Source organism: Anopheles moucheti, chromosome 3 (genome assembly GCF_943734755.1).
Source record: "Anopheles moucheti chromosome 3, idAnoMoucSN_F20_07, whole genome shotgun sequence".
NCBI lineage: Eukaryota > Metazoa > Arthropoda > Insecta > Diptera > Culicidae > Anopheles > Anopheles moucheti.
In genome coordinates this window covers 27,427,959-27,566,032 of record NC_069141.1, presented here as the reverse complement: position 1 = coordinate 27,566,032, position 138,074 = coordinate 27,427,959, and the positions used below count along the sequence as shown (strand labels likewise).

General features: G+C 43.8%; 23 protein-coding genes and 3 pseudogenes across 27 annotated transcripts in view; 17 read left to right on the top strand and 9 right to left on the bottom strand.

Moving 5' to 3' along the window:
* Positions 1-243, bottom strand: part of LOC128302643 (uncharacterized) — a 928-nt gene extending 685 nt beyond the window's left edge. The window contains exon 1 of the mRNA XM_053039507.1: positions 1-243. This exon is cut by the window's left edge and continues 163 nt beyond it. Within this exon, the coding sequence (XP_052895467.1) occupies positions 1-243 (243 nt within the window).
* A 2,137-nt stretch (positions 244-2,380) lies between these two features.
* On the top strand, positions 2,381-4,096 carry LOC128301366 (uncharacterized). Its single transcript, XM_053037808.1, has 2 exons — positions 2,381-2,666; positions 2,731-4,096. The coding sequence occupies exons 1-2, from the start codon at positions 2,659-2,661 to the stop codon at positions 3,770-3,772; spliced, it is 1,050 nt and encodes a 349-aa protein (XP_052893768.1). The 5' UTR covers positions 2,381-2,658; the 3' UTR covers positions 3,773-4,096.
* A 278-nt stretch (positions 4,097-4,374) lies between these two features.
* LOC128302641 (uncharacterized) lies at positions 4,375-5,258 on the bottom strand. Its single transcript, XM_053039506.1, has 2 exons — positions 4,913-5,258; positions 4,375-4,850 (listed from the first exon to the last, which is right to left on the bottom strand). The coding sequence occupies exons 1-2, from the start codon at positions 5,256-5,258 to the stop codon at positions 4,468-4,470; spliced, it is 729 nt and encodes a 242-aa protein (XP_052895466.1). The 3' UTR covers positions 4,375-4,467.
* A 291-nt stretch (positions 5,259-5,549) lies between these two features.
* LOC128302640 (uncharacterized) lies at positions 5,550-6,691 on the top strand. Its single transcript, XM_053039505.1, has 2 exons — positions 5,550-5,609; positions 5,690-6,691. Exons 1-2 carry the CDS (start codon positions 5,550-5,552, stop codon positions 6,362-6,364), a joined length of 735 nt encoding a protein of 244 aa, XP_052895465.1. The 3' UTR covers positions 6,365-6,691.
* Positions 6,692-6,903: 212 nt separating this feature from the next.
* Positions 6,904-7,506, bottom strand: LOC128301041 (uncharacterized). The gene has a single exon (XM_053037344.1). The coding sequence runs from the start codon at positions 7,450-7,452 to the stop codon at positions 7,060-7,062; it is 393 nt and encodes a 130-aa protein (XP_052893304.1). The 5' UTR covers positions 7,453-7,506; the 3' UTR covers positions 6,904-7,059.
* A 771-nt stretch (positions 7,507-8,277) lies between these two features.
* On the bottom strand, positions 8,278-11,148 carry LOC128302639 (uncharacterized). Its single transcript, XM_053039504.1, has 3 exons — positions 10,881-11,148; positions 8,720-8,800; positions 8,278-8,657 (listed from the first exon to the last, which is right to left on the bottom strand). The coding sequence occupies exons 1-3, from the start codon at positions 11,146-11,148 to the stop codon at positions 8,278-8,280; spliced, it is 729 nt and encodes a 242-aa protein (XP_052895464.1).
* A 624-nt stretch (positions 11,149-11,772) lies between these two features.
* On the top strand, positions 11,773-18,257 carry LOC128301039 (serine/threonine-protein phosphatase PP2A 65 kDa regulatory subunit). Of its 4 annotated transcripts, none has more exons than XM_053037341.1 (5): positions 11,773-12,084; positions 12,509-13,156; positions 15,596-16,361; positions 16,454-16,710; positions 16,798-18,257. In XM_053037341.1, exons 1-5 carry the CDS (start codon positions 11,992-11,994, stop codon positions 16,804-16,806), a joined length of 1,773 nt encoding a protein of 590 aa, XP_052893301.1. In that variant the 5' UTR covers positions 11,773-11,991; the 3' UTR covers positions 16,807-18,257. The 4 variants fall into 4 exon arrangements, with proteins under 4 accessions (XP_052893301.1, XP_052893300.1, XP_052893299.1 ...); XM_053037340.1 differs by having other exon boundaries at positions 16,795-18,257; XM_053037339.1 differs by having other exon boundaries at positions 16,454-16,723.
* LOC128301040 (uncharacterized) lies at positions 13,222-14,447 on the bottom strand. Its single transcript, XM_053037343.1, has 2 exons — positions 13,780-14,447; positions 13,222-13,706 (listed from the first exon to the last, which is right to left on the bottom strand). Exons 1-2 carry the CDS (start codon positions 14,186-14,188, stop codon positions 13,255-13,257), a joined length of 861 nt encoding a protein of 286 aa, XP_052893303.1. The 5' UTR covers positions 14,189-14,447; the 3' UTR covers positions 13,222-13,254.
* A 12,013-nt stretch (positions 18,258-30,270) lies between the features above and the next one.
* Positions 30,271-52,311, top strand: LOC128302638 (uncharacterized). Its single transcript, XM_053039503.1, is given in 18 exon segments — positions 30,271-30,898; positions 32,339-32,405; positions 32,491-32,740; positions 32,805-32,962; positions 33,032-33,249; positions 33,727-33,892; positions 43,422-43,567; positions 43,783-43,898; positions 43,974-44,100; positions 44,166-44,357; positions 44,430-44,570; positions 47,619-47,768; positions 48,804-48,823; positions 50,647-50,770; positions 50,854-51,099; positions 51,178-51,360; positions 51,430-51,625; positions 52,221-52,311. Coding segments are annotated over 18 exon segments (2,613 nt in total). The 5' UTR covers positions 30,271-30,876.
* On the top strand, positions 36,324-44,792 carry LOC128301576 (phospholipase A1). Its single transcript, XM_053038131.1, has 8 exons — positions 36,324-36,369; positions 36,687-36,801; positions 43,422-43,567; positions 43,783-43,898; positions 43,974-44,100; positions 44,166-44,357; positions 44,430-44,610; positions 44,687-44,792. The coding sequence occupies exons 1-8, from the start codon at positions 36,324-36,326 to the stop codon at positions 44,742-44,744; spliced, it is 981 nt and encodes a 326-aa protein (XP_052894091.1). The 3' UTR covers positions 44,745-44,792.
* A 1,891-nt stretch (positions 52,312-54,202) lies between the features above and the next one.
* On the top strand, positions 54,203-57,940 carry LOC128302637 (phospholipase A1-like). The gene is made up of 5 exons (XM_053039502.1): positions 54,203-54,515; positions 54,610-54,873; positions 57,065-57,256; positions 57,377-57,653; positions 57,880-57,940. The coding sequence occupies exons 1-5, from the start codon at positions 54,203-54,205 to the stop codon at positions 57,938-57,940; spliced, it is 1,107 nt and encodes a 368-aa protein (XP_052895462.1).
* A 1,058-nt stretch (positions 57,941-58,998) lies between these two features.
* On the top strand, positions 58,999-64,944 carry LOC128302636 (pancreatic lipase-related protein 2-like). The gene is made up of 4 exons (XM_053039501.1): positions 58,999-59,002; positions 62,280-62,576; positions 62,646-63,077; positions 63,149-64,944. The coding sequence occupies exons 1-4, from the start codon at positions 58,999-59,001 to the stop codon at positions 63,808-63,810; spliced, it is 1,395 nt and encodes a 464-aa protein (XP_052895461.1). The 3' UTR covers positions 63,811-64,944.
* A 7,988-nt stretch (positions 64,945-72,932) lies between these two features.
* Positions 72,933-74,252, top strand: LOC128302635 (lipase member H-like). The gene is made up of 4 exons (XM_053039500.1): positions 72,933-73,059; positions 73,126-73,306; positions 73,365-73,555; positions 73,621-74,252. The coding sequence occupies exons 1-4, from the start codon at positions 72,933-72,935 to the stop codon at positions 74,250-74,252; spliced, it is 1,131 nt and encodes a 376-aa protein (XP_052895460.1).
* A 147-nt stretch (positions 74,253-74,399) lies between these two features.
* On the bottom strand, positions 74,400-102,613 carry LOC128305797 (annulin-like). Of its 2 annotated transcripts, none has more exons than XM_053043408.1 (6): positions 102,365-102,613; positions 76,498-77,013; positions 76,050-76,433; positions 75,337-75,986; positions 74,840-75,274; positions 74,400-74,772 (listed from the first exon to the last, which is right to left on the bottom strand). In XM_053043408.1, the coding sequence occupies exons 1-6, from the start codon at positions 102,513-102,515 to the stop codon at positions 74,560-74,562; spliced, it is 2,349 nt and encodes a 782-aa protein (XP_052899368.1). In that variant the 5' UTR covers positions 102,516-102,613; the 3' UTR covers positions 74,400-74,559. The 2 variants fall into 2 exon arrangements, with proteins under 2 accessions (XP_052899368.1, XP_052899369.1); XM_053043409.1 differs by lacking the exon at positions 102,365-102,613 and adding an exon at positions 80,392-80,570.
* Positions 81,572-84,071, bottom strand: LOC128305800 (annulin-like). The gene is made up of 4 exons (XM_053043411.1): positions 84,020-84,071; positions 83,364-83,927; positions 81,805-83,297; positions 81,572-81,715 (listed from the first exon to the last, which is right to left on the bottom strand). Exons 1-4 carry the CDS (start codon positions 84,069-84,071, stop codon positions 81,572-81,574), a joined length of 2,253 nt encoding a protein of 750 aa, XP_052899371.1.
* On the top strand, positions 86,658-89,246 carry LOC128305798 (annulin-like). Its single transcript, XM_053043410.1, has 4 exons — positions 86,658-86,721; positions 86,780-87,337; positions 87,407-88,899; positions 88,974-89,246. The coding sequence occupies exons 1-4, from the start codon at positions 86,658-86,660 to the stop codon at positions 89,160-89,162; spliced, it is 2,304 nt and encodes a 767-aa protein (XP_052899370.1). The 3' UTR covers positions 89,163-89,246.
* LOC128305676 (annulin-like) lies at positions 90,314-92,899 on the top strand (annotated as a pseudogene).
* Positions 94,969-97,554, top strand: LOC128304529 (annulin-like; annotated as a pseudogene).
* LOC128305799 (annulin-like) lies at positions 99,624-102,108 on the top strand (annotated as a pseudogene).
* Positions 102,614-104,820: 2,207 nt separating the features above from the next.
* On the bottom strand, positions 104,821-107,672 carry LOC128300962 (zinc finger protein 880-like). The gene is made up of 3 exons (XM_053037229.1): positions 107,374-107,672; positions 107,093-107,213; positions 104,821-106,989 (listed from the first exon to the last, which is right to left on the bottom strand). The coding sequence occupies exons 1-3, from the start codon at positions 107,385-107,387 to the stop codon at positions 105,640-105,642; spliced, it is 1,485 nt and encodes a 494-aa protein (XP_052893189.1). The 5' UTR covers positions 107,388-107,672; the 3' UTR covers positions 104,821-105,639.
* Positions 107,673-108,145: 473 nt separating this feature from the next.
* Positions 108,146-110,092, bottom strand: LOC128305728 (sorting nexin-21). The gene is made up of 3 exons (XM_053043314.1): positions 109,962-110,092; positions 109,692-109,826; positions 108,146-109,390 (listed from the first exon to the last, which is right to left on the bottom strand). Coding segments are annotated over exons 1-3 (978 nt in total). The 5' UTR covers positions 109,963-110,092; the 3' UTR covers positions 108,146-108,548.
* Positions 110,093-110,429: 337 nt separating this feature from the next.
* Positions 110,430-112,498, top strand: LOC128305727 (cysteine desulfurase, mitochondrial). Its single transcript, XM_053043313.1, has 3 exons — positions 110,430-110,664; positions 110,773-110,849; positions 111,088-112,498. The coding sequence occupies exons 1-3, from the start codon at positions 110,571-110,573 to the stop codon at positions 112,252-112,254; spliced, it is 1,338 nt and encodes a 445-aa protein (XP_052899273.1). The 5' UTR covers positions 110,430-110,570; the 3' UTR covers positions 112,255-112,498.
* A 293-nt stretch (positions 112,499-112,791) lies between these two features.
* Positions 112,792-115,895, top strand: LOC128305724 (pre-mRNA-splicing factor ATP-dependent RNA helicase DHX16). Its single transcript, XM_053043311.1, has 4 exons — positions 112,792-112,887; positions 112,956-114,247; positions 114,309-114,423; positions 114,490-115,895. The coding sequence occupies exons 2-4, from the start codon at positions 112,961-112,963 to the stop codon at positions 115,767-115,769; spliced, it is 2,682 nt and encodes an 893-aa protein (XP_052899271.1). The 5' UTR covers positions 112,792-112,887; positions 112,956-112,960; the 3' UTR covers positions 115,770-115,895.
* Positions 115,896-117,800: 1,905 nt separating this feature from the next.
* Positions 117,801-119,066, top strand: LOC128302634 (uncharacterized). The gene is made up of 4 exons (XM_053039498.1): positions 117,801-118,082; positions 118,187-118,282; positions 118,716-118,906; positions 118,976-119,066. The coding sequence occupies exons 1-4, from the start codon at positions 117,801-117,803 to the stop codon at positions 119,064-119,066; spliced, it is 660 nt and encodes a 219-aa protein (XP_052895458.1).
* Positions 119,067-123,372: 4,306 nt separating this feature from the next.
* LOC128305726 (aromatic-L-amino-acid decarboxylase-like) lies at positions 123,373-128,404 on the top strand. The gene is made up of 5 exons (XM_053043312.1): positions 123,373-123,586; positions 123,886-123,971; positions 126,482-126,716; positions 126,801-127,050; positions 127,135-128,404. Exons 1-5 carry the CDS (start codon positions 123,563-123,565, stop codon positions 128,004-128,006), a joined length of 1,467 nt encoding a protein of 488 aa, XP_052899272.1. The 5' UTR covers positions 123,373-123,562; the 3' UTR covers positions 128,007-128,404.
* Positions 128,405-132,615: 4,211 nt separating this feature from the next.
* LOC128304215 (3,4-dihydroxyphenylacetaldehyde synthase-like) lies at positions 132,616-134,382 on the top strand. The gene is made up of 3 exons (XM_053041377.1): positions 132,616-132,704; positions 132,813-133,047; positions 133,117-134,382. Exons 1-3 carry the CDS (start codon positions 132,616-132,618, stop codon positions 134,380-134,382), a joined length of 1,590 nt encoding a protein of 529 aa, XP_052897337.1.
* The last annotated feature ends 3,692 nt before the right edge of the window (positions 134,383-138,074 follow it).

Sequence of the window (138,074 nt, the reverse complement as noted above, 5' to 3'; positions counted from 1 at the left end):
GAGGGCTTCCGTACGTCCACCGTAGTACTTCACGTACAGCTCCACACCCAGCAGCTCCGTGTCGGGATTGTACGCTGTCCACAGACGAATGCCTTTCGGCGACAGTACTTCCACATAAATCTTGCCCACCTGGTGACCGCGCTGCTCGTCCACATCGTCTAATCGGAACCAGTCCATGAAACCGGCATGGGACAATCGACAAATCGTCACCATTAGAACCACACGATATGGACACGGTACCATTATTGGTGTGGTTTGTTTCTTATCTGTCCCGAAAAGAAATATGCAAACGGAGCACTCTGTTGTGTGACTTCGAATGCCTCCACAAACAGGCGCACTGCACTGGAACTCAATGAAAGGTTTATGCGACCGAAGTGTTCTTGCTCTCCTTTCCAATTCTTATCGCAAAACTACGCGTCACGAGCGCGTTCTAACGTACAATTCCCCCTTATGATGCCCTCTTTATTTGTTTCTGTTCGTTTCTACGGTTGATGCGCCTGTCGAAGAGATGCTGTCGTTCGATCAATTAACAGCAATCCCTACCGAAGTTAGAACAAATTAATTTAGCAGCCAGTTGTTCCCAAATAGCTTGCAACAGTCGCGTTACGTAGTATCGTTTCTTTTAAAACATTGAAAACTACGCTTTCTCTCCCGCTCTCTACCGTGACAAACTTTGGATTCGAATTGTTTGCCGGTTCTACCGGGGGGAACGCCGAGTTCCGTCACGACCATTAGCACATCCCATTTGCCGCCGGCAGTGTGTCTTGCTGCAGAAAGTAATTAAGCAAACAATAATTTATTTCGCCAGCACAATTCATCTCCCGTGAGTTCTGTTTTTCCAATCCTTCCCAGCCCGGTTCCAGCCGCACGGAGCTCAAGACTGCGGTAGCTTAAAAATTCATTATCGCACAGGATTTTTCCCACTTCCGGGTGGGAAAGCCCAACCACTGGACGTCGAGTGCCACCCGGTTCCCGATGGAGGCCATTTCGCTTTTCGCGGGCCCGATGATTGGTTGCGGGTGCGGAATTTAAAAGTAATTACGCCAGAAAAACTCCAAACCACTAACATTATTTTAATGGCGTGCGCGCGCTTTTAATCGAATTCAATTATTTCATTATAAGATGGCGGTGGTTTGGAATGTTTGCCCGGCGTGCTGCTGGCCGTTGTAAAGGTGTTAATAGAACAGTCCGGTACGGCAGGCCGTAGAACCCCTTAACTTAATCGTTAAAGCGTTAAAATTGTTCAACTATAACTTAATTTTATGTTCTTCATTGGAAAATTTTCAAGGTATTCAAGTCGAATGTTTATGATTGTTTGCCTTTAAAAAGTAAATTCCTTTAAATTAATGAACTGTAGGCTGTTTTACATTGTCGAACTTTTCCTAGTCATAATCAGAGCCATGCCAATGTCATAGTCAAAAATTCTATTGCAATTCCTATTCAAAAGACCTGTAGAGATGCTTTGTGATCAATGTGGTATAATATGACCACAACGTGTGTATCAAAGCCCCTGTTCCTAGAGCATTGCAAACTTCAAACAAAATAGACAGAAAATTCTTCCCCACAATACAACTGCGACCCGGAACCACGTTCGACATACAACAATCGCGAACTTACGCGAATTGTGAACATGTTACCGCACCGGGCTTCTCCTTTTAGCGTAACCTCTACGCATTGTATTACTCCCTCAACTGGAAATTTATCACGATTTCCGTTGAATACATCAACCGTACACGTGGAAAAGTTTGGCGCGTGTTTCGCGCTGCCTTTTGATAACGAAGCCCCGCAATGACCCGAACAATTGTTGCTACCCCAAAAACTTGCCAAAGTTTTCCAACCATTGTTTTCACGGTCCATTGTGCTTGTTTCGCTTTGATGTGTGTAGGTGCTGTGCTCTAAGTTGTATCAGCATTCCAGCTGCTTTGGGCATTGTTGGAAACCATCAAATATGCTGCCGATAACGCTAGTATGCCGTGTTGAACAGTACCACGAATGCTATGAATAGAATGTAGTTTAAAGACTCGTTTAAAGAATTTCTGTAAATATTGGTTCTACCCTGTTACCTCTGGTCAATAGATATGATTTACACGATAATGCAATTGAACGATGAAAATATTTTGATTAATTAAGTTGCGTGCTTTTACAATAATTCGCAATAAACTGTTTTCCGTTTGCTAAAACCGATATTGTACTGATATCAGAATCTTTTTGGAATTGGACAAACATTTGAATTTTCGAACATAGTTCGAAATTCAGCACCATCCTCGAAAACGTGCTGACTCCGACATGCTTCGCGCAACATAGATTCTTCTCGCTCTAACCGTGAGCATTCGCCTCTCTCTTGTTTCGGTGCTCATTTTGACAGTTCCGAACACAACAAACAAAATCACAAGTCAGAACAACCTTGCTGCACGGAAAATTAGTTAGAACCGTATCAGAATCGATAAGAAAATTATCGACGATGAAGCCAAACCGTGTGCATTCGGTGTAAAACGCATTCGAACGTTGCACCATGCTAATGCTAGGGTAGTTTCATTCAAACGCCGCTGCGCCAGTGGTGGTGGTGGTAGTGCACGCTTTCCTTATTTGTTTACGAAACACGCCGCTTGCCAGCTGTTGGCCGTACAAGGAGCCAAATTCTGCGTAAAGTGCATCACGATGGATGGGTATGTTCATGTAGAACGCTATTTAGAAACTGTGCAATAGCTTGCTAATGCGATTTTTCTACAGAATTTGCTTCGATTACGATCACTACTTCGCGGAGGAAACGTTCATCATTGATGATTTCGGTGAGATTTGCGAGGATGTGGTCCGCATAGCTAGCGCCAACACGCAATACCTGTGCAAGGATTTCGATGCGGAACCGCGACAGGAAAGTCCACCACCAGGAAACTTTATCGCTTCGAATCGATGCTTCGAGAAGGAGGTGCCGTCACTCTTCTCCGAGATGGAGTACCTAACGGAAGTGTCACCCGGCACGGATGTAGTACTGTCGGAGACGAACGCAATAACAATTGCCGTGAATCCTTCTGAGTTTTCCTGCAAACGTTTAAAACGGCCCATCGATGAAGCACTGGCTGATACCACGGAAAATAGCCCGCAAAATTACACGATTGAGGCTACTTTACCGGCTGTTGAAACTAGGGAAGTAGGATCCCCTCCAGTACAAACGCTTGCTCATGTATCAACACCAGTAGAGTATCAGCGTATACTCAACAACTACATTCAAAAGGGCCGCCGAAAGCTGGAAGCTTGTTCCTACTCTAAAATGAAAGCTTCCTGCCCGGCTAGGGAAAGAGTGAACGCATCTGTATGTTCTACCTCAACTATCGAAACGGCAACGACATCAACGCTACCGTCCGCTAGAGCCGATCATCAGTTTCAGCCAGGTCCCAACACCTCCGTCACTGCCATTATCAATAATCTTCCCTTGCCGACGTGTAAAGCTTCATTCGACAAAGTGACCTCCATTAGTGACAGCAAACATACGGTAGAAATGAGCAAATCATCATCGTTATCCTGCCCAACGCTTTACCAAAGTGCAACGAACCGGACCACAGCGGGATTGCTCAAAACGGCTCGATTGTATCACTGCAGGGATTGTAGTTCCTCGTACAACTCCAGTGAGCTGCTCCGGAAGCACAGCTGCATTATCGCCGAACAGTATCAGTGTCATCTGTGTTTGCGTGAGTTCAGGAAACGCAAAACGCTTGACCAACATATGAAATCCCACGATAAAGTGTTTTCCACCGACGATGATTTACGGAAGTAACCTGGGTAGCGCTAGTAGTTGGTTCGTTTGTGTTGACTTACATTTTAATGTGTTCTAACGCCCAGCTTTATTGCATAGGTTTTAATCGTTTTAAAATTGCCATTCACGACGCTTGCTTTCGAAACACATAGTGTTAGTTGTAACAATTGCAATAAACAGTTCGAAATCGAATAACGGTAGTCTGGGTCGACCTCGATGCTCAGTGGGTTAAATGTAACAAAATCACGTATATCCAGAAACCCTTGGGCTAATTCTAGCACCTTCTTTGTATCACTTAATGAGTACATTTAGAATCCAACTCCATTGGGGGCAAGATTCGTTAAGAGTACACTTTGTTTACAAGCATATCTAAAATTAAATTGTTATGGGTTAGAGTAGTTGTATAATCTAAAATTTGAATCGATTGGAACCTAAAATTTGAAACGATTGGAACGAAATTCAACATCTGAAAGATCAATTTCCTATCAACAACATCGCCTAAGATCTCTCTAGCAAACTTGGGATCCAAGAGACCTTGTCTTCCTGCTTTAAACCGAGGGTTAAAAATAAGTGTTTTGATTATTTCAAATCCATATCAGAACACAACTTGGTAAAGTTTTGCAAATAGTTTCCGGAAATACATCTATTTAAGACGATCGAATGTTGCTTCTAGCCAGTCTTTCGCCATTACGACTAGTTTGCTAACAGCCTATATTCTAATTCAATTGATTATCCAAATCAACCACGTCCAGATAGCCTTCACCTAACTCTAGTACCTTCAATTTATCGATTAATGAATACATTTCAAATCCAACACCATTGTGGGCAAGATAGGTTGTGACCACGTTGCTAACTAACGGTTTAAGTGCATCAACGTGCCATAAACGATACTTTACGTACAGTTCCGGATCCGAAACCAACTTGTCTGTATTCTCCAGCGGAAAGAACAAATACTTCGAAGCTTGCGATCCGATGCACTGCATTATCTTCTGCTCCAGGATGTCCTTCACATGTGCGATCTCCCGATGAACTTGTTCCTGGTCATTGGCGAGACATTGTGAGAAGCAATAGCTGTTCTTCGGCCGATGGAAAAGGTAATCTAGAAACATTAGGTTCCAATTGTAGTAGTTGAATGATTACGTGCTTATTGCTAGAACTAACCCGTGACAATGATTCGTCGGAAATTGCTATGCGATAGAGTTTTCTTGTGCAGAACCGAAAAACGGTAACGAATTATTTCTCCCTGTTTCACCACCATGTTATCGTCCCGAATGAGGAATTTCCCATCCACAATAGTGGATGTGTTGACTAGCAACTCTCTATCCCAGTGTGGTTCCCCGTGGCTGTGATTTTTTCGCCCGACATGCAATTCCAACCCAAACATCTCAATCAGCGGGCTATTCCTTGTCCAGATCATGATTCCGGCTGGCTCCCTTATCTGTACCTGCACTGAGAACTGTTTCATAAACACCAGATATTCAGGAAGCTGAGCATGTTCTTGAGTCATTAACGAGGCAAACCTTGCACATAGCAATAATACTTCGCTAATAAATCGCATCCTGGTCAGTAAAATAACTAATGGAAACTAATAATCAATGGACGAATTATGTTATTCGTGTTTTGAAATTTAAACACCAGCACTTCACACCAAATTGACGAGACGTTCTGCTCATCAGCAAGACTGGATTTACACTGGACTGCACTGTGCGATAGCTGTGGCACAGTGCATAGTCATGTTTATTTTGGTCCATTATCGCAAATTTACAATCAATAAGCGTCATTATCATATTTCATGTGGATGTTTAATGTTGTTTCAGTGATATTGAACTACAGCATTCCAAAACTCCACTTCATCAGTGTACAGAACAAAATTTAGTGGAGTTCTGAGGAGGTTTTCTTAGATTCGAAATTACAATTCAATTAACAATTCGTAATCAGGATACTGTATCGAAATCAACCACGTCCAGAAATCCTTCAGCTAATTCCAGCACCTTAAATTTATCGATTAGTGTGTACATTTGGAATCCAACACCAGTAGAGTATCAGCGTATACTCAACAACTACATTCAAAAGGGCCGCCGAAAGCTGGAAGCATGTTCCTACTCTAAAATGAAAGCTTCCTGCCCGGCTAGGGAAAGAGTGAACGCATCTGTATGTTCTACCTCAACTATCGAAACGGCAACGACATCAACGCTACCGTCCGCTAGAGCCGATCATCAGTTTCAGCCAGGTCCCAACACCTCCGTCACTGCCATTATCAATAATCTTCCCTTGCCGACGTGTAAAGCTTCATTCGACAAAGTGACCTCCATTAGTGACAGCAAACATACGGTAGAAATGAGCAAATCATCATCGTTATCCTGCCCAACGCTTTACCAAAGTGCAACGAACCGGACCACAGCGGGATTGCTCAAAACGGCTCGATTGTATCACTGCAGGGATTGTAGTTCCTCGTACAACTCCAGTGAGCTGCTCCGGAAGCACAGCTGCATTATCGCCGAACAGTATCAGTGTCATCTGTGTTTGCGTGAGTTCAGGAAACGCAAAACGCTTGACCAACATATGAAATCCCACGATAAAGTGTTTTCCACCGACGATGATTTACGGAAGTAACCTGGGTAGCGCTAGTAGTTGGTTCGTTTGTGTTGACTTACATTTTAATGTGTTCTAACGCCCAGCTTTATTGCATAGGTTTTAATCGTTTTAAAATTGCCATTCACGACGCTTGCTTTCGAAACACATAGTGTTAGTTGTAACAATTGCAATAAACAGTTCGAAATCGAATAACGGTAGTCTGGGTCGACCTCGATGCTCAGTGGGTTAAATGTAACAAAATCACGTATATCCAGAAACCCTTGGGCTAATTCTAGCACCTTCTTTGTATCACTTAATGAGTACATTTAGAATCCAACTCCATTGGGGGCAAGATTCGTTAAGAGTACACTTTGTTTACAAGCATATCTAAAATTAAATTGTTATGGGTTAGAGTAGTTGTATAATCTAAAATTTGAATCGATTGGAACCTAAAATTTGAAACGATTGGAACGAAATTCAACATCTGAAAGATCAATTTCCTATCAACAACATCGCCTAAGATCTCTCTAGCAAACTTGGGATCCAAGAGACCTTGTCTTCCTGCTTTAAACCGAGGGTTAAAAATAAGTGTTTTGATTATTTCAAATCCATATCAGAACACAACTTGGTAAAGTTTTGCAAATAGTTTCCGGAAATACATCTATTTAAGACGATCGAATGTTGCTTCTAGCCAGTCTTTCGCCATTACGACTAGTTTGCTAACAGCCTATATTCTAATTCAATTGATTATCCAAATCAACCACGTCCAGATAGCCTTCACCTAACTCTAGTACCTTCAATTTATCGATTAATGAATACATTTCAAATCCAACACCATTGTGGGCAAGATAGGTTGTGACCACGTTGCTAACTAACGGTTTAAGTGCATCAACGTGCCATAAACGATACTTTACGTACAGTTCCGGATCCGAAACCAACTTGTCTGTATTCTCCAGCGGAAAGAACAAATACTTCGAAGCTTGCGATCCGATGCACTGCATTATCTTCTGCTCCAGGATGTCCTTCACATGTGCGATCTCCCGATGAACTTGTTCCTGGTCATTGGCGAGACATTGTGAGAAGCAATAGCTGTTCTTCGGCCGATGGAAAAGGTAATCTAGAAACATTAGGTTCCAATTGTAGTAGTTGAATGATTACGTGCTTATTGCTAGAACTAACCCGTGACAATGATTCGTCGGAAATTGCTATGCGATAGAGTTTTCTTGTGCAGAACCGAAAAACGGTAACGAATTATTTCTCCCTGTTTCACCACCATGTTATCGTCCCGAATGAGGAATTTCCCATCCACAATAGTGGATGTGTTGACTAGCAACTCTCTATCCCAGTGTGGTTCCCCGTGGCTGTGATTTTTTCGCCCGACATGCAATTCCAACCCAAACATCTCAATCAGCGGGCTATTCCTTGTCCAGATCATGATTCCGGCTGGCTCCCTTATCTGTACCTGCACTGAGAACTGTTTCATAAACACCAGATATTCCGGAAGCTGAGCATGTTCTTGAGTCATTAACGAGGCAAACCTTGCACATAGCAATAATACTTCGCTAATAAATCGCATCCTGGTCAGTAAAATAACTAATGGAAACTAATAATCAATGGACGAATTATGTTATTCGTGTTTTGAAATTTAAACACCAGCACTTCACACCAAATTGACGAGACGTTCTGCTCATCAGCAAGACTGGATTTACACTGGACTGCACTGTGCGATAGCTGTGGCACAGTGCATAGTCATGTTTATTTTGGTCCATTATCGCAAATTTACAATCAATAAGCGTCATTATCATATTTCATGTGGATGTTTAATGTTGTTTCAGTGATATTGAACTACAGCATTCCAAAACTCCACTTCATCAGTGTACAGAACAAAATTTAGTGGAGTTCTGAGGAGGTTTTCTTAGATTCGAAATTACAATTCAATTAACAATTCGTAATCAGGATACTGTATCGAAATCAACCACGTCCAGAAATCCTTCAGCTAATTCCAGCACCTTAAATTTATCGATTAGTGTGTACATTTGGAATCCAACACCATTGTGGGCAAGATAGGTTGTGACCACGTTACTAACTAACGGTTTAAGTGCATCAACGTGCCATAAACGATACTTTACGTACAGTTCTGGGTCTGAAACGAGTTTTGCTGCATTCTCCAGCGGAAAGAACAAATACTTCGTAGCTTGTGATCCGATGCACTGCATTATCTTCTGCTCCAGGATGTCTTTCACATGTGCGACTTCTTCGGGGGTTTGATTCTGATCGCTTACGAGACATTGTGAAAAGCAATAGTTGTTCTTAGGCCGAAAGAATAGATCATCTGAAAATACGACTAGTTAAATCTATTTTCTTCTTTGCATAAATAGCACTATCAGAACTAACCCATGACAATGATGTTTCGAAAGTTGCTCTGCGAAATAGTCTCATTGTATTCGATAAAAAACCGGTAACGTCCCAAATAGCCTGAAACGTTTGAAATCGAACCATAACGCTGCTAGAGGGCTGCTTAGTGAAAAAGCGAACCATGTGTGAACCTTGGGGTTGCTTAAACCGCACGCAGCGCACGATGGAACTCGTGAGTTCCAAAGTAGTCGGTTAAAAGTTCCCGACGGAACTATGCGGTTCTTTTGGAAGCACACGGTACTCGTTGGAACTTTGTTTACAATATGCCCAAGTAGCCAGATTTGCTTAAGCAGCCAATTTGGCAACGCTAAAGATCGATCTTTAAATAGGTTGTTTGCAGTAGATAACCAGCATCGAAGTTCCGCGAACTTTTAAGCAACCTTTAAGCAGCCCTCGGCCAAAACGTCAAAAAATGTGAATGCCTGACTACACGGTGGAGCTGTTCATATCTATGGCTTTATGTTGCTTTTTTCTTATTTATTAAGTATCGTTTTCTGAGATTCGAACCTAGGGGTTTTCAGAGACAGCAGAACAACTACTTTACTAATTCGGCCATTTAGTTTTATTACGTCACATCCTAGAAAATACATATATAAATGATACCAATCTAAATGGAAAAAGTTAACATTTTCGTGTACATTCTTTTTCATGTTTTGTCTATTTAGGTATCAATTGTTATTTCGGATTTTATTTTTTTGGAAACTATTGCAAAATAATTGTATATATATATTTATGTATCGTTGACTTTTTATTACACAATAACACAAAACAAACGAATGCCACTTATTATCACTTTCAATCGGCGGGTGCTACGAACTTTGCCGTAGTTTGTGAGCCTTAATCACAGAAGAGTATGCGCTACGAACTATGTTGCAGGAGCAGATAACCTCGCGATCGCAAGGATATGATGACTGGAGTACATAAGGAGGACCCTCATCCTTAATCGTACGCATAAATCAGATGCGAATTGGAATCCAGCACGTTGATTTAATACACCTTTACGTGGATTAAAACCATTTTATTTTCACTTACAACTTCCCGAAACGGATGGCGTCGTTTGCGGAGCCGTCATTTGACAGTAGAGCTATCACCCAAATAGCCTGAAACGTTTGAAATCGAACCATAACGCTGCTAGAGGGCTGCTTAGTGAAAAAGCGAACCATGTGTGAACCTTGGGGTTGCTTAAACCGCACGCAGCGCACGATGGAACTCGTGAGTTCCAAAGTAGTCGGTTAAAAGTTCCCGACGGAACTATGCGGTTCTTTTGGAAGCACACGGTACTCGTTGGAACTTTGTTTACAATATGATAGCTCTACTGTCAAATGACGGCTCCGCAAACGACGCCATCCGTTTCGGGAAGTTGTAAGTGAAAATAAAATGGTTTTAATCCACGTAAAGGTGTATTAAATCAACGTGCTGGATTCCAATTCGCATCTGATTTATGCGTACGATTAAGGATGAGGGTCCTCCTTATGTACTCCAGTCATCATATCCTTGCGATCGCGAGGTTATCTGCTCCTGCAACATAGTTCGTAGCGCATACTCTTCTGTGATTAAGGCTCACAAACTACGGCAAAGTTCGTAGCACCCGCCGATTGAAAGTGATAATAAGTGGCATTCGTTTGTTTTGTGTTATTGTGTAATAAAAAGTCAACGATACATAAATATATATATACAATTATTTTGCAATAGTTTCCAAAAAAATAAAATCCGAAATAACAATTGATACCTAAATAGACAAAACATGAAAAAGAATGTACACGAAAATGTTAACTTTTTCCATTTAGATTGGTATCATTTATATATGTATTTTCTAGGATGTGACGTAATAAAACTAAATGGCCGAATTAGTAAAGTAGTTGTTCTGCTGTCTCTGAAAACCCCTAGGTTCGAATCTCAGAAAACGATACTTAATAAATAAGAAAAAAGCAACATAAAGCCATAGATATGAACAGCTCCACCGTGTAGTCAGGCATTCACATTTTTTGACGTTTTGGCCGAGGGCTGCTTAAAGGTTGCTTAAAAGTTCGCGGAACTTCGAGGCTGGTTATCTACTGCAAACAACCTATTTAAAGATCGATCTTTAGCGTTGCCAAATTGGCTGCTTAAGCAAATCTGGCTACTTGGGGTATTCTTTCGCCCCTTTTCACGACCATGTAGTCGTCTCGAAAGAGAAATTTACCATCTACAATATCGGGTGCTTCGTCCACTAACTCTCTATCATATATGGGCTTCGAAAAGACTACTCCACCATCGGCCACACCGACATACAATTCCACTCCGAACTTATGAATCAGTGGATTAGCTCTGGTCCAAATCATGATTCCGGACGGCTCCCTTATCTGTATGTTCACCTGGAACTGCTTCATAAACGGTCCTTCTTCTTGGGCTATTGAAGAGCCCAACATTGCACACCACCAAATACTGATAATTTGCTGAATGTATCGCATCTTTCGTCAACACGATTGCAAATCAATTAAACTCAGTCACCAGAGGATGAAATGTCTTATCAGTATTTTTCAAAGTTGTTTAACTTCCCGCCAAATAGGACGACGTTCCGTTCACGCATGGGTCTCAATTTACACTGATATTGACCAACCGATGCTCCATAGCACACAGTCGTGTTTATTTGAAGTTCACTATCGCTAATTTACAATCAACGGGCATCACAATTTCATTACGGGTCAAAGACAATTGTCGAAATATTACCTCGAAACAGGAATTCCCCAGTTTACTTTCGATTGCTGGGTTGGAAAAAAAATAAGCATTTAGTTTGGGTATGGTTCCCAATAAATAATAGAACGTATTTAGCTAAAATATAATAAATACATGCCGAAGAACAAACAAAACCTATTTTCATTCAAACCATGCACTTGTAGCATCTCATCCAACGCTTTCAACAGACATACCGTCCTCACAACGGAAGTGTACCACTCTACAGCATAAACGCGCATGCTTCGCGTTCAAGTGGTGTGCGTGAGATCATGCATAGAAGTGACATTTTCGTATCTGCCAATCGGCTTGAAAAAAAGCAGAAGCATTTTTCGCTATTTCGTCAAAAGTTTGTGCGTGCGAACGATTAATCCCCACAATCGATAGGGAAGTGAAGCGTGACACCGTACACAGCGAGGAAACGATTCTAGCAAAGTGCGCTGCAAACAACCCTCATCGTACCGTTCGCAGGACACGTTCGTTTGAAGCAGCCCCCATTTCAGACGGTGAAAGAGTAGGAAACCCAGGAGGAATAAAACATGGCTGCCAGTGCGAGCGGTGATAAAGCTGCGGATGATTCACTGTATCCGATTGCCGTGTTGATCGATGAGTTGAAAAATGAAGATATTCAGGTAAGAGATAACCGTCACTGGCAGCGGAAGTGCCGTGTGCGACCTTGTCTGCCCCATACCGTCGTTCTCCGTTCCCCGTTCGATGATGTATGCCCGCTTGTCACCGTGTGTTGGCATCCGCCCAAGAGCCCTCTGTCTGCATCATATACACACCGGGAAGCGTAAGCAGCCCGATTGATTCGGATCAAGGATGGACCGATCCTAGGTCCATGGGAATGTTCTTGAACGAGGACAATGGGTGACGTTCGCACACGACGCAATGTGCGTTCTATCATCAGCAACTTACGCAAACACCAGCGCACACCCCACAGACCACCAGTACCCCTACCACCCTTTCCGACACCTCTCGGAACACCACGCATATTGATTTGTGGTGCCGAAATCTTACCATATTTTCACCATTTCCCTTTTGGTTTATTTTTAGCTGCGCCTGAACTCGATCAAGAAACTATCGACGATTGCACTAGCCCTGGGCGAGGAACGCACCCGCAATGAGCTAATTCCCTTCCTGACGGAGTCCATCTATGACGAGGATGAGGTTTTGCTGGCATTGGCCGAGCAGCTCGGTAACTTCATTCCGCTGGTTGGCGGACCCGAGTATGCGATGTACTTGATTCCACCGCTTGAATCGTTGGCCACGGTTGAGGAGACGGTGGTGCGCGAGAAGGCGGTCGAGTCGCTCCGTACCGTTGCCGGCCAGCACAGTGCCCAGGATTTGGAGGTTCATCTCGTGCCAACGTTGCAGCGTTTGGTGTCGGGCGATTGGTTCACATCCCGCACGTCCGCTTGTGGCCTGTTTTCCGTGTGCTATCCGCGCGTATCGGCCGCCGTAAAGTCGGAATTGCGCATTAACTTCCGCACACTGTGCCAGGACGAAACGCCCATGGTGCGCCGTGCCGCTGCTGGAAAGCTTGGGGAGTTCGCTAAGGTGGTTGAGCTGGAGTACCTCAAGTCGGATTTGATTCCCACGTTCGTACAGATGGCACAGGATGAGCAGGACTCCGTTCGGCTGTTGGCTGTGGAGGCGTGCGTTAGCATCGCTCAACTGCTTCCCCAGGATGAGGTCGAACTCGTAAGTATAAGCATTTTAGATGTATTACTTTATATAGCATTTATTGTTTCACAGAGTGATTCATAATGTCATTTTCAAAAGGAAGTTTTAATCTCCAGTTATGGAGTCTCAGTAAATGAGCCACGAATATCAAAGTCATCGATCGCGGTCAGCTTATCGTAGTCCAGTATGTCATTATCCTGTCGAGCGAGCTCCAAAATTTTCAGTTTATCGATAACATTGGTCACTCGGAAGACAATCCCATCGGACCCATCTTCCGCGGACATGACCGAATTCGTCAGTGGCTTCAGAGCGTCCTTGCTCTGGAAGTAATTACGCACAATCTGTTTCAAATCGTTGGTCGGTCCATCGGCCCGATCCGTTTGTAGGAAGAGGAAGTTGGACATGGCACCTTCGGCACACTTTTTCGACACTCTTTCAAGAATGCGTTCGAGCAGAGCTATCTCGGCGGTTGGTTCTTCAAACACCTGCTTGGCGGAATCCGTCGGTGTGGCCGGAGTTACGGTACCAGGCGGACAGGCACATCTTCCTTTCGGCTTGATGATGCCGTCTACAATTGGAAAAATATCGATCGTTATTTTAAAACTTACTGCAATGTCCTTGCAATGTCGCACAATACTTACCATCCACTATCAGTTTCCTTGGTTTGTGGCGCTGGACAGACTTCCCGTTATCGGTAATGATCACATACTCCAGTATGTCCCCAACCTTGACGATCACGTTGTCATCCTGCAGGAAGAATTTCCCGTGCGTAATCTCCGTTGTGTTACGGCACACGTTGCACTGCTGCACCTTACGCCCGCGCACAGGATTAATGAACAGTTCCACACCGAATCCTTTGACTTGGGCTTTTTGGGGCGTCCATAAGCGCAACCCTTGCGGGTCAAGCACCTCGAACTCAACGCGACACACATCGTGACCCTTGTTTTTGTTGCTTCGGAACCAATCCAAAAATCCACCCTCCACAACACTGACTACGGTGAGGCAAAACAACACCATAGGCACGAAAGCCGTTAGACTATACTTGCCCATTATTCTATAGACAACCGGCTGCACTGATGTTTAAAGAAGAACTAAACACACTTTACACCACTTTTCGGGACAATTCTTTTTCAGCTAGCCAAGAGTAAGGCAACGTTTAATTGTGCTTCGTTAATACTGTACACCACACTCCTTATCGCAATTCACTGTCCGTTTGGTGGTTGCGTGCCCGATCACGGAAGGTTATCGGTAACACAAACAAGCTGGACACACACAGCACCGAACCGGCAGCAACTGAACCGATCGATCGGACCAACAACAGTGAAATATGCGAGCGATCAGTGGGGCTCTCACTTTTTGAGCACGAGCTAAACAAAAGATGGACGCGCTCGCAATGTTAAGCGGGGAAGCGTTTAAAACTCGTTCTTTTCGCGGGAGTTCCCTTCGAGATTTACTGACCAAATGTGTTATTATTGCACTTCCTACCGAATGGGTCTACCTGGGTGTGGGGTTTTTTTTTTTTTTTTTGTAACAACATTGACCCAGAATGGCCTTGAAATTGTGTTTAATATTTGCTATCTCTGCGAACGAACGTTGTTGATCGGTCGCCTAACGCAACTTTCAGAGCCGCCATCGTGCGTTGAGAGACGATTAATGTTTAAGGAACTGGTTTGTCCGGATGTTTCACGTACGGCGCTCATCGGACACTAGTGAAAAAATATTCCTTTATTAATTTACATACATCAAATGCCATGTTTAGTCCCCTGGCGTTATGTGTCAGACTTTTTTTTGATTAATTTGTATACTGTAATATACAGCGACATAAAAAAAGACTTCCAATCGATACTGGTGATAATATTTAGCAGTTGGAACTTGTAATTCAAATGTGTTTTTTACGCTATTTAGACTTATAATATAACTTGTTATTTATTTATTATGTAATTTTTGGTCGCAGACATCAAATCAATGTTTTTTTGTATTACTTTTATCGCATTTCACAAAATTTTACTGGTGGCACATTTGCTTTCTTATTATCTGGTTAATAATATGTTGGCGTAATAATGATGGCACCACACGATTATTTGCATTTTTGGTGGCGTATTGAATGCATTTTAATTCCAATATCTTATGTCGTCTAATTGTAATAGAGAAGTACATTTCTAGTTATCATGAAATAAGCTTCCTCGTATTCAAATTCAAATTGTTGAAGAACTGAGAATGTTCACGCACCTTTGTGAATCGTGCATCTATAATTTTTCACACTACCGCACCTTAAATTCCCACGGTGATGCAGCGTACAATCGATCTCGTAATGTGGGACAGTCCCATGCGTAATTCCGCGATGACGCTGAAACGTTTTCATGCGTTTTGGTTTCCTTTCACATTAATTAACTTTAGTATAATTAGCATGGTATGGTTTAACTAATCGCTTGTGTGTTTTCATTATTTATTCACCAGAATGTAATGCCAACGCTACGCCAGTGCGTCAACGATAACTCATGGCGCGTCCGGTATATGGTGTCGGAAAAGCTGACCGATTTGCAGAAGGCCGTCGGGCAGGAGATTACCAAGAACGATCTCGTCTCTGCCTTCCAGTTTCTGCTGAAGGATAGCGAGGCCGAGGTGCGTGCCTCAGCCTCGGCCAAGGTGACCGAATTCTGCGCCAATTTGGACAAAACCTGCCAGGAACAGATCATTATGACGTCGATTTTGCCGTGCGTGAAGGAACTCGTCGCCGACTCGAACCAGCACGTCAAGTCGGCCCTCGCGTCGGTCATCATGGGCCTGAGCCCGATCGTGGGCCGGAACAACACGATCGAGCACCTGCTGCCGCTTTTCCTGATCCAGCTGAAGGATGAATGGCCCGAGGTGCGGCTTAACATTATCTCGACGCTGGACTGCATCAACGATGTGATCGGCATTCAGCAGCTGTCCCAGTCGCTGCTGCCCGCCATCGTTGAGCTGGCGGAGGATAGCAAATGGCGTGTCCGTCTAGCCATCATCGAGTACATGCCGCTGCTGGCCGGTCAGCTTGGGCAGGAATTTTTCAACCAGAAGCTGCGCGATCTGTGCTTCAACTGGCTGAACGATCACGTGTACGCGATCCGTGAGGCGGCCACACTGAACATGAAGAAAATTGTGCAAACGTTTGGCACCCAGTGGGCGGAAACGAACATTATCAATCAGATTTTGCTCATGTGCAAAAACAGCAACTATTTGCACCGTAAGTATCGAGATGACGTTAGGTTTTGTAAAGAGCGAGACATTATTCGCACAAATAATAACATTTCTGTGAATTTCTTTTCTGACCACCAGGAATGACCTGCCTGTTCTGCATTAATGCGCTGGCCGACGTTTGCGGTGCGGACATCATCGAGCGGCTGTTCCTGCCGACCATCAAAGTATTATCGACGGATCTGGTTGCGAATGTGCGCTTCAACGTGGCGAAAACCCTACAGAAACTGACGCCATTCCTCGACCAGGCTGCCATCGATGAACACGTGAAGCCGATCCTGGAGAAGCTCAACACCGACACGGACGTGGACGTGAAATACTTTGCCTCGGAAGCGATGGTGAGCAGTGCCGGTGGGTACAGCCGTAAAGTGTGTGCCCGGATAGCTATGGATTCTAATGAGCGTTTTCTTACTTAATTGCAGCAGCCTAAATAAAGCAGACATATGAGCGGGAGAGCGAACAACACACATAACATCGGAACACAGGCAACAGGATCGACAACTTCATTTGTTGTGCACACGAAGATTGTAGGTTAATCGAAGGAAGATTTATGTCGCCGTTTTGGTAACTATTCATACACCGTTCAAGAATCACTCACGAAGCTAAACTAGACTTTGCCATTTTCCTCTCTTAAAATGGTTGAAAGGGCAGACGTGGAGAGCGAATGTAAGCAAAAAAAAAATAATAATTTGCGAGTATTTGCCCGTTTTGGATAAAAGAAGAATTAACTACTTAACAGAAGAGAGTAAATGGAAGTTACAAAACAGGAGCAAAAAGGAAGAACAGAGCAAACATTACTGAGCGCATGTCATCAGTGTTGTTGTTTGTAGCATTTTCTTGCTGCGCTAACCGTTGTCGTATCACTTACCTTAGACCATATGCATACAAACCATGGGAACGCATGGTTCTTCTACCGTGGAATGTGGGCAATACAATGTTGAACAAATTGGTCCCCCATTTCCGATAGCAAAACAAAACAGATAGTGAGCAAATTGAAACCTAGTGGATGAATTGCTCAGGAAAGAAGTAACGCGGGAAAACAATATTCACACAAGACGAAAGATAACTACTGTACACACAATAGGCACTTCTTACACTCATTAACACATTCTACTGTATTTTCTTTTTTTATATAAATATGCAACATTTCATCGCTAGGGAAATATATTTCCTTACTATTCCTACATCGTTTAGTGTCCTTTCGCGCTACTTCTATGCATTACGCATTATTCTCTCTCTCACCCTCAGCGTCTACAAGTTTGTGGAAATGAAGTTTTGGTCTCTGTGCGCGCAAATAATGTCTGACGAACAAATGTTTCTCACCAAGCGGGTGTGTCATTTCGTTACGGTAGTCCTGTGAAACCCGCATTGCGTTTAATGCTGTTTTTGTAACGCTTGTAAAAACAGAACTAGAGACAGTGGGAGAGAGCCTAGCGGTTTTGTATGCAAAGTAGCGTTTCTGCTAAAGTGAATGACGATCTGCGATGCAATGTGTATCCTTTATTTTTTTTACTTTTGGCAGGGAGATGGTAGTCAGACTCAATCTTTCAACACTTTTGTTTTCTGTAATGTTTAAATATTTCTTCTCTAACGCCTAAGTTTATTCTATATACATATAAATAAATATAAAACACATTATATATTATGGAAGCAAAAAGCAAATTGGAAAATGGCGACCGTTTGGGATTTAGGAGCATGTTCGGAAATTGCAGAAGTAATCATACATATGACGCAGCTACGTCGTCGTTTTGAAAGGATTGAAAAATAGTAATAAAACGCAAACCAAACACACAAAAAAAAAATTAACTAACATTAGGAGCAATGCTTTGATTTGTACGTGCGTGCGAGCCGAAATATACGTCCCAAAGCGTAATCGTTGTGATTAACCCGTCGGTCCACAGGAGTTAACTTGCTTTAATGCCTCACAGGGCAGATGGTGTAGAGATTACGTATCACGATTAACCGTTTTAAATCCATCCAGCTCAACGTGCAGTTTGTGTAAAAACTCTCGTTTATTTCCTTACCGGTATGACATGCGTCATCGATATAACGCGCACCGTTAAACCATCTTCGAAACGAATGATAAATAGCTTTGCTTGTGTTCGTTATGCTCGCGTTTGATGATATCCGCGTATGCGGTCAGCTGATGCAAATAGGGGTAGGTTCGTTTACGCGCCGAGAACGATACGCTGATGTGTTTCGTAGTAGTTTCGCTAATTTTAAAACCTCCTTATGCTGCGCCACCTCCCAAAACCGACCCTAGGGCTAGTGGCAAACGATCTCATAGCGGGATCAAAGTTCGATCGATGTGGTGCTGAGTCTCACAGTGGAGCACTGCACTTACAGCATCGGTTAGCGAATCGGTGCTGTGTGCTGTAATTGTGCGCTCGATCCGGAATGTTGTGTTCGGGTTAAGTGTGTATTTGTTTCCACTTCCACACACCATGGAGCGACATGTTGGTGTGTGCTGATAACACACGAAATCACCGGCGAATCATTGCCGTTCGCCGAATGCCGGAACGACACCACCGAACCAGTCGACCGTCCGATACGCAACGGGAGTGATCCGCAAATTTTGTTTGGCCAGTTGTTGCGAAACGTGTGCACCGAACGCGGACAACATGAATAAGGTGCTGGTCGTCGTTTCGGGACTGGTGATAGCCATCGGTAAGTAAATTCGTTTGTTATTAATACAGTGCGAATAATAATTAGTAAAGAGGTGTAAAAAAGTGTAATGTTTGAACAAAACTTCGACGAGAAGCTAAGGTGTCTATCATGCACTTGAATGACTGTCCAAAAGATGTTTCAGATAGACCCAAGGCGGTGGTGGTGGTATAATCAGCTAAGAACAAAATTTTACAGACAACCCAATCCAAGGACGTTCGAAGATCAAACCAGCCTGAAATTTGTTGGTGAAGTGCTGCTTTTCAAAGCGTTTTAATGATTCCTATCATCGTCATGATTCTTTTACACACCCAATAACATGTAACATTTTGTTTCTTCTAATGATAATGGTTTAAAAAAATGACGTCGCATGTTACGCACCATTAAGTCTGGATACAGTATTATCTTAATGAACTCATTAGTATCACTCGATAGCATTTGCCAAACGTTGCGAACAAAATTGTTGTAATTTGATATTTTTAACAGAACATTAAGTTGGGTGGTGAAAAAATGTGTCTAATATATAAGCTTTTTTATTGAATTATTTTGTATTCTTTTTGTTATATTTTTTAAATGTAGAAACCCCTTAGTAGCTTAGCAGCAACCGGCCTTCATGAAACACTAAAGTGCAATATTCTGTTCCACGCCGAAATAATGCTAATTTGAAGAGCGTATAATTTGTTAAACGAGTTTCTTAATTTATACTAGATTGTTATAAGGAAATTCCATGCTTTCAACTACTTCAGAAAGCCTTTCGGGAGGTTTAGAGGATTTATTTTAACTTCCGCTGCAAAAGTTTAGTCCTTGGCATTAGTAACTCCAATAAATGCTTCGGAATTTATGAATCTTCTTGCTCTCTTAGAAGCTCTTCGCATAGATCCGGCCAGCTTCTCAACATCCCATATCAGTGGCCCAAGTTTCTTCAACGTTGCGGCATCGACACAGAAAAAAAGAATTCCAGAAACCCCACATTACTCACACACGCCACCCTGCATGTACAGTGTACATGCTGGTAATGGACGTCAGGGGGTTAGTTGCAACTGATCGTCGCGTTTAGTTGATCGTTGCACTTCACTCTGCACGGTTTGCAACGTGCAGCGCGTCGGAAGTCGGTGCCCCGTACGCTTGTTCTCCGGCTTGAACTCCCTTAAACCAGTGTGAACGCGCGTGTTTGTGTATAAACAGCATTAGCATAACTATTCTCCAACCGCTTTTAGTGGCGTCCGGTACAATTCATTATTCAGTGTGCGTTTACGCCTTCGCCAACGGAACGTTTGTGCAAATAATTAGCAGCATTAACGCGGTGCGATGATTGTGCAGCTTATAAAGAAGTTTTGTGATTTTAAGAGTAGCTTCTTGTTTTGTTTTTTTGACACTTTTCAGTGTGTTACATTGATAAAACATTAATTTGGATGCGAGAAAAGCACCACCCACTCATCCACGAGCATTATTCGAAGGTCAACTGTGCTGTGTTTTGTGGGTGACGTAAATTAGGACGACGGGGAGTAGTGGTCATCGCATGGGGCTTGTTGCTTTATTTGGCTTGATCGGATTCAAATTAACCGCTCGTTCCCCTGCACGTTGCGTACACATCCCCAAACGATCAAACAATCTGTGCACAATATTTACACCAAGAACCAACAGAGTAGAGCAATGCTGGCGGAGTTTAGCATTTTGCTCAGAACTACTGGATTTAAAGTGATATGTTTGTGTATTTACGGACGGTAGTTCATGGCTCATCGAAGACAAAGTGTTTTGTTTGCATGGCTTTGACATGAATTCGATGTTTGTGCTGTTAAATATGTAATTTCCTAAACATTTTACACAATGATTAAACCATCGGGAAGTGCGCGGTTTGTTTGAGGTGGTCCCTAGAAAAGTGTCTTCCGATTCTGATGATTCAGAACATTTACCATTGGATTGTACTTAAATCATACGAATGACAGTTGGATAAGTATGCGAATGTATCATTCCGACGCTCGTAGAAGGACAATGTTCAATCACATTCCTGAAGTGACTTTTATTATTTCTATTTTGTTGTCTCACCTTCATTCTTAATCATCTCTCTTACTCAATTTTCGGAAGTTTTATTCAAAGTATTAGAAAAGGAAGCTTGAGCGAGCCTTATTTATTTGTTCTTTGAAGCTTTTCCGAACATCTGCTTTAGGATTGAATAAACGCAGCGTTAATGTCTAAAACAAGTAGCTTCTTACAAGTTTCTTTATAGTCATTTACCACTTGCTTAGGTACTCGTACCAAATGAGGCTTACGAAACTTTGTTTCTCAAATATTTACCCTTGGAGAGAGAGAGAAACGTTTTTAATCGGCAATCATTTTTCACAACCATATGTTCAATCACTTCCTCTGTAAAGTTTTCGGTCTGTTACAACATTCTTCAGGTTTTTTTTTGCTACGTTACTAAGCGTTACCATTCTCACCCTTCTCCCCCAAGCAGCATTAAAAGTGCAACTGGTTCTTGCACTGCACTGCGCACCAATTACCCGAACCGCGTACCGACGTTTTCCACGTGAAGCGAAGGGGGAGAGCAGAAATGTGGACGAAATTTTTTTTCACCAGAACTAGCCACGAACACACCAGAGTGGGGGCAAACATACAAGCAACCCCAAAGAAATAATGCATCAATCTAGTTGGCCGCAGCATGCTCGATCGATGTTCGGGCGGGTTCGCGTTGTAAAGCCATCGCGGTAGCATAAACGGGGTGGCAGTTTGGCCATCACGGACGGTTCGGTTTGGCCGGTTTGTTACAGCCACTGCCCTCTCAAACGGACCGGTGTGCTGTTGGTCAACCCGTTTGACCATGGCGGGCCTTGTAGTGGTGGTGGTGGTGGTGGTGGTCGAAGATGAAGGAAGCTTCTGGTCGAATGGCCAGAAAAGAACGGTTCTCCCTATCAGGCCGTAGCTGCTGCACCAGCTGGTTGCTGAAAATTTCGAAAGTGACTTTTCTTGCCACCATTTTGACCATAAACCGCTTTGACCGAATACGGGTGGCGGCGAAGGAATGTCACTCGACCGCTCCTGAATGGTTGGAAATTGCACCGTGTCTAGGCTGGCGAGACTAATGATGACCCTAAAGGTTCTTGCAGGGTCTGAACCACCCGCTGTATTGCAGAAACACGTGATATCGATGACTATCGCGTATGTCAATCAATCTGACAGACAATAAAATATTGACTGGAAATTGGAAAATTGTAACGACCTCTTTAGAGTCTTCTAGCCACTACTGTAAAGGATTTCCTGCACTTTTAACTTTACCACTGCTGGCAACAAACCATCGTTCTGTGTGAAAATTAATTCCACGCGCTTAGTTCCTTCTTGGTGCACATAACTTGGATGGCATGGACGAAATCGCACAATCAATTTGTCAATTTGATCGCTCAGCAGAGGCAAACTGCCACCAACAGCAGCGACGCATTTGAATAATTCATTGCACCTGTCGTCAGCACAACCGGTACCTGCTTACCCTTGACTACAAAGGTGCAACCACCAGCTGCCGAAGGGGCGAGTGGAGTGGCTGCTCAACAGCTTTCCTGTAATAGATAGCCGTAGCCATTGCTCCTGAAGGCATACCGCTAGGGGCTATCGGAGCAGGAAGTTCAGCAAAAACGATACATGCAAAACGACACCCGGGGGCGAGCCATCGGACTAACGGCTGGGGTACTGTGGTCAGCCTTAACGGTGAAACGATGGATTACTCCTGTGATGGAGCACAGAAACACACAGCCATCCAGGCAAGGTCACCATGCTGGTGACGTCCGAGTTGATGAGAAAAACGCCGACTGACGTGTCGGAGCAGCACACTAGATTGGCTCCCAGCAGCGGCGGATTAAACGGTAGGCGGAGTAGGCGGTCGCCTAGGGCCTCGCCGTGTTGGGGGCCCCAAACAACTTGTGCCGATTGTGCGATTTTTCGAAATTTAGCAGCAGAGTTAATTTATAGCACAAAATCTAATTAAAAAGGTAAACAATTGATCGAAAATATCCTTGGTTATATAAAACATTTGTTTCTATTTGATTAGCTACATCGGCCCGGTTACACGGCTACGCAAGAGAAGTATGCAGTGTACTCAAACTCGTTCTTCTTTATCGGCACGACATCTTCAGGATGTTTAAGCCTGCCATTTCTATATTTTTTTACTTTATTTACCCGTAGGATAGTCAGTGCTGCGTACGGAGGTTTGGTGGTCCTGATGAAATTTTTGCGTGGTCCTGTCTTGTGCAGACCGGGTGCGCTACCAATACACCTTCTGGCAGCCCCGTGAACCCTTATATGCCCTTTTACTTCAACCTATTCATGTATTCTATTTCTTGAACGGGATTTTTTCATCTGTTCGTAAATGATCCTACCGTTAGATGCTAGAATAGAAACCATGCTTATTTTCACTTCCGCAATATTCGCAAGCTATTGCCATTGCGATACTCGTGGTGTGGTATTGTTTTCTCTCCCCGATTGAACCGTGAAAATGTCCAGCCTACGTGTTTCGGAACAGTATTGTGGTGAAGTATTGTGTTTAGTATTTCGATTGTCACAATTTGTGCAAGTTTGCAAGCCGGTAATGATGTTATAACCGACACAATGTGTCAGTGTACTACGACATATGCATTGTCATAGAATATGAATAAAATCAAATTGCAATCATTAGAACTCTCTTTTCCGTTTGATATTTGATACCTCATGGTTCTTGGAATACCATTTCTGTTTTTCTTGATTATTACTTAATCGAAGCTGGATTGTAGGTCCAGCTTATGTCCACCTACAATCCAGCTTATGTCCACCCATCCCAAACTGTCCAAATACTTCATCATATCCCCGTGTAGAATACTGTTCAAACTACATTGTTGTAATCTCGGTAACATTTGGCTAAAACATGGTTGGCGATATCGTGCGTGCTGAAAGCGGTCTCGTTTTTTGCATTGAAAACTCAGTTTGTTTGAGAAAAATTTGTGAGAGCTTTGTGGTGTTGTAAATCTATAATTTGCTACTGACTATCAAATTGTGCCTGAGGAGCACGTAATATTGATGTAAATGTGCAAGTGTAAATGTAACGAAATGATCGCAAGTATCTTCACAATGACCGAAGAGATCGGCCCAATAATTCTAGGATTTCTTGACGCACGGACAACTGACCTAAACTTGGAGCATCAAACTTAATACGCGAAAATCAATCGAACGATCGAAATTCACATTAATATGTGCAGGGCCACGAGAGTTGATAAAATGCTGACAAATTTGTCCAATGTCCAAATCAGCTGGTCAACTGTGAAAACCACTATACCGTAGCCGTGCACACAATTGTTTTGCAGATTTTCGATACTAGGAGAGCATGTTTTTCCAGAGGGGACATCTGCAGCTTGGGACAAATTTGCCCATCACAATTGCTATTGCATACTATCAAACACGTGAGAACGATCGCTAATAAGTAATATCAATAAAACGGAAAGGATCCTTCATCTCGCTCAAACTTTCCGTCGGCTGGTACGAAATTCTATACAAAACCAGCTGTTTTCCGATACCAGGGAAGCATCCACTAAAGAGGTAGAACCTTGTACAGCAATTTTGCTCGAAAACCGCCAAAGGTATGCAATATTTAAACACTAACTTTCCCGTTGATCGTGAAAAATTTCTTCAAAAACTACCAGTTTTCGAATGTATAGTACCAGGAGAGCATGCACGGAAGAGGTAGCTCCTGGTACTGCGCCGTAAAGTATGCAATGTTTATACACGAACTTTGCAACCAATTTTCCGCCGTAAGGTATGCAATGTTTATACACTAACTTTGCAACCAAATTTCCGCCGTAAGGTATGCAATGTTTATACAATAACTTTCCATACAAACCAGCTGTTTTCAGATTTCCGATACCCGGAGAGCATATTTTTCAAGAGGTAACACCTGGTACCAGCAGAGCAAGATGGCGCCCAACAATTCATGAAAAGTTTCATGAAATTATTTCATGAAATATTTCATGAAATATTTCATGAAAATTTCATGAAAATTTCATGAAAAATTCATGAAATATTTCATGAAACATTTCATGAAATATTTCATGAATGAAATTTTCATGAATGATATTTTTATGAATGAAAATTTCATTCTTAAAAATTTTATTCATAAAAATTTCATTCATAAAAATTTCATTCATATAATTTTCATTCATAAAATTTTCATTCATGAAAATTTCATTCATGAAAATTTCATTCGTGAAAATTTCATTCATAAAATTTTGATTCATGAAAATTTCATTCATAAAAATGTCATTCATGAAAATTTCGTTCATAAAAATTTCATTCATAAAAATTTCATTCATAAAAATTTCATTCATAAAAATTTCATTCATGAAAATTTCATTCATAAAAATTTCATTCATAAAAATTTCATTCATAAAAATTTCATTCATAAAAATTTCATTCATGAAAATTTCATTCATAAAAATTTCATTCATGAAAATTTCATTCATAAAAATTTCATTCATAAAAATTTCATTCATGAAAATTTCATTCATAAAAATTTCATTCATAAAAATTTCATTCATGAAAATTTCATTCATAAAAATTTCATTCATAAAAATTTCATTCATAAAAATTTCATTCATAAAAATTTCATTCGTAAAAATTTCATTCATGAAAATTTCATTCATACAAATTTCATTCATAAAAATTTCATTCATGAAAATTTCATTCATGAAAATTTCATTCATAAAAATTTCATTCATAAAATTTTCATTCATAAAAATTTCATTCATAAAATTTTCATTCATAAAAATTTCATTCATAAAATTTTCATTCATGAAAATTTCATTCATAAAAATTTCATTCATTAAAATTTCATTCATAAAAATTTCATTCATAAAAATTTCATTCATAAAAATTTCATTCATGAAAGTTTCATTCATAAAAATTTCATTCATGAAAATTTCATTCATGAAAATTTCATTCATAAAATTTTCATTCCTGAAAATTTCATTCATGAAAATTTCAGTCATGAAATATTTCATGAAATGTTTCATGAAATATTTCATGAAATATTTCATGAAATTTTCATGAAATTTTCATGAAATGTTTCATGAAATATTTCATGAAATATTTCATGAAATAATTTCATGAAACTTTTCATGAATTGTTGGGCGCCATCTTGCTCTGCTGGTACCAGGTGTTACCTCTTGAAAAACATGCTCTCCTGGTATCGGAAATCTGAAAACAGCTGGTTTGTATGGAAAGTTAGTGTATAAACATTGCATACCTTACGGCGCATTGCATTGCAAGTTGATTGCATACCTTTAGGCGGGCAAAATTACCAGGAGCTACCTCTTCCGTGCATGCTCTCCTGGTACTATACATTCGAAAACTGGTGGTTTTCGAAGAAATTTTTCACGACCAACGGGAAAGTTATTGTTTAAACATTGCATACCTTTAGGCGGTTTTCGAGCAAAATTACTGTACAAGGTGCTACCTCTTCCGTTTAAGCTTTCCTGGTATCGGGAATCTGAAAACAGCGGGTTTTGTATGGAATTTCGTACCAGCCCATGGAAAGTTTGAGCGAAATGAAGGATGCTCTCGGTTTCATCCATCTTCCTTAAACTAGTGAACGCTCTCACGGGTTTGATAGTATGCAATGCAATATTGATGGGCAAATTTATTCCACGCTGCAGGTTATTTCACCTGCAGCGCAAATTTATTCCACCTCGTGAAAAACATGCTTTCCTGGTGTCGGAAATCTGAAAACAATTGTGTGCGCGGCTACGCTATAGTGGTTTTCACAGTTGATCAGCTGATTTGGCCAATGGACAAATTTATCAGCATTTTGTCAACTCTCGTGGCTCTGCACCTAATGGATTAAAGAATGCTATAAAACATGATCAATTGTTGAAAAAGTTTAGTAAGTAGAAGCTCACCGCAGAAATCAACCGTTAATTTTTGTTCATTGCCTAAAACATCGACGTTAGCGAATGATCATGGAGGTAGTCTTTCAACACTAAAACTTGACCTAGCATTTTAGTTTTCAAATTTAGCATAACACAAATTATTATTGTTATATAAAATTTGCGTTGTTTGTTTAAAGGGATACACAATGTTAAACAATCCACTAAATAATAAATAAACAAAAAAAATCGAAATTCACAACTTAGTAACTCGCTCATTCTGTATTGCAAAACGTATGACGGGTGACTACCCTTCACAATGCATCAGAGAATGAGCGATCTCCCGCCAGGATATGCAATGTATACGCGGCATACTTACGTGGAGTAATTTGATTGGATGAATTTTCCTCTGCATTCGGCTCCATCTGGGCATCATCCTCATTGATGACGGCACCACTATTTGTGTCTGTCCCCGTGCTCGATGGTCTCGGCTGTCTTCCTCGGCGACGTATCTTAAACATACCATGAGTCCAACCGGCTTCACCCCGTGGAAACAGGATCGGGTACTGTAGTGGACGCATCATCTGGTTGGTTTCATACACTGGCCTTAAGGATGCTGTAGCACATCACAAACACGATGTTGCAGCACAATCTCCCGTGTATATTCCGTGCTACCGATGATATCATCCCAAACACACATGACCCATCTCACCTGCAGTCGGTGTGTTGTTCCGGCACTGGTCAATACCTGGTATACGTGAAAGGAGGCAAAGGCGCAGCTCATCGCGAACAGACATGCGTTCATACGTATGACTGAACATCCATGTTAGTTGATTGCGTATGATAAATACCCAAGATACAGGATAGACAATAGCGATTAAGTTCACCACCAAATGCTGGTGCTTGAGTGTTTTGTTAAGTTAAGTTAAGATCGAAGAAGTATAACTGAGTGATGCATGGCAAATATCCCGGAAGCACAGCGAGCGAACCAATTCGATGGCAAAGTGTTCCTTGGATGCTGTAGTTGTAAATTCCACCACGTGCAGCTTCTCGAAGTTGGCGCACCTATGATTGTAGCTACATTTAGAAGAGTACAGGTGCAGTGGTAACTGGTGTTGGTGGTGATTTAGCCGGTTCCGATATTGTATTCGAAGATGGTGATGGCCCTGGCGGACCATTTGAAGAAGATGATTAGGAACGGTCCAGCGGCGGATCAAACGGTAGGCGGAGTAGGCCCCTTCTCACTGCGCTTTTCGCCTTGTCTCATTTCAAGTCCCCTCAATGTTCCCCTTCCCTCCTGCATCGTTTTTGAAATTAGAGGCCCCAACTATAATTCCGCCCTGGGCCTCCAAGGGGATTGATCCTCCACTGGCTCCCAGTCAATGAGCAATAAGCTTTCCACGGTCATAAATTGACTGGCTAACGTCTATCTGCTGCGATTTATCTGTTTTTATATGTACACGAAGTATCATCTCGGAAGGTGCACTGCAAGATTACCTCCAGTGGTTGTCGGAACTAGGGGAATCTCTAGGAGAAAACGCGCGAGCATTAAACGCGCAATGTTTACACGTCTCGTCAGCAGGGAGAGTGATCATTTAGCACTGATGTGTACTGATTGACTTTCAATCTGCGTCGACTTCCTGGTGTGACCAGTTTTAATAATGTTTGCCGTAAGGTTTAATTGTACCTGGCTCTTTATTCGCACTACAAATCAGTCCAGAGGCTTGAATTCTTTCATGAACGGCCGGTAGCGTTGAAATATTCATCAGTGTTTCATCAGAAAATTAAGCAGAAATAAGTTAGTTTGTAAAATATTATCTGCAGCGTATTGATTTCATACTTCCAAGAGTGATAGAAGTTCTAGTGAGTAGATTCCTACATACAGTGGTGGTCAGTGAAATAAGGCCACTGTATACTTTTTCATACCGTAATATTTTTTTGCTTAACTTATTGACTTATTTAATGACTTATTTAATTTATTAACTCTAACTTATACGTTTTGGGTGTATAAGTCATGCCTGTTTTGATTGTTTAATTATGCAGTCTTGAGGTGTCTGCCAAAAAAGATTAAAGGATTTAAATTGCCAAGGCTACTTTGTTCACAAACGACTTTTTACTTCTTTTGACTTTTATTTCGAACCGTTGTTGAAACCACCAACACATTGACAGCTTTCCTTCTGATCGCAGTAGCATTGTGGACCATTTTTGTTGCATTATTTCCATGACAACCACACTGTATGTGTAGCATGTGCTTTTTGTTACAGAATTACTTATGAATATTCAATCTTAAAAAAAAAAACCAGCAAACCTTAAAACTCTCTGCCGAGTTATCAAACATCCGTGCATTCTAATGTCTCAATTTTTTATGACATTCAAAGCAGATTAGATAACCAAAATACCCGCTCAATGACAACGCAGCATAAACCCGCTCTCGATGGGTATTTTTTTTCTTTCTTTCGCATAATGTTTTCTATTCCACGCTCATGAAACTTGAAGTGGACGTTACACAGATTGGATTTGATGCGTATAAAACAGTGGCCCCTTGGAAGTGCATCGAGGATATAGGGCCACCCCCGATTAGGGGAGACACACATTGATTCATCAAAAGACAAACGCGTTACTAATGGCACGCCGCTGTGAAATGGCATTCATTCTAGCATGGCATAATGCTGCTCCTCTCCCTTCATAAATACACACCACAAGCGAGCAACAACCATAAAACCAGAACGAACTCACGATCGTCGGTTCTATGGACAACTCTATTCCAACTGGCCAAACAAAACTCTCGCATATCTGTTCAGCTGCAGTGTGTTTGTGTGTGTGTGTGTGTGCGAGGGGGAGATTTTTTTTGCGCCCCATGCTTTTAGGGGTGGGAAAAAGCGTCAAGCAATTCTCAAGGGTTTCCAGTTTTTCTCCAACACGCGAATCCGAATCGTCCGCGCGATGCGTTGCGTACTAACGTACGACCGTTGCTGCTGGTCGGATGCCACGCGCGCCGCTACGCAACACGTCTCTCGTGTGTCTCAGTTCACTGTAAGCGATCACACCGGACGGTTGTGTGTGCCTGTGCCTGCTCGGATCGGTTACTCTTCCCATTACATTTCCGTGGCTTTCGCCTCACTCGGTCGCTCGCGTATGGTGGTGGTTCTTGCGGGAGTTCTGTCCGTACCGTCAAGCAGTTACGCAATCGATGTGCCCCATTCCGCGTGTGTAGTTGGTAAGCTGGCGGTCGCGTGGCCCACGGTACATTGCACTGTGACGGAATGCTGACTCAGTTTGAAGGCCATCGGTTGTTTTTATGAGGCAATCGGATAGTGTTGCGGTAAAGGCGGTAAACATCAACACTCCCCACAACAGCAGCAGCAGTACCTTTCTAGGGTCAACCCAATTTAGGACCTTAGCAAATTAACCACCAACTTGTGCGCCAATAGTGTAGCTCCCCATCGTGTTTGTGTTTGTGTGTTTGTGTCCCAAATCTAAAACTACCCCTCACGTTACTATTCCGGAGCGTATAGTATCGGTTCTAAAAATAAAGCCAGTCCGAAGGGGTGTGTGAGTGCGCGCGCCCTCAAGCACAACCCCGCACTTAGGTGGTGACTTTAAATTGTATCGTAATTCCGAGCATTTGCGAGCATTGCGAGTGAGGAGCTGCATTGTTGATGTGTTTTTTCTGTGTGTTTGTCGTGAGATAAGACTCGTCCCATTTCCTGCACAATTCGCCGCATCGATTCCAATTGGAAGGCGCGAAGGTGTTGCGTTCTCTTCCGCTTTTCCACTGCTAGTGTACACATCCGTTCGATACCCGGGGGTGTTGCGGTGTGTGAGGCTTAGCTTAACAAAAACCGTGTCCATTTTATCATTTAGAAGGCGTCAGTGTCCATCGATAGTGCGGTAAATACCTTTACCAAAGTGAGATACCGCTTCCGGGTCAGCTTGTAACGACCGACCATCAAAACCAGCTCAACCATGAAGAGTCTCAAAAATCCAAGTAAGTCTCCAACGCAGTGGAACCAACACAGAGTGAAACTGAAAAGCACGGAACAGGTGTCTAACGGACGAGTGAACATGAAGAATGCCATTCGGAGGTCTAATTGTCGCCAGGCCAACAAAAAAAAGGAAGGAAAAACAATAAAACTAACTACCCCTGGCTCAAGTTGTAACCCGTCGGCGCAGAGTGCAACGTAGCGGCAACTTTCGCAATGTCTCGTACGGGTTTCGTCACTTTCTCTTCTGTCCGACCGGTGGAATCACAACAATACCGGATGCGGCCTTCGGTCACACGTGAGGCACCAACAACGATCCGGTTAAACCGGTTCTGCCAAACACAATCCGGCACCGGCAGGTTTCGGCGGCAAACTTGAACTTGTGTAAATGACGTAGCGTCGTGATCTTGGCACCCCAAAATTGGAGATCTTCTGACGACGATGTAACGATCAGCAATGTGTTGTGCTGCTGGAAACTCTTATCGGAGGTTCAAAACCAATACAGAGCACTATCGTTTTTTTTTAGTGTTTTAATGTAATTATCTAACTCAGAGCTTGTCCAAGATAGACCATCCATGCACTCGTCAGACCTGATTAAAGTTATCAAATTACCGCGCTGGTGATAAGCGACCAACTACACTCTTCTAGAGTTGATAAACCACATTCACTGAAGGCGTGCAGAGCGTGTCTCTTCCGTATAACTCACTTGGGGCCTTAGACCAGCATATGCCGCGGTTCAACCTTGCTCATGACCGTCGTCCGATGGAGATGGAGATTAGAAGCCTATCCCTGCTAGAGGCAATAGACAGCCCCCAACGACTACAATTAAGGCGTAACCGCGAACCGCGCACTGAGGGTCAACCCTTAAGAAGGGCAAGTTTTTGCATACAGTGGCACGGCAGCTAAACGTTAATGATCACCTTCGGCTCGTGATGATCATTAGTCGACCACCTGTCCCTTGACCGGTAGACATTATACCACCCCCGAGGTTCGATATGCCAGAGAGCTAATTAAATCCCTTGTCTGTGTGGGGCGAGGGCGGTATTTTTTCTTCTCAAACCGACGTAGGCTGTGTTTTCCAAGAAGAAAGATCACTAACAACATCGTTCGCAGGCATTCGAGAAGCGATCGTCTAATGGTGAATCTGTTTCAAACGTTAATCAAAAGATGTTGTGCGAGAACGCTTTGTAGTTTTGAGGTCCCTGTAATTAAATTCAATTCAAGTTTATCATTTTCATTTCGATATATTAAGCTCAATATATCAATTTACTCTCTTGGACTGGGCAAATGTTCTGAATGACGGTGCAGAGTGGACATCAATTGTGGCAATTGTCAGATGCCGATCACAGACCCCCAATTAAATAACCTTTGTTGGAGATTCCCTTCCGTTAGCATGTGTGCAAAATTCCTGATCTAATATTTATTTTCACTTAATTTACTTACAGGAGTATGGGTGGGCATGAAGCCGGTACGGGCCCATCTAGATACGGCCAAGTTTATGTTCTTCTATGGGTGAGTGTCACAGGATTGATGTAGATTGGAGTTGGTAATATACAAAAGAACAGTGTACATTCATGCTTACATCTCCATTTTGCAGCCCAAAGTTTGAGGACCATGAGACGTACAGTCTGGAGAAAGCCGAGGACGTCCTCCATCACAGCCGGTTCGATAAGAACAAAAAGACGGTCATGTACTTCCACGGCTACATTGAATCGCCCGAGGTCGAAAGCGTTCACGTTATTGCCGACGCGTACCTGAAGCGTGGTGATCACAACATTCTCATCCTCGACTGGGCTCTGCTGGCGGACGGAAACTATCTGCTCGAAGCCGTCCCCAACTGCAAGAAGGTACAACGGAAGTCATGCTAGTGTCTGTACAACCATCTAACAAATTGATTTTCTTTCGTTTTAGCTGGGAAGTTATCTCGGTGCGGTGGTGCTGCGAATGATCAACGCCGGTTTGAATGTGGACAAGCTGCATCTCGTTGGCCATTCGCTCGGTGGTCAGCTAGCGGGATATATTGGACGCACCGTGATATCGCAATCGGAAAAGCGCATCAAGCTTAACAGGTATTATAATTCTACCTGTTGTAATGTCGGTTCAATCTCACACGACTGTTCCTTTCCTTTCGACCACAGAATTTCGGCACTCGATCCCGCCTTCCCGCCGTTCTATCCGGGCATCTTTGCGACCGCGCTCAGCTCCAAGGATGCGGACTTTGTCGACGTTATTCATACCGATGCGTGGCTGTACGGTGCACCGGTTAGCACGGGTACAGCCGACTTCTGGCCTAACAATGGCAAAACCCTGCAGCCCGGTTGTCCGAAACGAAACTACAAACTGCTCACCGACAATGGTACGTGCTGTTTAGCGATCGCTTTAGTACTGCTTGTGCCGCATGTTACGCTTATTTAGCTTTTAATCGCATGTTTTTGTTTTGTTTTCTATGTTTTTTATGTTCTTTTTTTGTTTGTTCTCTTTTTATTTTGTTCTTGTTTCGGTTTTTTTTTATTTCATTGTTATATGTCCTGCTTATATCCTGCCTGCCCTTTGCTACGAATGCTTCGATTATACATATACTGCATGGTTGCCTTGCCCCCGGGTACACTCAACCCCACTTCTTCTAACCTTCCTCGCCTATTACCCTCCTCCAGCCAAAGCATTCCGGCAGAACTCGTCCGAAGGTTCTCATCCATTTTGTATTCTAGCGCAGTAGTAGTATTGAAGTTGTTTCCATTATCATTTTCGTATTTTGCCATTAAACATTTAGCGTTGTGGTGCGTTTGAATCATTTCCTAATAGTAGTACCTTTTTTTCTCCAAAAATAATACAGATCTGTGCAGTCACCGACGGTCTTGGTGGTTCTGGGCGGAAAGTGTAGCGGAAAGCAATGTACAATCATTCCACTCGGTTAAATGTAAATCATGGGACGATTTCAAGGACGGAAAGGTTGACCGATCGGCTTCGATCGTCCACATGGGAATCGATTGCAGTTCCGAGTAAGTGTAAAACTACACCACAAAACACCCTTCAGAAATAGATTCGCACTGTTGAATTTCTTCCTTTCTACCGTTCCAGTGCCAAAGGTGATTATTACCTGCAGACCAACGGTGCCCCACCATATTCCAAAGGCGTTTCCGGCTCGAAATTTGAATAATATTTGCTTTCTAGTTTTCCATGTTTAGCGTAAGCGTTCAAGTTACCCGTGTACAAAATGGTTTTTAGTAAAAACAAATACAAGCTATACGTAAGCGTGTATTTTTTGGTTGTTTTTTTTTATTATTTTTGTGAAAGAAAACGCATAAAAATAGCAAAGCAACAGTTAGGAAAAATTGCTCATAAAATAAGAACCACGTGCTACTTTACATACACGAGATTGCATACCTTCAGGCGCTTAAGTTATGCAATTTTTATAGCACCTGTACTGATTGCTCACTATGGGTGAAAATGAGATACAAGTTGTTTGTTCTCTGTTTTGTAAACACTAAATGTTTTTATTTGAATGTACTTTTTTAGGTAAATAATAGGTACATTTTACGATCGTTTTTTGATTAAGTTTTGATTGAGGTTAAGTTGAATTTCGTATAGTCTAATTTGAAACTTATGTACTTTAAACCACCATTTTCATTCTTGCCATGAGTAAAAGTTCAGGCTCTTTTAAAGTTTCAATTTAGTTTGTAATAAAATACACTTAACTAATTGCTACGATTTCTTATCTGTTTCAAAGATAACACTATTGATCGTAATTGATACATATTTTGTTACAAATTTATCCACACTTCACCTCGGGTTCACCTCGGGATTGCGCTCTTCATTACATTTTCCATGACACAATCCTGCCTCTCAGAGCCACAAAAGCTTCCTTTTTCCATTGCGTCACTGTTGACACAAATACCGCACTACAAACACATTCTGTAACGTTCGTTTTTCACCTTGCTCTACTGTCCTACTAAACTGCCTGGCCATTTTCAAATGCGTTACATCAATCCAAACGCACGATACACCACCTTATCGTCATCGGTCGGTCGCTCCAGACGACCAGCTTTTCGCTTTTTCCACTGCTCCAGAAAGAAAAACAACTGTCGCAAAACACATTCGGGTAACATTCACTTCCATTTCCCGCTCCGAAGGGAAGAGGCGGCTGTAAGCGATCCGGTTTTCCCGGCTATCCCGTTTTAGTACGCCCCTAACCTGGGACAACACACTGCAACACATACAACAACGATCGGCTCGGGTACGGGTTCCTTTCCGACCGGTTTCTCGGCAGGCAAGTTTGGATGCTTTTTTATTAATCGAACGATAGCCAGCCAGTGCAATGTTCCGTTCGGAGTCATTCCAAATTCCCTGCTGGAAGAACCTCTTCCGACCATAGGAGCGTTGCTACGCAACGGTAGAGTAAAAGCTCCATCGTTCAACGCTTGGTTCCATTACACAGGGTTTGAAATGAGAAGTGTAAACACTTCCCAGCACACCATCAGCAGGTTTTAATTGAATCAGGAAGTGATCATCAGTCGCGATTGTAAACAAAGTGAAACAAAACCCTCGACGAAGGCGCGTTGGGAAGAAATGCATCTCCCAAAACCCTTCCGACACAGACTTTTCCGTTGTTGTCTGCCGTTGTTTTGTACGGGGCAAGTACGGTAAGGATGTTTCGTGAAGCCTGCTCCCGTAAAAGCTCACACAAAGCACCAGAGTGCTGGCTCGAGTGTGGAAGCGTGGCTTTGGTTGAGCATCGGTGAGCATGCAACGCATCAGAAGAAAACGTGGAAACTCATTCCAGCTCATGCTCTCGACCAGTGCGGAACGGTTTTCGCGTTGTGGTGCCGCGGTGTGGTGTGTTGTGCGCTCGCTTTTCTTCATTTGTGTGAATACGCGTGCGTTGAAAGGTGAACCCAAAGTGTATCGCCGGAAGTGGTTAATAATCGAAGCATATAAAAATAGTATTCCAAACCACAAAAGTGTGCTTAAAATGAGTGTGTAAAGTGAAAGAATAAGCAACTACAGCAAGTGAGATAAGCTTACCACAAAGTGTAGAAGTTAAAATTATCCAACACCAGCACTTAGTGGAATTGATTTGCTAATCATACACACTCGCATAATCATAGCTGGATTCAAACCGGTGCTATCCCGGTGTTCTACGTCAGCCTGGATACGTTTCCGTTTGGGTGAAAAGAGTGGCCATTACCCACTTGCCTAGAAGTTATTGGGAAGTTTTGCCCAGTACTGACCCAATCCACACACTGTGCCGTCGTTCAGAATTCAGAATTCAGATGTAATTGTTCAACGGCAGTTTTCTCTATGTTTCGGCTGTTTTGGTGTTGTTGAAGTGCCGGGAAATCGCATTCAAACGGCGCAGAAAAGCGGCTACGGTTGTGGTGCAAACGGAAAACTCCCCCCCCTTGTCCGAAACGAAGTCGAACAACACGCATAATGAGATTATTATTCGGTGCGCTTACCGTTCTATCGGTGCTGGCAGGTAATTTGTGGCTTTTTAAGCGGTTCGTTCTGAGTGCACCGTCGGGTTGGAGGAATTTGGCAAGTAAAACGTGTGTGGAGGATTTGGTGGTGTTGCACACAAATCATTCCCACTTCGCCCCAACGTAATGATTCCTCCCACGCGCTGGGCTGGGGTTTTAATGAGCAAACGATTAGTGTTCAATTTTCGTCACCATTCTTGTGCTAATTGTTTGGAGAGAAAAAAAATATGCTCAAACACCTTCCGTCATCGTTTGTCCTTCGCTTGACACACTCTGTTCTTCTGGCTGCGTGCACACTCTTGCCGTTGCTTGGCAGGGATGGGCGGCGCCATTTTTCAGGGTGGCGTACTGGATCTGAACTTCTTTCGCTGCATGTGGACGAAGAACTACGAGTGCCCGCACGAGGACATTAAGTTTTTCCTATACACACCGTAAGTATTATGCGATGATCGAGTAGGGTGCAATAATGAATTTCATAACAACATGAGTCAAATGTCTATTATTACTCTCACCCTGGAAAACCCATACTAGAGAATGGTTGCCGAATCGGTCATAAAAAAAACAATAAGAACTAGTTTTCCCCCGGAGATTTTTGGAGCACATCAAATCCGCTAATTGTTTATAACCTATCAACGATCTTCTCACTACCCTTCAAACCTATTTATTTATTGTCTTTCTCGTCTGGTTCCCTCCTTAAGTTTCATCCTCAAGAATAGGAAAACCCATGTGGAAACACACATGTAGCGTACAATAAGTGTTGATTTATCAGTTAACAAAATCGGGAAAACTCGCTTCAACTACGCAACGGGGGTTAGGGGAAGGATAATAAAACCCGAACCAGTTCACTAGCCTTCATGATGAACCCTCACTATCATGCTATACTACATTAATGATGAAGAAACTTAGCAAAAGAAGCTAAAGACAATCAGAGCTAGAAACATCAGGGAGCCTGCAACAATCGTCATAAACAGATCAACGCCCTTTTACTTACTGCACGAAGGAAAACAAAACAAACAAAATGACTGAAACCAAAGCAAACAGACACATCACACGGCTAATGATGAAACTGCAAGTGCATGTTATCAGTATAAATATCTCAAAGGTACTTCTTCCCACTCGTTAACCGTCTATTATCATTAACGTTAACTTCATCAGAAAGTTAAGCGTTTATTAGATATATTAAATCCTGCTGAAATACAGCCTGTCTTTTCACTGTGTTGTTGTTCAAATCGATAGCTTTAGCAACTTAAAATTGATGTTTAAAATCCCCTAATGTTGATCACATTTCCTAATGTTGATTAATGGCAAATACCTTTGCAGTCTTGTCGTCACTCTAAAGGTGTCCAAATGCCATACCAAGCAGTTTTACAGGTGGAAGTAGCTATTTACGATTTTCCTTGGATTCCATCTGGAAAACCGGATTTTAGACAGGCGAGTAGTTAAGCGAGGTCAGGAAGTTTGCATTCCCTCGTTTTCACGGAAACCTTTATTGCGTTTCGTGATATTTGACATCTTCTCCTAACCGGAGCTCCAAAAACGGGGTAGTTCCCGCTAACCAGCTAGAATTGCACAACTGGTTGGCAACTTGGCGTCCCACTCCCGTGCAGACCTACACAAACGCACTCCCAACAGACTCCCAGAGTGGCTCATTTATGGGTCACTGTGCTACTAAACCACTACGACGGGACGCTGTAGAAAACGCACCCCCAGCAGTGCGCTTCGATCGCGGAGAAAAGAATTTTATTGCCAACCCTTTAATGAGTGGTTGCCCTCACATGCGAGTGCCCTTCAAACTGGTTCCGTTTTCACTTTCTACTTCCTGCCGTCCTGCCGCACCGAAGGACGTGGGCAAAGATTCCTTGCGTGAACTCTTTACCGCGCGGCCACGCACGATCGAGTGAGAGTGAAATTTCATTATCATTGCTAAAGGGAAATGAGACCTTCTTCCCTTGTGCAGGAGGGCTGCCCGGGTGGCTGGTACCCATCAGATTAGCATCGGCTCGGGACAAGTGCGCCACACTTGATCGTTGCAGATCGATTAAGATAATGGCGTACAGTAATCAACATCCCCCGGTGGTCGTTAAACAAGACCATTCACGTGATACGGACGGTATGCAAACGACTGATCATAGTAAAAGTTGACGGTAAATCATGGATATGGAACAAAAATTAGTTGAATGAAGGTTTATGATATTGTCATTCTTTGAGAGTGTTTATTCAATTAGCCAGCTATCATTTTAAGGTAATTGAGACAATGATATGATGAAAGATACATAAAACATTATTTTCTGCAGCAATTCCTTTGCCTCAATGAGCAACAAATCCTGGATTGGATCAAATGGATCAAATACACCTGATTTATTACCTGCAAGTTTGGATAACTTGTTTTAAATATTATGCATCCGTTAATCTTTATTTAAAGAAGAAGTTACGGGCTACAATGTCTTACTTAAATGTTTCTATAGACTATTTTCCTAATTAATTTGTTTTTATTGTTCTTTTTACTATTACCTGAATTACTTCAAGTTGAATGGAAAGATTCAAGCTCATGTTATGATTTCATCTTTGTTTAATAAGTTTTAAACACTATTATTATTAGATTTCATAGGTTTTATAATAGGGAACAGTAAGAAGATCTACGACATATTGCCTTTTAGAACTATTCAACACAGATTATTTTAGCTGTTCATCCCTTTGTCCCAACAAAACCCTTTTGAGTTGAGAAACCTTATTGATTCGTCTTTGTTTTGAATAAATAAAATGTTGTGCAAAGAACAATATTTAAACGTTGCATAAAAAAGCAAACCCCTTTAGTACACGTGGAGCTTTGAAGGTTCGTTCGGCAAGTAACACATCACTGTAAAGATTTGCTGACGTCCATCATCGTCTAGGATCGTCCGCAAACATGTGTAATCATAAAACAATTAATTGAGCACAAGTTGTACTCGTTTGCAAAACGTTCAAACAACGGCAAACATTCCTGTTCGGCAAAGTTTCTAACGAAGGTTGAATGGGTTTTATGATCCGTAGTGGTGCAAAATGATGTGTAAATATATTCACTTCTCCCTGCCAACCACAAATGTGGCACACCAAGGGCATATTGTTTGTCTTGGAAAGCATCTTTGCAGCATAATTCACCTCCCGTCTGATACTTCTACCATGTCGTAGCGAACCGTTTATCATCTTTCAAGTGGACCGTTTTAATAATCCTCATAATCATATGGTAGAGCACAGTGTAGGGCTTCTTTAATTTTCCTCTTCTCTTTTATGTTACCATTCAGTATTCTTCTCCAGCTGCTTGATTCTAGCTAGCTTTTCGAGAGATAACTGTATCGATCAGTGCTATATTTCACGGTAGGGTTGTCTGTTAATCATGGAACACACTTAGCAGCTGTTCTTTTCTTTCATTTCCAAACACATTTTCATCGTTTCATATTTGCATTATGACACAGAAATTTTGGTTTACCCGACCTATCTGGTATGGAGAAAAAAAAAACGTAACAGCACGTGACATTTTTAACTTTTCATTTCATGAGCGGAATGAAGCTTGCAAATACCAAAAAATGAATAAAACAGAACCCATATCACCTTCTTCACCTGGTGGCATTAGTGTGGGAGATTTTTCCTGCAGAAACCCTTAACGATGCAATCTTCTTCAACATTCAAACGTTAATGTGCAGTAAATTTTCTTCCCACTCTTCGGCGCCATGTTTCGTTTCCCAGGATGGGATGAGTTTTGTTTACACATTTTCCACCCGATCGTGTCACAAAAGCGTCATAGCGAAAAAAAAAAACATTTCGAGACACCATTTATGGTGCACGCGAGTCGTGATCCTTCCACTGCGACATGTCGCATTCGGTTGCATATGCCTACCGGTAAGGTTAACACGATCGCGCGATCAAACATCGATCGCGATCAGGCGGAACAGAAAGTCTGCGCCGGAAGAAAGTCTCCGTAGGATGGTTTCGTGAAGCTCATGCTGCGTTGCGACAAAACGGTACGCTTTGCTTCGCTTGGGTTCGTTGCTTACCGGTGCATTGAAGTCACCAAATGGGGTGCCTTTAAGTTTTTTTCTTCACTAGCTCCATTCTTTCTCTCCGCACGAGATGCACCCGGTTGGGACTGCATTTAGGCTTCGCTAACGATGACATACAGTCATTGGAGGATCAATCCCCTTGGAGGCCCAGGGCGGAATTTTTAAAGGGGGGCCTATAAATTTGCTACGGCATTATCGGTGTTAGGGAGTTGTACTTCAAACATGATTTAATAACACCAACAAAGTCTCAGAAAGAAAGCTCCCTTGCGTACATCTCAGAGTTCTGTTGCGTAGCCCTGTAAATGGGCCTAGTAAGCTAGTCTGTATATAAACGTTTTTATGCGCTAAGGAGAACCATAATGCCACTACTTGGATCGCATTTATCACGATTTACGTACATTCACGATTCCTGATTATTCCAACGCCTTTTACGATTTTTCGCCCAAGGTACAGTTTTCAATCGGTTTACTTTACGGTTTACGAAGATGGATTAAACGGAAAGCATCCTTCATCACGCTCAAACTTCCCGTCGGCTGGTACGAAATTCCATACAAACCAGCGTTTTTCAGATTGCCGATACCAGGAAAGCATCCACGGAAGAGGTAGCACCTTGTACAGCAATTTTGCTCGAAACCCGCCGTAAGGTATGCAATGTTTATACACTAACTTTGCAACCAACTTGCAATGCAATGCGCCGTAAGGTATGCAATGTTTAAACACTAACTTTCCATACAAACCAGCTGTTTTGAGATTTCCGATACCAGGAGAGCATGTCTCTGAAGAGGTAACCCTCAGACACTCAGGCACTCAGTCACTCAGTCACTCATGAGTGCCGGTCACTCATGAGTGACCGACGCTCATGAGTGACCGGCACTCATGAGTGACCGGCACTCATGAGTGACCGGCACTCATGAGTGACCGGCACTCATGAGTGACTGGCACTCATGAGTGACCGGCCCTCATGAGTGACTGGCACTCATGAGTGACTGAGTGACTGAGTGCCTGAGTGTCTGAGGGTCACCTCTTGAGAGACATGCTCTCCTGGTATCGGAAATCTCAAAACAGCTGGTTTGTATGGAAAGTTAGTGTTTAAACATTGCATACCTTACGGCGCATTGCGCAGTTGGTTGCAAAGTTAGTGTATAAACATTGCATACCTTACGGCGCAGTACTAGGAGTTACCTCTTCCATGGATGCTCTCCTGGTACTTTAAATTCGGAAACTGGTAGTTTTCGAAGAAATTTTTCACGAAAAACGAAAAAGTTAGTGTTTAAACATTGCATACCTTTCGGCGGTTTTCGTCCAAAATTGCTGTACTAGGTGCTACCTCTTCCGTGGATGCTCCTCTGGTACTATACATTCAGAAATATTGGTGCAATTTCGTTTATACTTTAAAGTCACAAAGTCGATATTCTTCTCTGCATTAAATTTATCACATAGAAACAAATGTTTTATACAACCAAGGAAGATATGTTTGATCGATTTGTTACCTTTTGAATTAATTTTTTTTTTGCTTTAAATTAACGCTACTGTAAAATTTTCAAAAATCGCACAATTGGCACAAATTTTTTGGGGCCCCGAACACGGCGAGGCCCTAGGCGACCGCCTACTCCGCCTACCGTTTGATCCGCCGCTGCATACAGTACCGCAACGGTGGCACATTTCTATGTTTGTGTGCTTCTTTCTTTCACTTGGAATATCTACCCAAGAGTTTTTCTCGTAATGTCGCTGTTTCGTGCGGTTTAAGAGTCTCGTATGTTCCCGCGTTAGATGAAAGCAAAAGCATTTACAACCGCTACCGGGCTGCATTCTGTATGAAATTCCTATCCATCAACACCATCCATCTAGCAAATGTGGCTTACATCATCATAATTAACCGGGAGCTTAACCGGGGGCAACAGATCGCGACCTGTGGAAAAGTGAAAGTCAGAAGGAACGAACCTCGTCGTTGATCGGTCGGTAGCAGGAAATTGGTGACACTGGAAGAAACACTGCTGCACCCCTGAACTGATACGTTTTAAATTGAGTCATAACCATCGATCTGGGACCCACTTTTCATCACCTGATTTGCAACGCGATCAATCTACCGATCCAGATACGGGGTTGGAAAATTATCCCTTCCCGCTCGTAGGCGCATGCCCGGAATCAGCTGTGAGAAAATGTTTTGCAGCGATCGTAGCACATGAGTGTGGTTTTGTTTTATTGTGGTTCACCTTCACGCCTTTCAAACGGATTGCAACGGTGAGGAAGTCAGCATATGCAGGTACTTCAGCTTTCGCCGCTAATGTGTAATTAATTAATTCTTCCTATCTTTCCCGGCGCGCTAGAAGACAATTACACAATACAAACGCTCGAGCAGACCGATCAACTTCCTTCCTTTTGTGTACGGCACAGACACGAAAATCTCAACTCGTGGTCGTCGTTGACAGGAGTTGTTTCCTTTGTGTTGGATATTAATATTTATTTGCACACACCATCACCACCTGGTGGCAGATCTTTAATAACAACGCAACTAAACGCTTGGTAGCACCTAAGGTAGGCGAAAGCACACGATAATCTTCTAATAACAATTACAAGCGTCGTTCGTCGCGCTGATTGTCTGCAATTTACCCTCACTCGCTACGCGTGAAAAAAAGTGAGCAAAGCTTTTGTTTTCCACTGTTCCACTTCCGGTGGCACCGCCAGCCACCCTGTTACTTCCGGCGTTGGAAGATGTTTTTCGATCGCGTGTTGCTGCACACGTTACCGCCTGTGTGTTTCGCTTTTTTTCTTTCTCATTTACATACAGCCAAGGAGAAGGTTTGGTGACGTTTCTGCTCCATTGCGGTGGGTAATGATAATGCCATAAACGTGCCAACCGAAAACTCCGTCGAACCGATTCCATCTTGTGCGGTACAATTTTCCTCACTTCGTTACGCTTCCTATTCGTGTCGATGAAACGCTCTAACATGTTAATCGTCTACTTTACTAAATTTCGTCTCATTTGCATTGTTTTTTTCCCCTGCAATTCCCAGCACCTTTCGGAAAGGCAGAATCATCAATATGAACGAACCAAAGTCCATCTTCAAGGTCGGCTTCAAAACGAACCAACAGACGGCGATAATCATCCACGGGTTCAATGGAACACAGACGAGCCGGCATATCATGTTCCTAAAAGATGGTATTTATACTTAAAAACAGTATCATTTCCTTTCCACTATAAACGTTAACTATTTATTCAACAACCCTTAAATAAAACCCCCCCGTTCAAATCACTCGAAAAATGGAAAGAAAACGCTTCAATTCACAGTGAAACGCTTCATCCACCGTGTGAAGCGTTGCGGTGGAAGCTTTCGCGAGCTTTTCACAAAGTTGGTTTGTTTTTATTTTCCACAGCCTACCTTTCGCGCAAGTTCAACGTTTTCGCAGTCGACTGGGAGGTGCTGTCGCAGTATCCGTGCTATTTTTCCTCCCTATCCAACACAAAGCTGGTGGCGCAATGTACCGCACAGGTATAACGTGAGCAACCACCACCAATCAATCCTTGGGCCAATAATTTCATCGAAAAATGCATTGCTATTTTGCAGCTTTATTCCTTCCTTACGTTTGCCGGCTGTACCAGCAAGCAGATAACATGCGTGGGCCATTCGCTCGGTGCCCACATATGTGGGATGATGAGCAACCATCTGACGAAGAAGCAATACAAAATTATTGGTACTGTTATAAGTTCTCTTTTTATTGCTGGACAGTAATTTATTGCGTATTCTCCTTTTTCTCAGGTCTAGACCCCGCACGGCCATTGATTGAGAAGCACGCGTCGAAAAAGTTTCGCCTAACGCGAGAAGATGCGCGCTCGGTGCAGATTATACACACAAATGCCGGTTTACTTGGGCAAAGCTCATTTACCGGCCGGGTGGACTTTTGCATCAACGGTGGACAGGTGCAGCCGTACTGTGAGGGTGACCGAATAAGTACGAAGCTTTGTTTTGTTTTGAAAAGAGCGACGATTAAATAACAACAAAACCTTATTTCTCATCTTGCAGAACAAGCTCGATGTAGTCACTTTTTGAGCGTATGCTATCTGGCCAACGCGATTCTAGCGGCCAGACCGATGCGAGCGTTCCGATGTCCGTCCGGATGCGTTCCCGACAATCGGATACCCTTCGTGAAGTCGAACCGAGTGCGTATGAAATGGCTTACCGTCGGGCAGGACACACCGGGAAAGTATGATCATGCGTTGAATTAATTTAAAGCATTTAGTTAACAATCTATTTACTTAAAACAACTACTTTTATTGCAGTGTCACTGGAGGATACTGTGTGCATATGGAGCAAACCATGAACTGTCCGTTTAACTGATCGAATTGGGTGGAGTTGAAGGGAACGAAACATGTACAGTGATGCGAGGTGCATTGCAATTCGGAGAGGAGAAGCATTTGGTTTTACAAATACCAGTATTAAACAAGGAACAGAGTAGAATTTAACAAACAACGAACAACAACATAGCTCGACTAGACCATAAGCTTGCTTTATCGCTGTAAATACACACCATTTAATCGTAACGATACGCTTCGTGTTTGATTCGACCGAAATTAAGGACAAGTTGTATTTTTTTTTCTAGTACAAGAGCACTTGTATGTGTGAAACATGTATGTGGTTTTCCAAAAGAAGGCGGAACTGTATCAATTTACAACCCCCTTCAGTGTTCTACAACGTTGGTATTCAAATTCTGGGTCATGCATGCATTACATTCGATGCAGTTGAATTTGAGCTTTTTTTGTGTGTGTTCATCCGGCAAGGTGTTCATTCGCAGCCGTTTACCGTATGAAGAGACTTCAACCGGGTGTTGAATATAGGCAACGAACCCTCGCTCAGCCAAAGAGCCTGAAGAAACGTGCCTGGACTAGTAATAGCAGTGACGACATCGGTGTGACATTTGAAGTAGCTTCCTTGGGTGCACTTTGTTTTTGTCCCTTCTGTGAAGAAGCCATCCCAGTTACTCAACGGCTAATTTGTGGTATTTCTAATGAAGCGTTTTAATTTATTAGCAAAACCAAGCTCCACACTTTACACGTCCATTGTTCGCTTGGGGATGGAGACGTTTTATGTTTGTTCCATGTTGTAATATTTAGATGAAATTTATGGCTTTCCTCGGCATAGTGTCCCTTTAACCTTATTTAGCTTTAAATTATGAACAGGAGAACAAAACGTACGACGTTTGTATGATTAATAAGATGTTATGAAAACTAGAAATATGATATAATATCAAATTAAATTTAAAAAAAAATGAAAACGATAAACCTGTACAGAATCCATCTCGGGTCTTTGTTAGAACCATCGGAACACACCGACATTGACATGCCGATCGATAATTACAAACGCTCTTGACACTTCCCCTTTGAGTTTTCGCTTGTTTCTCATCATTTTCCACCACCCAAACTGTCAACCGCTCGTTATCGTTCTAATGAATTTATCAACCACAATTATCTGCCATTATACAGCCTCCAACCCTAGCCCCGGTGTGTGAGCAATATGTTGCATCTAACGGTTTAAACCATCGCAAAAAATCATCGTGGTTTGCGTGAACACAAATGCGAGACATTCATCGCTACCAGCACACGATGGCACGATGAACGCTCATGGCTCATGGCCGCGTGTGCAGACCCTGTCATGGGCAGGGCGTTATGGTACTCTCGATAGGATGAGCGAAGCAAGCAGCGGGGTGAAACCTAGCCGACCGGCCCGCGACCGACTTTGGTAGGCTGCAGTTGTGGCTTGGTAGCAATTGTGCAGACCGACGGTTGGTTAGTCGCTTGCCAGGGCTTGGATTGTCCAGCCGAAAACGTGATAGACACACGGTGCTATATTGGTCAGCTGGTAGTCAGTGTCGGTAGAAAAGGGGAGTGTGTGTGTGTTTGGGCTTCAGAATGGTGCTGTTAGTGAAGATCATCCTCAGCTCGATGCTGATTAGCGGCGGTGTAATGATTTGTAAGTGACCTCCTCCTCTATTTGAGTCATTGTGTCAGTATTCCATACCATCATCCAGGAAAGCGAGAGGATGCATTGTAGTGAGTAAATGGTAGGAAGTCCTACGTACAGAGATCTGCCCCAAGAAAGCCAACGAGTGTGTATGTGTTTTATGTGCGGGTGACTTCAATTCATCAAGCGACGAACCCCTTTTGCATGGAAAATCATTAACATTTTTGTCGTGTTTAACATCAATTTCTTGACAACAACCACTCTCAACACAAAGATGAAATTGAATCACTTAAGCTCCGAACAAGCATCTCCCAAATGGAGACTACAATGGCAGCGTGTTAATTAACACAAACGCACAACAAGTACAGAACAAGAACCAAACAATAGAAAACCAACGACACGAATCATATCGCTTCTGTGTGTGTGTGCGAGTGTGTTATTATGCGTGCATCACTATGTGCACAAGTGCATGTGAGGAAGTCGATCACTTTCACGGTTCACGGTTACTAGCCGAAGTCGTAATGTACGCACTATCCACACTGTAAGCACAGTAGGCGCCACATGCCGGTGGGCTTTTGCCAATAACGTTTCCATGGATACTAATTTTCCTCTTTTTCATCACTATTACTGCGCAGGCTACTAAAACGAACATCCCTTTGAGACTTGTTCTCAATATCTATGCTCGCATGCAAGTATATATGTGTGTGTGTGGTGATGCATTTTCCGACTTTTCCTAATCAAACACACTTGACTTCTATCTATTGTTTATCATTTTGTCACCTTTAACTGGGCACAATGATGATTAGAACTGTTTTAGAACACATCTTACCAATGTGGACACCTCTTCGCTCTCTGTTACTCTCTCTCTCTCTCTGCTTCCTAATGCCGTTCCTTAAAAAAAAGAAAACTCACGCAAGCTCACCCCATTGTTTTTTTCGAGTACATTACCATATGTTCTTTGTCTGCAATGCTCATTAATGCTCATCACAATCATGATAGATGCACCATTTTCTCGTCTCACCTTCGCACCCCACCCAGCACCGCACCCCGTCGTTATCATTCGATTTCCAAACTGTGAAAGCATATGATTCGATCTGGTTTTATACGTCTTACGGTTTTTCGTGGTGGAAAACAAACACATGAATCCTTCCCCCCAAAACAACACACACTTCCCCACGGCAAAATAAAAAAAAACCCACCCTCAAAAAAAAAAAACAATACGCAAAAAAAACCAACCGCAAGACCAATTTATAGACGCCCAGGCACAGCATCTACTGGCGCAGGCCCTCTACCTGGGCGATCCGGACTTGTTCAACACGACGCGGGAGGATTGCGTGTGGAAGCGCGGCAACGGGCAGGACGTTTGTCCGGATGAGGACATCAGCATCTATCTCTACACGTCCGGCATCGTGAAGGATAAGTTTAAGGTGAGTCTGCAAAATCCTTCGGCTGCAAATCTTCTGCAAAGCTTCAAGGTGTTGGAACAAATTCACCAAAGCCGTACGCTTGCTTATCCTTTTACGGGAGTTTGTGTGTGTGTGGTGACAAATCTTGTAAAGGTACCGGCAAAACATCTATTCTGTAAGGAGGGCACCACTTGCGAGCCTTTCCAAACGATGAGGGCACGAGACTCGTTTTTGAACGTCAAGGTTGCCTTAACTAACGGCCTCAGCCACTCTTAAGCTTCTCATACACGTGGTGAAGGAATGAGGCTGATACGCGGGAGGGGATGGGGAGAGGAATGAAGCTCAAGTGAACACCATGCACTTGCATGTAGACTGCAAGTGCATTTTCGTACACCTAACCTCCACCGCCATCCCTCCTAATGTCCGGTTTGGGTAGCGAATTCACGCAATCCGTTTGATACACGATGTTAATAACTGGTTTGATTCGCCTTTTTTTTCCTTCTTCTCCACTTCGGCCCCGGGTCGTTTGCAATGAAAGAAGCAATAAAATGCAAAGGCTGCTTCAATTGCGGTGGGCAGGTGGTACGGAAGGAGACTGCCTGTGTGCAGCCATCCAATACCAGTGCGCGTACCACCCGGCCACATAACCTTCTTTTTCCCAAGCATTACTGAGCCCTCTATGGCTCGCGGAATCGGATTCGCTCTTTTGTCGGATTTGTGGCACGTGCGAGAGGTTCGAGGGGATGGGGGGTGGTCTTGATGCCACACGTTACGCCATCGCTTGTGTTTGGGCCTCTGGTCCTGAGGAAAGGGCTGTGTGCTGTTTTTGAAGTTCATTATCGACGCATTCCAGCACGATCCCGTTTCCGGTGGCGAAAAGTGTTTGGTGTTGGTGGTACAAAAATTAACCCCTGCAAATCGTTAATTTATGGCTAAATCAGATTAGCTAGCGTACTCCATCGGTGTAAAATAGGGGTCTCGACCAGTAGAAAAACAATCTAAGATTGAGTGGATATTAAAGCTTAGGTATAAGCTCAGCCCGAACAGAAGTAAGTTAAAATAACAATGTTAGTAAGTTTTTATTAACAAGCTTTGTTTATTTCTTTCGAATTTGGAAAATTTTATAGAAATTATTATATAATTGGAACAAAAATCTGAAAGCAACAAAAAATCCATCAACTAAAAAACTTAAGATTTCGCAACAACAACCCTTTTTAGGTCAAAAATGACCAAAGTCCAATTAAGGGGTCGATATAAAAGGGTAGTAATTTTTTCTTTCTAGCTTTAAGCATTAATGGTCGTTTTGTTGAAGAAAAAGGATGGATTGATAAGACAGGGATGAATCTGTGATTTCAAAATGCTTGGAACAAGAGACCTGGAGCTCTTATGGAAAACCAGCAATGCAAGTACTGGATGCATGTAGAGGTCATCTACCAGCAGAAGTTAAACAAATTGTTCCTCAAAACAAAACGTTTCTGGAAGTCATTCCTGGAGGTCTAACCAGTCAGCTGAAACCACTACCGTTTAAGGGTTTGATGAGAGAAGAAAGGGGTAAGTGAATACAAGGGGCTGATTCGAATTCGACTCCTTCAGGAAGAATAAGATAAACCCACCACTCCAGCGATCAACGAACGACAATGGGTCATTACTGCATAGTCAGGAGTCAGCAAAGCAATTGTCGTCAAATCCTTTCAAAAATGCGAAATCAGTAACAATCTTGCAATGAGGATGATGCAATTTATGAAGATAGTGATGACGGGGATCATGACAATGAAAATGTGTATGAAAACACCAGTGAGGAAAATATGAAAGAGTATTATGAGTTGTAATGTTCAAAATTAATTGTAACTATTAAATTGTTCCAATTGTTTGCAAAAAAAAACAAAAAAATCTTTTTTTCCAAAAATCTTGGATAACTAACCTAGCGGGTCGTTATACACGCTAAAATACGGTACTTTTACTGAATATTTGAAATTTTCTAACCATCGAGCCAAGTGAAAAATACTGTTCGGACCCTTGCACAATCGGCCAGTTCTTGACATAGATCCCGGCAAGGGTACTTTCCAATTGGCCGTGGTCACCCACCAATTAGAACGTACAACAATTCCATCGCCGACACGCAACACCAACAAGAACCACACGCGGATGGAAAACATATCCAAAACTGTCTTTGTCGTCGGGTGTTTCGTCCGGTTTTAGTGACGGTGCCGGTAATAGGACCAGCCCTAAGTGTCATGCGAGTGAACCGTACACTGCCGACATTTTCTGTATGGCCCTACCTGCCCGAACCATACCTGCCACACCGGAAACACCCGCCACGGCGAACGGAGAAGTGACTCGTGAATGAATCAACCGGCAACAACGTGTTGGGCATGCATAAGAGCGCGCGCACTTAAGTCACGATTTGTCTACCGGTCCATCGATCGGAACGGTGTCAAGCTGGAAGGGTGGGTGTTGTGGAGATCAGTTAATAGTTAATATGCATTCCTCCAGTTTAGCACCCTGAGCAGTCCATCACCACCACGTTCCACCTTTGCCATCAACGTTCGGGATCGGATCGTCGTGTTCGGTTCAACAGTTTATTAACCTCAATTATTGAACCACAACGGTGCCTTCGAAAATGCGTGTGGAAGCGAGTGTTGTTTTTGTTTTGCATATCAAGTTACCACTACCACACAACTCATCCGTGGCCTATTGGCCCTGATCAATGTCAGGCACAGGTGGTATTGCCGATTAGACCGGTCTTTTCGGTACACAGAACGCATCGTTATCAATTCGTTCCGCTGACATAGTTCTAGTTCACCACTCACCCCTATATCTCGGTTGCAGTGCAGGAAAGCTGCTAATGTTTTTTTCCCCCCATCCATTTACCACAGTTCGACCATCGGCTTCGGGATTGGTTGAACAACACCGAATGGGACCATGCGAAGGAGAACATCATTCTGATACACGGGTACGCCGGCGGTGATGATACGCTACCGATTGCGGTTCTCCGAGATGGTAAGTGGTGAAGCTTGGCGTCTACTCCGACGCAAACGAAAACTAAACTCACTCTTGTCGTGTGTCTTCCAATTCGTCTCCAGCATACATTAACCACGGTGGATACAATGTGTTCCTGGTCGACTGGGGAGCACTCTGTCAGCCACCGTGCTATGTCGCAGCCGTCTACAACATACGTCCGGTGGCGACCTGTCTGGCGCAGAGTTTGATGCAGTTGCGAGACCTAGGACTCCCGGTGGAAAAGACCACCTGTGTTGGCCATTCGCTGGGTGCGCACATCTGCGGTTTGATGGCGAATTACCTCAACTTCCGAATGGAGCGCATTATTGGTAACTGACCTTCACTTTACACTTCACTACACTATCCTCCAACGATCACAATTCACAAATATCTTTGTTACATTTTAGCGCTAGATCCTGCGCGACCACTCATCAAACCGGGCGGCGTTAATCGGCTCGATCAGGGAGATGCCAAGTACGTGCAGGTCATACACACGAATGCTGGCCATTACGGTGAGGGAGGTCGTGTGGGACATATCGATTTCTGTGTTAACGGTGGCAGACGGCAACCGTACTGTGGCAACAGCACAAGTAACTATGGCAGCCCCATCTCGTTTCTAGAATGTCATCAATAACGCTCTTCAACGCGGTTTCTTCCAGACATCAACTTATGCAGCCACATTTGGGCTATTTGCTATATGGCACAGTCACTGTACGAAGGACAAGAACCGATGGCGGAACCGTGCAGTCGCCGATGTCCTTCCAATGCGGTGCTGTCGGGCATCAGACAGGGACGAAGACGGTTTGGTTATGCGATGGGTTACGCCATACCGATGGGCTTGAAAACACCACAAAAGTAAGAGTTCCTAAAACAAGAAGGGCAGTAATCAGTAATCTTAAAATTAAAATAGTATTATGACTAAATTATTCCTGGAACTACCAAGGATTTTAAGTGTTTTTTGGATATTAGTAGCTATTCAATACATAATTTCGCTTGCGAAGGAATTCACGATATTTAAAGTCATATACCAACGAAAGTAGAGACTTTTAACCTCGAAAATATGATTATAATGAAGTGTACTACACTAAATGGCAGACAGCTAACGTTAGCTGTAGAGCTTCATGAAAATTTTAAGCAGCTGAACAGATTTAAATTGAATCGTCTAAGGAATTCGTGTCGATCTCTACAGTACATCCAATTACCCACTTGTTTAAAATGCCTCTTCGACATGTCAAGGCCACTGATTATATCCTATTAAACTTTATAACCGCACCGCACACAAAATATGTCTGCAGGTACTCATGACAAACCCATATAACCACACCGGCCCCGTAAAGGTTAAGGATCACACCAGTCAGAACCACAAAAGGCGCGATGGAACCATCTGCAACTGCGGCTCGTTAAGTCTGGTTTAACCTCTCTCACCGCCTTATTCTTATTCTCATTGCAGTGCCGCCGGCTCGTACTGCATCAAAGACAATAATCCACCCTTCTGCCCATCGCATCCCAAGATGCCCGGCGATCAGCGGTGTTGCATATAAAGAAGCAAACGATAGTACCACGGTTTTCGCGGGAGATCACCCATCCAGTCCATACCAGTAGACAGTCAGAACAATCATTCTAGCTCTTAAGTTCCATCTCATCACAAAGATTTCCAGTGTGTAGGACCATTTACCATCCTATCGTTTATATCACCCGATCATCTTCAATACACAATTCGCACGATTGCACAAAGCGATCACTCCACCTTGAAAGGGTGATTGCCGCATCGATCGCCATCAGGAAGTTATAATTACGGTTGCAGATTTTCACTGCAAAAAGGGCAATGAAATAAATAACAATTTTTAAACGACCACACTATTATGGCACTTTTTGTTCGGAATTTTCCATACTGGTAAGAGCGTTTTGCACGGTTTTATACGACAATAATTGCACACAGTAACGCGAGCCTTATACCGTTTATCTCACGTAAATCATGTACAAGGAAGCACGGCAATTTGCTTCACGCATTGCTTTGAGATGTATGTATTATTTAAACATTTAAAGAATTTTCGAGAACCTGCTTTTCGTGCATTAAAATTTCTTTTCGTTTTACAGCATTACTCAATATCATTTTCATCAAATATTCAAGTTTTTTCTGCACTGCACTTTTCTGTAGTTTTTTCTGAACAATTGCAACTGAAAAGTAGCATAGCACAACCGCAGTTTTGAAATTATGACCACCTCAAGGCACCAAACGGAACCGAATGCCCAGTGTGCGTTCCTCTAGATCAGAACGTGTTCTACCCCCTCCCGATTGGGGTCGTACCGTGCGTGTGATGCGGGCGTATAAAAACAAATTCTTTCTCACAGCTTCTCACCATTATACGGCCGCATCGTGACACGACCGGGTATCATCATCATCATCATCATCATTATTATTCATATACAAAACTCGTCTTTCCCACCCATCATCAAGCACACCATGCGGTGGTGGTGCCTAGCCAAACTGAGCATATTGCCACTTTTAATCCCCCACCCAAAACGTGCAGCGTGTGTGTGTACAACATCCAAATAGGATTAGCGAAATTCGTACGAGACATACACAGTCACTGCGAGCAGACTAGCCAGGCAGAAGCAGTTGCTCACTCAAGTGGGTTCGATTGAAAGTGAGTGGGGAATTAGAACGTTTAGGTTGGCGGGAAACTGCTTCCATCGCGGCTGAGATCCACCGACTCCGGATACTGCTGGGCTTCCATTTCAGTAGCCTTTCGGACGTTCGGTCCTTAGGATCACACCGGCAAAAGTAGCCTCACGAGTTCTTTGCTTTGGCAGTGTTGCCAGCGAGAATGGGAGTCGTCGTCTGAAGTGAGTATACGGCTCCGCCCGGATCGTTTTCTTCGCTGCGTTGCCATCCTTCACGCATTTCATTTCATCCCGCACGGAGACGGAGACGGAGACCAAACTCCCTATTCGATCCCCACCCTACTCTAACCTTCGAACAACCAGTGTAAGACACTTCGATCGTCAGTTTGTTGCATTGTGCAATAAGCCGACATCATCATCATCATCTCCACGGTCCCAAATGCAGCAAAGTTGTTAATTTTCAGTACGATTCCCACAAAATCGATCGACCAGCCGGGCATGCGTTTGGGATGTGAGGCAGAAATAGAAGTGCGAATGCAATCCGACTGGATGGACGTTGAATTGTGATGAAAGTGTCTGTGAAACACGTCAAATTACTGCCTCCCAAAGTAGGACGCCCCAACGTGTGGTCAATTTAGTGTACAGAGTGGCTCAAAAAACGAAACGCTCAGTGCCATCCAACAGCAAACGAAATTCCGATGAAACAGTTGACAATCTGCACGATCGATAATCGATTAAAGTTATTTCTCGTCGGTCGATAGTGAGAGTGACGACTGCAACCGTGATCAAGTGTCCATAGGTCGTAAAATGTGCCATAATCATCCGCGCAATCTGTCCCAGTGCTTTCGCCTTGTTCTCCTCTTGTTCTTCATACGGGACATTGTGAGGGCGCACGAGTTCTCGATAGGGCCCTGCCAGTTCCAATATCTCGAGCCGTGCACATCCAAAACGATCGCGTTTTACATCTTCTCCAGCGAGCACCCGCAAGATGGCCCCGTACTGCTGGACGCTATTGATCCGCACGTGCCGGAACACATTTCGCTTAACCAAACCAACAAGCTGATCGTACACGGATATGGCGGTAGTATCGATTTCAACGCTACCAAAATGATCCGCAAAGGTAGGTAGGGACGGATGGCTAGGGGACCAACAAACCAAACCCATCGACAAAATCAATACACTGCTTTCATTCTCGTTTGCATTGTACCTGCCAGCGTACTTGCGAAAACCGAACACGAACGTCTTCATCGTCGATTGGGGTAAACTGTCCCGGCTGCCGTGCTATCCGACCGCCGCCTTCAACACCAAGCAGGCGGGCGAATGTACGGCCACGTTCCTGATCGGGTTGCAGGCGAACCATCCGGAATTTAGTACCCGCGATCTGCACGCCATCGGTTTCAGTCTCGGTGCGCACGTGCTGAGCTTCACCAGCAACGCGCTGGAGAAATCGATTGGCGTCAAGTTCCGCCGTATCACAGGTACGTAGCCGCAGTACTCCAGATGAACGTCGAGCTCATATGTTTTGCACACGCACAGCAAGCGGTTCCATGCGCAGACACGGTCTTTAACCCGTGAGTAGTGGTTCGCATTGACCGAGTGACAGTTTGGCATAATTTTCTATTTCTCTACCGTCCCGTACCGAACGGGGGTACCCTTAGTCGATAATGCGTATTTTTAGTCTCATTGCGTTCGTTGCACTGCAAAATCGGAACGTTACAGCTACGGCTAACATTGCTTTTCTGCGTAAACCCGTTTCATCGTAAACTTCCGAATGATCTACGAAGTCCGATCGCGTTCTATCAAGATCGCGAAAGTGAGATCAAACTCAGCTAGCGAGTGGTAATAAATTTGCTAAAATATTACACCAACATACATCCACTCTTGGACCTGCTTTAGCAACTCTCTCGCATTAAAAAGCTTTCCATGTGATTACCAATTTCGTTCATAAAATGTGAGTTCTTGAAACATTGAAACAGCAGTTCGCCGTCTTGTTGCAATCTTTCGTAATTGTTAGACTCCGTAACGGTTGATTGGTTGATCAGATGCTTATGAAGGTGTTCGGTTTTACGGTGCATTATATACCTGAACTGAACTGACCTAGCTACCTAGTGCAATGATCCTTTCAGCTAGATAAACCAGAAAACAATGATCGTACGAAGCTCATCTGTAACTCGATCGCGGAAGTTGTAGGTTGTACTGGCAGAATTTTAAAGATTATCGCAATTTTCTGTTAATGAGCTGCTTAAATTAACAGCGCCTGGTAGCGTGTGTTACGCTAGTTTAAATAGTCAGAACAGACCACAAAATAATCTAAGTAGACATTTAGTTCCAAGATATAATTTATTAAACATTGATCAAGCTTCGAATTACGGTCCTTTACTTTAGTGTTCAAGAGCTAACTTTAAAGTAATCTAAGCTCTCTGAACATGGAAATAATTTTGGTTTTTAAATAAACTTTTGGCACAATTTACTTATTTATGTATTTTACGTGATGGTGTTGATCTTCTTCTTTATCGACACAACAACCTCAAGAGGTCTAGGCCTTCTGGGATTTCTGGCTTCCTTTGACTATTTCTACACGTTGCTGAAGAGTCAGTCCTACGTACTGGGTGTGCGTATTACTTTGTTTAATAAAACCATGAAAATGTTCATTAAGGACTTATTATAGAAAAAATTAGGATACCCAAGATATGATGGACAAAAAATATAAATAATACTCTAGTATTTTCCAGCTTAACCACTCATTTAAAACACTTAAGTTGCTCAACAGATCTATATGCCATATGAAAAAAGAAAATAGTACCTTGTGAAGGCCACATATTTCTTATTCATTTTTATCACTTTTTTTCTAAATGTCTATGATTAATTAACACCCTTTCTTGACACTATTTCAATCCGCTCCGATATGTTCTGTCCACGCGAACTGATCTTCGGTTGAAAGTGAGAACCATGTCGGGTTTTGCATATTTCTCACTGGTACGATATTTGCCATAAACAAACAACCAGCGTGACCCACCGTATTCAGAGAGTGAGAGATAGGGTCACACATTAATTAACGAACCTACAAACATGGATCAGCGATCGGTAAAAGCTGCGCGTAGCAGCGAAAACCTGTTCATCGTGTTTTCTCGCTATGCGCAAATGCTAATTAACCATTGAATTGAAGTCAAATTGACCGCCAATTGTTTATCCTTAAAGGTATCAGGCACACAAACACACACAAAAAATGCTTACGCTTTATTGCATAACCACGCACTGTTTGGAAGATTCGAAAAGTCTTCATTTTTAAATGGTTGTTCGTTTGATCTTGCCATGCCGGCCGTGTAGTACACAGCATTTCCGTACCTTCATCTCGGCACGAACGACTAATGTCAATGTCATCGACGCCCGTCATACTGTGCCATGTGGTGTACGTTTTAATTTTCTACAATTGCCTCCAGCAGTTTATGTCAAGTTCAAAGCACAAAACGTTGCGAGCAGATAAAAAAAAAGAAAGCCCTACTTGCATGACCATCGTCGTTGTGTGCGGTTTTTTGCTGCGTTCAATGTTGCTACGCAATGCTTCCTCAAACAGTTGTACGAGGTCACGTTCCAACAAGATGGTGTCAATGGGTTATGATATGTACCACACATTTAAATTCCAACTCCCGCATCCATCCCATCCAACAGGTCTCGATCCGGCCTTACCGTTCTTTGCGACGGCCCGACCCCACTGGAAGCTGGACCAAAGCGATGCCGACTTTGTCGATGTGATCCACACCAATGCGGGCGTTTACGGGAAGATCGAAGCGTGCGGCCATGTCGATTTCTACATGAACGGAGGCCAAAATCAACCGGGTTGTGAAAAAGATTCAAGTGAGTGCCGATCGATCGCATCCCATATTGCTTCATGGTGTGGTAATGATGGAACTAATTTCGTGAAAGCATGTCCATTCGTGTGTTTGTATCGCCACCCTTAAACAATCATGATCCTTTCGACAGATCAACCCCTCTGCAGCCACAAAATGTCGGCCGCCTACTTTGCGGAATCGATCAACAGCAAGCACGGGTTTTGGGCGACACGCTGCACCAGTTACTTTGCATACTTTTTCGGCTTCTGTAAGTATCGTGTCGAGCAGCAGCAGCAGCAGCAATCGCTGATTGCCGGTGAAGATAGCAGCCGGCAGGAAGAGACGACGCAACCTGACGTGGCCCTCGGCGAAAACAACAATGTGCACGATACCAATCGCATACTGATGGGCGAGTACTGTTCGAATACGTGAGTAGCGCATCAATCCAATCCGAAACCCTCCGACTGCCGGAGTACCTGAGAATATTTCCCCCGGTTCCACGAGCGTTTTTGGAAACAATCAGTGGGTCAACACTTCCTGGTCCTACCGAAAAACTCAATATTTCGGGCATATTGGGACGCCAGTGACCTACTGAACCGTTTGCTAACAATAAATTTCTCGTACCATTTTACCTCGTCTCTTTCTCTTTCACAGTGTTGAGGGTGTATACTTTGTGCCTACGAACCAAAAGTCTCCATTTGCGATGGGCTTCTAATGGTGGATCCGCTTGGACGATGGACGTCGAAACTCCGGTGCAGGTTGCTTATTCTTGGCGCATAAAGTCTCATGTCGATCCAACATCTTCGACACTTCACGGTGGCATAACACCCGCGAACATTAGTGCCACACGGAAACCGGAAAGAAGACGGCATGGAATTCATTCACTTGGCTTCGCCATGCAGTAAGCAATCAGTACAGAAGATCTCAATGAATGGAGATGGTGGAAGATTTCACCTTGCCTCACTACTACCGGTCGATCGACGTCATGTAAAAAGTGAACCACACACTCGCATAAACTCGCATTAAGGTGAGAGGACACCAAGCTACCAACATGAAAAAAAAAACATAGGCTTGGCAATAAAGAGAATTAGAGGGCAACGACGCACCGAGCCGTCTCATTACTGCAGATCAACGGGGTGCGCAATCGAGAAGTGTTGCGAGCAGCGAATTAAAAAAGAGTCACAAAAAGACTACACATAACACACTGCCATTATTGGTGATTTATCGGGATCAGCTCATAAGGGGGCCGTACTTCTTGGGACTTATGACTTTTTCGTGGCGCATTTGCAATTGCCTCACGCGTGATGCATGGGGCGCGTGCGCGCGCAGTGGTAATTTGTTGGGTAGTGCTTTGATCAGTAGGTTAAGCGCACTGCCATCTATTTCCCGAACGACCTTCAACGATGCGAACAGCACAGAGTCTTCTGGACATGTGGATTGTCTGTCGCTGGAAAGGAAAATGGGTGATGATCATTTACAGACAAAAAAATCTCGATAGAAAATGCCATTTAGAAAGTATTAGGAGAGCAACGTGCAACAGATCGTGTAACACATTAGCGGCAGATTGAATCTGTTATTTGAAGCCCAGTTTATAAATGATTAATTAAACTAACTGTAACAATGTAAGGCTTTGTAACATACAACCTCCACTATGCGGGCTCAATGCGCAGTTAAGAATTTATTTAATAAACAAACAAATGAACAAACAAATACCATCCAACCTTTACACAATTTCACAATTATTGCAACAGTGTCAAAGTGGGGTTACAAATCATGTGTAAGTTTTATTATGGTTTTTAAACGAATCATTCCGATCGTCTGATTTGCATATGTGCACCGATGCGATGCTGCATTACAATTGTGCATTCGCGTTTACAGCTTTGTTCAACCGGTTTGCTTTTAATGTTTGCAACGCTTTCATGCTTCCCCAAAGTCAAAGGTGTCGAACCGTTATGCAGCTGGAAGTAACTTTATCCATTTTGCATAACTGTTGTGAACACATAATTGTCGTATACCAGTCTGGACCGGCAAAGTCCTCTGACCTGGTTTAATAGGGTGTGTGTACGATATTCTCTCAATGGCGAAGTCTGTCGCTGTTGAACTATAGCACTCTTACTTTATTCTTACATTACTATGCTAATCCTATCACTAAAATGACATAAAAAACAGTAAATTAAATAGCAAAGCAAGTTACATAATAATATGTAAATGCTTTAATTCAGTGTATTAGTGCAGCTGAAGGATGGCAGTTGAGAATAATTAGCAAATAAAAGTATTAGAATGCTGTAAGCTTCCCAAACGCGTACAAGATTCCAGAAGGACTGTATATTTAATAAAAAAAATGGAAAAGAAAACAGATAAAAATATAAAAGAACTTAATATTGCAATAAACATTACTAATTAAATGAAAAGTTTTGGTACAAATTGAAAAAGAAACGGTGTTTGAATAAAAATTATAAATGAAAAAATATTGAACAAAACATATAAACATAAGACTAGATAAAAGGAAATGCGATCGAAAAAGATAAGAAAACATAAGACAAGTAGAACACAATGATCGAATGCACCATGATGTAATAAAGTGAACAAATCACATTTATAGATAAATACTAAATATTGTTTCTATAAAGTCTTGACTAACTACCTCCCAGGTTTGCCACCCCTGTCCTAAACCACCCCTTTAAACGTGTGTCACCAACACATCCACACAACGCTCCGAGCTTTGATAAACAAAACAACCCCCAGTGTCAGCGACGGAACCTACGGCAAGAGCAAATCAATTGATGCCGGGTGTCGTTAGAAGTAAGCGTGTCGCATCAACTTCTAAACTGCGCTCCATTTCATTCATGTGTTCTAGTAAACTTTTGATTAGTTTTAGTTCGCACGTTTACACAGTGTTTCCATAGAAACGATACGCAACCAACCGTTTGCTGTCACTTCCTTCTTTCACCGTGCGACTGCCAAAACAATGCGGAAAGCAGGTGTAGCAAAAACGTTAAAGAAGAATCGACTTTCCGCTCAGTAGTCGGACGGAAACCAACTTTCACTCGAACCGTCCGACCCGTGGGTGCACCCAACAGCCAGTCAGAGACGAACCGTCCGGACGGATCGATCATTTTTTGGACAGTTTTCCGTGTTGTCATCGGTGAGTGAAAATCGATATCACGAACCAAACGCACAACTACGGAAGAATAGCTAACGAGAACTAGTGAAACCGTCGTCGATTCAGTGCGCCGAGGGAAGAGCCGCACCCGGCACACATAGGTTGCGCCAAACGCAAAAGGGAACAGAGAAAAAAAAGGGCCAAAAGGAGGGAAATCACACGTGCAAAACACTTTCGCGTCTCCATCATGTTGCGCGGGAACGCGTAAAGAATATTTAACGCACTCCGCTTCGTGTGTGCGACGGTGCGATGAAATGCAGCAGAATCGGTGAAATCGATTACGGTTTTTTGAGGCCCACCCACCATCAATCCATTAGTTTCTTAGTTTCATCCGTGCGGTAAAGGTTTGCGGATGCGTTTGCTAATTGTACGTTCCGTCCCGGTTTGGAGTTTCGTGTGAGTACAAGTGTGCAAAAGAAAAACCTCAACCCTGTCCCGTACTATTGCCCAGGAGGATGGGTGTGAGAATGTGTCTAATGGTATGTCTAACCGTTTCCGGTACAAACCCATCGTTCACGTTTTAATGACCGCTGCGACAACTTGTGGCCGTGTGCGTTTGTATTGCAGTGCGAAATTAAAGCGATAGTGTGTTTATTGTGATTGATAAGCGGTGTTTAGCGCGTTCACGTCGGCGTGTGCAGTAGTGCTTATCACAGCCGTGAAGCGGAAAACGTTGCAGAAGCAGATCGCTCCACATATCGGTGATGAGAGCAGCATAAAAATGGGAGGCGAGAATTGCGTTCGTTCTTCTCCGCTGTGGAACATGCTGCTGGCAGTTATGTTTCTTGGTGAGTGCCAGTTTATCATATCAAGGGAAACCATGACAATGACTAGTAACAACACGACCCCCCCCCCCCCCCCCCCCCCCCCCCCTTCTTTCAGGGTTATAACACAACGAACAGTTCAGGTTCAGTATCAAGTGTTCTTATCTTGTTAAGAGCTGATAGTCTATTTGCATTATCGCGAGAGTGATTGAGTACGCTTCCCTTATCAGCTGTTTGATTTCAATATTTTCAAACAGAAAGATAAAACCAACCACATTGACATGTCACAGTTGTAAACAAACTTTTTAAGAAATTATCTTTATACCATAAGCGTTATGCGAAATTACTACTTTTAACCGTAAAGTTGTCAACCAAATTTACACACGTAAGTTGGCAACCAGCATACCCAGCTATTCCATACGTTTTGACGTATACAATTAACGGCTTTCGTAGCTAAACAATGCTTTCTATTTATATTCTTGCAAATCTTTGTAAATCGGAATGTTAAATGAATATAGAACTATGATGCAAAATTATACACATTTTTTATATCACACATATTATAATATAAAAAAGCAACAAGTAATAACATTCGAAACAAGTAATCCTTCGTATATTCGTAATCAATCATTCGGGGATCATTCGTAATTAATTAAAAAGTAAAATGTACATATAAAAATTGTATTCAAATTTGCTCGCAATAACATATTGCTTGGAGAAATAACCATTATGGACGTATGGTTTGCCGCTGAGTTAGAAGAGTGGAAATGGAATTTAATGTACTCTTCACAAGGTTTTGAGTAATGTTGTAGAGTACTTTGCTGCATGTTGCTCGTAGATGAAAAAAGACTTTCTTGTAAATTATATTTTTAATTTTATGTAATGTATTTATTTATAAGTTATTTATTTATAATTTTATTAAAAAGTTGGGAGGCTACTGAAAATGTCAGGTCAATACAAGCAATGAATCAAAAGTAATTGCAGTTTAAAGTTTAAAAAAATACCCGGGTATCCGGTTGCCTACTTAAAGGTCAAATGGCATAATCATGAGGGTGTTACTATAAACATGTATGTCTTAAAAATGCGTTTGATATATTAATTGTTGGTCTTCCGATTCCTTACAACAGCTTTACTGTTCCTGCCAAATTGCCAACCGGTACCGGTCTCCGTAAAAAAGGGACGAAGTAGCTTCAACATCGGAAACTGTGTCTGGATCGTTGACCGTCCCTGTCCGGATAGCGATATTCGGTTCTATCTGTTTACCCGATCAAATCCCGATGATCGACAGTATATCCACATCGATGAGACGTGGCAGCAGTCCAATCTTAGTACGTCCTACTTCAATCCATCCCATCCTGTTAAGGTCATCATCCATGGTTACAATGCAGACATGTTTCTTACACCGCTAATAAACATGAAAGGAGGTACAGATTGCCATGGCTTTACTTTTTAGGGGTTCTTTTTAACATTGCCGTTAATTCCGTTCCTTCTAGAGTACCTTTCGCGTGCGAATTATAATCTATTCTACGTTGACTGGAGTGATCTTGCCCATGGGCCGTGTTATCCATCGGCCGTACACAACACGCGCCATGTTGGCAAATGCATTGGTCAACTGGTGCAGCGAATCATCGATGCTGGGACGGATAATATTCATCTCGTTGGGTTTTCGCTAGGCGCACAGGTGACGAACTACGTGTCCACAACGGTGAGACCCTTCCGATTAAAGCGCATTACCGGTCTGGATCCCGCAATGCCACTTTTCATTACGGCAGCTGCAGACGATAAGCTGGATCCTACCGATGCGGAGTTTGTAGATGTGATCCACACGAACGCGTTGGTGCAGGGAAAGATCGAACGGTGTGGACATGCGGATTTCTACGTGAATGGTGGAATATTACAGCCCGGTTGTTGGAGCTCTGGACAAAGTGAGTACCGGTGATCATTATGGGGGTGTTAAGACTCCTTGTCGCCTAATGTGCAACCCCTTTTCTTACAGACCCGATGGCTTGTAGTCATCACCGTGCACCGGACTACTTTGCCGAATCAATTCGCAGCCTAACCGGCTTTTGGGGCTGGAGTTGTCAAAGCTACGTGTACTATCTGCTTGGCTTTTGTCCCCAGAATAACGTGCAAGTTGTCGCGGGCGAAGATTGCCCGGCCGGTACGGAAGGCATGTTTCTAATATCGACCAATCCGGCCTCACCGTTTGCAATTGGTCGGTGGTCTGGTTTCAGCTTACCGCAGAAGAAGGATTCCGTCCTGCACAAGCACGGTCTCAATCGGGATCCCTTCATCAGCGATATCGATCAGTGGGGAAAGCTGGAAAGTTCCTTTAACAATGTGGACCACTTTCCGACACCGTACTCGCAGGATCCGAACCAGAACAACGACGAGTGGCCATACTTTAATCACATCGGTACCAACGAAGTCACGAAGGACCACATAAGAACGATTCTTGAGCAGGATAAATCTCGCTACAGTGGTGATCGGTTACCGCTAGCAACCAGCACACTGGCCACTACGATCGCTACACTAGCGCCACCTAGCGACAACGAGATTGACGATGCGTTCTACCTTCAGGATTTACGGCGACGGTTACAGCAGAAGGAAGCGAGCGTGATGCAACACTACACCATGCCAATGTTCAATTCGCACTAGTGCATTTCAGGGCACATGGACGCCAACATGTCTACATCCGTCAGTGGATGCATTCTTGCGCCCACGCCATCCGATTATCGTACCCTTTCATGTTTTACCAGCTAAACAGTTTTCGAAACACGTCATGTTTATCTAATTAATGAGTCTCACACGTTCAGTTGATGGAGCGTATAGAAAGTGAACTATGGTAGACAGCAGGAACCGGTTCTTGAGGTGGTAAACAGGAAACACAATTAAGTGCACTACTCTCCACCCACCCGGAAAAAAACCCTGATTCCATTGTCGACCCGAGTTGCAGAGAGACCTGCTCGTTTTTTTTGTTGTTTTATATTACTTCTTACCCGATAACTCCACTCTTTATGGAAAACGCGTTCAGGCGTACAGGGAAAATGGTTATTCAATCACCTCCGTTCGGCCCGCTGACTGCGGTTCTAATCAGCCTACTTAGAACGATTAGACCACAGCACTGGTAGTAAGTGTAAATAATAGGAAAAAAAAAGCTAGTAACTAGTCATCAAACGGCTTCGGACCCGGGAATATTTGGGACGTATTGTGGTAGCGTAACACGTTTATCTAAGTCACTGTGCCTCATAAACCGTCATGGACGGTGACAAGGGCCGTACGTTTCGCTCCTGTGTGCCTTCGCGTAGTGCCTTATAAATTGTCCTTCCACGATGGCGATGGTTTCAGTGTTTCGGTGGTAGTTATGGTGGAAAAGTGCGTTACGGATGCCGGTCGATCATGAAGATCAGGAAGGCTTTGACGTTTGTTCTTCTGCTACAGGCAGGTTCGTAGCTGTTCGTAGAACATGGTAGTGCCATTTCGTGTGTGCTTTTGTTGTACTGAAGTTTAGGTAGTTTTAAAAACAGCTTAAAATATGCTAGCAATTCTGTTTTAGTTATTAATTAATGATGAAAAGCACAGCAGCATAATATCTGCAAACGCCAGAGATCTTAGTGTATTGTCGTTTGGAAGACGTAAGATATAATGCAATAAAAGGATACTTATTACTGTTACTGTTAGTGCAAACGGAGTAAGGCCCAATTGACAATCACTCTCACTTTCCATCGAAAGTTACCAGCGGCGAATCAAACGGTAGGCGGAGTAGGCGGTCGCCTAGGGCCTCGCCGTGTTCGGGGCCCCAAACAATTTGTGCCGTTTGTGCGAGTTTTGGAAATTTAGTAGCAGACTTAATTTATAGCACAAAATCAAATTAAAAAGGAAACAATTTGATCGAAAATATCTGTAGCCAATGCTGTGGCCGACAAATATTTTCTTGATCTTTATTATAAACTATTATTAAACTCGTAACCGAAGGAGCAGACCTTTTCACGTTGGCTGTTGGATCCAGACTCTGTTGTGCAGACTGCTAACGCTGCACGGTCTGTATGTGTGTTGTATCCGTGAATACAATCCCTTGCATTGTTTTCAGTGCAACTGCTTGCGCAGTTGCGCTTGTAAGGACGGGGAACTGTATTCCAGGAATTGCTGTCGTTGTTGGGGATTGCGACTGTTCTCTATGTGCTATTGTCCTCTCTTGTTCTCTATGTGCTGATGCGTCTGGGAGTTGTGGCCGGTTCGCCACAATACTCTCCCCTATGTTTTTAAGAACCTGAGTGGGATCCTCACGTGTCGTCCTGAGGATGTAGTGCGAGGTTCCAGTGAAGGTTTACCAGGAATATCTTGCTGTTGTTCGTTATGTACGAATGCTGCTTTAAGACGGTCGATGGATATGGATGAACTTTTTCCGTTGATGTCTACTATGAAATATTTCTTTTTTCGCCGAATGACGCGGTAGGGTCCATCGTAGGGTGGAGTTAAAGGCGGTTTGATGGCTCCGGTTCGAATAAAGACATGTGTGCAGGTTTCCAATGATTTTTGGACAAAAGGTCGCTGTGTAGAATGATGGGAGGTGGAAGTTGGCTTAAGCTTTGCCATTGTCTTTTTTAGATTTTCAACGAAATCTGTTGTTGGCTTGGTGCTGGAGTTTTCGTTGGTGGCAAAGAATTCCCCTGGTAGTCTAAGCGATGTACCGTAGGTTAATTCAGCTGCAGATGCTCCTATGTCGTCTTTGCATGAAGTTCGCATTCCGAGTAATACTATTGGTAATGCTGATGTCCAACTGGGGGTGTTGTGACATTTCAAAGCTGTTTTGAGCTGGCGATGCATGCGTTCTACATGTCCATTTGCTTGAGGATGGTACGGTGTAGTACGCAGATGGTTTATTCCAAGAAGATAGAGAAGTTCTTTGAAGAGTTCGGATTCGAATTGTCTGCCTAAGTCTGTTGTTAGCTTGCTTGGTACGCCAAATCTGGCGATCCAACCGTTGACAAACGCTTTTGCTACTGTTTCGGCAGTGATATTTGGAATTGGCATAGCCTCGGGCCATCTGGTAAACTTGTCTATTATGGTAAGACAATATTGATTTCCCTCAGATGGTGGCATAGGTCCAATAATGTCCATATGAATGTGTGTGAACCTATTGTCTGGCATGGCTATGTGTTCGATCGGTGATCTGTTGTGACGTATTATCTTCGACTTTTGACATGGAATACAGTGCATTACAAAATGTTTGCAATCACGCCGTATTGCTGGCCATACGTATGAGTCGGATACGAGTTTTGTTGTCGATCGAATGCCAGGATGAGATGCACCATGAAACTTTGATATGATCTGCCTGCGAAACTCTTTTGGAATGAAGGGTCTGATTTTCTGGGTGGATATGTCGCAGAAAATTGGTGTCGATGTTAGATGCGTTTGGAATGTCTTTAAGCAAAGCGATGTGTTCGGGTCTGTCAAAAGATGTTGTAACTCTGGATCTGTTCGTTGCTTTACTGCTAGGTCTTCGAAATCTATTGGCTGATTATCGATGGATTCTAAACGGCTTAACATGTCTGCTACTTGATTTTTTGCTCCGGAAATGTGTCTGATGTCCGTGGTGTATTCGCTGATGAAGCTTAAGTGACGTTGTTGAGTTGGACTTGCACGTTCCGGACGTTGTTGGAAAGCTGTAACTAATGGTTTATGATCGGTAAAGATGCAAAACTCACGACCGTCGAGATGATCTTTGAAGTATTTCACAGCTTCGTATATTGCGAGAAGTTCTCGATCGTAAGTGCTGGCTTTCTGTTTGCTTGCGCTTAGCTTACGAGAGAAGTACGCTAGTGGTTGACGTTCATTTTTCCAAATTTGGTGCAATACAGCTCCGATTGCGTTGCCAGATGCGTCTACTTCCAACGCTAATTTGGCATCCGCACAGGGGTGAGCGAGTAGAGTTGCACTAGCTAAATCTTGCTTGCATTGGTGGAAAGCTTTTGTTGTATCTTCGTCCCATGTCAATGGTGTATTGTCGTTGCGAACATTTCCTTGCATCATGTTTTGGAGGATTTGTTGGTTCTTCGCTGCGTGCGGTATGAAGCGACGATAGAAGTTTATGGTTCCCAGGAATCGTTTTAACTGTCTGGCTGTTGTTGGCTGTGGGAAATTTAATATGGCTTCTACCTTCCTTTTTGATGGTTTGATTCCTTCAGCAGTAATCAAATGTCCGAGAAATATTACTTCATTAAGTCCGATTTGACATTTAGCTGCGTTGATGGCTAGTTCATTTTCCTTTAAACGTTGAAAAACCTTACGAAGATGTTCTTTGTGCTGTTCAATGCTGCTAGAAGCGATGCACAAGTCGTCGACGTAAGGGAAAACAAAATCTAGATCGCCTAAAATGTCGTGAAGATGTCGCTGAAGTGTCTGACCTGCATTTCGGAGTCCGAACGTCATGAATTTAAATTCGAACAATCCGAATGGTGTGGTGATAGCGGTTTTTGGAATATCTTCTGGTGCGACCGGAATCTGGTGATAAGCGCGTTGTAGATCGATGCACGAGAATATTGTCTTGTTGTGGAGAATGTTTGAAAAGTCCTGGATATGAGGTATTGGGTATCGATCTGGAACTGTTATAGCGTTTAAGCTCCTGTAATCGCCGCAAGGACGAAATGTTCCATCAGCCTTCTTGACCAGGTGTAGAGGACTGGCCCAAGAACTTTTGGAAGCTTGGCAGATTCCTTGTTCCATTAAGAATCTAAATTCAGCTTTCGCTGCTTCCAGCTTATCAATGGGTAAACGACGTGGACGACAGAAAACAGGTTGGCCAGTAGTAATAATTTGGTGAACAGTTTTTGCACTTGTTTGTTTGCGATTGATATTAAGCATGGTGATGTCTTTGTACTCACTTAATATTTCCGCAAATGGTGATGTTGAATCATACGATTTGATGACTGGCTCGGAAACGCTGCTGATGTTTGATATCTCTAATCGTGTGGTGTTATCGATGATTTTGTTTCGTCGTATATCTACCAACAGATCGTGGTGGCTTAAAAAATCAGCTCCGATGATGGGTGATTTTACATCTGCTATGGTGAATAACCAGGTGAACGGACGACGCAGGCCAATTTTGAGTGTAAGACGTTTTGTGCCGAACGTTGCTATTTTTGTTCCGTTTGCTGCGAAAAGATGTTCTGATGAAGGATTATCGCGTTCCTTTAGTGTTGGCGGAATAACGGAAACGTCTGCACCTGTGTCAATCAGGAAGTTTTGGTGTGAAGCTTGGTCCAAAATATGAATACGGTTTACCTGTTCAAGTTTAGTGCAGCTAGGCTGCACACCACTTAGTTTTTTGGAACCGAAGTGAATTGGCACTTTTTTTCTGGATTTTGATGATTCTCACACTTCTTTGCTGCACTACCATAGCGGCGATGGTAGTAACAGATGAAATAATCACGCTCTCGAGACTGGCTGCGATAATTTCCGTTGTGTCTCCCCGGATGACTGTTTCGTCGATTCCATGGGCGCCGATGCTGCTCTCTTAGTAGATGATCAAATTTCTTGCTTAAGGCGGCGATTTGCGATTCCAGTGATGTTTGATGTTGGATAGGTGATGTAACTTGTACGGAATCTATTTCGTTTCGGGGGGCTTCCATGATCTTATCGGCAACCTGGGCTTGTTCGTCTAAGGTAGCCGTGGACATGGCTGCAAGAATAGAACGAACTGTCGATGGTAATGCTCGCATCCAAATATTGGCCAGGATTTTGTCACTGCATCCTACTCCACCAGTACGTCGCATCTGTGTGAGGAGCGAACTAGGTTTTTGATCACCCAAAGTTACTCCTTCTAACAGGGTGGAAATGCGCTTTGTTTCAGATGGGTGGAAATGAGCCACGACGTCGGTTTTCAGTGTGGAGTATCGGGTCTGGGTTGTCATTTCAGCACAACGAGAAATGGTCGAATATACATGCTTCGCTCGAGTGCCAAGTGCTACTATTAGAGCGTTGAATTTAGTTTTGTCTGCTTTTATGCCGTTCACTTCAAACGCTGCTTCGAGGCAGACAAACCATACATCCACGTCATCGCCGTCGAATGGTGGATAGTTTATCTTTAGCAACTGTAGCTGCGGAGAAACTTCATCCTTAGTCAATGTATTTTCCGGATTTTTCGTCGCATTTTGGGTGTCCTCTTGGCTCGTTGATTTGGTTTCCGGATTCATTTTCACACGTCAGGTTACTGGCAGCGTGGTTTCGCGGGTACACGGTTGTGTTTGTCGGGCGCGGGACGTGTTTTTTTTTTGTCGGGCGCGGAGCGCGATACGCGAGTTGGCTCGTTGAACGCACTGCGAGGGTGCTGCGTGGGGCACCGTTCGTAAGGATTGCCACGTGAAACACAGGATCACTACTATAATATCGTGGAAGATCAACTATGTAGCTTGTCGGGGAACACTAATAAAGTTTGTCAGGGGTCACCAATGTAGCCAATGCTGTGGCCGACAAATATTTTCTTGATCTTTATTATAAACTATTATTAAACTCGTAACCGAAGGAGCAGACCTTTTCACGTTGGCTGTTGGATCCAGACTCTGTTGTGCAGACTGCTAACGCTGCACGGTCTGTATGTGTGTTGTATCCGTGAATACAATCCCTTGCATTGTTTTCAGTGCAACTGCTTGCGCAGTTGCGCTTGTAAGGACGGGGAACTGTATTCCAGGAATTGCTGTCGTTGTTGGGGATTGCGACTGTTCTCTATGTGCTATTGTCCTCTCTTGTTCTCTATGTGCTGATGCGTCTGGGAGTTGTGGCCGGTTCGCCACATATCCTTGGATTTTATATATCCTTGAATATATAAAACATTTGTTTCTATTTGATTAGCTATATCGGCCCGGTTACACGGCTACGCAAGAGAAATATGCAGTGTATTCAAACTCCTTCTTCTTTATTGGCACGACATCTTCAGGATGTTTAAGCCTACCATTTCTGGCTTTTTTTAGACGATTATATGAAATACCAAACGAACCAAACAACATCACGCTGTACATGTCAATATAGTCCCCAAAAACCCTGTAATAATAGCCAACGTATGAGAAACTCTTCTATCACCGGCAATGATAACACGCGAGAGCGGTTCAGCAATATGCATACTGGAGGGGAATTGATGTCAGCTCCTGTTTTGGATGCTCTCTTGGTGTTGGAAATCTGAAAACAGCCCGTTTTGTATGGAATTTCGTACCGGCCGACGGTACGCAGCTGATTATCTCAGTTGTGCATACACACGCAACACAAAACCACACAAGGCGATCATACCGAAGAGCAAACAGTTCCCCTCGCCTGAGTAAAATGTGGATACAGATCACACACGCTACACATAGCCACACACGGCGATCGTATCGCTCGAATGATGAGAGGGAGATCGGCTGCCGATGCTAAATGCGAGCACCGCGAGATAAGCCTCCCACGTGATAAGCCAGGTATGCGAATGATGGAGGGGATTCTTCATCTTGAAGAGAGCGATGGTGTGCGTTGCAGGGTTGGCGTCGTATGTATTGACAAGTCCAGCTCGGTGTTGCTTTGTTTGGGAAAGGCTATATGCGTTGACAAGTTCGGTAGAACTATCGAATGACCGTCAAATGTTGTTGCTGGCAACGATAACTTGCCAATGATTATATTATATTATATTATATGAGATATAAAGGACAATTATATGAGATACCAAAACGAGCCAAACAACATCACGCTGAACATGCCAATAAAGTCCGCAAAAACCCTGTAATAATAGCCAACGTATGAGAAACTCTTCTATCACCGGCAATGATAACACGCGAGAGCGGTTCAGCAATATGCATACTGGAGGGGAATTGATGTCAGCTCCTGTTTTGGATGCTCTCTTGGTGTAGGAAATCTGAAAACAGCCGGTTTTGTATGGAATTTCGTACCGGCCGACGGTACGCAGCTGATTATCTCAGTTGTGCATACACACGCAACACAAAACCACACAAGGCGATCATACCGAAGAGCAAACAGTTCCCCTCGCCTGAGTAAAATGTGGATACAGATCACACACGCTACACATAGCCACACACGGCGATCGTATCGCTCGCTCTCCAGGAATGGTGAGAGCGAGATCGGATGCCGATGCTAAATGCGAGCACCGCGTGATAAGCCTCCCACGTGATAAGCCAGGTATTCGAATGAGGGAGGGGATACTTCATCTTAAAGAGAGCGATGGTGTGCGTTGCAGGGTTGGCGTCGTATGTATTGACAAGTCCAGCTCGGTGTTGCTTTGTTCGGGAAAGGTTATATGCGTTGACAAGTTCGGTAGAACTATCGAATGACCGTCAAATGTTGTTGCTGGCAACGATAACTTGCCAATGATTATATTATATTATATTATATGAGATGTAAAGGACAATTATATGAGATACCAAAACAAGCCAAACAACATCACGCTGAACATGTCGATATAGTCTCCAAAAACCCTGTAATAATAGCCAACGTGTGAGAAACTCTTCTATCACTGGCAATGTTAACACGCGTGAGCGGTTCAGCTATATGCACGCTGGAGGGGAATTGATGTCAGCTCCTGTTTTGGATGCTCTCTTGGTGTCGAAAATCTGAAAACGGCTGGTTTTGTATGGAATTTCGTACCGGGCGACGGCAAGTTTTTACGCATTTTTTTATCGACTGGTGGAGATTTAAGCGCATGCGCAAGACACGAAAATAATGTGCGTGGAACGATCGACATGGTGCGGATGGAGTTCTTAAAACAGAATGTTCAAAAATAACCACGTTTATCAAATAATACACCCCCATTATACTTACGTATTGTTTTATCAATAAAAATACTTTCGGATGGTACTTGTTGCGAAACGAAAATCGCGAATTTAAGAGTCGAAAGACAATAATTAATTTGCATTGCTGTTAGTATTTTCAGTTGTGTTTCATTTGTTTGTTTGTTCATTTTTTTATTACACTCTTGCCTTTACAACAAGGTATGTATGGTTTGTATGGAATTTCGTATCAGCCGGCGGAAAGTTTGAGCGAGATGAAGGATCCTCCCGCAATGATGGTCCAAGGACAATCCGTACGAAAGATGTTTTGTAGATCGATCGATCGACACGCGACAGGAACCGACTCTTGCACCGGGACTATCATAGGAAAATTAGACAAATGTGGTTGCAGATCATTTCAAGGGCCTCAACGCCCATCCTCCCCCTCCTGCATCGTTTTTAAAATTAGAGGCCCCAACTATAATTCCACCCTGGGCCTCCAAAGGGATTGATCCTCCACTGAAAGTTACCCAAATTCCCTCCCGGTCATTGTCAATGTGACACGTTCCGAAAATATGGTCAAACATCACAGCAACCTTTCGTACACGTAGTTGACCTCATACAAGACCTTCAGCTTGGGTGACCACAACAAGTGTTGTTGACACGGTTCAAACCTCGACAAATTATCCCAATTTTGTTAATCACACTTACCTCTTTTTTTAACTTCGACGATATGCTATCCACACTCAGCTGATAATGCTGTCGGTGTACTGACGTGATACAGTTTATTAGCAGCCACCAGTGTCGCTTGGAGCCTTGAAGCTGATGATCGGCATGATTGTGATCTCTGTGAGCGTCAGTCACCATGAACTTTGCGGAACCGTACAAACAGTCGCGGACGAGGTGTATTTAGGTGTTTTTTTCCATTTCGTTCGGCTGTGCATTGCTTTAGATCCACATACCCCTCCTCTTCCGTGTGACGCTAATGAACGGTAATGTCCGCACGTCTAATGGTGTCTTCCGATCAGTGGATGGATGGGTAACGATATACTGTCGATTACTGTGCTCAGTTCATGTGCACAATTCGCACCGTTCGGCAGCATGTTCGAATACCTTATTCCGCTAATGTGTCAATATGTATTCCTTCAGGAGCTCTTTGAATGTTAGTGTGCGCTGCGTTCTTCCCGGTCTGTGCGTTGACGATTAGCTTGTGTGATCTCTTTTTCAGTAAACTGTGATATACAGCAGCTGAAAGCGGTCGATCCCAACTATGGCGTTACGTGGATGTTTATGCCGGACGACCAAGGCAATCCGATCATTGTCGATCTTACCGTACCGAACGATACGAGCTCATCCGCCGGAAGGAGGAACCAAATTCACGAAGATGTCGTGTTTTACTATTACCGGCAGTAAGTGTGCCAAGCATTTCTCTTCCTCGATATTAATCCTGCACTTGATTCTTTACAGAGCCACCATCAACTCACCCAGCTCGTTTCGCTTCATCAATGACCCAGCGACACCGTTGGCACTGAATGACACCTATGATCCAACACTACCCACCAAGTTCGTCATACACGGATGGAAGAACTCGGTCGCTAGCCCTGTGTCCCAAAACATCAAGAATAGCTACCTCCGGCGGGAAGATCTTAACGTGATCGGTAACTTGCATATCCGATTTTTTATGTCAAGACCGCCTTTTAATCTCTTCCCACATTACTTCCAGTGGTCGACTGGAGTCCGTTGGCATCGGACACACTGTACTTCCGGGCTGCTTCATCAACGCGAGACGTAGGAAGACACGTCGGTGGGTTGATCGATCGCATGGTGGTGGAGCGCGACACAAATCTGAACGATGTTCACGTCATTGGACACAGTCTCGGTGCACACACATCCGGATTCACGGGGCAATCGATACGGAGTGGAAGGGTTGCGCGCGTTACTGGGCTTGATCCGGCACTGCCCGGATTTACCGATCAACAGCCGGATAAATTGCTCGATCCGAGCGATGCACAGTTCGTCGACGTGATACACACGTGTGCCGGGATGCTGGGACATGATCGCAATCTTGGTCATGTGGATTTTTGGCCCAATGGAGGACGTGTCAATCAGCCAGGATGTGGCGGAATCGATGATTTCGTGGGAGCTTGTAGTCACGGACGTTCCTACGAGTTTTACGCCGAATCGGTCACACGTCCGGCAGCGTTCGCAGCATATCCATGTCGCAGTGCGGACGAATTTCGCGAAGCCAAATGTCGATCTCATTCGATTCCGATGGGTGACGCCACACCCACCACTGCTCGGGGCAACCATTTTCTCGAAACGAACGCTAAACCGGAATATGGGAAAGGTGACTAGAGAGTACGCGGCTTTTCTCGTCCCTACTTTCCATGATACAGAACTCGAATTCTGTTAGTGCTTAATCGAAGACTGAACTCCTCTACTTCGTTGTTGCTCCCCTATGCTTCGTCGGTTGGTTGGTTTGTGTACTGTTTATGTGTTTTACTTTATTATGTTATTAAATATACTTTAACTTTTTCAAAACAATGTTAACACATTACGAACGTCATGTTGGCAGTTAGTGGGTAGTACAACAGATAGACCAAGAATCAAAGAGAGAGTGATGTCAGTGGTGACTAAACAATGGCAAGTTCTTTGGCGTCCCCTAGTCGATAACGTCAGTACGGGCAATGATCGCGTTATCTTCCACCTCCATAATGATGTCTTCCGGTCGAGGATGTGCAATGAACGCCAAGAACCCATCGACATCGTCCAATTCCTTGGAAGTGAACTTGGCAGCCAGTGTCATGCGTCCCGAGTAGGGTGGTGTCATAGTGAAGGTATTCGAAACCTTCTCTCCTGGAGCTATTTCCGGGTGCTAAAAAATACATGTAAATTTTACCAAACTGCTACTGTATGTAAAACTTACGTATCTAACCCATTACCTTAAATAGTAGCGGCTTCCCAATGCCCGATCCCTCGACATGGAACACACCCTTGCGCAACGGTATCGGCAGTGGGTTCTCGAGCGTAAACTGAACCTCCACGGGTGCCTGAGATATCGGCTTTCCCAGCAGCGATATCTTTATATCGGGTTTACGCACACGGAAATCGTCCTGAGCGTAAAACTCAAACTCCGTATCCAGTACCGTGGCCATACAGGAAATGTTGAATGCTGCCTGATCACGCAATTTGCGATAGTACTCCTGGAACTCGACTACCATGCGTATAAACTCCTCGGTGCCGGGCTCGAGCGTAACAGAGAACGTGTCCACCTTTACGCTATCCCGGTCCTTTCCCGTATACAGTACGCTATCAACGTGCAGTGAACCTTCGGCAACGTGTCGATTTTCTGATGATCGATTTTTGACGTGCAAAATCTGTGGACAAGAAAATCCTCTTTTACTGTTCAAAACCGCGCCTCAATCCCAGCCAAACTTACCACACTAAACGGCTCGCCAATCTTGATATCATCACGCAGCTCAAAGTTAAAATATACCTCGTTAAACTCCTCGTTCAGATAGTACCGACTGAAGTAGCTGTTAGCTTGCTTGAGCGCCTTCAGCATCGTGGCACGTTCCTTTTCCGATTTTTCCGCAAATTTGTAGCTTGCGGTTATATCCTCGCGCTCCCATCGACCGACTGCTTTCGTGCTGATAAACAGTCCAATTCCTAGCACATCTTTCCGCAGCAGCTTTAGCGGGTGCTGTGGTCCCGTATATCTCCAGAACACCTTGTCGGCATTAACCTCCGCGAAGAGGAAATTATTGTCGTACGGTTTCAGCACCTCGCCCAACTTCACGGCCAGTACGGATGCCGGACCGCAGCGGTACATTCCGTCCGACGATTCTTGCGGAGTTGCATCGATCGCTTGCCATCCACCGTAGTCCCCGTCCGAGCTGATGCCCAGATCTGGTCGTTGCATCCACACCTCGTTCCACACGTGATAGTTCCAGATCGAGTCGGCATTCATTTCTTCCATAATTTTGCCACTCTTGTCTACGAAGTAATCCACCGTCAGTGAGGCTTGCGTGTCGTGCGCTGAAGAGTAGTTCGTCACCACCCGGGACGGTATTCCAATTGCCCGAGCAACTGTCAAGATTGAAACAAATTAATAATGCTGTTTCTACACGCTGGCGCTCGCCACAATCTTACTCGTCGATACAACGCCGGCAAATACCCAGCATTGGGCAAACTTGACCGGTTTCTGCTTCTTGTAGAATTGTTGCATAATCTCCACCGAACCAACCCACTTCGTTGGGGGAGTTCCTCCCGAGTAGTCTGTACTCCAGTTTCCCAGCAGTGCTCCATCGTCGTCCGGTGAGTTGACGGCGGCCGAAATGGCACGACACACTCGAACCGGATCGCCACGGTGTGTAGCACTAACCTTGCCGATTTTCGTGATCAACAGCAGCGAGCAGTCCAGGATGTGTTTTTCAAACTGGCCAAACTTCCACACCGAAGGACGCAATCGGTTGTACGATCCACGATAGATGAGAGTCGTGTCACTCATCACGTACTCGTGGCGGTGTGCTTTCTCTGTAAAGTAAAACACTCTGTTATTCGTGCACACTGATCCGAAACTACCTCAGCTATTACACACCTTCCATGTACACCAGATCATCGGGGCACCAGGGATTAAAGAGTACGTAGAACGCCTGGGGAAGCGAATAACTTTTACCGAACGCATCGCTAAGCAGCTTTGTATCGATGTCCAACTTCCACTGGCCGATTGGAGCCGTTGCAGCGGGTTTGACCAAAATCTCCAGCAGATCTCCATGGATTGCCTCGATTGCTGCACCCCACTCCTGCGGTTCACTCAGCTGCTCGGGAAATTGATTCACCGGAATACCGACCAGCGTCGCATGTCCGTGCGTTGGCTGGTCCTCATCGGCTACGGTAAAAATTAAACTCAACGCGTCCCGACTTCGATCGTACGGTCGATCGCATACCAAACGCAACCGGAACGGTTGTCCACGGCGTACGACTAGCTTCGGTATCTTGCCACTATACTCGTCCCGGCTCATCAACTCATATCGCATGGTGTGGTGATCCTTGCCATTCTCTTCAATGCAAAGATCGACGGATCTTACCGTTAGCACGTCAGCGGATGGAGAATCTAGAAGAAAAAGAGACATAAAAATACAATAACTTCAATCGTTCATTAGTGTGAGGAGCAGCCTTCCCAGGGAAATCCATTATTTGTGTAATAACTAACTTTAATTTAATAAATCAACCGCTCCATCAATCAAATAAATGGCCAAACCGTAGGTGCCATTTGTCTCGGTTCGTAGTGACGGCTTCGGGCGTAAAATGATTTTCCCATCGCTTTTGCCAGATGAGGTAACCCAGTGCGACGAGTGTTATGCATGCTTTTGCGATAATTGTAAAGTGATTCTATTTCAAGTGTAGCCCCGTCTTGGAGATGAATCAGATTGCGTCTTCTTTCCACATCCGGTCAATCATACAAATGGAGTTCCCCGCGGTTCCTTGACTCATGCCAACACACTGGACGTTGGAAATATTCTGAGGAATTTATTCTTATTCTGTACAACAATACTACATCATCTTCCGCAAGGAATTCTGCTGAATTTTATTGACCCATCACACGGCGTCAATGGTCGTCGTTCTACTTAAAAGGTGATAAATGGGTCAATGTCGAAAAGGCAATGCCAGTCGCTCGTTTGTGTTGTCATATCATTTCACGTAATTCACGGTTTCTTCGCGCCTAGCTGCGTGTGATCATCGAGCGAGTAGTGGCTGGAGCAACTAAATACACCAAACCTGAAGTGTAAACTAACTTCAATCACCTATTTATTACAGCATCTAGCTTCGTTGGGCGCCATCTATCATCTTTCAATTAGCAATAAAACACTTCTGCTTTTGTGCATTCTTTTCAACTCACGCTTCGAAACCCGCCAAGTTCTCACGCCCGAGATTGGCAATCGTTTTGTTCGGCTCCCGATTGTTTATTTATCGATCGTTACCCATCGTTCGAGATTATACATCAGCGATCGGCACCATCATTTACCGGATGATCCCTCCCATACCACGGGCTCCATCGAAGCGCGTTGAAAATCAAATTGACAACATGTTTCACTCATCCACCTTCGTACGCGAGTTTTATGAATGAATCAAACCGAGAACGAGGGAAAAGAACCTTCACTTTCTACCCCTAGCAATCAATCTGCCGTTGGCGACAGACGGGAGGTGATGATTGCGGATCTTCGCTCACATGGGCCTGTGGGCGACGGAACGCATCATCGGGTAGGTGACGAGCGGGTGAGTTGTTAGCAGCACAAACAGCAAAGCAAATCTGAAGTAGCGCGTTACGGTCGTGCCACGAGCATGCCTTGTTCGGCATCATTAACATACAATAAAATTCACGGACGCAAAAGCTTGCTCGTGCCGCACGTCTCGTGTAGTAAAAAAAAATCAAGTAACGGAGAAAACCGGTGAAGTTAAGCGAAGTTGCACCTTCGTATGTTAAATTCATGCATAATTTTACTACGATAGAAAACAGTTTTTTTACAGAAAAATTTAAAGTTACTAGTACAGACTAGCTTATACATGTCTAATACGGAGAAGTCAACATAAAAGCTTTTAAAAAACGAAGGGAATCTTTTATGGGAATGTACAACATTTCTATATCTGAACCTAAGGAATTAATTGAACAATACATTAACGATTCAACAGTTGAATAATATATAACAACTGGCAAATAATCTTAACCTTAGCCTCTAGGTCTATTTCTAGAGAAGAGTTTTATGTAACATATCAGAAGTAACTCATTAGGGATGGAATGCGAGACTCTCGTTAGTGTGCTGCTCCCTATTTTTATAGCATCCATAGGAAGACAAACCTTCTTATGGTGCAACGATTTCCAGTTCCTAAAAGTGTGCTTATTTAAACTTACGGATAAGCTTATTTAAAGCGTCAAATTCAAATAACCCTTTTGTAGGTATGGTTGACACTTATACGCTGTTTAAAAGTTCCGGGATAGTAAATTGTGCCTGCTAATGTTGACAGTTGCAAATCCCGCGTACTACCTTCCACATAATAATTTCAATCATTTTAGTTCAATTGAGTTCTCATTATAATCTGAACCAATCTCTCGTGCCCATAGCAAATATCAAACATACCGACAACAATGCGGCATTTGTTTTTATAACGCTTAATTTAAATCCTTGAGCAACTGCTCCGGTTTGCGTTCGGGTGCACACTCCACAACGATCATTAAAAACCAATCTCGACGCTCAACTGCCGCTCCCGCGTAATATGCGGTTCCGCCTCCTACATGATGGAACGGCCACGCATACCACAGCTCTCTTATAGTTCGATCCGACCAGGGAAGTTAGGTTTGCATTTGATGACATCCCCAAAGACCTCCGGTGGCTAGCCCATGTCCCACTGAAACACTTCATTCGCAGTGACTATATTAAGGAAATGTCTACCTAAACGATGACTTTTGGTCCGAGCGACGAACAAACGCCTACAGAGGGGTGTCCAAAAAGCGCTCAATTCGCGCATTAGCTAGCCGCATCTAGCTCGCTCTATGACCTTGCACATCATCATCCATCCAGCTTGCATACGCAACAGGCGTTCAATATTCGCACGCACCAATGGAACCGTTTAGCGCTGGCGAATATTTACCAAACGTTAAGATAAACATTGTGTGCGATGTGTGGTTTATTATGGATGTGCGGTGCATAATTCGCTTTCCTTGCTTTTCATACAGGTTTTGTCGAATCCACCACCCCGAACGAAGGTCATTAAAAAGACGGTTTTGTTTTGTTTTTGACTTCTTTGGCTAGACAGCGTGTTCGAGGCAATCGGTTCTCTAGTATGAAATCATCACAGCGTTCGCAGATACTGTCGTCGTTTACATTCACCACTATTTGGATACTGCAGATTTTGTTTGCAAATTCGAGAATGCACACCTTCGGCGTCGGAATACAAATACTTCAGATTTACATATGGTACAGCTGTACATTCGGAATGACCATGTTCCGATGACATTGCTTCCGGCGTTGAATGCCTGCTATTTATCACTGGCGTCAGGCGTACATTACTTAATCATACTACTTGCACTTCGGTTAAGTAACTCATTCTACCAACGAGTGGACAATCCAGGATTGGAATCAAGCTATTTTTAGCCTGCTGATCACTGTACGCGAGAATTTCGTACCTCGGCGCAGAGGGACGAAGGCGATCGATAATGATTTGTGTATTATCCTACACGATCGGACGCGAGATCACGTACGCGATGATCGGCACTTCGTTGGAAGATTAACGGTGCGTAAGCCATTTGCTCTTTACGGGGTTTCAACAACGAATCGCTTTGAAACGTGCTATTTAAAATGCACTTTGTTTTCATCACAATTGAAGAATATGCACCGCTTTAAGGTCTCTGCCGTACTTGCTTATATTTCCTTACACAATTTTGTTTATGAACTAAATGAAAAACTAAACCATTTAACCACTCCAGCATACTTACACTCGGGAGAAGACCATATGATCGGGCGACGGATGCGTTTCCTGCGCCACGATGTTGGGAGATATCTCTCCACATAATCGTACAAATAACTCATTCTTCGCACTTCACTACCGACACTTTCGCGGGTTAAAGATCAATCACAGCCAGAACCTCAGAACACCATGCACAAAGCGACGGAATTGCGCTCCGCACTCGTCGAACGGTTAAATTCATCTGCCAACCGATACCCGTGCGTGCTATGCCGATCACTAGTTCGATCGGTCCCACACAGCTTCCCCGAGGAGTCTCTCACACACCGAACCACGATCGTGACGGTTAGGAATTGTTTACCGCGAGTGAACCACCAACGGGTAATATCTTTGACGCGATCTCCAGTGCGAATGGCACTCAAAATAAGGGTGGCATAGGGGGCGGGTGATCTGCACGGTAGATGTATCAAAAACCCTCAACATAAGCAAGGGTGTAGCATAAGATCATTTGTCAAATCAGCATGAAGGGCTATGAATCATGTATGCGGATTTTCGGGTGAAGCACGAGATCCGCAAACGATCATCATGGAATTTGATGATGTCATTACTCCCATTGAACGACACCTCTCATTGTCGATGGTACGAGTCGCCTCCGGCGGGGACATTACGTCGTAAACTAAGACGTCATGAAAGTCATTCGCCATCTCATTGTTCCATCTCAAACTGTTCCACTGTAGTGTGAAGTCTCGTTTAGTTGAGCTCAATTTAATTTATGCTTTTCATCTCTCTTTCCTATTCACTTCTATTCTCTATTCTAAATGACCTGCTGGGGCATGTTTGTCTTACATTGATTAACTAACACTCACATACGGAACCGGTCAAACAGTGTAGGTAGTAATGGCGCCGTATGACGACAACGTCAGTCTGGGTTCGAATCTTTACTGGACTGGACTTTACAGATTGATGGCTAATCCCAAGGTCAAGGTTAGAGTTCTTCTAGCGTCTCGATTAAGAGACGGAAGTTAACTCGTTAACTCGGGATAGTCCTTTTGCGCAACTAGGGGAAGATCAGGAGGACTTGTTTAAGACTGTGTGTCAATGTTCCAAAATGTGTGTCGTATTTTGAGGTAATACAGTTCTCCGTGTTTTATTCTTCGGATTATATTTACTATAAATTATCCTCTTATATATCCTCCATATTTCATTCCTCGTTAAGGAATTTGTATCATCAGAGCTCCGTGTACGTTTTTCAGCTCGTTGGAGATAAAAGATGCAGATACAGTCATTTTTCCTCTAACCGTTAAATTTATAGGATAAATAAATTGTATTGTTTCACCGACCGGGATGAGATCGTACTGGAAAGACATAAAAATAAATAAAATCACAATCACATTTGTTGTATTCACAGATCTTCGCTCGCGGGAATAAACCGTCCATATCATACCTTTTTCACAAACGGATCGGTAAAGCGCGATCCTTCCACTGTGAAGCGACCCCGGGTTAGAGGAACTGGAAGCGGATTCCGCAAATCCACCTGTACGGCTATCGGGCCCGCAGCGCTGTGCTCGATCAGCGTCATCTCAACCGATGGTGGTGTGAGTTGGAAATTTTGCATCTTCAAGTACGTCTTATCACTACCATCCACCTTTGCCGTACAGATCACTTTGAGGTTCGTTTTGTTCGTTACAGATTTGTGGTATTCATCAAACTCCAACAGCACCAGGATCGTTTTGGATTCCAGCGGTTCCAGCTTGGCAGCAATCGGTGTCTTCTTCAGCGTTTCCATGTGTCGCCCGGTGTAGTCGGAATCTTTTAGCACCAAATTCCCACTTACCTCGACCGAACGACCAATGGTGTTACTGGTAACGATCAACTCGAACTGGAACGTCGTACCAATCGTCATCTCTTCGTCAGACTTTATTTCCAGCTTTATCAATTCCTCGTCGCCGTTGCTTGTGCTCACCATGTGGTCGAGTAAGAGTTTCGAGACCGCGGCACTAGTAAAGCGCTGACAGTTGTACTGCATGGCCAATGTCATTACCTCGCGTTCCTCCTTCGAGTTTTCCGGATGCTTGTACTGATCGGTAATGTCCACTCGCTTGTTCGTCCCGATCGCCTTCGTGCTCATGTCCCGCCCAATTTGACTCGTGTTGATCTCGATCGGTTTCGGCAAATTCTGATCGCTGCCGATCGTCCAATAGATGACGTCGGCATTCACCTCCGCGTAGATAAACTCACCATCGTACGGTATATGTACGAGACCCTGTTTGATCGCAGCGACAGGACACGGGCCGCACTTGTACATGCCGTCGGAAAGTTGCTGCGGTGTCGCATCTATCACCTGCCAACCGTCAAGGGTGGAATTTTGAAGATCTTTCCGCTTCATCCACGTCTCATTCCATACGTGATAATTCCAGACCGAATCCACCGATATGTCGGCGGGCGTATTACCCGTGTCATCCACATAGTAGTCGATCGAAAGTGACGCATCATGATCACCGGCAGAATCGAAGTTGGTGATCACTCGACACGGTATGCCGATTGCACGGCAAACACTCGTTGCCAGACCAGAGTACACCCAGCACTGACCGTATTTCACTGTCGTTCCCGTGTTGTAGAACTCCTGCAGTATCTTCACGGAACCGCTCCAGGAAGTTGGCGGTGTACCGTCGCTGTATTCTCCGGACCAATTTCCCTGCAGTACTCCGTACCCGCTCGCACTGTTTAGTGCACCGCTTAGTGCTCTGGTAACAAGCACCGGATTGCCGGATGAAGCTGCCTTCACATTACCAACCTCCGACAAGATGAACAGCGCACAATCGAGAATATCGGGTTCATACTGACCGGTGAACCAACTGTCCATACGAAATCCCTTGTTTGATGGTTTGCAAATGAATGTACTATCATCCAAGACGTACTCTTCCTTGCTAGCTTCATCTACGAAAGAAAAGGACAATGTTAGCTCCCAATTTAAATGGAGCTCGAACAGCTCGAACGAAATACCTTCCATGTACACCGCATCTGCTTTGCACCAGGGATTGTACAGCACGTACATGTGGTCCTTTATCGTAACTGCCATTTTTGCATCGGTCGCGTCCAATCGGGTGTGGAATTGTACCGTCCACCGTGCTACCGGCGCATAGGACGGCGTTCTGACGTTCAGCGTCAACTCCACCTTACCTTTCGGCACATCCTTACTCTCCACCAGCACGGCTCCCCAGTCATCCGCCGGTTCCTCATCTGCCGTCGGCACAGCAATATTGTCCGGGTGCTGCACCACAACATACGTCTCGGTTCCGCTTCCAAAACAAGCCCTATCCGAGGCGAAGGGCAATACCCGGAACACCAGCACCATCGTGTCCACGGACGGATCAAACCTACGATTGCAAACCAACCGTACGGTGAATGGTGCACCCCGTCTGACGACCAACTGTCGGGAACGTTTGGTTGGACGCGATTTCACCATCACTTCGTAGGAGCTCGTGTGAAAGGATTTTCCATTTTCATCAAAGCACAGATCGATCGTATCGATCTCCAGCACGTCCTGCATCGTACTGTTCGTCGCCGCTAATGAAGAAGGGTGAAACAATGGAACGCACTCGTACCGTTATCACTTTCACTACGATCACTACATCTTCCGACCACTGGCACAAGCTTACCTTTACGCGGTGGCCATATTCGGTAGGTGTAAGGGTTTGCGACAGAACCCATTATTACGCAGAATTATTTGAAGTGACTGAACTGAACTTCAGCATGTTTGTCAGTACCTACTTATATAGGTGCGCCATTCGATCTGGAAAACGGTTCTGCGATCGTTACGAATCGTTGTTAATAATTGGTACAATATTGTTTAACACTGTTTGCGCAAACGAGCCACAGTCCCTTAGTGGAGCCAAGAAATTGAACAACCCTAACGACAATAAGTTTCCATGGGCAACTTCGCGATTGTTTAAAACAGTCCACAACGGTTGATCATTAGCTTGAAAACAAATTATGGCATGGTCTAAATCTAGCTCAAGCTAACCACACACGTACCCCATGATGGCAAAAGTAGATGGTAATTGAATATGGTAGAATTCTGGATGAAATTTAAATGGATTACAAACAATTAAACATGTTTCAAAAACATAGATGTTAAATGACACTTCCTACGAAGATTTTATTATAACATTAGAACTGTTCTAGCTTAACAAATGGTAAAACTCTCCTGCTTTATACCATGAACAAGGGCACTCACAATGAGTACAAAATCGATTAGTAAGTACTCACTCAATCAATTTGAATCGTTAGACATGGGAAGCGATAAAATATACGGTATAATGGTTGATAAAAATTCCACAACCGAGTTTTCTGCTGTTGTTAGTAGCGTGTGCTACTGTTGTTTTTATTCATTCGTATACCCAGAGAGTTGACTCAATTCTAAGGAACATGTCAGGTACATTAATGGAAGTTTTCCACCACTAAGTACGTCTGACCGATACCCTTCGATCGATAGTGTTCTGAACTTCGTGCCATATTGAATCCTGAAGGTCCAGGGCGTTCAAAAAATAGAAATTGCAGTCTAGTCGTAATTGTTCACCACGAGAGAGCATTGGTACTCGCGCAGCATCATCTCTCATAGCTTTCCTGGTGGTAAAGCATTTTCGAACAAAATAGTTTTCGTTTAGAAAAATGGCCCCCATTGGGGAAACATTCGAAGTCATGCTTGATTGAAAATTTGTAATGAAACCATATCCAAGAATCTGGTTCATCAACCTCACACTAGGCATTGTACAGCATCTAAATAAACCAAGAACTCTTGAGCTCGATTTGAGCACGGCCCAATGTATCTAAGCTCCAATGAAAACTCCAACTTCCATCCATTGCTCCCGATACATTGGAGGAGGTCGTGATCGTCAGCACTAGTTCCGTTTCACCTTCCGGTTTATCCGAGGTGTGCGTCAATAATTCACATCAGGCGACTGCCACATATAAACACGATCGTCTATTTAACGATCGCACTTACGATCACATAAAAATCGTATAATGAATGGAACTCCACGTTTAACTACCAACTGCATAGATCAAGTACATCTCTAATCCCAAGTGTTGTCTTTATGTAATCCAATGTACATACACCAAGCTCTATGTATTCCCTAACATAGCTTTATTCGTTAGTGTATTATGTTAGTGTCTCATTTTTTTCCTTTGAGACGTGATCATAAACAACTACATCTTATCAAAGAACCTCGCGACATCCGGGAAACTCAACGATGTACAATAATAGACTAGAATTCTTCCCGATCGATCGTTCTACCAGACGATTTATTGGGCAAAATAAACAGTTACGTACAGTTACTTGAAGCGCTTTTTAGTTATACAGGAATAAATGCATGCAGCTACTTTATCTCTCATGCACCAGTGAGAACAGCATACACTTGAGTCATAATAAGATATCATATTTATATTGACATGTACAAGGTCAGGAAAAATCAAGAGCATAATGTGACTTTTTTTACAGGCTAGGAGTAAGATGTCGATTAAATTGGATATCACAGCTCCTCTAAAACGAAGGTGCGACTGTCTAACGGACAATCAAAATGCAAAAACCCAGCATACTTTCTCGCTTGGCAATGACAATTTGAGCAAATTTTATTGTTAGTAAAGCAGAGCGAACAACCAAGTTGAATGCTCTAATTGAGTTGCCAATTAGAGATTCGCAATTGGCATGTATATTTTGGTTTTACGAGTTGAACATTGTTTTCTCTACGCACTGACCACATGCTGTTCAGTTGCACGCTTTAAATGCATAAGACGAAATCATGTAGATAATAAATTCGCTGAGCCCCGCCCAATGTTTTCGTTACAAGGCAGTTAATCACCACGCCAAACAAATCTTCTTTCTTCGTCCGTGCTTTCCTCCATACTGACAGGCCCTTGACCGGATGGTCATTCATCTTCCGATTTCAGTGTTCGAGGAATGCTAAAGCCGAAATAACGTCACCACGATGACGAACTGTCAGTATTGTTGCAAGCATCACCAACACCCCGCATGGAAGAACATGCGACCGAACGAGACTAGGGTTTCCTGCCGGGAGAGCAGGCGTACAGCAGAAAAAGGTTTGATTTAATAATAACCGACCCGTGCTACAGAAACAACATGACTCACTGCGCCACGGCTACGAGAGCACACACTGGCTCTCGGATCGTATAAATTCAGCTATCGCCGTCTGCTGGCCGGTTAGTTCCGATTCGCGCGTACACACTGATTGACAACCGTTAGCAAAACATTCATTCCGACCTCGTAGCAGTTTCCAAATGGCAGGAACCACTGTGCCGCATACGTTACCGTTTGCTTTTTGGCAACACCAGAACTATAAAGGTAAGGCATTGTGATCGTTATTATCTGCATTAGAGTGACATTAACCGTTCTACTGTAGATGACGAGAATGAGATTGAAGATGACAAGGAGTCCGAGCTGATCATTGAACGAATCGACTCCTGTCTGGAAGAAAACGGTGTGTACCATCGAACGGAAAAGTTTGAGAGTATGAGTGCATCAGCGAATAAAACAGGATCGTCACAGCTAGTTATCCGGAGAGGTCAAGAGTTTCTTCTAAAACTCATCTGCAACAGACCAATCAATCGGAAAACGGACGCCATCTCTCTCGTGCTGGCCGTAGATCCAATTGCAAAAGAATGGATCAGCCATGGGCACGGAACGGTCGTGTACATGTTGCTGCAAACTGACGATAACCTTCAAGAGGATCACGACTCCGATTGGAGCGCCAAGCTACAATCGACCAGTGTAAATGAGGAAAACGCTACTGAGCTACTCGTTGCAGTCAAAACATCTCCAAACGCTTCCGTTTCCAAATGGACTCTTACGATCAATGTCAAGTCGAAGGGATCGGAAGATAGTATCCACTATCAGCTGTATCAACCGTTCTATCTGCTCTTCAATCCATGGTGTGCAGAAGATCCAGTTTATCTAGACAGTGAGTACTTTCGCGAAGTGTTCTGATCATGAAATTCTAACCATAATTATTTTTTGTCTCCGTTCAAAGATGAGGATCAGCGACAAGAGTATGTGTTGGAGGATATGACCATGATATGGAAGGGGAACGAGCGGAGTTTTCATGGACACAAATGGAAACTTGGTCAGTACGAGAAGAATATCCTGGATTGGACCTTTCTACTGCTGGGGGATGTAGCGCGTGTCTCTGCCACTTATCGTGGAAATCCGATTAAAGTGTGTCGTGCTCTATCAGGAGTCGTCAACAGCAATGATGACTACGGTGTATTAGTAGGTAATTGGAGCGAAGACTATAGTGGAGGAACAGCACCAAGTGCGTGGACCGGATCCGTAAAAATCTTGCAGGAGTACTTCGAATCAAAGAAACCGGTTGGATACGGACAGTGTTGGGTGTTTGCCGGCGTACTGGCCACTCTATGTCGTGCCCTCGGAATTCCCTGCCGTATCGTTACCAATTTCGCGTCCGCACACGACACCGAAGCATCCCTCACGGTGGACATCTACATGGACGAGGAAGGAAACGTCAAGGAAAATTTTTCCCGCGATAGTGTCTGGAACTTTCACGTATGGAACGAAGTGTGGCTAAAGCGCCGAGATCTCGGTACAGATACTTATGATGGGTGGCAAGTCATCGACGGAACGCCACAAGAGTTCTCTGATGGTGCATACAAACTTGGACCGGCGCCAGTGGAAGCCGTTAAGAATGGACTCGTGAACATGTTATACGATTGTGACTTCGTGTTTGCCGAGGTGAATGCAGACAGAGTCTTCTGGCGCTACCGTGGACCCAGCAAACCGTTGAAACTGATCCAGAAAAATACAACCGATATAGGACAGTTCATTAGCACGAAGGCAATCGGGACGGACGAGAGGGACGACATTACCAACAACTACAAATGTGGTGAACAATCGTCGGAAGCGAGGATCATGATGCTGCGGGCCCTCAAACTTGGCCAAAACTGTCTCACCAAGCACTATCTGAAGCAGATCAAAGTCGAGGATCGTACATTGATCAAGCATGAAGGTCGTGATGTCGAGTTTCAGCTCGAGCTCAACGATCAAGCGATGATCGGAGAATCGTTCAACATTATCCTGCGCATAAGAAACGTCTCTTTCGACGACACTCGTACCATTCACGGAAAAATTCATCTCAAGCGAGTATTGTATACTGGCAAGAATATTAACACCATCACCAGTCATTCGTTTTCTAAAAGCGTTAATCCAGGCAGCGAAGAAGTGATCGAGGTACCGATAGCATTCGAAGATTACTACGAACCAGGAATGGACGAGGCCATATTTAAAGTGACCAGTTTTGCGAATATCGAAGGCGTGCACTATGAGTACTTCTCGCAGGAAGATTACAGTCTGCGCAAACCAGACGTGCAACTGAAGCTTAGCGGTAGACCGGTGATCCAATCCATAGTAAAAGTGAGGGCTTCCTTTACCAATCCACTCCCAATTCCCATCAACGAGGGTGCGTTTCTAATTGAATGCTCGGGTTTGGCTAAAACCCTCACGATACCGGTAAGAATCAGTGTGATCATCTTCCAATTTAACATCTTCGTCGCTTACATTATGAATTTTGTCATACCTTGCAGGTAAATTCGGTAGCAGCAAATGAGAGATGCGAAGTTGTTTTCATGATAAGGCCTTCCTTCAAGGGAATCAACCAACTATCGGCTAAATTCCAATCACCGGAGCTGAGCGATATTGAAGGGTCACTTAACTTTGAGGCAGAGGATCGAGAAGATAACAACGAGATAAATGATGTTTTAGTATTCTTCTGAAACGAATACTAAGTCCTCGTAAACCAATGAACTAATAATTCTCTGTTATTCTCTAACGAAAGGATATAATTGATTGATGTTTAACTGTGAGAATAATCAAATAAACCAAACACTAAACAAACCCATCAACTGATTGGAATTATATCTCCTCGACGTAAAAATTCTAAACGATCTACAGTCTGAGACTTCTTTTCCACTAAAAACTACACTCCACGTGTCGCGAAAAAATTCTACACGGCAGAGACGTCGGTTGGATCATTGTGCAAATTAAATATAGAATTCAACGAGCTTAGCTGCGTAATCGACATGAAAATGTTTCAAAATTGAAATTTAATCGAAGAGAAAAAAGAGGACTATAAAATAAAATAGGAATACGCATTACGGATTTTTGCTCTTAAAAATATTCGATACCGAACTTTACGGTTCAACTTACCCAAAGTTGGTAGGATGTATAAACATATTTGATCAAGCACAATGTCCTCAACGTTTTTTGGATGGCCAATCGTGTAGAAGCGAAATATTTAATTCATGGTAGCATTTGAATTGATCATGCACGTGATTCGGCGGCAATAATATTGTTTGCCGAAATTGACGAAATGATGATAAGGTTCTGTGATCTACAAAATAGTTATTGTCAGTATCATTATTGACAGATCGCAAAATCGCTATTATATAACATCTATGTGGCGGCTGACGTCGATCATCGCAAGCTAATAGCGGCGTCAAGTGATCAGCTGGATGAATCTGATCAAATTCAAGCGCCTATTTCACAAAATGTCAAAGGGTGCTGAACAGCTGAAACTAGTCCAAAGAAGCTCGTTAATTTGCATGCAAACAAGCATTTTTAAAAAGCTTCGAAACAAGCTTTCGTGTTGTAAGAATTCTCCTCAGTAAGGTATTTCTTGCCAGAAGAACAGGCGCGTGGAAGAAGATCTTTTGAATTGATATCAACCGGTTTGATTTCCCAACAACCGAACTGTGATACAAAACATAAGGACTCACTATGTCACGGCTACGAGGGCATACACTGGCTCTCGGATCGTATAAATTCAGCTATCGCCGTCTGCTGGCCGGTTAGTTCCGATTCGCGCGTACACACTGATTGACAACCGTTAGCAAAACATTCATTCCGACCTTGTAGCAGTTTCCAAATGGCAAGAACCACTGTGCCGCATACGTTACCGTTTGCTTTTTGGCAACACCAGAACTATAAAGGTAAGGCATTGTGATCGTTATTATCTGCATTAGAGTGACATTAACCGTTCTACTGTAGATGACGAGAATGAGATTGAAGATGACAAGGAGTCCGAGCTGATCATTGAACGAATCGACTCCTGTCTGGAAGAAAACGGTGTGAACCATCGAACGGAAAAGTTTGAGAGTATGAGTGCATCAGCGAATAAAACAGGATCGTCACAGCTAGTTATTCGGAGAGGTCAAGAGTTTCTTCTAAAACTCATCTGCAACAGACCAATCAATCCGAAAACGGACGCCATCTCTCTCGTGCTGGCTGTAGATCCAATTGCAAAAGAATGGATCAGCCATGGGCATGGAACGGTCGTGTACATGTTGCTGCAAACTGACGATAACCTCCAAGAGGATCACGACTCTGATTGGAGCGCCAAGCTACAATCGACCAGTGTAAATGAGGAAAACGCTACTGAGCTACTCGTTGCAGTCAAAACATCTCCAAACGCTTCCGTTTCCAAATGGACTCTAACGATCAATGTCAAGTCGAAGGGATCGGAAGATAGCCACAGTCATCAACTGGATAGACCGTTTTATCTGCTCTTCAATTCATGGTGTGAAGAGGATCCAGTTTATCTAGGCAGTGAGTACTTTCGCGAAGTGTTCTGATCATGGAATTCTAACCATAATTATTTTTTGTCTCCGTTCAAAGATGAGGATCAGCGACAAGAGTATGTGTTGGAGGATATGACCATGATATGGAAGGGGAACGAGCGGAGTTTTCATGGACACAAATGGAAACTTGGTCAGTACGAGAAGAATATCCTGGATTGGACCTTTCTACTGCTGGGGGATGTAGCGCGTGTCTCTGCCACTTATCGTGGAAATCCGATTAAAGTGTGTCGTGCTCTATCAGGAGTCGTCAACAGCAATGATGACTACGGTGTATTAGTAGGTAATTGGAGCGAAGACTATAGTGGAGGAACAGCACCAAGTGCGTGGACGGGATCCGTAAAAATCTTGCAGGAGTACTTCGAATCAAAGAAACCGGTTGGATACGGACAGTGTTGGGTGTTTGCCGGCGTACTGGCCACTCTATGTCGTGCCCTCGGAATTCCCTGCCGTATCGTTACCAATTTCGCGTCCGCACACGACACCGAAGCATCCCTCACGGTGGACATCTACATGGACGAGGAAGGAAACGTCAAGGAAAATTTTTCCCGCGATAGTGTCTGGAACTTTCACGTATGGAACGAAGTGTGGCTAAAGCGCCGAGATCTCGATACAGATGCTTATGATGGGTGGCAAGTCATCGACGGAACGCCACAAGAGTTCTCTGATGGTGCATACAAACTTGGACCGGCGCCAGTGGAAGCCGTTAAGAATGGACTCGTAAACATGTTATACGATTGTGACTTCGTGTTTGCCGAGGTGAATGCAGACAGAGTCTTCTGGCGCTACCGTGGACCCAGCAAACCGTTGAAACTGATCCAGAAAAATACAACCGATATAGGACAGTTCATTAGCACGAAGGCAATCGGGACGGACGAGAGGGACGACATTACCAACAACTACAAATGTGGTGAACAATCGTCGGAAGCGAGGATCATGATGCTGCGGGCCCTCAAACTTGGCCAAAACTGTCTCACCAAGCACTATCTGAAGCAGATCAAAGTCGAGGATCGTACATTGATCAAGCATGAAGGTCGTGATGTTGAGTTTCAGCTCGAGCTCAACGATCAAGCGATGATCGGAGAATCGTTCAGCATTATCCTGCGCATAAGAAACGTCTCTTTCGACAACACCCATACGATCAGTGGAATAATGCATCTCAAACGTATACTATACACTGGCAAGAATATTAACACCATCAATAGTCATTCGTTTTCTAAAAACGTTGATCCAGGCAGCGAAGAAGTGATCGAGGTACCGATAGCATTCGAAGATTACTACGAACCAGGAAAGGATGAGGCCATATTTAAAGTGACCAGTTTTGCGAATATCGAAGGCGTCGACTATGAGTACTTCTCGCAGGAAGATTACAGTCTGCGCAAGCCAGACGTGCAGATGCAGCTCATCGGTAGACCGGTGATCCATTCTACAGTAGAAGTGATGGCTTCCTTTACCAATCCACTCCCAATTCCCATCAACGAGGGTGCGTTTCTAATTGAATGCTCGGGTTTGACCGAAACTCTCACGATCGCGGTAAGAATCAGTGTGATCATCTTCCAATTTAACATCTTCGTCGCTTACATTATGAATTTTGTCAAACCTTGCAGGTAAATTCGGTAGCAGCAAATGAGAGATGCGAAGTTGTTTTCATGATAAGGCCTTCCTTCAAGGGAGTCACTCAACTGTCGGCTAAATTCCAATCACCGGAGCTGAGCGATATTGAAGGATCACTTAACTTTGAGGCAGAGGATCCAGAATAGAACTTATCTATTAAAGGATTAAGAATTCTCCTAGGTCAACTAAACCATACTGGTTTTCCTATATCTAATGATTCTTTGAACTTTAAGACAAATTTTAAACTTTACGGAAGAGTCTAAAACATAACCATAACATAACCATGACCACGACAATAGCCAATAAAGGAAAATGTGTTGAACATATCTGCAGTAATTATTTCGAATGGTTGATCGTCATTATTTTGTCACGTTGTTAATTCCTGAGAAATGACTTAACTTACTATTCCAAAGCATTGAAAATGAAAGTGAATATCTTTCCTACAACAGATTCGCGTTTCATCTCATTCTTATTGAGGCTTAGACTTAGTTGGTACAGTATCTAAACATTTTAAGTTGTGAATATTACTACTTCGTATAATTTTCTATTGCATTTGGTTGATAAATTAAGAACCTAATTAATTGAGAACATGATTAAGAAACCAATAAAGAAGCATTTATATTACTATTAGCCGCGGTTTGTATACTTCAAAAATTTTACTTTCATGTCCAAGTGTTAAAACCCATGTTACTGCGGTAACAATTCCGGAATGCTTGTTCCGTCGCCGTGGAGTTGACCGCGCGAAGATCGGTTAAATTAGGAAACCCTCGCCCTGGATTCCTTTGCCTTTAGGCCAATACAGACTGGACGTCAGGCTTTGTTCTGGATTAACCAGAATTAGTTCCTGCCGGCGAGTCGTATACAGTCTATTGGCAGTTTTGGATACAACAGGTTAACGTGATCGGACGTCAGGCTTTTCCCTGGATTCCCAAGGTTAGTTCCTAACGGTGGACCTTGTCGCTCTAATAGTTTCTTGTTGGTAAAGGCGCTCAGATTGACCGGTGCTGATGAATAGGCTTTTTTCACTGAAGGTTCAGGAGAAGTATCGAATCATGGAGTGCCGATTGAATCTGATTGCCAAACCAGAAGTGACTCGATGCCGTTGAGGTTTGGATTACAAGTCAGATTCATTATAAACTTTTCCTGCTTATATACCAACAATGTGTCTTGAGATTTGTAAGTAAAAGTGAGATGAAAGATAGAATCACTCTCCTTACGTTAGCATATTTTGCATTGAACGAGTGTATCTGCCCGTTGGTGATTGTATGGTGTCAGCTTATTTGCGAATAATTATTTATTTACCGTACCATTGATCGTATTTTGTTTACCCTATCAATCGTGAAGGGCTCGTATTATTTATGCGCTTTCGAACGGGTTTGAAGGCGTTTGTTTTACTTATGATCATGCGGATCTCTCAATTATTATGATTCCCTGGCGTCACAAATGCGCTAAAAGTACACCGATTAGGACAATTGGAATTGAACGATTAGGGGTACGAAAAAGAATAGCTATTCGTACAATTCAGATTGCCAGCTCTGATGCTTCCCCCAAGGTTTATAATAATTATTATTTATCAAGGATATTAAATATTCATGAACATAATTTTTTATCGTTTTTTTTGTTTACTTTTCTTTATTCACTACAATGTTTCATATCAGAATATATTACCACACAATCTTTAAAAAAGTACTGGTCAGACATTCTGATCGAAACTGGAACTGAAAAGGTAGGTTGTAGATGCATATTCGTTGCACAATCTTTGGTCAATTGTGCTGCTCTCTTTGATAAACTATTCGTACAATCTGACCCACAGGGTAGCATGCACATTCATGATTTCTGATCGCGTTCGTAACAACCCATAACCGGTTTCTTTAATTAATTGAATTAATAACCTTTATCACTCTCTCTCTTCTCAACACCTTTAAAGGTAAGTAATAGTTCATGACACGTCAAATTTCCATTCGAGGCCACTATATTATGAAACAAAAATACAATCGGTGATGTGTGCTTATGTGTCCTTAAAACTCTATTTATCAACCATTGCAAACAGATGCAGAAGTTGCTTCTATGCGTACTTACAAAATACGCGAATTGGAGCTCAGAGACAAATGATAATATTATGCATTCAAATGTTTGACCCCGTTTAGCATTATTGCATCTTAATGCAATAAACAATCGCAGTGATGCTGGTTAGCAAATGGCAATGAGTCTTCCGTGCACTGGCTCTCGCATCATATAAATTCAGCTAACGCCATTCACAGACCATTGAGTTGCAATTCTGGTATCGAAGTCGATTGTCAAACATTCATTCCAACGATTCTACAACATCAACATGGAAGCAAACACTGTACCGCATACGTTACCGTTTGCTTTTTGGCAACACCAGAACTATAAAGGTAAGGCATTGTGATCGTTATTATCTGCATTAGAGTGACATTAACCGTTCTACTGTAGATGACGAGAATGAGATTGAAGATGACAAGGAGTCCGAGCTGATCATTGAACGAATCGACTCCTGTCTGGAAGAAAACGGTGTGAACCATCGAACGGAAAAGTTTGAGAGTATGAGTGCATCAGCGAATAAAACAGGATCGTCACAGCTAGTTATTCGGAGAGGTCAAGAGTTTCTTCTAAAACTCATCTGCAACAGACCAATCAATCCGAAAACGGACGCCATCTCTCTCGTGCTGGCTGTAGATCCAATTGCAAAAGAATGGATCAGCCATGGGCATGGAACGGTCGTGTACATGTTGCTGCAAACTGACGATAACCTCCAAGAGGATCACGACTCTGATTGGAGCGCCAAGCTACAATCGACCAGTGTAAATGAGGAAAACGCTACTGAGCTACTCGTTGCAGTCAAAACATCTCCAAACGCTTCCGTTTCCAAATGGACTCTAACGATCAATGTCAAGTCGAAGGGATCGGAAGATAGCCACAGTCATCAACTGGATAGACCGTTTTATCTGCTCTTCAATTCATGGTGTGAAGAGGATCCAGTTTATCTAGGCAGTGAGTACTTTCGCGAAGTGTTCTGATCATGGAATTCTAACCATAATTATTTTTTGTCTCCGTTCAAAGATGAGGATCAGCGACAAGAGTATGTGTTGGAGGATATGACCATGATATGGAAGGGGAACGAGCGGAGTTTTCATGGACACAAATGGAAACTTGGTCAGTACGAGAAGAATATCCTGGATTGGACCTTTCTACTGCTGGGGGATGTAGCGCGTGTCTCTGCCACTTATCGTGGAAATCCGATTAAAGTGTGTCGTGCTCTATCAGGAGTCGTCAACAGCAATGATGACTACGGTGTATTAGTAGGTAATTGGAGCGAAGACTATAGTGGAGGAACAGCACCAAGTGCGTGGACGGGATCCGTAAAAATCTTGCAGGAGTACTTCGAATCAAAGAAACCGGTTGGATACGGACAGTGTTGGGTGTTTGCCGGCGTACTGGCCACTCTATGTCGTGCCCTCGGAATTCCCTGCCGTATCGTTACCAATTTCGCGTCCGCACACGACACCGAAGCATCCCTCACGGTGGACATCTACATGGACGAGGAAGGAAACGTCAAGGAAAATTTTTCCCGCGATAGTGTCTGGAACTTTCACGTATGGAACGAAGTGTGGCTAAAGCGCCGAGATCTCGATACAGATGCTTATGATGGGTGGCAAGTCATCGACGGAACGCCACAAGAGTTCTCTGATGGTGCATACAAACTTGGACCGGCGCCAGTGGAAGCCGTTAAGAATGGACTCGTAAACATGTTATACGATTGTGACTTCGTGTTTGCCGAGGTGAATGCAGACAGAGTCTTCTGGCGCTACCGTGGACCCAGCAAACCGTTGAAACTGATCCAGAAAAATACAACCGATATAGGACAGTTCATTAGCACGAAGGCAATCGGGACGGACGAGAGGGACGACATTACCAACAACTACAAATGTGGTGAACAATCGTCGGAAGCGAGGATCATGATGCTGCGGGCCCTCAAACTTGGCCAAAACTGTCTCACCAAGCACTATCTGAAGCAGATCAAAGTCGAGGATCGTACATTGATCAAGCATGAAGGTCGTGATGTTGAGTTTCAGCTCGAGCTCAACGATCAAGCGATGATCGGAGAATCGTTCAGCATTATCCTGCGCATAAGAAACGTCTCTTTCGACAACACCCATACGATCAGTGGAATAATGCATCTCAAACGTATACTATACACTGGCAAGAATATTAACACCATCAATAGTCATTCGTTTTCTAAAAACGTTGATCCAGGCAGCGAAGAAGTGATCGAGGTACCGATAGCATTCGAAGATTACTACGAACCAGGAAAGGATGAGGCCATATTTAAAGTGACCAGTTTTGCGAATATCGAAGGCGTCGACTATGAGTACTTCTCGCAGGAAGATTACAGTCTGCGCAAGCCAGACGTGCAGATGCAGCTCATCGGTAGACCGGTGATCCATTCTACAGTAGAAGTGATGGCTTCCTTTACCAATCCACTCCCAATTCCCATCAACGAGGGTGCGTTTCTAATTGAATGCTCGGGTTTGACCGAAACTCTCACGATCGCGGTAAGAATCAGTGTGATCATCTTCCAATTTAACATCTTCGTCGCTTACATTATGAATTTTGTCAAACCTTGCAGGTAAATTCGGTAGCAGCAAATGAGAGATGCGAAGTTGTTTTCATGATAAGGCCTTCCTTCAAGGGAGTCACTCAACTGTCGGCTAAATTCCAATCACCGGAGCTGAGCGATATTGAAGGATCACTTAACTTTGAGGCAGAGGATCCAGAATAGAACTTATCTATTAAAGGATTAAGAATTCTCCTAGGTCAACTAAACCATACTGGTTTTCCTATATCTAATGATTCTTTGAACTTTAAGACAAATTTTAAACTTTACGGAAGAGTCTAAAACATAACCATAACATAACCATGACCACGACAATAGCCAATAAAGGAAAATGTGTTGAACATATCTGCAGTAATTATTTCGAATGGTTGATCGTCATTATTTTGTCACGTTGTTAATTCCTGAGAAATGACTTAACTTACTATTCCAAAGCATTGAAAATGAAAGTGAATATCTTTCCTACAACAGATTCGCGTTTCATCTCATTCTTATTGAGGCTTAGACTTAGTTGGTACAGTATCTAAACATTTTAAGTTGTGAATATTACTACTTCGTATAATTTTCTATTGCATTTGGTTGATAAATTAAGAACCTAATTAATTGAGAACATGATTAAGAAACCAATAAAGAAGCATTTATATTACTATTAGCCGCGGTTTGTATACTTCAAAAATTTTACTTTCATGTCCAAGTGTTAAAACCCATGTTACTGCGGTAACAATTCCGGAATGCTTGTTCCGTCGCCGTGGAGTTGACCGCGCGAAGATCGGTTAAATTAGGAAACCCTCGCCCTGGATTCCTTTGCCTTTAGGCCAATACAGACTGGACGTCAGGCTTTGTTCTGGATTAACCAGAATTAGTTCCTGCCGGCGAGTCGTATACAGTCTATTGGCAGTTTTGGATACAACAGGTTAACGTGATCGGACGTCAGGCTTTTCCCTGGATTCCCAAGGTTAGTTCCTAACGGTGGACCTTGTCGCTCTAATAGTTTCTTGTTGGTAAAGGCGCTCAGATTGACCGGTGCTGATGAATAGGCTTTTTTCACTGAAGGTTCAGGAGAAGTATCGAATCATGGAGTGCCGATTGAATCTGATTGCCAAACCAGAAGTGACTCGATGCCGTTGAGGTTTGGATTACAAGTCAGATTCATTATAAACTTTTCCTGCTTATATACCAACAATGTGTCTTGAGATTTGTAAGTAAAAGTGAGATGAAAGATAGAATCACTCTCCTTACGTTAGCATATTTTGCATTGAACGAGTGTATCTGCCCGTTGGTGATTGTATGGTGTCAGCTTATTTGCGAATAATTATTTATTTACCGTACCATTGATCGTATTTTGTTTACCCTATCAATCGTGAAGGGCTCGTATTATTTATGCGCTTTCGAACGGGTTTGAAGGCGTTTGTTTTACTTATGATCATGCGGATCTCTCAATTATTATGATTCCCTGGCGTCACAAATGCGCTAAAAGTACACCGATTAGGACAATTGGAATTGAACGATTAGGGGTACGAAAAAGAATAGCTATTCGTACAATTCAGATTGCCAGCTCTGATGCTTCCCCCAAGGTTTATAATAATTATTATTTATCAAGGATATTAAATATTCATGAACATAATTTTTTATCGTTTTTTTTGTTTACTTTTCTTTATTCACTACAATGTTTCATATCAGAATATATTACCACACAATCTTTAAAAAAGTACTGGTCAGACATTCTGATCGAAACTGGAACTGAAAAGGTAGGTTGTAGATGCATATTCGTTGCACAATCTTTGGTCAATTGTGCTGCTCTCTTTGATAAACTATTCGTACAATCTGACCCACAGGGTAGCATGCACATTCATGATTTCTGATCGCGTTCGTAACAACCCATAACCGGTTTCTTTAATTAATTGAATTAATAACCTTTATCACTCTCTCTCTTCTCAACACCTTTAAAGGTAAGTAATAGTTCATGACACGTCAAATTTCCATTCGAGGCCACTATATTATGAAACAAAAATACAATCGGTGATGTGTGCTTATGTGTCCTTAAAACTCTATTTATCAACCATTGCAAACAGATGCAGAAGTTGCTTCTATGCGTACTTACAAAATACGCGAATTGGAGCTCAGAGACAAATGATAATATTATGCATTCAAATGTTTGACCCCGTTTAGCATTATTGCATCTTAATGCAATAAACAATCGCAGTGATGCTGGTTAGCAAATGGCAATGAGTCTTCCGTGCACTGGCTCTCGCATCATATAAATTCAGCTAACGCCATTCACAGACCATTGAGTTGCAATTCTGGTATCGAAGTCGATTGTCAAACATTCATTCCAACGATTCTACAACATCAACATGGAAGCAAACACTGTACCGCATACGTTACCGTTTGCTTTTTGGGAACATGAGGACCATAATGGTAAGACATTGTGATCGTTATTATCTGCATTAGAGTGACATTAACCGTTATACTTTAGATGACGAGAATGAGATTGAAGATGACAAGGAGTCCGAGCTGATCATTGAACGAATCGACTCCTGTCTGGAAGAAAACGGTGTGAACCATCGAACGGAAAAGTTTGAGAGTATGAGTGCATCAGCGAATAAAACAGGATCGTCACAGCTAGTTATTCGGAGAGGTCAAGAGTTTCTTCTAAAACTCATCTGCAACAGACCAATCAATCCGAAAACGGACGCCATCTCTCTCGTGCTGGCCGTAGATCCAATTGCAAAAGAATGGATCAGCCATGGGCATGGAACGGTCGTGTACATGTTGCTGCAAACTGACGATAACCTTCAAGAGGATCACGACTCCGATTGGAGCGCCAAGCTACAATCGACCAGTGTAAATGAGGAAAACGCTACTGAGCTACTCGTTGCAGTCAAAACATCTCCAAACGCTTCCGTTTCCAAATGGACTCTAACGATCAATGTCAAGTCGAAGGGATCGGAAGATAGCCACAGTCATCATCTGGATAGACCGTTTTATCTGCTCTTCAATCCATGGTGTGAAGAGGATCCAGTTTATCTAGACAGTGAGTACTTTCGCGAAGTGTTCTGATCATGGAATTCTAACCATAATTATTTTTTGTCTTCGTTCAAAGATGAGGATCAGCGACAAGAGTATGTGTTGGAGGATATGACCATGATATGGAAGGGGAACGAGCGGAGTTTTCATGGACACAAATGGAAACTTGGTCAGTACGAGAAGAATACCCTGGATTGGACCTTTCTACTGCTGGGGGATGTAGCGCGTGTCTCTGCCACTTATCGTGGAAATCCGATTAAAGTGTGTCGTGCTCTATCAGGAGTCGTCAACAGCAATGATGACTACGGTGTATTAGAGGGTAATTGGAGCGAAGACTATAGTGGAGGAACAGCACCAAGTGCGTGGACGGGATCCGTAAAAATCTTGCAGGAGTACTTCGAAACAAAGAAACCGGTTGAATACGGACAGTGTTGGGTGTTTGCCGGCGTACTGGCCACCCTATGTCGTGCCCTCGGAATTCCGTGTCGTATCGTTACCAATTTCGAATCCGCACACGACACCGAAGCATCCCTCACGGTGGACATCTACATGGACGAGGAAGGAAACGTCAAAGATAATTTTTCCCGCGATAGTGTCTGGAACTTTCACGTTTGGAACGAAGTGTGGCTAAAGCGCCGAGATCTCGGTACAGATACTTATGATGGGTGGCAAGTCATCGACGGAACGCCACAAGAGTTCTCTGATGGTGCATACAAACTTGGACCGGCGCCAGTGGAAGCCGTTAAGAATGGACTCGTGAACATGTTATACGATTGTGATTTCGTGTTTGCCGAGGTGAATGCAGACAGAGTCTTCTGGCGCTACCGTGGACCCAGCAAACCGTTGAAACTGATCCAGAAAAATACAACCGATATAGGACAGTTCATTAGCACGAAGGCAATCGGGACGGACGAGAGGGACGACATTACCAACAACTACAAATGTGGTGAACAATCGTCGGAAGCGAGGATCATGATGCTGCGGGCCCTCAAACTTGGCCAAAAATTGTCTCACCAAGCACTATCTGAAGCAGATCAAAGTCGAGGATCGTACATTGATCAAGCATGAAGGTCGTGATGTCGAGTTTCAGCTCGAGCTCAACGATCAAGCGATGATCGGAGAATCGTTCAGCATAGTCCTGCGCATAAGAAACGTCTCTTTCGACGACACCCATACGATCAGTGGAATGATTCATCTTAAACGTATACTATATACTGGCAAGAATGTTAACACCATCACCAGCCATTCGTTTTCTAACCTCGTCGAACCGAACGGCGAGGAGGTGATCGAGGTACCGATAACATTCGAAGATTACTACGAACCAGGAAAGGATGAGGCCATATTTAAAGTGACCAGTTTTGCGAATATCGAGGGTGTACACTATGAGTACTTCTCACAGGAAGATTACAGTCTGCGCAAGCCAGACGTGCAACTGGAGCTCATCGGTAGACCGGTGATCCATTCTACAGTAGAAGTGATGGCTTCCTTTACCAATCCGCTTCCAATTCCCATCAACGAGGGTGCGTTCCAAATTGAATGCTCGGGTTTGACCGAAACTCTCACGATCCCGGTAAGAATCAGTGAGATCATCTTCCAATTTAACAACTTCATCGCTGACATGATGATTTTGGTCTATCCTTGCAGGTAAATTCTGTTGCTTCAAATGAGAAATGCGAAGTTGTTTTCATGATAGAGCCGTCCTTCAAAGGAAACACCCAACTGTCGGCTAAATTCCATTCACAGGAGCTGTCTGATATTGAGGGATCGTTCAACTTTGAGGTAGAGGATCGAGAAGATAATAACGAACTTTGATGTTTTAGTTTTCTCCTGCCCCTAAAAGAAACGGTTTGTTTAGCTAGATAACTTGCATGTGTGTCTAGTGTTACTCTTTCATTGTATAACGAAAAACATTATCTAATCCCACAGTTAATAAAACGGTCAAGAATAAATTCCATGTTTAACAAACTGGGTACATGTATGATTAAACGATCTCTATTTCTGTGAGCTATTCTTTGGTCACAGTATTTCCCTAACTCGTAAATTGTAATTTTGCAATTCGTCTACTCACCAGTTTTATCCGCCATTCCCCAAAACTCGATGGGACGATTCGCTAAAGGGTTGCCTCGTGATGAACAATCTCGTTCTTTCGCACTACCTTGCACACACGCCGAACAATCGCAACAGTTTGCGCGCCAAAAAGTGCTCAGTTTACTGCCCATCGTGTGTACGCGATTAAGAGACACTTCACCGCTTAAACAAATATAGATCACAGGTTGTTTGATTTTGATTGGTCGCGTTGTAAAATTATGTCCGCAGGTTCACGCGCACTTTCCCGAAACCGGTTGAATTGCTTTGTTGTGGAATTCACCAAACACCTTAACACCTGTTGCTACAAACTTCACCTGTGTCCTTCGACTTGGAGGTGCGTATTTATCAGCCCGCCAGCACCAGCAGCAGACGATGATGTCACTTTGCGTTCACAAGCGAACCGTACGGCATTGGAACTGACCGACTAGTAGGTAGGATTAGTCTTTTAGATGACAAACAAACCGCACCAATGCTAGGTTCGTTAAACAGTGAACAAGAACGGACGTACAAACCTGGGTGATAAAACGTGCGCAGTATCGTAACTGCTGAGCGGGCCCAGATGAGCAATTAATTGAAATTAGCATACAATCACTGATTTTAACCGATCGAACAAGGCACTACAGTTTGCACCCTGCACATCAACGCATCGCGCTCCCACGAGGGAGTGTTTTGTGTTCCATTTAAAATTAACACCGCCAACGAGTCGCTTCAAGCTACTACTACTCTGTGCTCGCTTCGAACGCTTGAACGTAACTGCGAGGCAGTGTGGCGATTTAAACCTCCGGTGTCTTCCACGGTATGCCAGAATCGTTACAAGTTTTCAAGTGGCCGGTCGAGAGTGAAACATAGAAATATCCCCTTTTTGTTTTTTTTTTGTGCGCTGCCACACCGATATGTTGTTTAAGATTCCTTCTCCCCTACAACAACCTTCCTCTGGGGTCGAATGACCTCCAGACGCCACCAACGCGTCTTGTGCTTCGATCAAGCACCATGATCGCATCATCACGGTGCCGGTGAGGGTGAGTGAGGTTTGCATCAGCGGCACCAACAGTGGCAAATTGTATCTGGACTAGCAGAGAGCAGCACGGCATGGTACTTGACGATGTGTCACTTCCTTCAGAATAATTGTACCAGAAGACCGATGTGATTTCCAGTTGCCATAGGTCATATGCACATGCTTGATGGGATGCGATCTGAGCTCAATTTACATGTGTGTTTGCCGATAAGGCAGTCGTTTACTATGCAGCCGGCTGATTCACAGGAGTTCGCATGATGGGGATCCCCTTTTTGGAAACTCAATAGTGTGATCACGAAAGTAGATTTATGTCTCATTGTTTTATCACTTCGAAGGGACACTTTACACGGTATTTTTGAAGGTTGAAACGCAACCCGGCTTACTGATTTATGGGGCAAAATCGTTAAGTGTGAATTTCAATACATACTTGATTATAGGACACGTCTGGGAAGTTGGTAAGCGGAATGCATCGACATCAACAACATATGTGACTCGCGACTTGTGTGTGTAAGGTATTTCTCCAGTTCTCATCCTCCGAGTCAAAGATGACCGAATTTGGTGCTAAATCTGTCAAGTTGTAGGTGTATAACCTTAAAGGAAGCGACGGATACTGAGAGTCTTTGATCAATAGTTGATCTTACAGTCACCTCCATCTGCAATTGCAATGGCCGACATTGTGGAAACATATGTCGACTTCTTCACGAAACCAAAATCTACAAAGCCCACCACATCTTTCAGTTTCATTCCATTGATTTCGTTTTATTAAAGAGGCGTCATTGTAATACGCTGGCAACAGAACGTACTTATCGCCCATGTTTTGCGCACTAACTGGTTAATCTGGCACGATCGTGCCTGGCGGATAGTTTAAAGAGATTAAATTAAATAAAAACAAATGATCACAAATCAAATAAAATGTAAATGTTTTACAACAAAAATAAAACGAACCGAGCAAATTCTGCACTTCCGATGTACACTAAATACGGTTCTATCTATGTTCGGGTGTTTGTTGTTTTTTTTAATTGCCTGGACAGTATTGCCTGTTACCGATCGTCGGGTTGCAAATTGACTAGAACAATAACTTACTATATATAACATTTTGACCTCCTTTGCTCAGATCCTTATAAGAAATCTTACTCTTCTCTGATGGCCGTTAGAAAATGCATCTTTAAGCTCGAACACGTATGCTCATATGCTAGTAGGCTGGTTGGCTTTGTGTGTACACATAGGAACAATGAAAGAGAAGTAACAAAGGCACATTCATACGTAAAACTAAAGTATATAAGCCTAATCACAAACAACGAACATAAAGCTCAAATACAAATTGGCCACCTTTCGTACGACGATATTGCTTCTTCCCTTTCAAATCGACACGACTTACTAGTTTTCGTTTTTGGCTGCAAAGGAACTATTATCACGGTTAGTATGGTTTCATTGGCGTTCGTTATGCTTCCAGCGTATGCTTCATCAGGTTTAAGCTCGGTGAAATTGTTTTTTTTTTAATTTACACAGTTTTGTTTTCGTTCGAATAACGAATGTGGGCAAATTTTAACAACTGTTTTCCTTAACTTCTATAGGTAAATTTTCGATTCAAACAGCGTTGCGTTATGTAGTCGTTTTTGGCATTTTCCTAGCTGAACATTTTAACTGTTTTTTTTGTCTCTTCTCTATCATTTCAGGTTTGGTTATTTACATTAAAGCTGGAAGAACGTACATTGCCGCAACGCAACGGAGGAAACTAACCCCCCGGAACAGGCCTATATACGAATGATCCTTCACAACAACAACGTTAACAGTGGTTTAACAGGTTCAAATCTTTCTCAGTAGCGGCACGTTCGTTTGGGTTAGTAGATGTTTTAGTTTTGCGTACTTAATAAACAGCTACTCGTTGTTGTGTGTATAAATGCACAGTCAATTTTCGGTTATGCTGAGATTCTGTATGCGTTACACTCTTCTCGGAAGCACCAGGGCACGCGTCTGCACCCGAAGCAAACTATTTACATCCTGCCGATCTGCCGCAAGTAATGCCACATTGAGCTCGTAAATCTAAGTTGCTGTGTTCGTCGTACTGCCTCCTGAAGGGTACGATCTATGCTTCCATCTGCGTGTGCTCAGTTTTCAAACACCATAAAACATCTCGCCCTACACACAGCATGGTCGTCGTTTCAGTTCAGTTATCGTTTTCAAATGTTATAATTGTGTTTTCGGTTTCGATCGTGTCCTTTCGCACACATCTTATTCGTTTAGTCGCGATCGTGTAGCTTCCGGTGACGTTTCAAATTCGACGAGCATGAGAACTTCTTCAAGCACACATCACACGCGTACGGCTTTTCGCCCGTGTGCGTACGATGGTGCAGCTCGAGACTGCGCGCATTGTCGAACATCTTCGTGCACGTCCCACACCGGTACGGATTTTGATCGCTGTGGATGCGCTGGTGCGTTTTAAGCGTGCTAGCATTGTAGAACGATTTCGAGCAGATATCACATTTGTACGGCTTTTCGCCCGTGTGTACGAGCATGTGCTGCCGCAAGGCGGATGATTCGCCATAGCTTTTATGGCACACGTGGCACTCATGCTGCTGTCGCTCGCTGGACAAACCGATCGTCGACTGTACGAATGAACCGCGCCGTCCCTCTGCTGCCATTAGACCGAGCGCGGGTAATCGAATCGGTTTCAAGTTCCTTCCCAAAGCCGACGATCCGTTCGTGCTGCTCGACGTCGTGCTTCCGTTCAGGTTAATGTTAAGGCTTAAGCCGGCACCCGCATCAATGCCAGCGCCGCTCGGGATGGTGTTATTATTCAAACAATCGCTCGTATCTAGTAACGGTGACAACGGGCTTAACCCACCGTTGGTACTCTGGCTGACGCTGCTATTGTTACTGCTACTGCTATGGACTAGACTCTGTTGCCTGGCAATCATTTTTGCCACCTGTGACGGTGTGTACTTTGCCTTCGAATGGATATACTCGACGTGCATGTTGAGGTTCTTCGCGAAGTGAAACGTTTTCGGGCAGTAGTAGCACTGAAATATTCGCTCCTCCTTGTGGCTCGTGATGTGCCGCTTCAGCTGTTCAAGCACGGAAAATTCCAGCGAACAGAACTCACACTTGAGCAGCGAACCGTACGTTGGATCCGGCGATAGGTACGGATAGTTGAACGATTCCGTTGACGAGTTGCCAATCGAATCGTGATCGTTTGATCCGGCCTCATCCCACTCATCACGTTCCGGACCATTCGAAACCAGCTCGTGCTGACCATTCAGCCCATCCTGTGCCAATGCCAGCGAAGTTCGGTCGATTTTGTTATCGTTCCTGTCAACGATCATGCCATCTTCTTTCTCGTCGTCATCCTTCTGATCGACGTCGCTCTGCTCGTCCAACAGTACCTCCGGTTCCAGCTTAATATCCACATCCTCTTCATCGTCCTCCTCGTACTCATCGTCGTGTTCTTCTTGCTTTTGCGCCACCAACTGTAGCGTCGTGCGGAGATACTCATCGTTGTGTAGGCACCGTTCGCGAAATTCGTTAAAGTTTTCTACCTTCGATTTGCACGTACTACAAATCGACGACGGAAGGCCCAGCTGTGGTTGTATCTGAAAATGTGCAGTTATCATAATAAAAAAAACCACACACAACGCCGTTTTACTCGCCATTCGGCACTCCAGCATCAACGATCGGAACATATCGATCACTCACCCTAATCGATGTACAGTCGTAGATTATCGTCTGAAGCGCATCGCTTCCACTATCACCAAAAATAGACTCCAAAGTGTCATCGCCGGACAAACAGAGCCTGCAAATGTTTTCTATTTTTGCACTACGCCACACCGCCACAGAGCGAGGATAAACCCAAAGCGGACGAGCGGATGTACAGTTCGCGTCAACCGGAAGAGAAATGGAAATCATACTCGTGTAAGTGATCGTTCCGCTTACCACGTCATTCGACATCGTATTTCCTCCCAAATAGGAATACTTACTGTAATGAACTCATGGCTTGCGGAAGAAACACATCTGCACGGACGGAGGGGGAGAGGCAGGCGAGAAAATAGCGAGTGGGATCTTTACCAGAAAAGGGCCGCGCTGGGAAGTTTGGATGGGGATTGGATGGAGATGCTTTGTTTCGCAATTCCTACCGCGAGATAAAACCTCCGTTGGATCGTAGCGAACTCTAGCGGGGTCCAGTGATGCTGGACGGTGACGGTGGCTAGCAGCGGCCCGTGGAGAAAAATCCAATGTTTATCTCCCCCCTCGTACTCCGTCGTCGTCGGCGACACAGTAAAACAATTCAATCAGGTGTTTGTTTTTGTTGCTTTTTGTTGGAACCTGTCAGCGCGGACCTGCTGGTCGAAAAATTGCCGTCAACAGCAAATGTCAAATCGTGCCAGCGGGAACGTCAAATTTATGCTGCAAAAGATTTTACACAGCAGATTCGTTTTCCATTCTCTTCGAACGTGCTGTTTGGTGACATGCTACGAAATAATTGTGTTACTTATATTACACCCGCTTTGAGTAACATAAACAGATTATTTTAAAAATTTTGGTGCCTGCCCATTAGCTAATCGTATAGGTAACTTTTTAAAAGCTAGAACTAATACACCTCAGGCATTTAAAGGCACGTTTCGTTAGTGCATTATTATTTAGAATACACTTATAACTTATAGAACTCACTAACTTCACCAGCTCATTCAAAGAATTAACATTTTTCTCAAAACTGTTTCCTACATCCGAACATCAGGCAACAAAAGCTGATGCACATAGTAATTTATTTATAAAATTGTCCAAACCCATGACAAAAAATAAGGTACTCTACGTCTCTTACCAAGCGAAAACGGACTAAGCTGTGGAACCAAACAGTGCCCTAATGTATATTTTTGTTTTAATAAGAATGTGCACAACGATTTCTTTATCACGATTGTTTAGAAGGTAAAATAAAAATGCGTTTGGTAATAAAGAGACTCAATACGCACATCGAGGCGGTATTTTAACGGCTACGAACTAACATGCAAACAACCCAAATGCACTTTTAAAGCTAAAAAGAATTATACAATAAAATAAAATATAAAAAAAAGTTTAGTCTCAGCTTGTGATGTTTGATGGATGCACTTGTGATGATCTTTCGCTGTAACACGCTCTACCTGTGTTCCCACAGATTTTATATCGTTTCGGCCCGCGGGTCCAATGCGTGTATGGCTTGGGCAAGAGTTGGTCCGCCCTTTACCTTGATACCCTTCTTGCCCATCTCGTTCAACCGTTCCTCGAGCAGGCTACGGTCGCGCCCACGTTGCCACCAGAGATGCAAACACGTCTGCAGCAGCGGAATGTAAAGCACCAACAGTTCCGTATCGCACACATGCTCATAGCGTCGCAAGGCCAGCTCGGCCCACTGTTCCGCGGACGGGTGCGGTATCGGTGAGGTGGTACAGGCTGCCACCAGCCGGCACAGTAACAACAGCACACACTTGGACTTGTCCAGAAATATTTTGTTCAACAACCGGAAGCAATTCTCCAACAGCGGCACGGCCAGCTCATTGCGCCGTTCGTCCAATAATTGACACGCGTTACGCAGCTCATCCCCTTGCAGAAACTCGAGAAAATGAACCGAATCACGCAGCGAAGGCACGGATACGATATGGTCGAGAAAGCACTCGAAGGCGGCACTGCGTTCACCGATCAGTTCGGCGGTAAAATTCCCCATCAGAACCTTTTTCGGGAAGCTGACCGTTTGCAGCAGGGTCGGATATTCTTTCCGTAACCCTTCGTGCAGCCTTAGGAAGTGAGTGTAGCGTCGTTCGACACTGGTCGGGAACGGATCCGGACCGGGACCATCCTTGCGAATGTTCACCTCATATATCACGTACTTCTTGCCGACACTAGAGGGTAACGACTGGCCATCACCTGATGAAGCAGGTAGGATGCGGGCGAGTGGAATCTCAAAGCACAGCACCACATCGTCTGCCGGAGGAAGAGGTCGTCTTGTAGGCCGTTGCCAAATATCTGCAAAGGAAACAAATGCCACATGGAATGTACGTCGCATTATATTTAACCTGGACCCGTGTGAGCAAAGGACAATCAACAACTGATAAACGATATCTTTGCTACTACAAGAAACCATTTAATGCATTTGAATTGTGAATCAGAACTGTATGTGAATTTCGATGACTAAGCGCAACAGACATCGTTGTATTCTAACAACTACAGCTATTCGAATGACGAACCCATGGGATATGACGAGAGGTGAAATGGCGTATAGGCTTCAACGTAAACCACCTCCGAGAATAGACTCATGCTAATGTACCTTGCACGGTGCCCTTGGTCTGATGTTTTATGCTCAACGTACTTTGGTCGAACGCTTCCGTCGCACTATCAAGATCATCTTCGATGGATTCTCGGTTCTCCATGGCTACTCTATGCCCGACGACAACAGTATGCACTAGACGACGGTTATTTAAAGGGACGAAACAATACGCAGAGAACACACGAAAAACATAAACAACAAAGCAAATGAATGTACCGTGGCACGGCTACGCTTTGTAGACCATTTATAGGTTCGCTAGTTTTCACCCACTTGCATCCACTGCCGTATTCTGCGGGCAGCTTCCGTTGAACGATAGAGAACTTATTTAATGAACTTAGGCAGTGAAACAGGATATTGAGGTGGTTCTACCCCCCACCAATGAGGCGATATTTCTGCCCGTGTTTGTAAATTAAATTAACAAAGAAAGCTTCGTTTGACATTAGTGCCAGCAGATATCTGCTGTACGTGAACAAATTTGTTTCAGCAAATTATTCCTTATCAAACAGAAATAAAACTGGATCGTGAGGAACGCTTATTTTCAGCATAACCTTTCTAAACTTTCGTAACCACAACAGCTCGATGTAGTTTCTGCAAAACTTCTGGGAAAATTAAAAAAGTACTCTGCTCCGTTTACGTCGATGCACAACGCTATTGTTGTGACATCACGGATAATCCGAGCGCTGTCAGTTGGACGTATTGCACAATGAGCGAGCACAGCAAACGATACACACAACCAGAGAGCAAGAGAAACTTCTTGGTCGTCAGAAAAACAAAATACATAATAACACATCACTACGATTTCACAAAACGTTGCGGTTCCTCCTTTTAGTATACCGATCGGTTTCGTTCTAACTTTAAACGTGTGGACTGTTTCCAAAGATGTTGTCACGCTGGTCGCGCAAAGCTGTTGATAAATACTTGGCGTTCCAAGTACTACGCAGCGCAACCGGGCGGACACGGGATTACAGCACCGGTAAGCGAACCTTAGCGTATGAGCTAAGAGAGATGTAATGTTGTGCAAGTCCGTAAGCAATCAGCACTGGCCGGTATTATTGTTTAATGATTTCTCTTCCCTTTTTAGATAAAAAATTCAGCATCAAAGACGAAGTACTAGATGGCCGGCCACTCTACCTGGATGCTCAAGCGACCACATCGCTGGTAAGTAGGTGGGCAAGATAATGGGAACCTAATCACTTTCATTAAACCCGGAAGGAGAATCCGCACGATGACGATACGTTGCGCAAATGAAGGGGGGTTCAGCGATCGTCTAATCGCACCATTCTTATCAGTCATCCACACAACGTGATTCTGTGCTACTTTGTTAAGTGATATGGATATTGCTCCAAGATTTTCAAAACAAATGCATTCCACCCTTTTGTTTCCTATCCCCCCCTAGGACCCAAGAGTTCTCGATGCGATGATGCCATACATGACCGCTTACTATGGAAATCCACACTCGCGAACGCACGCGTACGGTTGGGAATCGGAGGAAGCTGTCGAGAAGGCTCGTGCACAGGTAGCTTCGCTCATTGGTGCAGATCCGAAAGAGGTCGTGTTTACGTCCGGTGCAACAGAATCGAACAACATCTCGGTCAAGGGTATTGCGCGGTTTTACGGCGTGAAGAAAAAGCATGTCATCACTACGCAGACAGAGCATAAATGCGTGTTGGATTCTTGCCGTGCACTCGAGGGCGAAGGATTCCATGTAACGTATCTGCCCGTACAGTCGAATGGATTGATCAGTATGGAAGAGCTGGAGAAAGCCATCACACCGGAAACATCACTCGTATCCATAATGACCGTCAATAATGAGATCGGTGTAAAGCAACCGGTCGCCGAGATCGGACGGCTGTGCAAATCGAAGAAGGTTTTCTTCCACACTGATGCAGCACAAGCCATCGGCAAGATACCGGTCGATGTGAACAAAATGAACATCGATCTGATGTCAATCTCTGGGCATAAAATCTACGGACCAAAGGGCATCGGTGCGTTGTACGTGCGCCGCAAGCCACGCGTTCGAGTCGAAGCGATTCAAAGCGGTGGTGGTCAAGAGAGAGGCCTTCGTAGTGGAACCGTACCCACACCATTGGTCGTTGGTTTGGGAGCCGCCTGTGACATAGCGAGCCGCGAAATGGAATACGATCACCGATGGATGGAGTTTCTGTCGAAACGATTGATGGACAAAATATTTGCCGAATTACCGCAGGTCATCAGGAACGGCGATCCGGTACATTCGTATCCGGGGTGTATCAATCTTTCCTTTGCCTACGTCGAGGGTGAATCGTTACTGATGGCTCTCAAGGATGTGGCGCTTTCCAGCGGATCGGCATGTACATCCGCATCGCTGGAACCGTCGTACGTGTTGCGCGCAATCGGTACGGATGAAGATTTGGCACACAGTTCGATTCGTTTCGGTATCGGGCGTTTCACGACTATCGAGGAGGTGGATTATACGGCGGAAAAGTGCATCAAGCACGTCACACGATTGCGCGAGATGTCTCCACTGTGGGAAATGGTGCAGGAAGGTGTGGACATTAAGAGCATCAAGTGGTCGCAGCATTAAAGCAAGTGATCTGGATCGCTTGATGCAATAATAACGATTTGGCAATAGCTTCGTCTTCATGCAATTGTTTCTAGCGTGAGGTGCATGCTAAATTAGAGCTTGTAAAGAATTGAAATGCATTGATTATTTTACGTTACTTTTGTATTTCATGCAGTAAACAAAATATCTTTTACTCATGTTGGTGGTTAATTGATTAGGTTGGGTTATACTGCTTGTAACGAAAATATACGAAAACTGATGAACAAATTCATAAAAGATCGTTAAAAATTTTCAACAAAAAAACAACTTGAAATGAACATCAGAATGGATTAGACTATGCTCTGGAAATTGCTGCTTGTGCAGCGATAATCCAACAATCATAATATTTATTTTTTATGCTTGCCACAAGCATAACTGGAATATGTTTCACAATGCTTTACAACGCACATTGTGTGTTTGTTGCGTCCGACGTCGACTAGACCACTGCGTAAGTTGGTTGTCAAAAATGTTAAATGTGCTTCCTTCACCTGCCACCTCTATTCACCTTGGGCTTACTGCAAGTATGTAAACAATAGAAGCCGTTCATCTCGCCGGTACGTGTTGGTTTGGTCTATCACATATTTATGATTCTAGTGTTCTAGAGGTAACTAGCAGGTGATTATTGTCAACCAAGTGCTTGTATTTTGTGATTATTGCTTTTTAAAATGAATTTGCTTTTTTAGAAAACATGAGCAAACACTCCAGACACCGTAAATCCTGGTCCTCCGAAGACAGCAGCGAAGAAGATGAGGAGCGTCGGCGGGATCTTAAGGAGCGCGATGAGTTTGCGAAACGATTAAAGCAACGAGACGAAGGTCAAACGCGCAATGTAGCATCGGCTTCCGGCAACAGAGGCTATGCGGATGCTGCCAAACGGCTCAAACTCGAAACGGAAGACAGAGAAAAACTTCTACCACAGCTGCGCGTCCAATCCCGACGGCAGTACCTGGAGAAGCGCAAAGAAGATAAGGTTGCGGAGCTCGAGGCGGACATTCGGGATGATGAATATTTGTTTCCGGATGCCGATATTACCGAGCGAGAGCGGCGAGATCGCGAGTACAAGAAAAATTTGCTTCAAATCGCTAGAGAACATGACAAAGCTCGTGAATTGGAGCGCGTACAGCGCTATCGTATGCCGAAGGATGTTAAGAAAGGTGAAATGGAGGAGTACGTCGAGGTGGACGAACGGGAACGAATGCCCCACTCGGAGCAGAAGAAATGGGAAGCGGAACAGCTCGCTTCGGCGGTGTACAAGTTTGGTTCGAAGGATGCCAAAGAACGGGCTGCCCAGCAGGAAGAGTACGAGCTGCTTCTCGACGAGCAGATCGATTTCATCCAAGCGCTGCAAATGGGCGGTACGAAGGAAAAAGATGGCAAGCGTGAGATTAGCGAGGCAGAGAAGAAAAAGATGACCATAGAGGAAACGCAAAAATCGCTTCCTATCTATCCGTTCAAGGAGGATTTGATTGCGGCCATCAATGAGCATCAAATTCTGATCATTGAAGGTGAGACGGGTTCCGGCAAAACGACACAGATCCCCCAATACCTGTACGAGGCAGGGTTTACGAACGATGGTAAAAAGATCGGATGCACCCAGCCTCGGCGTGTTGCGGCCATGTCAGTGGCTGCCCGCGTTGCCGAGGAAATGAGTGTCAAGCTGGGAAATGAGGTTGGCTACAGCATTCGATTTGAGGACTGTACAACGGAACGTACCGTCATAAAGTACATGACGGACGGTACGCTTCATCGCGAGTTCCTTTCCGAGCCCGATCTGGCAACGTACCGCGTTATGATCATTGATGAGGCTCACGAGCGCACACTGCACACGGACATTCTGTTTGGTTTGGTGAAAGATATTGCTCGCTTTCGGAAGGATCTGAAGCTGCTTATATCCAGCGCAACATTGGATGCGGAGAAGTTTTCCGATTTTTTCGATAAAGCTCCTATTTTTCGAATTCCCGGCCGACGTTATCCGGTGAGTGTGTTTATTCTGACTCGATTGACGATTCACTTGAATAACCAATTCCTCATTGTAGGTCGACATATTTTACACGAAAGCTCCCGAAGCCGATTACATTGACGCTTGCGTGGTTTCCGTACTGCAAATACACGCCACACAACCGCTGGGCGATATTTTAGTCTTTTTAACTGGTATACTTATGTGAAATTGCACTATTACGTGCCTTCATTAATCCCACAATCCGTTTTGATTTGCAGGTCAGGAAGAAATTGAAGCCTGTCAGGAAATGCTACAGGATCGGGTTAAACGTTTGGGATCGAAGCTAAAAGAATTAATCATTCTACCCATTTACGCCAATCTGCCCTCCGATATGCAGGCCAAAATCTTCGAACCCACACCACCGAACGCCCGGAAAGTGATTTTGGCCACAAACATTGCCGAAACGTCGCTCACGATCGATAATATCATCTACGTGATCGATCCCGGCTTTGCAAAGCAGAACAATTTTAACTCTCGCACAGGAATGGAAACACTGCTGGTGGTTCCAATTTCCAAGGCATCCGCCAATCAACGAGCTGGTCGTGCAGGGCGCGTTGCGCCTGGAAAATGCTTCCGACTTTATACGGCCTGGGCTTACAACAATGAGCTGGAAGATAACACTGTGCCCGAAATTCAGCGAATCAATCTGGGAAATGCTGTGCTGATGTTGAAGACGCTTGGAATCCACGACTTATTACACTTCGACTTTCTTGATCCTCCGCCACACCAAACGTTAATCCTGGCACTGGAACAGCTGTACGCACTCGGTGCACTGAATCACCATGGAGAGCTGACGAAGCTGGGACGACGAATGGCCGAATTTCCGGTCGATCCAATGATGGGGAAAATGTTGCTTGCTAGCGAAAAGTACAAATGTTCCGAAGAGATAGTGACGATTGCTGCCATGCTGTCGGTAAATGGTGCGATATTTTACCGCCCGAAGGATAAAATTATTCACGCAGATACGGCGCGTAAAAACTTTAACCATCGGAACGGTGATCACCTGAGTCTCATGCAGGTGTATAACCAATGGGTAGAATCGGACTACAGTACGCAGTGGTGCTATGAGAATTTTATCCAGTATCGTTCGATGAAACGTGCGCGTGACGTACGAGAACAACTGGTAGGACTAATGCAGCGGGTGGAGATAGAAATGGTCTCCTCCGTAACGGAAACGACCAATATTCGGAAAGCGATTACAGCTGGCTACTTCTACCACGTGGCACGTCTTTCCAAGGGTGGAAACTACAAAACGGTCAAACACAATCAGGACGTTATGATTCATCCCAACTCGGCACTGTTTGAAGATTTGCCACGGTGGTTGCTCTACCACGAGCTGGTTTTTACGACGAAAGAGTTTATGCGCTCAGTCATCGATATTGAGAGCAAGTGGTTGCTGGAGGTTGCACCGCACTATTACAAACCGAAGGAGCTGGAAGATCCGACCAACAAAAAGATGCCAAAAACCGTTGGTCGTTCGGCACCGACGGAAAAATAAAGGATGCACTTTTTCCGTTTTTCAGCTATTATTTTACAACATTGTTTTTTTTAGACATTGATTGTACAAAGACAGCTCGAATGGGCAAAACTGGAACTGATTATTGTAATCCTAAATGTGGCAATACACAGTACTTTCCTCAAATCTTTCACCACGTTTTGCGGGGGTATTTATGCATTATGATGACATATTACTCAATCACGGCAGAGTGCGGTAGGATCTCTTAAGTGAATACTGCACAATGCACTTGGAGGACATGGAAACATTGATTTACTCATATTGATAGTAAGCTAAATAGAAAGAGTGAAAGCTTTAGAAATTTCTTTGGTATATTTGAGAGGAAAATGATTAGAAAGATTTGTGGAAAGCACCACGAGCTGATGCTGTAGTTGGTTCTCACGACAGGACCGGTAAAAAATCTCGTTCGGAACGTTCCTCGCAGAAAGGACTAATTCAGAACTTCCACAAAGCATGGTTTATGCTATTAACAAAAGACGTTGCCAATAAGCAACAGACATCAGGAACAAAGGCAGCTATTGTTCATTAGAAACACTATTCAACGAAGGCGGACTTGTCTACATTCAGTTCATGCAACAAGTGTATCAGAATTTTTATCTTTAATTCCTCTGTATTACGCAAACTTTAATTTCTAGAAGAATGTATCATGTTTTGCTCTGAACAAATAAATCCGAATTGAATAGCCATTGATCGTTAGTTTAAAGCGTAAGTAGACATAAAATTACTTCAATTCTCTAGTTTGTCGCGGTGCTTGTTTTGATGAACCAGCTCAAAACGTTTAACATAAATAAAACCCAGATAAAATACAAAGCAAGCAATCAGCCCCCACTTCCCTAATAACCCGTTTTCCTAGTGGTCCAACTATCATGCTGGTCTAATCCACTCAACGTCAACCTCTTTCCAGTCGAGAGGATAATGATGGGACGCTGATGATTCAACTCGTCCATCAATCTTTATCGCTGCTACTACTTCACTGTTCGTTTTATCATCGTGCTCCCTATCGTAACATTATTCCTGTATTCAACGTACATGCCGGTACGATAAAATTTCTGCACGATGTTAAACGTACACTGAGAACGCATCAGAAATCCCATCCCTTACTAGTGCCCCATTCAACAAGTGGGAATTCGTGAGGATGCGGATGGAATCCTTCGTTTCCTTTTTTTTCTCTTTGTCGCTGCCGTTCTGGTTGCTCTTCACAACGAGAAAAGAAGATGAGTAAACACAATTTTACGTTTCGCACTGGGAATGGGTTTCCGGTGAGTGGGACAGAGAGTCCTTCCTTGTCGACCTTTTTCTCTTCAAATGGGAAACTAAGAAGAATTCTGGCGGTTCCTTCGCAAAGACGGCTCCTTCTCTGGCTCTGATTTCATCGTGTGATTTCACGTCCTTTCCTTCGCCTTCTAGCTCCTCACATGCTAAAGCACTTACTGTTATTCATTTTCCCTCTTCCGTTGGAAAGACCCTTCCAGCACAAACACTGCGCTAGCTTTTCCAGAGGTTTATCATTCATTCAGAACGTTTCCCCCGATAGGACACACTGGGGAAAGGAAAGACATAGACAATTGGCAAAATTAAGCGCTTGGATAGCACCTTACGTCCTAGCTCACGACTCTCCGGCACGCTTCGTTAGGGTGTCTTTTTGCAATCGGCATCGTCGGATTTGGGTCGATATATCACGATTTTGCAACAGCTAAAAAATAACATCCACCAGCACTTTAACTTCAACACGAACCACAGAGAAGGAATCAATGTTGGACTGCATAACCTCGAACATGAACTCTTAACCTACAAACAGGTGTGTAACCTTGCACTAATGTATCTTTTGTTGATTGACAGTCGAAACCCTTCATCTTGGCAATATCATAAAAGCAGCACAAAGTAGCCACAGACACACAGGGATTAAAAAACCATTGAGGAACAAACTCGTTTAAACCGCGTACGTGTGTCGAACTAATCGGGAAGAAATCCGTCGTCAGCTGGTTAGTATTCCGGTCTGCCGGATACAGAGAAATGGTACCAAACTGTGAAACCTACATTCGTTGCTCCTGGACCTTCCGGTTTATCTGCCTGGCGCTACCGTTAATCATACACCTACGAGCCAGTAGTGCGCTCGATTATGTGCACGGTAAGCCGAGTTCCGTTGCCATGGAGCCAGATGTTACTTCCGCCATTTTCATCGTCAGTACAAGTCTGGCGCTTGGACGAATTCTAGCGAGCATTATTCCATTCTACGTCGACGAACAGCAGACGATGACGTTGCAGGTACAAACCTTGCTAATTTGTCTAACCTTGGTAAGGATTAAAGATTGGTCCCCGTCGGATCCTCCCCGATATTCGCGAGGGAGTTTAAAATACTTAATAATTATCTCATGCCTATTGGGGATTCCCTTCCGTAGATGCTTGCGAATATTGTGTTCTGTGATTTGGCATTGCGCTTAATATGGATTCCAATACAGTACGCGCTGTGGTGGTTGTGCAAGCACAAAATATTGGTAAGCATAGCATTACAGGTAACTGATAGGATTTCTTTAACTTTATGCGTATGTGCCACGAAACACATTAACGGCATATTTATTTCAAACAACGTATCGCCATGTTAATGATCGCATTAGCATTGACCTGATGGAAATCCGGAAGTCGCTTTGACACCTTAAAATTTACTTCCACTTTACTCCTTCCATTGCACCAAAGGTGCATATTTTCCCTTTCGTCTCGATACATCAAAGCAGGCTAGTCCATATTCTCGTTAGATCCATTCACCCATTAGAAAGTGTCGTGTTGTACGATCCAAAAGATTATATTTTTTGTGAGTTCTACTTTCTATTCCAATATCCGAAGAATTATGAGCCATAATTCGTATTTACAGGTTTCAAAGCTTCAATTTTCTTCATGTGATGGTTTTGTGTGTTTATCTCTTTCTTGTAGACGCTATTTGTGAAGGCATTTTTATTCTTTGTCAAAGATTACGCACTGCTTCGTCCGTACTATTTGAAGGCTTTGGCGGTTTCCGCATCTAAGCGAGGCTTTCATTTTTTACGGCTAGTGACGGTTTTGCAAATTCTAAACTCAGTTCTTTTACGACTGGAGAGATATCCCATGAAAACAGTTGTCGAAAGGTAGGTGCAATCTGTCACAATTTTAATTGTTTGTAACATTTCACAACTAACCCGTTATTTTGCTTGCAGAAATTCTCCAACACCATCGTGTGAAGTGCCGGAAGGAACGCACGTAGCTAATGTGCAGGATAAAGACCTTATAACAGATCCATCGAATTAAATGTCTTCCAACATTTCGTTAATTTTTGCCTTAGCAATACATTTTTGCTATAAAATTCCAGTGTTTGTGCTGCCCGGATCATTGCGGCAGCTATGCAGTACACCTAACTGCATGTTTCGAAAAGTCCTAATCGCAGTGTCTTGCGTCATTTGGCTGTCACAGTTCACCATCTTTCCAGCTCAATATCACCGACAACTTCCGCTGTGCGTGCAAGTTATTGTCGAATCGCTGTTCAATGTGGCCATTATCGAGGCGATATTCTTCTTTATATGGGCTGCTATTGAGTATCACATCTCGAAGGCAATAGAAACGCTTAAGACATTAAGCGTCTATCAGGACGCTGGAGGTGATATTGTCATTCAGGCACTGCTTACAATAATAGCTTTTGCTATACTGTACTTCAGCACAACCGGGACTGGCTACTGGCAAACTTTTAAATCGAAAGTATTTGGTATTGCATTGAGCGAAGAGACAGCTGACTTATTGGCTCTTCAAATGACCCAAGAGCTAATGTTGGCCCAGAATGATGTGCCTGTAAAGCAGCGCAGAAAGCGTAAGACTAGGTCGCGTTCCACGTCTAGAAGATCGAGGCGTACAAGATCCACGTCGAGAAGAACAAAACAGACGCGGAGCAATTAATAAAATTCAGATTAATTTTAATATTTGTAATGCAACGTATTCCTTTTTGAGCCCTGAAGGAAGCCCCACCGGGACTTTAAATCTCAAGTGAACAGTGAATTGAATGCCTAGGAATGACTGCGGAAGGAATGATTCTGTAGGGTATTAAATGTGAAAAACTTATCACTCTTTACCATTACGAGCGCTAGCTACATGCTGAATCCCAATTTCAAATATTACCTTAACTGCTAGTAAGCCTCATATTATCTATCCACTGCCCTGTGCGCCCATTCTCCAAAGCATTCAATCACGTGAGGATATAAAACCTGCCTCCCATTACCCTCGCTAGACGGCGATTTACACTTATGCTGTTACGAGCACACTTGACTCAGATTTTCCGACTGTAGCACCGGGGTCAATCCCACCTAATTTCCACCTCATTCATATGGATGCGGTGTTTTAACCCGCATCATGTGGAAAGTGTTTCCCTTACCTCCACCAGCCTCGTGCGTGCGTGTCGTGTCTCTCTGCATCTGTTGCGTTCCATTCGCCCATTGTATTAAGCCGAATGTTTTCTCCCCCAAAACGTTTCAGCAGCACATGCTCATGCTGAATGAACGAAGGACGTTTCGGTTCTGCTCATGGCACATATTATGCTGGAAGCTTTCGTGTCCTCGATCTAGAACTCTGCCTTGTCTAGCCACTGAGCCAGTGGCGAGCAAACTACCGGTGAGGTTTTAATGTTATTGATGTTAAAATTACTATTATTATTGTTGAATATTACTTGTTTAACACCGTTTAGCCTGTATTGGTTTTCTTCCAACAATTCCAAATTTCATTTTTTTGTATCATTAAATAACCATTGAATAAAGCATACTTATTATAGATAACTTATTACATAAATAATGCTAATAAATTGGAAAATGTAGATATGCAGCAAAGCGCAGTTGCGCAATAGCAATATAGAAAAATGCATTTAACATTAATAGAATATCTAAACCAATTTATTGATTAATTGATTTAGATTTGAGACATGAGATATATTAAAATGTACTTACTTGCCAGGCCTACAGTTGTTTTTCGGCCATTCCTCACTGCAGAAGCGCTTGAATATACTGATGAACTTATCCATTTGTGGCGAACATGAACCTAAAAAAAAACAAAACAAAATTGTAGAGATGTTATAACGTAATAAAAGTGCGTAAAATACAATTGATAAAATATTCTAACAAATTTTCCATTTTGTGATCGGTAGGTTGTTCACCCCTGACTTCAAACGCCCGTTAAATTATGTTCAAATATAATATTGTTTTCAATTAGCCGTATTTCTATTTGCGCCAAAAATATTCGCTTCACACCGCTCCGTCTAGGTGTACAAGCCATTACCCGTGTGTAACTGACTAGCATACACATTCTGCCCCTGGTGCAAACGGTGCAAAATGCATTAATGTGGTCCGAAAATGTGGCTCCCTTCCAGACAAACGCTCGTTCGCGAACGAATTAGTGACCGCCGGCGCCTTCGGTCGGTCGTGAGCGATATGCGTGAGCATGCGAGTGCGCGACTTCGGCCGAGTCTCGAACCGACTTTCGGAGTGGGTGCGCTTTAAAAGCTCGTCACGGTCACCGTTCAGCTTCATTCATCAGCATCACTCGGTCGACAGTGGAACGTGGTCCGCGCGTACACGAGCACTATTCCATCAACTGGCCCCCGCCCGACGCAGTGGTACGTAACCTTTCCTACACATTCCCTTATCGCGCCAAGTGCTGTGTGTATGTGTGTTTGAGTGAGTGTGCTTGCAAGGCTGCCGAGGATACGATAGAAGAGGTAAAATCTCGGTGAAGTGTTTTCCCACATTTTCCGACCACGGTGGCCCTCTGCGTACTCAAAGCGTCTCACTTATCGTCATCGTTGTCCCGACAGACCCGACAAAAAGCCATACCTATCCGGTTCCGGTACGTTTAGTGAGTGTGCTTTGTGTGACTGTGATTGTTCAAAGGTTCTGGAAGTAAAACGGAAAAATAGCACCTCCTTTCCATTATCCTTCCATTAACGCCGGCCAAGTCGCGGGCGGGCAGAAAAGTGATTCCTTTTTCACGCTCCAATAAATCGTTCGCTTCGTTCATTTCCTTCCAGCAACGTGTCACGTGCAGTACGGCAAGTTCCCGAGTAGCTTTAAATACGTCCTAGTGCTTACGAGTGATATAGCATAGCAGTAAGTATCTACGCTTATACTATCAACGGTGATTTGTGCTAACGTTTAACATTTTGTGGTGGTGGATTTGCATCAACAAGTGTGTGCCGGAATTCGAATCCCAAACCCGAGGTCAACCGGTCTCCGGTCTGGAGATAGAAACAATTCTTCTGCTGCCTGCTTTTCCACTAAACTGGTTCCCGTCCAGGCAGTAGTTTCATTCTGTGAGTGTCAGTGGAGAAGCCTTCCGGTGGAGGCCATTGATCATTGGTCACGAATGCACTGCGTTCGCTTTCACACGAAGCCAATATCGCGACCTTAGAACGTTTGCAAGCCAACCGCAGGAATAAAGTGACTGGTGCTAGTATTTTTTTTGGGTAGGATTTCTTCATGCAGTGAGACCAATTTTGATCTCGTTCTCTGGTCACGACCAGTTCCACCAGTTCTGTGTGGTTGCTGCTGTTTTTTTTTTTTTCACTATTTGCCAATTTCATTTTGTGATCGTATAACGCGCATCAAGGTTGCCCTCCATCTTTACCAACGTGTGCAGATCCCGAGGACTTTGCGAAGGTTCACCGGAACTGAAAGTGTTTGCAGCTGCATTCCATCGTCCGTGCTACAGTTAGAGACGTGTGTGTTGTGTGTGTTTTTTTTTTGTGCACAAGTAGAATGTAATGTTTCCGTTCCGTTCTGTGGGGAGTAAAGGAAAGCATGAAACATTCGAAAAGCAACCAATCATAGACACTGCGGGGTGTCCCAACAAGGACTTTGCTATTAATATGTTGCATCGTAAAGATTGCTTAATGGGGCGCTAGAATGAAGCGAATGAATCGAAAAAATCGGCAGACAGTGTGGGTCTCGAATGAAGAACGGTTACGTGAAGTAATACATTTTTGCACAACCTTTGCATCCATTCATCGTACACGTTAGCGGACTACAATCTTCCGTAAATCGAAACAATTACAACGGGTATTATCTGTCACGCACAAATAACCACAAACCATTTCCAGCTGATGATAGTGTCTTGAATGTAATCTTCTCGCAAACTCATGCCATTAGAAATAAAAATACTTCTCTATGAGCTGATAAGAAATCAATACCATGGAGCAGGTTGATATTGAATGCTAATTTTGTTAACCTGCGCTGAACGTAAGGCACAATCATTTTAGTCGCCCGATCGAAACAATCTCACGGTGCCCGAACGGCATAGAGGAACAGGAATAGAAGAAGGCATCGTAACTCAATTATCTTCAAATAGCTATCGCATCGGTAGAGCTGTGACACTCAAAGCAGCCAAATCGTGGTTGCTATAAAATATCAAAAACTTCAAACTCAATTAAACCCCGAACGGAGGCTGGGACCATGGGCCATCATTTTATCGACCCTGCTCTTTTTCGAGAAACGAAATGTGGATTTATTGGTGTGTTCGTGCCATACTGTCCGTCATCGGTGTCTCGCGTGAGAAGTGTGGAATATTAACAGCACTCCGAACGCCACACACAGTCGGTTGTCGGTCGTATTGGGGAAAAGCAAGGCTTTTTTTTAGTGTGTTTAGGCTTTTTTTTTGCATCAAAACGAAGCGTCATCTATTGTGGTTCTAAAACAAAAAAGTGTTTCTGTTAACTTTTATACATTTTGCTTTTACATTATCTGTTGTTGCGTTTGTTGTATAGCATTATTATCAAGATGCCTGTTCCCTGCGAAAAACGAGTAACTATCAAGCATCAGTTTTGCATTTAACTCTACCATGTTGTTTCAACCCGTTCAACTATATTATTTTCTCTTCTATTGCACGCTCGATGTACTATACACTAACAATCTTCAATTTGCCTCGTTTTCTACTAACAGACAATAGAATGGATACTAACCCACACAACATTCCAACTGTTGTAAGTAAAACGAAACACTAACAAACCTCTCTAACCACACTAAATGGCAGTTTCTAGCTAATTACTGATTTATCCCGTCTTCCGTAACTAATATACCGTCTTCTTCGCGCATTTACACAGACCGAAATGCAGGCGCCAGAGTTCAAGGACTTTGCGAAGGAGATGGTCGATTACATCTCCAACTATCTCGAGAACATCCGTGAAAGGTAAGTGTAGCCTCAGCAGCCATTGTATCATTTCTCATTCGATCCGATCTGTGGCTGTGGCTGGGTGTGCGTGTGATGTGTCGAAATTATCACCTCCTGTGATCGTACGCTGCTCCTGATGTGGGTGATCTGCCGCACAAATGCCGGCAGTGTGAATTCCCGCGTATTAATGTTTGGAAATCCACCGGCTGCCACAGCACAGGATCGGGGAAATACCACCGATAGACGCGCACTCGGAGAAACACCGAAACCGGTTAGATTGACGCATGGGAACTAGTATTCCTGACCTATCGTACATTTTACTGTCAACGATACGACACGTGCATTCGAAACACTTTCGACCCAAATTTAAATCGCACAAAACACACTGGCGATCGTTCCGTTGGTTTGGTTTTTTTTCAAGCTGGCACGTTGCAGTGTCAGCCGCTCGCAAAACAATTCGCGCGATCGTCAATCGAGTGTGGCGAGACCGGCGGTAAATTGTTAACAATCACCGATCAAGGTTAGGCCGTTGTGGTTTCCTTCCACTCGTGGGTTTTGCTGTGGAAGAAATCGCTAACCTCGTCCATTGCGTTGATGTTGTGTCATTTCTTATTCGACCGATGGAAAGGAAGGAAAATTAAAAACATACCCCAACTCATCGGTTCCGTTTGATGGCCTCTTAGAATATCGCTTGGTTAGAAACGATCGGGCTAGCAGTAGCTATACCACGCAATAAAGAAGGTTGTACTAATTGCCCTGTATACGAGGTACGATCGGCCAACGTCCTCACATCCGCTGCTCACTGTCAGATTAGTGAAACACTCACGGTCATGGATTTGCTTTCCATCGTACGTTGCCGGTGACACCTGCGATCACTACACCAAGGTTACACAGTCGATCGGATAATATCGCCCAGCGAAACTTTGGAGATATAGTTGGTTTATTGCCCGTAAGTCTTGACTGTTTGTTGACTTTTGCTTACGAAAGACAAATAGCAAACATGAATTCCGACCAAAAACACAAAGATTGTTCTAGGCGATTAGTGAAATAAATGCCTAGAACCGGCTCGGATGGCATAGCTTAGCGTTCTCTTTGCTTGCTTGCGTAATAACATTGATTAACGATGGATATTCTCAAGGACAACCAAAAGCACGACGCCTCGGATGGGGATCGCGGTTTACAGTTGTTGCCGGGTTATAAGTTTGTCGATGGGTTTCAATTTGAACGAAGGAGAGACAAGATTTGTATGCCCAGCCGTGTGAGTGGCTATTGGCTACCCTTTAGCAGGGCACATCTATGAGCGTGTGTTCTATTATTCGTTGAGATACAAATACCAGATTCGGAAACGATGGGATCGCCGAACACGAGTTATGAGTTGCAGAAAACAGGGCCCTTTTTTATCTCTATATTCGTCCGTATGTTGCATATCAATCAAACGCCAGCATGCGAATTGTGAAATCGGAGTTAAAAAAAGCCCACTGGACCATGATCTCACGAATTATTTATGTTAAACTGTTGTAAACCAATCCAATCGTGCGATCGGTACCTTTTCGTACATGACTTGATCATGGGGAGATCAAGGATTTGTACCGTCCATTCGCACCGGAAACAGCCAACATTGATCACGAAATGGTCCAAATGCAACGGAAGGGCGACATCGATCGATCGAACAACCTTCATGAGCACGTTCAGTCACCATGGCAACCGCAGGCAAACTCGGCCCGAACCAGACAAGTGCAACAAGTACCAATGAATGATGATTAATGCAAACGCGACAGCTAATGAGTTGCATGGACATAAAACAATAGGAATTCGTAACTAACCTCCGACACGAAACGTTAGCACAAATCTAGTTTCTCTCAAGCCCCCCCAGGCAAGTCAAGTTCAACTACTCATCCACTCGCTTTCGGTAGCTACTACTAGGCTAAATACGTCGCACAAAGTCTTACCCAAAAAAAACCGGCCAGACCCCGAAAGGCGTGCTCAAAATCAAGATGAAGGTCTGCGCAAAAAATATACAGGTGTGCGCACACGCATAGCAACAAAAAAAATAACGCAGTAACATAAAAATGTCTGACACTACGCGGACAAGAATTGCGCAAAAGCCCACAATGTGGCGGGTGAGATTCTTGCCCTCCCCCCATGAGGCTCGTTCAACCGTGCCATTGCCAACCGTCGTCAATCGGTGTGTTTCATTCGTGAGATTTTATTCCGCGACGATTGGAAGGAGAGTATTTTTTGAGTAATGACCGGTACACCTACACTACCACCTCCACACAACGACCCCACAGCGGTCGTCCATCGGAAGGTGTGAGGTTTTGCAACATGCCAACATGTTGCATGCCGTTTTGAACATGACCTGAATCGGGCACCTTTGTCTGATTTTAGATGCACATAAAAACGCATACATCCAATCAATTTTCCAGCGGCATGTTGCGGTGACCCTCAGACGCCAGTTCTTAGACGATGCCGGGTAACAGGGGCAACACACATTATAACTTTTGTTGTTCTTCTTTTTTTCCTTGCAGACGTGTTTTACCAACCGTACAGCCGGGCTATCTGCGGCCGCTCATCCCCGATGAAGCGCCGCAGCAGCCGGAAAAGTGGGAAGATGTGATGGCCGACGTCGAGCGGGTTATTATGCCGGGCGTTACGCACTGGCACAGCCCGAAGTTCCACGCGTACTTCCCCACGGCCAACTCTTATCCGGCGATCGTGGCTGATATGTTGAGCGGTGCCATCGCTTGTATTGGTTTTACTTGGGTAAGTGCCTTGATGGTGGATTTTTCCCTGCATAAGAGCCAATGACTGATGAACACAATTCTTGTCACAATTCCTTCGTTTCAGATTGCTAGTCCCGCTTGTACAGAGCTAGAAGTGGTAATGCTGGATTGGCTGGGCAAGATGTTGGACCTTCCGAATGAGTTCCTGGCGTGTTCCGGTGGACAGGGTGGTGGTGTTATCCAAGGTACCGCCAGTGAGGCCACTCTTGTTGCCCTGCTCGGTGCTAAGGCGAAGGCAATGAAGCGTGCCAAGGAGGAACATCCCGAATGGGACGATCATACCATCGTGTCAAAGCTGGTCGGATACACATCCAGTGAGTATGACTCCCCAAAAAAGCCTTACAGGAGTACGGCTATGTTTCTAGTTCTAATGCCAATGTCTATTTCTTTTGCCATAGATCAATCGCACTCCTCGGTGGAGCGTGCCGGTTTGCTCGGAGGCGTGAAGCTGCGTGGCCTGAAAGCGGACGATAACCTAAAGCTGCGCGGTGAAACGCTCGAAAAAGCCATCAAGGAAGATCTCGAAGCGGGACTGATTCCGTTCTACGTGGTGGCCACGCTCGGCACGACCAACACCTGCGCATTCGATCGACTTGATGAGATCGGCCCGGTCGCCAATCGGTACAACGTCTGGGTGCACGTTGATGCAGCCTATGCCGGATCGGCCTTCATATGTCCAGAGTATCGCTACCTGATGAAGGGTATCGAGACGGCCGATTCGTTCAACTTCAACCCGCACAAGTGGATGCTGGTGAACTTTGACTGCAGCGCCATGTGGCTGAAGGAGCCGTACTGGATTGTGAACGCGTTCAATGTGGATCCGCTCTACCTGAAGCACGACATGCAGGGTTCCGCACCGGACTACCGCCACTGGCAGATTCCGCTCGGTCGTCGCTTCCGTGCGCTCAAGCTGTGGTTCGTGCTGCGGCTGTACGGTGTGGACAATCTGCAGGCCCACATCCGGCGTCACTGCGGGTTCGCGAAGCAGTTCGAAGCGCTGTGCTGTGCGGATGACCGTTTCGAGATTTTCGGCGAGGTGCAGATGGGTCTCGTGTGCTTCAAGCTGAAGGGCTCGAACGAGCTGAACGAGGCACTGCTCAAGCGCATCAACGGTCGCGGTAACATTCATCTGGTTCCGTCCAAGGTGAACGATGTGTACTTCCTGCGTATGGCGGTGTGTTCGCGCTTCACCGAGACGTCCGACATCGACTACTCGTGGAAGGAGGTGTCGGCGGCCGCTGATGAGCTGCTGGCCGAACAGAAGAAGTAAACAGCGCGCTTCGAGCTAGAAGCTGATCGCGCCTGTCCTCATCCTCCTGTGCAAGAATCGCAACCCTCGTTTCCTCCTCTCCTCGTTAAGTTTTTAACTAATATGAACGTTTAATTTATTTATCAAACGAACAAAACAAACATGAACACATCCCGTACAACAAGTATTACAGGGACCAGGGTGTACGGGAAGCGCTGGTGGTTCGACTACCACCTCGGGACTCATTCGCGTGGCAATCAAACACAAATACCAGGCAATAATGATAACGAAAACAATAAATACGATACAATGAACAAGTTAGTGATGTTCTATGCTTATGAATACCTTGCGACCGTATTGATGTTCGATGTTATACTGTTCTAACCGTTGAGCAGATAATAAAGTTTAAGGCATACCATTCCGAAGGAAAGTTGTTTACAGAACTTATACTTACCACAAAGAAATCAACCTATATCGTTTGGTTTGCACTATTCTTACACATTTCTTTGAACTGATCCTTTCACTATTTACACACTGATCATGCACGCGGAACCTAAAACACTACACAAAACTGCACAATTCTAAACCAATCAGATTCATCAATTTGTTGATTTTGTACTAGGAATAGCCTTTCCAATAACTATTTATTATAGAAATGTAACTACATTAACACAAACACCTACAATACTTAAAAATTTTAAAGCTAGCTTCACACACTTGCTGTTAGTAGAAATGCGTTTATTTTTGTATGGAAACAATTTGACAGCTGTGGTGAATTGGTAAAGATGGTGAATTGGTAAAGGTGGTGAATTGGTATCGGTGGTGAATAGCAGGTTGCATAGAGCTTAGGGGAAGTTTATTTCCAAGCTTTTCGCCTGAAAGTATGCAAAGCAAAAGAGCGTCAAATACACGTCATTTAGAAGTGGGTGTATGATATGGGAAAAGTTGTAGAAAAACAGCTTTTAATATGAAGTTGTTTATTTCGTACTCCGGTTTTCATTACATTTTATCATTGTGTCAAATCATTTACCAAAAAAAGCTACGCAAAAATAGATTCAAACATTGAATTATTTCCAACATGAGCCATCAATGGGGAATTTCAAAGATGTTCTAGAGATACGTATAGAAACATATAAAACGTGGAAATGTTCTTGCAATTGGTAGCTCCCATAGAAAAAAAGCTTCCGTACTTAAAAAACGATTTTTAAATGCTTACTAATTGGCTTTAATTTACATTTAATATTTATAAAATACGCAGTCTGACCATTCGTACAACCATTCTCAAATATTTATTTGGTTGTTTTACGTCGTATCACGCAATGTTAAATTCAAACAACGGAAACGTATGCAAATGCAAGGGCAGGAACCAAAAAAAATTAACCATCGCCACACTTAAGCATGGTATCGACGCAAGAAAAATCGATTGATTTTTTGTCATGTTCACGTTTCACGCGCTTGGCACGGGCTGACGGTGAATGCAATTCCGAATGCACGATGCAATTACATCAACGAGCTTGCCGGATCGCAATAAAAATCCCTTCGGGAGTGTTTCCTATTCCCTCGGCACCGGCATACCTTTGCCGAAGCGATTGGTTTGCCGTGCCCGGAAGTGGGTGAATGTGTTTGACTTTCCACCATTCTACCAAACCGCAAGAAACACACTCGAAACTCGAAAAAGAAAAACCAAAAACCAACAGGAACCCATTTTCCGAATTGGACCTTACGTCAATAATTCAAAAAAAACGTGCAATAAAAATGGACAAACGATTTGCCGTTTAATTGCATTTCTGTTGTTTGTTTTAGCCCCGTTAACGCCCGAGTGCCGATGTACGGTTTGCGCTCGAATGTTGCAAATTGAAACATTTTGGTAGTGTGACTTTAAAAGGTTTTAGTTACACGTATTATACAATTTCTTTTTTCAATTCATTAGGCTATCGTTGCCTTGTTTTTTTCTTTCTTGAAGTTTGTAATATATTACACATGTAAATTAATTGGTACGCTTTTATCTCTCCCTCTGTAACATAACAACACATCGCTGGTTTAACAAAAAAAAACATTCCCTCTGTTTGGGTCCCAGAGCCGCGAAATGTCCGCACAGAAAAAAAGAAACCTCGGTCCACTTAATTTACAGTTACCGGTTTCGGGGTTTTCTGTTTGTTTACACCCGACCCCAAAAACAGCTCAACAAAAAAACATTGGCGGTCAGCTGTTCGGTAGAATATGATACAATTCCCGTCCCAGGTTGCATCATTAATATGATCGCGCTGATTAAATCATTTCCGGTAGTCCGGTGGATCAACTCTGGTGGAAATTCCGCACAGTTAAATAAGGAATGGCACGAAATATATGTTGGATGCGTGAAAAAACGCAGCTAGATCACTCGAATTCAGTGTCGAACGCCACTGCCCAAGTTTGATGTGGGGGTGAAAAGAAAAAAAATGGAAAAAAGACACCCTCGAGTGTGGTACAGCCCTTCAAATTAACCTCACAAAACGTAGAGTTCAAGATTATCTCAACAACGAAGCCTGCTTCAGAAATGGGCGCCTGTTAACACCTTTAAACCCATAAAGTACGACCGAACAGAAACGACACATGACGCAGCGTGTTTTTGTGTGCATTTTGTTTTGGTTTTTGTTTTCTCGATCACTTACACTTACCGCTACTCGAAAAACAGACGAGCCTCTTCAAATCCCAATGGAAGTTTGGGATGACTTTCGATTTTATTTGCAGCGCTGTTGTTGACCAAACATATTCGGCAGCCGCTTCGTGAGATAATTGCTGCCCTGTCCGCGACGTTAAAGTCTGTGCTTTCGATGCGATCGTGCGATCCTGCACGCTAGGAGTGGGGCGAATTTTGGATTCCTTTTTATTTTCCACGCCTGCAGCATCCACCATGGGTGCTTGGATGGACAAATGAAGCGATGGCACTTTATCTATCGTTAAGTTCACTAAAGAACAGAGGAATGTGCTTGATTTTTTTTTTGTTTCGTTAGAACGGCCTGGCCGTATCGACTTATTTTACTACGTAGCCGGATGGTCAGTCCTTGCTACGGGGGATTGGTCCGGATGGGATTTGGTCCGGACCGTTCGTGTGAAGATCGGTTCCGCTACCGTCATGCCACCGGGCCGCTCCAGGAATGTGCTTGATAATAGTAAGCAATAAAGCAATAAATAAAGCTATTAATCACACATCATAGCTTAACGGACTTCAATCAAAGTTACAAAAAGTTACGTTACAAAACAATTATCAGAATTACGAATTTAAATTAAAAATAAATTGTAATCTCGTTAAATTGGAAAGAATCTTCCAACGTAGTAAGCAATAATTAGCCTGATTTTAGAGTACATTCAAGAAGGTATTATCTAGAAAAAACGGCTCTGTATATGTAGATCTAATTAATCCAATCAATTAATTATAAGACGATGCTGCTTGTACTATGTTCTTCATGTTTTGAGGTATAAGCGAAGGTGAAGGCAGAAAATGTTCGAATGAAATTATTGTCCCAACCTTTAACTTTACAATTGCATTATTTCTGTCCACCGGTGCATCCCACTGTATAGCTCATCCTCATCGTCTCTCATCGTTGGCCTGCTCTCGTCCGTGCCTGTAACCGTTCAATAATGACGCTGATGGAGATCAATCAATTAGCATACGAAGCCCTCCCCTAATAATGTCTCGTTTTTACACCACACCGACCCGGCCACCGGGAGGATAGAAAGTTTTCCGGCAATTCTCGAACCCACTCGACACGGTGGCGGAACGGCAAAACGGGAACATTTTAATGAGCGCCGAATTTTATGTGAGCAGTTTTGGATGGTCTTGTTGTTATTATTATTATGATGTGTGTGTGTGTGTTACTTCCCTTTCCCGCGTACACGCATATGTCATAACCAGTCGAAAACAATACCAACGCCTCGCACGTCCAACGATCCCCAATGTCGCGATCTCGCGGACAGGTAGATGACCGGTCAACCTGTCTGGGAAACGGTGGAAAGACAAAACCCGGTGCCATCCTCAAGTCCGATGTGCTTGAGTGAGGATGCTCTTCAGAATGCAAGCACGGCCGTCGCGGCATGGGTGAGCTTTCTTGCTCCAGCGACCCCGGGGAGCCGTCCCAGTCTCGTCCCAGGTCCCCCACTGCTGGGGTTGGCAGCTCTGTAGCAGTGCTGGTTGTTGATGTTATCATTATTGTTGTTTGCTGATGCTGCGTTTGGTGCGAAAACGGTACACGGGGGAAACGTTGGACAACACTTCCTGCTCTGGCCCCAGTGTCGCTGCGGAACCCTGGGGAACCTCAAGAGGAAGGGAGGAAGTGTGTTTTGGAGCAGTTCGATGTGGCTACGAAGGAAGGGATTGCGCATAAATAAGCCTTGCCGTTACCTGAAGATCCTCAGTCTCCGGTAAGGTACGATCCAGTGCGGACAACGACGAGCAGTGCAACAAAAACCGTCAACCCGATCGGGATAACAGTGCAATCTGTAAGAAGTTCTTGTGATGCTAAAGCTATACCATAAGCGTGTCTAAACGGTTCGGAGTGTCTACATGTGCAAACTGATTGATCTTCCGCAGTGCAGTGTAAAGTGGATTCCGAAGTAGTGAAAATTCAAGCGTGAATTCCCTCGATACAGCATGGCAAACATGGACATTAATGAGTTTCGCGAGTTCGGACGAGCCGCGATCGATTTCGTAGCGGACTATCTGGAGAATATACGGGATAGGTGTGTGCTTGAGGATTATTTGTTTTGTTTCTCGAATCGCTAAAGAACTCGGATGTGATCGTGTGATCTTGAACTCAAGTTAATGATGTGCGCATTTTCAACCAACAGGGATGTATTGCCATCGGTGGAACCTGGCTATCTGCACGATATGCTACCGGGAGAGTTGCAGAATGAGCCCGAAGATTGGAAAACCATCATGGAAGACTTCAAACGGTGCATTCTACCGGGACTAACCCACTGGCAGTCACCTCACTTTCACGCGTTCTATCCCTCCCAAACTTCATACTCGTCGATCGTGGGCGAAACACTAGCGGCGGGACTGGGCGTCGTCGGATTCAGTTGGGTAAGTTGATGGAGGCTCTCGCTTTCTCCATTCAATCCATAAACCGGCAAATCGGATGTCTTTCCACAGATCTGCAGTCCCGTCTGTACCGAGCTGGAGGTGATCATGATGAACTGGTTGGGACAGCTGTTGAATCTTCCCAAATCGTTCCTGAATTGTGACGAAGGTAATGGTGGTGGCATCATCCAAGGCTCGGCCAGTGAGTCCATTCTCGTAGCGGTGTTGGCTGGTCGCGAACAGGCCGTCCGGCGTCTGCGCGTCCAGCACCCGGATCTAACGGAGGCGGAAATTCGTGGACGTTTGGTTGCGTACACGAGCGATCAGAGCAACAGTGCGGTCGAGAAGGCGGGCATTCTGGGTGCGATCAAGATGCGCTTACTGCCGGCCGATGATACCGGCATCCTGCGTGGATCTACCTTCATCCGGGCGGTGGAGGAAGACGTTGCCGATGGGCTGTTTCCGGTGGTTTGCGTCGCTACGCTTGGCACCACGGGTACCTGCGCCTACGATAACCTGGCCGAAATTGGTCCGTACTGTAACGAGCACAACATCTGGCTGCATATCGATGCGGCGTACGCCGGTGCGGCCCTGTGTCTGCCCGAGTACACGCACATCATGAAGGGTGCCGAAAGGGCCGATTCGCTCAACTTCAACCTGCACAAGTGGATGTTTGTCAACTTTGACTGTTGCGCGATGTGGTTTAAAGATGCGGGCTCGGTAACGAAGTCTTTCAGCGTCGACCGGATCTACCTGCAGCATCAGTTCCAGGGACACAGCAAAGCACCGGACTATCGGCACTGGCAGATACAGCTCGGTCGTCGATTCCGCTCGCTCAAGGTTTGGATTACGCTGCGCACGATGGGTGCGGCGAAGATTCGGGATCTGATTCGCTTCCACATCCAGCTGGCAAATCGCTTCGAGGAGTACGTACGCACGGACGATCGGTTCGAGGTGGTCTGTTCCACGCTGGCCCTCGTGTGCTTCCGGCTGAAAGGTGACGACGCACGGTCCAAGCAGCTGCTGGACAACATCACCAAGCGCAAGAAAATCTTCATGATACCGGCCACGTACCAGGGGAAGTTTATTATCCGCTTCATGATCTGCGGAATTGATCCCCAGATGCACGACATCGAGTACGCTTGGGATGAGGTTCGAACGCAGACCGATCTGCTGCTGGGTGTGGATCATAACCGCAACCAGTTTGTAAGCGCGGAGCTAGAGCAGGAAAGCAAACCGGCCCCGGCGGAACCGAAGCAGTACGAGAAGTGCTCCGAGATTGGCAAGATCACGGAAAGTTTAACCGGGATTATGATTTCCAATGAAAAGGGTCAGTAAGGTGCGGCATTGTATTACCTCACCCGTAGTATTAAGAGTTCCTTCCGCTTTAGCTGATAACAAAACATCGATAGTTCCGGTCATTAATTTGTACCAGAATTTGCAATTCTAATGTTTTTGATAGTACACCGAACCATTCACATCTTCATGCAATATAAATAAAGCTTGTTTCGTATGCATATAGCCATTAAAAAGAAAAACACTCGCACAACACTTTCAACACGGGTAGCAACACTATTCCAAAGCAAGCGACACACATTTCTGCTATCATCGCATTAGTAAATCTCCCCAAAAACCCTCTTTTCGTACTGTTTGTTTATTTATGGCTCGTGTTTGGCTCGTCACAGTGAGCAAACATGGCTTGGGCTAGCAGTTGTTGCTAAACCGAGGGCTCGGTAAAAAGTGTGTCCGTTTGTCAACGAAACAAACGCAACAGTAAACAATTTTCTTGCTAAAGAAAATGTCAAGTAGATCCGTTTCTTCGCGAGTATCCCCATCTCTCCACGGAGTGTGGGATAATAAATAATAAAACCATGCCACCGTGCCCAAAACAGTCCCAGCAAAAGTTTGGTCCTCCTCCATCCGGACTTGGACGATAATTTGTTCGTCGGTTTTCTGCACAGTTCTTGGGCTGAAGCCATGACGAATGCGGAAGGAGCAGTTAAGCCGGCCCGCATCAACAGAACCGTGATCACCGTTGGTATTGGTGGCTAAATGGTGTCTCATTTGTTTTGCCACTCAGCTTCTACCCCCTGGCAGTCATTCCGGCCACCGGTGTGCGAAACGAACATCAAACTTTGCCCGGCAGCGGCGGTTGGCAAAGGAAAAACTTGCAAATCACCCGTACATTTATCATCCGTTCTTCTAGCGAGGCAATAGTTCTCGCAGGGATTCGAAAGTGGCCGTAAGCGGCTATATTTTTTTTCATTCTAAAAAATGAAGGTTTCGTTGTTTGTGCAAGCGTACTAGTGAGGAGCTGGGCTGAATTCCATGACAAAGTGAATGGAATCAGTAGATTCGATCCAAGTGTGCAAGGGGATAAAGCTCTAAACTCTAAACTAAAATCCTAAGTAACCTTGGGGCTCTAACGGAGCGGGAGTTCTGGGAAATGTGGGATCTTGTTGTTCTCGATAAGACATCCAACGACAGCGTGAGTTATGTGTACTTCCCGTGTGCAAATAGTAATCTTTCCAAGGATGGTAGAATGTAGGAAACGAAAGGCACATCGTGTACGAACGTTCTTTCAGTTATTTTTCTGTCCCCCAAGCGTGTGTAGGATGTGCTTTCTTTACGCTACGGTTTTGTTTTTCTCCCCGTTCGGTGGAAAACCCCACGCGGTTTCTCGAAGTAAAAATGATTGAGAATTTCCCACTCCCGCCTTTTAAAAGTCACCCGCCAATCTGCCAATGTTTACGAAAGGTGAACTTTTCATACAACGTGAAACGTGTGCGCAAACAGTAAGCATTATCCACTCTCTGCCTAGCGCTGTACAGGCTCCAGGGCTCGGCAACCCCACCAACCACCACAGTCGCCATGACGATTGACAAAACCCTCGACGGTGCCGGTGGAGAATGGGGGGGGGGGATAACATGGGGACAAACAAGAAAGAAAAGATGGTGAATGTTTTCTTTCCCTTCAGCCCCACCCTTGTACACTCTTTGCTTAGTTCACATAAAATGTCAACATGGTTCCATTTCCTGTGCAAATAGTTAATGCCGTACAGGGATATCCTGCCCCTGCCATGTGCCACACCGGGAGCTGATACCGTCCGTAGCGAAAGGAACAAAACCACTCTGCACATGCTTTTTTAGCTTCGGTGGTTGAAGCAGAAAGGGAAAACTAACGCTGTGTATCCTTTCTTATTTTATGGTGAAAAAAAAAACCCCACCACTCTCAGTACACGCTCCCGGCGTAACCCCGGATAAATGGAATTCTTTAATTCAGATTGACGTACGGAAAAGTGTTGGGGCTAAGGTTTTCTTTTACGACCAAAAAAAAACCTTCATGAACGCTTAAAGTGATGTTTGCATCTTTAATGTAGATAAATTATTTCAGCTTACAAGTTTGTATGGTAACTTTGGTAACTTTGGATTATAAGAGTAGAAATATATAGTTGGAGTTGTTACAAATGTAACTTTTACTAGGTTTAAAAGTGAGTAAAGTGTAGTGATTGGAACTTTTACTAATCCCTTTGACGAATAACCGAATTTACCAATAAAAGCGAACAATCATGCAGATGCAGTGATAATTTAAAGAAATATGAATCAATACACCTTTCGTACATTTTTTATTGAATACTGGTATCAATGTAGCTCTATCCCTTTATACCTTTTTAACTAAAAATTCGGTTAATCATGTAAAAAATTAATTGATTAATTTGGGATTAATAGCTGAAAGCTGCGCTACCAAAAGCAATAGTGTTTGTATTTGATTGACTTCAGTATTATTTATTTTATTACCGTGCATTATTTAAAATTAACCTAGGGAACTGAGTTGACTATTCAGACAATTATAGTAGCTTTGTGTTAACAGCCTATGGGATCTTTGAGTTTAGATAATGGACAACTGGAATTCACATCACAAGAGGTCATAATCTACGCTTTTACTACCAAATCTTAATAGGAGATAAGAAATGATATCCGTACATCTATATCAAACACAGAAAAGAGTTTGCATCTACAGGAGATACACTAACATCCTGAGAGTTAAACCTGATCAGTATCTAAATAAATTCTGATAAATTATCATTAGAAATTCCAGAGCCCGGATAACGAAGAGCTATTGGTAACCAGATACGCTAGAGTCGTCTTTTTCAATAACCACGTTTGCACAGTTTCCATGATTTTAATAAATCTGGAATAGCAATCATAGCCTTCGTAATATTATTGCAACAATAGCGAAAAAAACACTCCTCAAATCAATTAATTAAACTTCCCTTTTTCCCCTTTCTGTAGCATGAAAACATGACAATTAATAGCCTGCCCAATTCTAATGTCCTACCCCAATCGAATGCTGTCCATATAAACTAAATATTCCATTCTTGAAAACGAATTGACATTTGCTGATACTGGTTCCATATCCACAGTCCATATCCCGCCTGCACAATGAAATGATCGGTTGCTAATGGAAACGTCGAAAGCTCTTCTCCAATGCATCCGGACAAGCAGAAAGGATACCGCACGCACAGCTCCTAATGATGGCGTCTGATTATCAATCAGCATCCTTCAGCTGGACCGCGCGTCGGTGTGATAATGCGTTTCAACGCCATAATCGCCATACGTGCCGTGACTGACCCGGGACTGTCTAAATTTATCATTTCCACCGGAACGCACCATCGCGTATCAAACATTCCACCACCGCCGAATCGACGTTCCGTTGATAGATTTTAGGGGCGATGCATCCCGAAATTCCATTCCGAACGGGGCAAAATTCTAACACCACTATGCGAGTCCTCTAACGATCAGATGAAATGGAATGCGTCTCTCCGGTCCCTCGTGCTCTCCGGGAAAAGGTACCAATCTGCCCTGCCACCCTGGATATGGCGAAAGGATAATGGATGCTTCCGTATTATCAGCGACACTTTCAACATCCCCCAACAACATGCGACACAGAACGAAGGCTCATGCGTAACGTGTGGAAAAGCATCCACACATTAGCATACCGCACACACTCACAGCGCATCTTCCGTTCTG

Coding starts and splice junctions, on each gene's coding strand:
- LOC128302637 (XM_053039502.1), top strand. CDS start 54,203: ATGTGCCATAATCATCCGCGCAATCTGTCCCAGTGCTTTCGCCTTGTT. Junction 54,874..57,064: donor CAAGTTCCGCCGTATCACAG/GTACGTAGCCGC, acceptor CCCATCCAACAG/GTCTCGATCCGGCCTTACCG. Junction 57,654..57,879: donor GGCGAGTACTGTTCGAATAC/GTGAGTAGCGCA, acceptor TCTCTTTCACAG/TGTTGAGGGTGTATACTTTG.
- LOC128302636 (XM_053039501.1), top strand. Junction 62,577..62,645: donor GCTAATAAACATGAAAGGAG/GTACAGATTGCC, acceptor CGTTCCTTCTAG/AGTACCTTTCGCGTGCGAAT. Junction 63,078..63,148: donor TTGTTGGAGCTCTGGACAAA/GTGAGTACCGGT, acceptor CTTTTCTTACAG/ACCCGATGGCTTGTAGTCAT.
- LOC128301041 (XM_053037344.1), bottom strand. CDS start 7,452: ATGTTTCTAGATTACCTTTTCCATCGGCCGAAGAACAGCTATTGCTTC.
- LOC128305724 (XM_053043311.1), top strand. CDS start 112,961: ATGAGCAAACACTCCAGACACCGTAAATCCTGGTCCTCCGAAGACAGC. Junction 114,248..114,308: donor TTCCCGGCCGACGTTATCCG/GTGAGTGTGTTT, acceptor TCCTCATTGTAG/GTCGACATATTTTACACGAA. Junction 114,424..114,489: donor TATTTTAGTCTTTTTAACTG/GTATACTTATGT, acceptor TTTGATTTGCAG/GTCAGGAAGAAATTGAAGCC.
- LOC128305800 (XM_053043411.1), bottom strand. CDS start 84,071: ATGGGTTCTGTCGCAAACCCTTACACCTACCGAATATGGCCACCGCGT. Junction 83,298..83,363: donor AGATGCGGTGTACATGGAAG/GTATTTCGTTCG, acceptor TTTCTTTCGTAG/ATGAAGCTAGCAAGGAAGAG. Junction 81,716..81,804: donor CCGATCCGTTTGTGAAAAAG/GTATGATATGGA, acceptor ATGTCTTTCCAG/TACGATCTCATCCCGGTCGG.
- LOC128301039 (XM_053037338.1), top strand. CDS start 11,992: ATGGCTGCCAGTGCGAGCGGTGATAAAGCTGCGGATGATTCACTGTAT. Junction 12,085..12,508: donor TGAAAAATGAAGATATTCAG/GTAAGAGATAAC, acceptor GTTTATTTTTAG/CTGCGCCTGAACTCGATCAA. Junction 13,157..15,595: donor CCCAGGATGAGGTCGAACTC/GTAAGTATAAGC, acceptor TTTATTCACCAG/AATGTAATGCCAACGCTACG.
- LOC128305728 (XM_053043314.1), bottom strand. Junction 109,391..109,691: donor GACCAAGGGCACCGTGCAAG/GTACATTAGCAT, acceptor TTTCCTTTGCAG/ATATTTGGCAACGGCCTACA.
- LOC128301576 (XM_053038131.1), top strand. CDS start 36,324: ATGAGATTATTATTCGGTGCGCTTACCGTTCTATCGGTGCTGGCAG. Junction 36,802..43,421: donor AAGTTTTTCCTATACACACC/GTAAGTATTATG, acceptor TGCAATTCCCAG/CACCTTTCGGAAAGGCAGAA. Junction 43,568..43,782: donor TATCATGTTCCTAAAAGATG/GTATTTATACTT, acceptor TATTTTCCACAG/CCTACCTTTCGCGCAAGTTC.
- LOC128304215 (XM_053041377.1), top strand. CDS start 132,616: ATGGCAAACATGGACATTAATGAGTTTCGCGAGTTCGGACGAGCCGCG. Junction 132,705..132,812: donor CTGGAGAATATACGGGATAG/GTGTGTGCTTGA, acceptor TTCAACCAACAG/GGATGTATTGCCATCGGTGG. Junction 133,048..133,116: donor GCGTCGTCGGATTCAGTTGG/GTAAGTTGATGG, acceptor GTCTTTCCACAG/ATCTGCAGTCCCGTCTGTAC.
- LOC128301040 (XM_053037343.1), bottom strand. CDS start 14,188: ATGGGCAAGTATAGTCTAACGGCTTTCGTGCCTATGGTGTTGTTTTGC. Junction 13,707..13,779: donor AAGGAAACTGATAGTGGATG/GTAAGTATTGTG, acceptor TTCCAATTGTAG/ACGGCATCATCAAGCCGAAA.
- LOC128302640 (XM_053039505.1), top strand. CDS start 5,550: ATGTTTAATGTTGTTTCAGTGATATTGAACTACAGCATTCCAAAACTC. Junction 5,610..5,689: donor CAAAACTCCACTTCATCAGT/GTACAGAACAAA, acceptor ATTCGTAATCAG/GATACTGTATCGAAATCAAC.
- LOC128305727 (XM_053043313.1), top strand. CDS start 110,571: ATGTTGTCACGCTGGTCGCGCAAAGCTGTTGATAAATACTTGGCGTTC. Junction 110,665..110,772: donor GACACGGGATTACAGCACCG/GTAAGCGAACCT, acceptor TTCCCTTTTTAG/ATAAAAAATTCAGCATCAAA. Junction 110,850..111,087: donor CTCAAGCGACCACATCGCTG/GTAAGTAGGTGG, acceptor ATCCCCCCCTAG/GACCCAAGAGTTCTCGATGC.
- LOC128305726 (XM_053043312.1), top strand. CDS start 123,563: ATGCCTGTTCCCTGCGAAAAACGA. Junction 123,587..123,885: donor CTGTTCCCTGCGAAAAACGA/GTAACTATCAAG, acceptor GCATTTACACAG/ACCGAAATGCAGGCGCCAGA. Junction 127,051..127,134: donor GCTGGTCGGATACACATCCA/GTGAGTATGACT, acceptor CTTTTGCCATAG/ATCAATCGCACTCCTCGGTG.
- LOC128302639 (XM_053039504.1), bottom strand. CDS start 11,148: ATGTTGGGCTCTTCAATAGCCCAAGAAGAAGGACCGTTTATGAAGCAG. Junction 8,801..10,880: donor CTACATGGTCGTGAAAAGGG/GCGAAAGAATAC, acceptor CAAACGTTTCAG/GCTATTTGGGACGTTACCGG. Junction 8,658..8,719: donor TCGAAACATCATTGTCATGG/GTTAGTTCTGAT, acceptor TCGTATTTTCAG/ATGATCTATTCTTTCGGCCT.
- LOC128305797 (XM_053043408.1), bottom strand. CDS start 102,515: ATGGGCAGTAAACTGAGCACTTTTTGGCGCGCAAACTGTTGCGATTGT. Junction 75,987..76,049: donor TGCCGGCGTTGTATCGACGA/GTAAGATTGTGG, acceptor CAATCTTGACAG/TTGCTCGGGCAATTGGAATA. Junction 74,773..74,839: donor GGAAGCCGCTACTATTTAAG/GTAATGGGTTAG, acceptor TGTATTTTTTAG/CACCCGGAAATAGCTCCAGG.
- LOC128305798 (XM_053043410.1), top strand. CDS start 86,658: ATGGCAGGAACCACTGTGCCGCATACGTTACCGTTTGCTTTTTGGCAA. Junction 87,338..87,406: donor AGATCCAGTTTATCTAGACA/GTGAGTACTTTC, acceptor CTCCGTTCAAAG/ATGAGGATCAGCGACAAGAG. Junction 88,900..88,973: donor CTAAAACCCTCACGATACCG/GTAAGAATCAGT, acceptor CATACCTTGCAG/GTAAATTCGGTAGCAGCAAA.
- LOC128302635 (XM_053039500.1), top strand. CDS start 72,933: ATGGGTAACGATATACTGTCGATTACTGTGCTCAGTTCATGTGCACAA. Junction 73,060..73,125: donor CCTTCAGGAGCTCTTTGAAT/GTTAGTGTGCGC, acceptor TCTCTTTTTCAG/TAAACTGTGATATACAGCAG. Junction 73,556..73,620: donor GGAAGATCTTAACGTGATCG/GTAACTTGCATA, acceptor CATTACTTCCAG/TGGTCGACTGGAGTCCGTTG.
- LOC128302634 (XM_053039498.1), top strand. CDS start 117,801: ATGGTACCAAACTGTGAAACCTACATTCGTTGCTCCTGGACCTTCCGG. Junction 118,283..118,715: donor TGTGCAAGCACAAAATATTG/GTAAGCATAGCA, acceptor TCTTTCTTGTAG/ACGCTATTTGTGAAGGCATT. Junction 118,907..118,975: donor ATGAAAACAGTTGTCGAAAG/GTAGGTGCAATC, acceptor TTTTGCTTGCAG/AAATTCTCCAACACCATCGT.
- LOC128300962 (XM_053037229.1), bottom strand. Junction 106,990..107,092: donor ACGACTGTACATCGATTAGG/GTGAGTGATCGA, acceptor GCACATTTTCAG/ATACAACCACAGCTGGGCCT.
- LOC128302641 (XM_053039506.1), bottom strand. CDS start 5,258: ATGACTCAAGAACATGCTCAGCTTCCTGAATATCTGGTGTTTATGAAA. Junction 4,851..4,912: donor CCGACGAATCATTGTCACGG/GTTAGTTCTAGC, acceptor TAATGTTTCTAG/ATTACCTTTTCCATCGGCCG.